Below are 144,179 nucleotides of genomic sequence, written 5' to 3'. Positions count from 1 at the left end.
CAGGGGAAAAAAATAGGTAAAAATAGGTCACAAATTTTTACATAGTTTGGAATTCTACATCTGTTATATTGTCAAGGCTGTCCAGCCTCACTTACAAAATGATTTGTGAGTGCATCTTGGTAGCGATTAATAGATCTATTTACGTTTATATTATTGTTGAAATCAAAATCTTCCAATCCCACGACGGTTAGGGTATCGTCAGAATTATAACCCTCACGTTTGTGCACAAAGTTGTGCAATACACAACACTTCACAATGTCAACAGCAAAATCTACATTTACATCAATTGGCCAGAGAAATATACGCCACTTTTTGCTAAGAATTCCAAAGGTACGTTCCACATAACGCCTAGCTATTGACAACCTGTAGTTAAAGACTCTTTTCGGTAATGCTAATTGTTTGCCCGAGTAAGGGCTAGCTGATAGCCCAAATGCTTCATCTCTCATAATCGCAAGAGGTAAAGGTATCATAACAACCGGTACTTAATTGGGTCTTTCATTTCTTTTTCTGTTTAGCCTTCGGGAATTACCGTTCAGGTATTACTTCAGAGGATGAATAAGGATGAAAGGTATGAGTGTCTAGTCTTGTACAGTCTCAGTTCGACCGTTGCTGAGATGTGTGGTTAATTGAAACCCAACCACCAAAGAACACCGGTATCAACGATATAGTATTAAAATCCGTATAAAAGTAGCTGTATTTACTAGGACTTGAACGCTGGAACTCTCGACTTCATTTGTTTGGGTCTAGAAAATGTTAGTGTGTTAGTCTCCATCTTTTTATATAAAAAAGAACTTCTAAAAATTGTAGAATTAATTTTTTACAAAAGATTCAACATCGACTTAGATAAAACTGTTATTTGTATCGGATACTGTTAATAGTACGACAGAAAAATAATCTTTGTAGTTCATACTTGAAGATCCACTTGCAGTTGGATTTATAATTCGAATGTGTTTTCCGTCTATAAGCTTTGCACAGTTGGGAAAATTAGCTCAATTTCTAAAACCCTCCACTATAATATTTCAATCTTCTTAATTAAAAACAGGAATACATTTTGGTTTCATTACATCACACACTGTTCTGCACACAGTTCTCACAATTTAACATCCAATCCTTAAGTTATAGTGAAAATCCTTTAAACTGCATCTACTGTCAAGATACCAGAAAATAAAAGCAGCCCTTACAATTGAACAACTAAGAAATGTTATTATTTTTTTTACAGTACAAGATGCACAGAAAAAGTGCAGAAGTATCAGAGATAACTTTGTCCGAAACCGCAAAAATAAAGTACAAGCCAGTAGGTCGGGCTCTGAAACAAAAAAAAAAAACATAGGAAGTTGCATATGAAGAATAGCTACGTTTTTTAGAAAAGCCCATGGAATTACGAGGTACCAACAGCAGTATTCCAGAAAATCCAGAACAGGAAAATAATATTTATAATGATAAGGAGAGTGACAGTGGTGAAAATAACGTTGAGGGTACTATAGATCCAGTTATTCCAAAAAATTCAAAACAACCTGAGGTAGTAAATATTGCTAAGCGTGGTCAAAAAATTAATTATGTTGAAGATAAGTTGACAGTTTTATGGATGCTCATCAACCAAAGCAAGATTTATATGAAGAAGATGAGGATCTATCGTTTTTTAAATCTGTTCTGCCATCAGTTCGGAAATTAAATTCTGGTCAAAAGTTTACATTTAGAATGCACTGAAACTAGTGAAAAACTTGCTAAAATCTGCAGGTATGGCAAATAGTGCAGAAATAAATAATTTAAATGTTTCTTCTGCGCAAAAATCTACCATGCTAATACAAATAACAACACTACTTTTTTTTCTGACCAAATTTTCTCTCAAAATTTATCTAGACTGTCATCAACAGCTAGTTTTTTCAAATTTTTTTCGCAACTACTACTCTACTAATGAATCCAGATACTAATGAATACCAGATGTCTGGTATTCCGTCTATTCCAGGAGCCTTTCTGCCATTTAAATCTTTTAATGCTCTCTTAAACTCAGATCTCAGTATTGTTTCTCCCATTTCATCCTCCTCAACTTCCTCTTCTTCCTCTATAACACCATTTTCTAATTCATTTCCTCCGTATAACTCTTCAATATATTCCACCCATCTATCGACTTTACCTTTCGTATTATATATTGGTGTACCATCTTTGTTTAACACATTATTAGATTTTAATTTATGTACCCCAAAATTTTCCTTAACTTTCCTGTATGCGCCGTCTATTTTACCAATGTTCATTTCTCTTTCCACTTCTGAACACTTTTCTTTAATCCACTCTTCTTTCGCCAGTTTGCACTTCCTGTTTATAGCATTTCTTAATTGCCGATAGTTCCTTTTACTTTCTTCATCACTAGCATTCTTATATTTTCTACGTTCATCCATCACCTGCAATATATCGTCTGAAACCCAAGGTTTTCTACCAGTTCTCTTTATTCCGCCTAAGTTTGCTTCTGCTGATTTAAGAATTTCCTTTTTAACAATCTTCCATTCTTCTTCTACATTTTCTACCTTATCTTTTTTACTCAGCCTACATTATTCAAATTTATAATTTATAAATATTGTACTTATTATACTTATTTTGCGAGTTATTTTGTAGACAGTTCACAAATAATAAAATAAAATAAAAGGTATTGAATAAGTTTTGACATTTACCTTAAAGTAATAGCAAGCAATTCTTCTGCTGAAACTGCGCTCCTGATATTGGTATTTTGCCTTGCTATGTGATTTCTTATGGAAAATTATAGCCTCCATCAAAGGAATTTATAGACATCCGAAAATAGTTTAAAAATTTGTCTTCATCAGCTCTAAGACATGCATACAGAGTATAGAAATGACCTTACAGATATCTTTCACAATTTATAGGATGCACCACCACCTTCTTTTTTGACGCTTCTTTTTATTTTTTAGGTACAGTACCACTAAATACGAAAATTTACACACTTCAACAGCGTCCATCGTGTCTGTGAATATAATTTCACGAAAGATATAGCAAGCGCACGTTTATAAATATGCAACGATCGTGTGACAACTACTAAACGTTCGCTAAAAACTACGTGCTTTACAACGGACGTAAAATAAACGCTCATCTGTCATGGGCCTAAGATAGATAATGTAAAGCAAAAAATTGTAATAATTTAATAAGATAATAATCAAATAATTTATTGTTTCACAGCAGTGTCACAGCAAAAAAAGATAACTTATTTTTATGCAGTTTTATCTTTTAATTTTGATTTTTAAATCCTTTTATGAAAGTTTTAAAATGTGAACTCGAACTGTTATAATCTCCATTACACATTTTTTATTAGTGAGAGCATTTCTTTGATTGGTTTAAGTTTCACGGTGTCTTTTGTCTTTCTTTAGATAAATTTTATTTGCCGTTCTCCGGAGCCCGAGTGGTAGCATCTCGGCGTTTCATCCGGAGATCCCGGGTTCGAATCCCGGTCAGGTATGGCACTTTCACACGCTTCAAAAATTGTCATTCATCTCATGGAAGCAACACCTGAAGATAGTCTCGGAGGTTAAAAAAAAAATTAGATAAGTTTTATCTACCCAACCTATAAAAGGCATGCACTGAATCATAAAAAGCGATTGAGGTTTAGATTTGTTAAATTTTCTCTGTTGTGATTGACAAGAATGAAAATAATTGTTTATAATTTTACTTACAGCATAATTATCCTTCTCCTATAATTGTCCTCCTCAATCCTATTTCCTTCTCCCATCCTTGCTTTGCTAGAAAACGATGCCTCCGAATGATTCTTTCCGAGATTTGATTGGATCCTCTCGAAACTTCAAGGCTTAAAACCCACCCTCTGTCGAGCATGAAGATGCTCGCTGCTGGATTAGGGAATACCTTAGGCCTTTGGAGTCCTCCGGGTGTTATTTCCCTGTCTCGGTCTGCAGTCGATCGCAGGTGTCGTTTCTTCCTGAGATGACTCGGGCGTGCTTTCTTCCTCTTTCTCTGGCAAAAGTCCTTGTGCACCGTTTCTACTACTTCTGGGAGTCGCTCGTGTAGGCCACATTCATCGCATCATAGGACGCAACATAATGGATTAAATATAGATAGTTTATTTCTTGGTAAATATTTCTGGCTAATTAACTTTTAAATTGTATTTTGTTAAATAAGTAATACATTTGTTAAGTAAATTAATAATAGAATATTATTTTTTTTTATTTTAAGTCAATTCAACAACACTGTGATTCTTTTAAAAATGTATATTGTTTGTTATTGTATTTTATATTTCATTGTATTTCCTTTTCAGTTAAATTAATAAACTTTTTTTTTTTTTTTGTCTTCAGTCATTTGACTGGTTTGATGCAGCTCTCCAAGATTCCCTATCTAGTGCTAGTCGTTTCATTTCAGTATACCCTCTACATCCTACATCCCCAACAATTTGTTTTACATACTCCAAACGTGGCCTGCCTACACAATTTTTCCCTTCTACTTGTCCTTCCAATATTAAAGCGACTATTCCAGGATGCCTTAGTATGTGGCCTATAAGTCTGTCTCTTCTTTTAACTATATTTTTCCAAATGCTACTTTCTTCATCTATTTGCCGCAATACCTCTTCATTTGTCACTTTATCCACCCGTCTGATTTTTAACATTCTCCTATAGCACCACATTTCAAAAGCTTCTAATCTTTTCTTCTCAGATACTCCGATCGTCCAAGTTTCACTTCCATATAAAGCGACACTCCAAACATATACTTTCAAAAATCTTTTCCTGACATTTAAATTCATTTTTGATGTAAACAAATTATATTTCTTACTGAAGACTCGTTTAGCTTGTGCTATTCGGCATTTTATATCGCTCCTGCTTCGTCCATCTTTAGTAATTTTACTTCCCAAATAACAAAATTCTTCTACCTCCATAATCTTTTCTCCTCCTATTTTCACATTCAGTGGTCCATCTTTGTTATTTCTACTACATTTCATTACTTTTGTTTTGTTCTTGTTTATTTTCATGCGATAGTTTTTGCGTAGGACTTCATCTATGCCGTTCATTGTTTCTTCTAAATCCTGTTTACTCTCGGCTAGAATTACTATATCATCAGCAAATCGTAGCATCTTTATCTTTTCACCTTGTACTGTTACTCCGAATCTAAATTGTTCTTTAACATCATTAACTGCTAGTTCCATGTAAAGATTAAAAAGATTAATAAACTAGTTGAATAAAAAAAATAAATGTTTTTGTAATACAAGAAGATTAGAAATCGAACAATTTTTTTATGCTTTGACACCTTTGTATGGACTTAACACAGAGAGTATTGCCAAACCCAGACCCGAATAAGTTTGTAAGGTTAGACATCGATGATGTTCCACCGTGTTCGATGAACAAGATGTGCAGGTCATCTTTAGATAAAAACATTATCCCAGAAGTTCGAAATTCACTTTGAAATTATGAAGCATATAAACAACGATGTTTTGTTTATAAAAATCCGGTAGTTACAACAGCCCGGCGAGTATAATTATGCGCTGTATATACTCGCACTACACAGTCGCAGTTTGTTTATTTCACATCTTCAATGAATCAACAGAGATAAACATTAATACACTTTACCCGGCTGAATTAATACCTTACGGTGGTTCCCGAGGCTAAACAGGTAAACAAAGAGCATTAATTTTTGGACAAAATTAAAACGGGGATACATAATTTCACTATTTTGATATTCGGTTGTATAAAATTTAACTATATTACGATAAAATTACTTGTTAATTTATTTAAAATTTCAATGTTCAAATCAATCGGATTTAGTGATGAATTAGAAATTCGACATTATTTCTAATAAATCTAGCTCATATTTCGAGAACCCGTGGACCAAAGAAGTAGTATGGATTTATCCCTGTTTCGGTCTAATTTTCAGTGGTGGCCATAGCGGACAAGGGATCCTCACTAGTATATTTACCCCTTTCCTCACGTTGTATAACTATAAAGGATACCAAAAAAAGTGTTGGCCAAACTTAATAATCTAGTTCAATACACCAAAATAAATAATAAAATCTCCCAAATAAAAATTTTTACTTTTATTTGTTATTTATTCCTATTCTGAAATCCCGAATGCAAATATTTGTTTTATACTTTCATAAGTATTATTTAATTGTTAATCAATATTTACTGTTATTATTAATTTTTTCATTCATTTTTTATATAACTTTTCCGTAATGTTGTCTGAGAACGATGATTAACAATTGAAATGATCATCTAGGTTTGAATTAAAATTTTTTTTTTTCTAAAAGTAATTTACAGCATATTTTTGTTTTACAGTTTACATAAATGAAAATTAATATAAATAATAATAAACATATTATTTTGAATTTATTTATTTATTTTTGGCTTTATATAATTTTATTATTGGTAACCAATTATACACCGTTTCGTAATTATTTTATTGGTTTTATTTTACGATAAAAGTACTAATTGTACGCTTTGTGTCTCTTACTCATTTATAATTTTATATTAGACAATGAAGAAATAAGCAATTCCTGATATTAATCTTTGAGATGGATTTTATTTTTTTACAGTTATTTTTAAGTAAAAACAGACGACGAGCTGCAGAGGTCATTGTTCGTATAATTCGATTATAAGAAAAGTAAAAATTTAAAAATTGTAAGTATCAGTGTTCGAGACAAAAGTTATATATTTTTTAAGGGAAAAGCAATCTGTAAGAAATAAAATTGGATTATATTGTAAGATATTAAATTACCGAAGGTGCTCTACTTTTTTGCCTTGGTTGTAATCTAAACTGTAAAGTAAACCAGGAAGTAGTTAGAAAAATAAATAAATTTCAATCCGTCTGTGATTTTACAAGTGAAATTTAGTTCAAATCCAGAAAGAACACACGAATTGACTGTAATCGCATATGTTGGGCGGGAATAAGTCATAGATTCGACGTAAAGAAATCTTAACATGAATTGAAATAGTGTAGAATCTATAAAATATTGCAGTTGTAGAAATTCTAGTGTGAAAAATGCTGAAAAAGATGCAAATAACATGCCAAAAGGATACTTTAAAACTGTATAAAGTTGCAATTTTTTTCTAACAACTAATGGGAGAAGAAAAAGAGTGAAGAACTAGAAAAAAAATATTGCCTATTATATAAAGGAAGAAGATTTATTGATTTCAAAAAATCGTACGATTGCATACATAGGCCTTCGATGTTAAAAATTCTGAGAAATCTCGGATTGAATCCTAAATTGGTAAATATGATCGGTTTAACATTGACAAATACAAAATCTAAAGTGAAATTTCGTGGCGAATTTTCCGAACCTTTTTACATAAAATCCGGACTGAGACAAGGCGACGGACTTTCGCCTTTATTATTTAATTGTACACTAGAATTTCTGATTCGCGAACGGTTTAAAATTAATCCAAAAAATATTCACATAGGATACAAAAGAGATAACTTAAATTTAAATTGGTTAGGATTTGTTGACGACCTAGCTTTATTAGCTAATAGTATTGCAGAAGCCAAAATACAAATAACAAGTATAGAAGAACCTGCGAATAAAATTGGACTCAAAATTTCTTATGAAAAAACTAAAATGATGGCTATAGATCCTTTAGTTATTAATTCTGTGAATATTAATGGAAACAAAGTAGAACTTGTAGAAAAATTTAAATATCTTGGAGAGATCATTACTTGTAATTGATGACCGAAAGACTTAATTAATAAATTATTTAAAGTGCTACAAGTAACCAAAAATACTTACAACAAAAAATCGCTCTCGATTAACATTAAAGTTAGACATTACAAAACTGCGGTTAAACCAGTAATTACTTACGCGAGCGAGACTTTATTTAGATTAAATCAGAAAAATAGGACTGAAACTTTGCTTAAAGTTGAACGCAGGATTCTTAGAACCTGCACAAACAAAAAATATAAACACGAAAATCAGTACAGATTATCGCCTAATAAATTTCTGTATGAAAACTTGGAATCCTTAATCGATACTATGAATAAGAAGCGAATTTCTTTATGTGCACACTTGTTAAGATTACCTCAGGATAGGATTACTAAGATAATTATCGATCAATTTTGGTCTTTAAAAATCCGCCATTATGGATCAAAGAAATTAAAGAAGACATTCAAGAATTAAATTTGACTTACGAAGATTTACTTAATAAATCCGAAAAATTAAAATTTGTTATTAAAGTTTCGAATACCAACTTTAAAGTAAGAACTTTTAATTATACAAAAAGGGTTTATTCCGAAGAGAATCGTAAAGCAAGATCATTAAGGATGACTAAATATTGGGAGGAAGTGAAAGCTAAGAACTTAAAGGTCAAAAGATCGGCAAAAAAGACTTGAATTATTCTGACTAAAGTGGTCCTTTGCGGCCTTAAAAGTAAAAAAAAAAAATGAAGAAGAATTATGTATCGCGTTTTCTTGCATATCAAGCGTTTAATGGTTAATTCGTCGTCGCAAATCAGTTGTTTAACAGCTGATTTTTAAATTCGAAGATCCTGAGGTTCAAAACCTAGTAAAATTTAGTAGCTTTTACGTATCATATTCATCTTATTGGGTCATGGTGGAGAGAGTTGCTTACTGTTCACTAGTTGAACAGACTGCAATATAAAAATAGGAAGAAAAAGTTTACAGAGCTAGAAGAATTTTGATATTTGGAAAATAGAATTACTAAGATAAGATGGACGAAGCAGGAGCGATATAAAATGCCGAATACCACAGGCAAAACGAGCCTTCACTCAGAATTATAATTTGTTTACATCAAAAATTAATTTAAACGTCAGGGAAACATCTTTGAAAGTATATGTTTGAGCATATACTTTATATACATAAAGTACATAAAGTGCATAAAGTACGTAAAGCTGCGATGGAGCGCAGCTTTATATGAAAGTGAAACTTGAACGATTGGAGTCCCTGAGAATAAAAGATTAGAAACTTTAAATGTAGTACTAAAGGAGAATGTTAAAAATGAGATAGGTGGATAAAATGACAATTGAAGAAGTGAAATGAAGGATGAATGCGGCAAATTGATGAAGAAAGAAGCATTTGGAAAACTATACTTAAAAAAAGAGACAGACTTATACGCCACATATTAAAGCATCCTGGAATAGTCACTTTAATTTTGGAGGGACAGGTAGAAGGAAAAAATTGTGCAGGTGGCAACGTTTGGAATATGTAAAACAAATTTTTATGTAGGATGTTAGGTATACCGACCGAAATGAAACGACTAGCACTAGATAGGGAATCTTAGAGAGCTGCATCAAACCAGTCAAATAACTGAAGACAAAAAAAAATATATAATTACTTGATTTTATCAACAATTTAAATTAAATTAAAAATATTTTCGTAAGATTTTTAAGATATATTTCACGTAAAATAGCTTACAAAAAACTCTCTAACATATGTATGTTTGAAATCGTATTTTATAGCATTTTTGTTTAATACAACTACACTTTATGAGTTGTAGTCTTGGTACAAAACGGGTTTTATTTTATCGGAAAAATGTCATCTGCAGATCTATATTTTATATCAACTATTTACATAACTATTGTCAACTGTATGACTGAGATATGCTGTTTATAAATATTTCACAAAAAGTGTTTCATTTTTTTTTAAACCATAAATTATATAGAGGGAAAAATATGTTTACGAGATTAATTAAATATTTTACAATTAATATAAATATAAAAATATTAGAAAAAAATAAATAAAAAGTACAATATTAACGAAATATTTCTAAAAACGTTTTACATTTTTTCCATGCAAAATTTGTTGTTTTATTCATAAAAGCTGAATATTATAATTTCAAATATTATTTTTGAAAAATATTTTGTTGTATAATATCAGCATGATTTTATATTAGTTTTTTCTTTGAATCCTTCAATGTTTCTTTGAAGTCTGCAGGATTAGCTTTTTAAAAAAAAACCCTTTAAAAACTAAAGATGCATATAACATGTGATATTACCTGAAATGATTGGCTTCGCTTCCACTTTTTTTTTCAATCAATCTTTTGAAAGCCTTGGATATAAAAAATAACTTTTAATAGAACATAAAAAATCACGTGAAAAATTCTCAATATGAATACAGGTAGTTAAACACTAGATATAACATAAAGGAAAAGGATAAATACTGCTTTAAGAAATTCTTAATTAGTAACGTCTAAATAAAGAACGCAAAAAAAAAGATTGAATACATATTTTCTAAATATTTTCTCAGTTTACATAATAATTTAAGATCACAGATAAAATATCTTACAATTATATCGGTTTTAATAATTAATAAAAGCATCTTATGACCTTTTTAAAATTTAATTAAATTGATAAAATGACTTGAAAAATTGAATCATGGAAAAATTTATTTTAATATTTAAATGAAGTTTATATATTTTTAGAAATAATCTTACCAATACAAACTGTTTTTTATTTTTTTACCGATTAGTTTTTACCGGCGGTTTATCGGCCAATAGTTTTCCAATTTCCGTTCATATTTCGTGTAATACTATTTCAATCAGAAATATATATTAAAAAAAAAAAATTGGTATTTTCGTTTTAAAATGCTAAATATGTTACCGACATACATAAAAGATAATTTTCGTTTTGTGTTTATCCTATTTTTTTTTTTTTTGTCTTCAGTCATTTGACTGGTTTGATGCAGCTCTCCAAGATTCCCTATCTAGTGCTAGTCGTTTCATTACAGTATACCCTCTACATCCTACATCCCTAACAATTTGTTTTAGATATTCCAAACGTGGCCTGCCTAATAACTAGTTTATAGTTTAATAATTAGTTTATCCTAATAACTCAGAAACTACTTAACTAATTTCACTGAAAATTTCACAATTTATTACTACTTGTTCCGGGAGTTTTTACATGTTATTAGTTCTATAATATTTAATTACATAAGAACTGTCTGAGGAAATTGATATTGATATAGACAACGATCAATATAGACAATATTTATCATATATACAACGGCATTAAATTTAGTAAAACAAGTTTTACGTTATTTATTATACGTTTTTTTTAATAATTTATATAATAGTGAGATTCATGAGGTTTAAACTACGGTAAACATTCTAGCAATAGCGAAGCATTGCCTGGTTCACTAGTAATAAATAACACTAAACATTTTTAATGATAAAGATAAAATCGTATTTGAAAAATAGTTTTTTTTAAATTTGTTTTCTACAAAGGTAAATGAGTATTGTAACATTCATCTAACAAAATAAACTACATGGTTGCTATTGTAGAATTTTGCTCGTAAGACAATTTTCCGATACATCATTTTTTTTTTTTAAACTATCACTCCATTGTCGCGAAATATTTAATCATATTTTTTATTTATAAATATAAATTTATTCAAAATAAAGTAACAATTTGCATATAATCTTATTCAGCTAAAAAAAAAAAAAAAAAAAAAAAAAAAAAAAAAAAAAAAAAAACATTTTTACAAAAATATGGAGTTGGTTATGAACAACGTACACAAATTTTACGGAATTTTTTTTTATTATTATAACGATACTGCAACTTTACAATCTGTTCAGCAAGATAATTGAACAATAAGTAAATAAGATGTATTTGAACAAATATTAAGTTGCCATAGACCCAGCGGCTTGCGACTTAGAAGAGCAATCTGTACGGCCAGACCGTAGCCACCTAATTGAAACGATAAGGCAAACGAAGAATATTGTTCCTCAGCAATCTTGAAAAATCACTGGTCCTATTATCTAATAAACTGACCGCCAAATAATTCGGGTTCCGATCCAAACGATTTTGATACCGTAGGCTGACCAGAGAGATTTCCTGCCGAACGGTTCGCAACTTAAGATCATTATATATGAGGCTATTAATTATGTATCAAATTAAGCTGAGCATTTTCCGAAGTGTTTTTATTTGATAGCGTTCAAGTACGTCAGTACTGCAGTTGCACACTGTACCCCACAATTCAAGCTTGTAAATTCAAACAGGCTTCAAAACGGATTTATAAATCAATAATTTACTTTCTGCTGAAAGTCGAGATCTATGTCCTATCAGTCAGTACATGCGTTTAAACTTGAGATCCAATTGTTTCCGCTTAGAAGTGATATGTTTCGCCCAAGTAAGTTGTCGATCAAGATGAAAACCCAAATATTTACAATCTTGAGATCTCGGAATCGGAACATTGAAGATAGAAACAGGACAGTGTTCCTTACGAAGGGTGAACGTGACGTCCTTTTATTTTGTTTCGTTTTATTTTTATTTTCCAACACGTAAGCCACGATTCGAGGAGAGTGATATATTCTCGAATAAAATGAGAAAAAATTATTATACAGTAATAGAATTGATAAATCATATTTACTTTTTTATACATTTCACAATAACGTAAATTTGATTAAGTTTAAAAGTAGTTAAAAGAAGCCTTTTGTTTATTTTTCGCATTAGTTTTAAAAGAGAAATTCAAAAAATAAATTAAACTATACATGTTAATATAAAATTGAGTGTGTTTAAAAACTAAAACAACCCCCATCCACTTCAATTTTTATTTTAAAGCGAGTAAATATAGGCTTGAGATTGTTCTGCGAAATATAAAGTGAATAACATAATCAAATATTAACTGTCACTCAATATTGAACTAAATAAAAATTAAAATTATTAAAAAAAATTCTCAACTCATAAGTATAATCTATAAATAACAGCATGAAATAAAAATAATTAACATCATTGACAGGTTGTTTAAACAGCTGTTTACATATAAAAAAAAATAATAAACTGCAATTTAGTTATACGAAAAGCTATAGTAGACGTCAATTAAATTTTAAAATTCTACAAAAGCCTACGTGTTTATTTTCTCTTCCTTAAAGAGATCCTTTGAAAAAAACTGTTATTGAAATAATAACATTTTAATAGAATATGAATTAAATAAACCTGAATTTTAGATTCCACTTATAACATAATTAATTATATGTTAAATGCTATGCTTTTTTTCTAACAGCTTCAAAATTGGTAATTTATTTCTTCTTCATTAATACAAACATTTTATTAATAAACATGCCATTATACATTGTGACTTCGTATTCCACAATCTAAATAAAATATTACTTAAAAAGAGTAGAATGGTTTTTAAGGATGGAAAAATGGGCTCAGGTTTTTGGTGCCAATAAATACAGAGTATTTCACAAAAAAAAAAGCAGAAAAAATTTCAGAAATTGTTCTAAAGTAAAAATAAAGAGAAAATTTCAAATAAATGTGGGCTCACCGGACTGGTCTAGTGGTTACTTCGTCATCCCAAATCAGTTGTAAACAACTGATTTTCAATATTGAAGGTTATAAGGTTCAAATCATGGTGAAAATTAGTGCTTTTATATGGATTTAGATATTAGACACTAGATGCCGGTATACATTGGTTTTTCCTGTTTAGCCTCCGGGAATTACCGTTCAAGTATTACATCAGAGGATGAATGAGAATGATATGTATGTGTGTAAATAAAGTGCAGTCTTGTACAGTTTCAGTTCCACAATTCCTGAGATGTGTGGTTAATTGAAAACCAACCACCAAAGTACAACGGGATCCACGATCTGGTATTCAAATCCGTATAAAAGTAACTGCCTTTATTAGAACTTGAACGCTGGACTTGTCGACTTCCAAAATACTTTGGTAGCTGGGGTACAATTAACCACACATCTCAGGAATAATCGGCCTGAGTCGATACAAAACAACTACACCTCAATTATATGTTATACACATCACCCTCAACTGATTGAACCGTGGGAGTGGTTGCTTATTGTTCACTTACAGATTGCAACACATTAGGAAAATAAATATATAAATATGGCTCCGAATAAGTTCGGTTTTGAGTTACAGCTTGCAATATATTTCCTCCTGATTTATACTTCAAGAATAAAATGAAACGATACTGAAATTTTTGGAACTTAAATTAAGGTGCAATTTTAATAGTTTCCTAACTGTATTGACTTGTAGTTTTTTACTTAAAAAATTGAATTAAACAGGTACAAAACTGTACTTCTAGTGTGTTTTTTTTTTTTTTTTTTTTTTTTTTAGAAAATTGCTGTAAAACATCTAGTATTGGTTTCAGAAAATACATTTTTTTTAAATTGACACAATTCCAGTAAACAGGTAAAATATTATCAAACAAAATTTGTAACATTTCAAATTTTTTTTCACAAAAACTCTTCTTTTATCTATGAAGAGATTGTTTGTTTTATTACTTCTGGGTCTACCGTTAGGAATTGCTTCTGAAAATGAGATTAATAATTTGAGGCGTGTGTGTAAAATGACACGCCTGACCGGGATTCGAACCCGGAACCTCCGGATTAAGGGCCGAGACGCTACCATACGCGCCACAGAGGCCGGCTGCTGATTAACATTTGGAATTCGTATATTACACTTGAATAGTTTTGTATACTTTCAACAATTAAGAAAATTACAGTGTTCGTGTATGATGTTCTAAAAATGTCAATTCGAATGAAGAATATGCAGGAATAATAATTTTATTTACGATTGTTTTAATGGAATACGCTAGTTGTATATCGTGAATATAAATTTGGTAAAGGTTCCGTAATAGAAGGATTCCAAATCTGAAAATCTGGATTCAGTAGTTAATCGTTTACGTATAACTGGTTCTTTACCAGTTGTGCGTAAAGGATGAACTTTGAAATTCGGAACTTTGCACTTTGTTGAAATTTGTACTTTCGTATGCGAAATTCGTACTTTGTTAAACGCCAAGAACATCAATTTTGATGAAGATCAAAACGTAATACGACAATTTCAATATATTTCGGGACTCAGAACAAGAGTAATTTTAAATTGCACCATTTTATTGTGCCATATGGTATAGGGAATATTTGGTAAAGAACATTTCTACACGTATCACTTTCAGGAGTTTCTGTTTACTACCTGAACACTTTCCGTTGGGTCTAAATTTCTATTTCAGGCTTCAAAAAAAAATCCTGTTTTATTAAAATTTTCAAATCAAAAACCATATGAAACCAAATTTAGCCCTTAATGTAAGTTCCAAAAATGTCAGTATCGCTTTATTTTATCACTGAATTAAGAATCAGGGAAACGTTTACAAACTATAACTCGAAAGCGAAGTTGATTCATGCATATATGATTTTACTTTTCAGGCGAATATAGCTACAATAGCTGCATTAAAGGGGAAAGTATAGTAATAATGTTATCAAAAATGGAGTAAATTTTTTGCACATCTTTACGGTATAGGGTCCAACTAGTTCATCTACACAAATGTATGTATGTATATATGTGTAACATATATACATACATTCAGTACGTATGTCGCAATGAATTTGGCATGGTATTTTATTTTTTTAGCCTCCGGAACCATCGTAAAGATGAATGAACCATCACTTAAGAGGATGAAATGTATGAATATAAATGAAGCGTTTTTTCGTACAGTCTCAGGTCGATTATTCCCGAGGTACGTGATTAATTAAAACCCGACCACCAAATAATACCGGTGTAAACGATCTAGTATTCAAATCCGTATAAAAGAACTCCCTTCACTTGGATTTGAATCTTAGAACTTTTGACTACGAAATCAGCTGATCTGCGATGATGAGTTCACCACTAGACCACCGGGCTTCGTCTTGTATTTTAGGACTTTTCAAATTTGGCTCGAAGAATTTCTGTATATTGAGTATTAATCATATTAATTTTTTTCGATATTTTTTAAGGGGTGAGAATATCGCGAAAAAACAAATTCGTTTTTCTTCAGAGGTATTTAGAGACAACTTCATTAAAGCCAAATTGTTACCTACAATCCATATATAAATAATAAAAAATAAATATTTTCAAAAACCAGCCCCCACCTCTTAGATTAGAATTTATATTTCCGATTTTTTGTTCTATCTCACTTCGATTAAAATATCTCTACCAAATTTTTTTATAGGGCTCTGGAACGGCATAGCTAGTCCCGGTGTGCTGGCCTTAGCGGTTAGAGGCAGAAGCAAGATGAGAATAAGGAAAAGATGCGGAACCGGTGAGCCGACCTGCCATGCCAGACGTATTAGCGGTAGGTGGGAGGCTCATTATAGTCGCAAGGACAGTGCGCTGAGCTGAGTAATACTTGATTGTTGAGCCGGCCTAGGGGAGCTGGAGAACAAACACAAAAAAAAAGTTAAAAAAATTATGGAACCTGTCCTAGACTACCTAACTATTTCTGATATGATTTATATATAATTATTTTATGATCTGAATAAGCATTATTTAACTGTCATTAACTAAGCTATACTGCAGTTAACATTTCTTATATTTCATTACCATTTATATTCAATCTATTATAGTATATATTAATATTGTTTCAGTAACTACCATAAGGATGCTTTATAATCTCAGAATTATTAAAATTGAATTTTGTTGAAAATGGGTCACCTAAAAAGAAAAGCAGTTTATTTATGAACTGCGAGTATTTCTCTTTCGTACTTTAATAACAATATATGTTTGTTTTTTATATATTATGGAATGATTGTTTGAGATTAATTTTCATTTTAAATTTATTAGTTTCGTTAGAACTCCACATTGAAACAATAAATTCTTTCTGATCATTTATAAAAAAAAAAATTATAAACTAAAAATAAATTGATAATGTGAACTTTTTTTTTACTGAAAAAAGAACATTCTTGCGATAAATTACAAATTTTTAAATGTCTATTAAAATCAAACGAATCGTTCTTCAGAGATGAATTATAAAATTTAATATTTCTAAGATAAAAATTTATCATTTTTTGCTATTCAACCAAATGGTGTAGGTTCAAAACCCATTAAAACTGGGCATTTTTCCAAATGCTATAAAAATTTATTTCTCTCAATATTAAAAAAAAGACAAAAAAAACGCAACTATAATTAAACAATCAGCCACTTGTTAAGACAAAATAAATCAATTTTTACATATTTTTAAAAAATTGTTTGAAGATATTTGTAAAAAGAAAATCTGATGTGTACACCACATGACATCCAGGTACGCGTATTAAATTACATAAACACATTTTTTGCTACACTTCACTTTAACTTATTTGATTTGAAAATGAGATACGATCCTCCAGTTAATTAGTAAAGTGGACAGTTACACGATTTCTGAAATATTAGTTTTTATTAATACCAAATATCTATACAATTACTAATTCAACAATCTTACATGAAATATGAGGATAGAGTAAAATTCCTTTTATTACTCGTATTACTAGATCGGTATTATTCGTATCTTCGTGATTTACTGATTAACAAAAGTTTCAGATTTCTGTTGTCGTATAAATAAACGTTAATAATAATTAAACTATTTCGGTTAGAGAACGTCTGTATACTGGTTACAAATGTTAAATTCGACCTTACGGTGTAAAATATACAGGAAAAATAAAGATAACATGAAGAAATATATCTAAAAAAACGACAAGAAGATGAATATGAAAAGGAAGAAAATTTTAAGAACAAAGGAAAAATAAAAAAATAAGAGATGATAAATATAAAGAGGAAGAAAATGTTAAACAGAAAACATAAAAAGATTAAGAGAAGATGATGAATATAGAGAGAGAAAATTTGAAAACTAGAGAACGTGTACGCAAATTAAGATCAGAAAAATTATATCAAACCAAAGTTCGATTAAACGAAAACGTTTAAAGTTTAATCGATTAAACGAAGATGATTGGAAACAAAAACGTAATAAACGATATGATCAACTTTGACTTAGGAAGAACAATGTCCGACAGTATCTGAGAAGTAATGAATTAAAAGATAATAATTTTTTGCAATTTATTAAAGATCGGGCGTGTATGCCACAGTATATATGTTATTCTTGTGAGGAGAGTCTATTTTTCTGTCACTCTGAACATAACTTTAATGTAGATAAAATTAAACAGAAATTCCAGAATAATTAAATAAAATTAAACAGAAATTAAACTAGAAAATCCAAAAATAATACGATTCTAAATTATAATTTTCAATTGAAATTAAATAATCAGATTTTTCACCAAATCTATTACATATATACTTATGTAATAATGCCTATTAAATTACATATACATATTTTTAAAAGTATATAAAATTTTATTTCTCTATAACTTCTGACTTCTTTTCATATTTTTTTATTTTTTATTGTTATTATTGAATAATTATTTAGTGTAAAGCTTTTTTACAATCAGCGGTTTATAATTACTAATAAATCATTATATTTAATTTTAAAAAAAATAAATAAAAAAGGAGATGAAGTATGATTCGGACCGATGTGCCTTCCCGCTATATATCCAAATGTTTCATTAATTAAAATTTCTTTGGCTGTAACTCTGGAACGAATAAAAATAAGTATCACTTATGCATCGTTGAAGAGCTCTCAATGAGGGCTTATTACTGAAGTTAAGAAAAAATTCAAAATCCAATTTATTTTAGATTTTGGTCTTGTTTGGACACTTTTGGTTCAGTCGATTGCAATCAAAAATGAGAGGTGCACAATTACATGTTATTACAGTCCTAAATAAAAAATTTTAACATCCTACGGCTAATCGTTATTGAGTTATGCGAATTAACGTACATGAATACCTACGTATGTACGTACGTACAGACGTCAGACCGAAATTAGTCAAAATGGATTCAGGGATGGTCAAAATGGATATTTCCCTTGAAATATGAAAATCGAAATATTTCCCGATCACAATACTTCCGGTACTTCTTACAAGAAATAAAAAAAAAAAATACAAAAAATTGAACAAATATTAACATTTTATAACAGTTTTTTAAAATATTAAAAATTATTTATAATAAATTCATTTCAAATATTTATGATAATTCCTTTCTTATTATTTATTTCCAATATTTTTATTCTAATGAAATGATTTAAGTTTAAATTCTCTAAAATGCAGTTGATACAAATGAACAGTCTTATAAATAGGCTAATATACTTTCAACATTAGGTAAGCTGTATATTAATGTCATAACTTTCACGGAAAACAATTCTGATGATTTATAATTTGTGATAGCCATAGAAAGACTGGGACAGGCACAGCAAAAACATCAAATTAATACATATTTTTCTACGGGAAACTTAATTTATAATGTCCCTATTTAATAAGAGAAATTCAATTTTTTTTTTTTTTTATGTATATATATGTAACATTTAAAATATTGTTTTTTTATTTTAGTTTACATATTACTAAGTTATGAACTATATACATTCATCATGTAATGAGCTATAACTTTATACTTGTTTTTACTTTTAGTTTTACTTTCCCGGCTGCAGCGAAATATTATGCTACAGCAGTTTGAACATAACGGGAAAGTACGTAGATTGATAAAAAAAAATCTAAAAAAAAGTTTTTCTAGTTTTATAACATAGAGATATGAAATAAAATGTTGGAACAAAAAAATAATCTATAAGGAAATAATCTGGAAAAAGATTATAATTCCAATACTTCCAAGTCCAAAAAATCTATTTTTGTTAGAGGGACGTTTGCGTTTATGTCCGTGTGTCCGTTGTTCGATATTTGGACTTATTACTCTAGATTCTGTTGGCCGATGGTCTTAAAACTTCATAGTAAGGAATTACCTTCGGCGGGAAAGAATATATTAAATCTTTGCAAAAAATGGAAAAAGGGTTGAAGGTTTTGGACGAAACAGAATTTTAAATCTTTACTAGCGCAATTTAGCAAAACTATTCCTACAGAAGTTGGAAATTTTTTATCAAGATCGCTTGATTACCAAACATTTTTATTTAATATTCACCCTCTTTACAAAAAATTATTTTATATATCTTACATTTTTTAGCAACATCTTACCTCACAAAAGGAATTAAATGGGAGTTTTCTACATTGATGGGCCTTCAAACTACTAAAAACATTTTTTATCTGTGCAACTCTAATGGTCTGTGGAAACAATTTTCTTTTTTTTTAATTGAAATAAATCGCTCAAGTTATCCATTTCATTTAAAATATAAAAAAGGTGACAACACACAGTTGTAGGGCTTACCCGTAACGCTGCTTTTTTCTGTTGCACGGCTTACACACATAACTTAATTAAAAATATTTATCATTTTATTTAAATAGAATCATTAAATTATATAAACAAAAAATATCATATTTTTTGTTTATTTAATTTAATGATTCTAACTAAATCGCGCACACATACCGTATTTTATTCGCACAGGTGTGGCGGTACTAACGTCACTTCAAATACGTTTTTACACTTCAACATTCGTTTATTTAATTCTACCGCTCACCTGTGATGTCACAACATAGCCCTCGACTACAGCAGCTGTACGTCTGTGCTACACTAGCGCTCCTAGTGGTGAGAAGAAGTACTTTTGAGGCAATATACCCACTTAGCCACTGTTTTATTTAGAGCATTTTTTGGGGTTGTGCGATTTTGAAAATTTTTTTTCAACAGATGTTCAGCTTCATATTTTATTAATTTATATTTATGATATATTTTGGTAAAGTCTCGTTATCTTGTTTTTGGCAGATGTATATCTTATTAGCCTAAATGCAGCTGAAGTTAATATATGTATTAATTTAATAGCATTGTATTGTTCACTCGAACGTTAATAACAACTACACATGTTCATCTCATCTCATTAAAGTACAAGACACAACAATGTAACATTACTAAAATATAGTACAGTTAAATATGTAAAAAGCTAAACAAGAAACATTACACAATCATTTTAAGAATTGAATCAGTGCATTTTATTTAACATAAAGTTTATGTGGATTATAGTACTGAGAATAGAGGGGAATACCGCGGACGCTATTCGCAAAATAAGACCTTAATTAGGCAAAAATTGGAGATACTGAGAGTGATCTTGCTCTATAGCCTCACCCCCTTGACGATATAAGTTGAAAATTTAATGACATCAATGTCCCACATATAGAAGTAATCTGACCAAGTTTGGTCAAACTCGATCCAGTACTTCTGGAGGTATAAGGTGATTAAGAGGGTGTCACCGAACAAACACATCTACATAAGAACATCCGGAAAATTTTACCACATATGCCCAAATTGGACCGATTGCAATATTTTTCCTTCTAAAGCTACAGCTCTGCTATAGTGGCAGACGTGAAAGTAATCATAACTTCTAATAGTCTTTACTATTTAGAAATTCTTGAAAAAAAAATTAGCCAATACATTTTAACCCCTTGCTACAAAATTACAACTTTTTTTTATTTTGAATTATGGCTGTATCTTTATCTCTTTAAACTTGAAAAAAAATTTAAAGTTTTTTTTTTAGTTTATCACCACTTAGTGATAATTACTCTAATTATTTTTATTATCATTATTATTATTATTAAAGTTATTTATTGGTTACGCGTATACGTAATTTAGTTGTGAAAATAATTAGATGCAGTCGAAGAACAAACAGTTCTAAGGTTTAAATCCTAATAAAGGTAGTTGCATTCATACGCATTTAAATACTAGATCGCGGATATCGGTGTTCTTTGGTGGTTGGTTCCACCCCACCAAAACATAAAAATATTAAAATACACACACATCTTAGGAATTGTCGATCTAAGACTGTACAAGACGATACACATTTACATTCATATATATCATCCTCACTAATCCTGTGAAGTGATACCTTACGGGGCCTCAATCGCCGCGCCGGTTGTGGAGGCTCAACAGAAAAAAATCCCTTTCGGCACGCCGGAGGGCGGAGGTAGATATCACTGGTGCTAAGTAGGGGATAAAAAAGATTTCCACCTTAAAGTTAAGAAAAACTTCAAATTTACTCAATACGACAATGGTAGAATGTGAAAAACGTTTCACATGTTTAGCATACGATAAGCCCCATCTTCTTACAATTCCAGCAACATTTTGGTCATCCCTTGCCTTAAGGGTTGGTCACATCAAAAATTATTTCAGACAAAAGTTTTAGGTAATGTTTAGAGGACTAACGACCACTTTAAACCGATTCGATACTGTGCCTATTAAGGGAAGTATGATTTTTCTGTGTTCGAAACCGCATTTTTTCAACCCCGTGGGCCAATAGTTGGTGATATCAAAATACTTACGTAAGTGCTATTATAAAGTACATATTAAACGTAGATATTAAAAAACGTACATAAGTTTTAGGCCCTTATCCAATGAATAGTAGGAAATTTTAAAGGATTCGATAATTTACTTGATAAGAAAGTTATAGCGATACTTTGTTTTTTTCGAAAAGGTCCCCATCCCATTTCCACCCCCATGGTCCTATTTTGGCAAAACAAGATTTTGAGACGACTTATTTTTAAGGAAATATTTGAAAATGATGGCGCAAAATTACGGCAGTTATCGTGTCCACAAAAAAGTGAAATATATATATATATATATATATATATATATATATAACTGACAGTGGTTTTGGGGTCTGGGGGATAAGAAACGCAAAGATATGTCGACATTTTCCGAAAGTCGAATCATGGTACCCATTACAATAGGTAGCTTTCTCATCAAATCTACCTAAAAGGGAAAAAGAGTGAGAGAGTCGAAGACCAAACGTCAAAGTATAATTTTGACATTTTCCCACCATCCAGTACTAAATATCCAAATTTTATATGAAAATGATCAATTAACCTTATAATTAATTATTAATGAATATTTTTATTCTTATATGAAAGTAAGAATAACGTATTGTTGTACATGTTTGGGTTTTAATTTAAAAAAAAAAAAAATCTAAGAGACATTTCTATTATTTTTTTTACTTTGCATCAGCAGACTAAATACTAACAAAACTGTATTTCTAAACTAAGCAACATAACTGAGCGGTTTTTTTTATTTTAGGTCAAGTTTTTATTAGAATTTCCGACAACATAGCTATTCAGAAATTTATATTTGTAAAAAATAAAAGAGAAGAGTCATGAAATATAAATAATACTGAATTTTTTTTTGAAATCAGTTGAATTTTATGTATAATATTGTATAACTTAATAGAATAAGTTATTCCACGAGTAAAATTAAATTGAATGCGTTATTGATCGAATGCGGTAAAAATAATATTATTTGAAATACTGGTACAGTTATAACTCATTTACTAATGGGATTCTCAGCTGCAGAAACAAATAGATGTGAAAGGATGTATATAGTTGTTACTTCACAGTTGTAAGGGAGGGTCACAATGTTGCATGACGTTACGTGATACTGATGTATTTCTACCTTAATTACTTACTCTAAATGGTGTATAGTAGTAACGATAAATTATTTCACGAATAATTTGGAAGGAGTGAAAGTTTTCCGCTGTTTGTGACAGGGTAATAGAAATTCAGAAGATTGTTATATCACAAACAACAATTATCCTTAAATTCGATTAAGGAAACATTTACGTTTAATTGAAATGTAAACTGAAATTAGTGTAAATGAGTAGATTATAAACACTGATCTTGAACGGTTAATAAAAGTGTTTAAAGTTATCAAAGTTAGAAGTTACGTGACAAATTATTGTTGAAGGTTAACGAAATCACTTAAAAATTGAAATATTTTTTCAGGTTTACGAAAAAAATCATACAAACGATTATTTCTGGGATAAAATAAAACTTTTCAAGAAATCGAACCTTCTCTAAAAACTAAGAGATAATGTTTTTCAGTTCTTCATTAAATATCAATTTCTAAATTCGAATCAAATGAAAAACAAATAACTTTTACTAATTTCTAATATCGATAATGAAAGAAAAATTTTTTCTAGAAAAATGTTTTTTTAAGTAATTTCCTGAATTCATATTTTGAAATTCGACTTCAAATTTAATGGTAGCACATATATACACATGTTTATAATAGAAAATTGATTTGAAAAACACAAAATTGTATACGAACTAAACCAATTTGTTGCAGTGATAGAGTTGTATTGTATGACATATATGGTATATAAATTATTTATACCAAAACTCCCACTCACTCTATTTACTGTATCGACTTCCCACGCCATGAGGGTCTAACAACTAATCTGAGACAGGAAATTCCATAATGAGAACAGTACAATTTTCCTTGGATTCATTTATTTATGCTTAAAAATAACTGATTATCGTCTAAATAGTCATCTAGTTTGTATATATTTATTACCTTTTTATTCACGAAAAAAAAAATAAAAAACAAATCAAACGGTTAAAATTATAACCGAAAAAACATCCAACCAATTGGATATTTCTTTGAAGTATAATTATGTAAAATTATTAAAAATGTCAAGTTCCCTATTGCAAAATTTATTTCCGTGAGCTGACTCATAGTTGCTTTTCGGGTCTTTTACTTTATTTCACCGTATCAAGACAGGTATTGCACAATAAAATTTTGTGATAATTAAGAGATCTGTAGAGTATTTATAAATCAAATAATAATAATAAAGGGCTAAAAGAAAAGGATTTTGAAAACCAACAATGGAAATTCCGAAAGCGCGGAGGTCCTCAAAAGAGAGGACGAACACTTCAGCCACCTTTCATGCTTTAGCGGGGAGTGCATAGAATCTTTAATTCCGATACTTGGCTGACAACACCATCGGAGCCGGTATCTTCTGATGCCGGCATCAAGACATCATCCGTAATTTACTGCGGAAGATCAGAAAAATTCAACTCCGATGCCTCACATACCTTGGAATTCGACACCGAGGACTTCAGGATGAAAAAAAGAAGAAATAAAGGATGGCCTAAGGGCAAAGAAAGGCTATAATAAATAAGAATGTAAGGAAGGAGTTTTATGAGATTATGACGAATTTAAATTAAAAAAAGGATGAGTTTTTAATAACTGTTTAGTTGTATTGATAAATTCAACATCATTTCATTAGAAATGCTTTATATTTTTTAAGCGACACGGGGCTTTATATGATGGTCACCTTCTTTTTTTCCAGGGTTTTAATATCCTTTGAAAATTATTTTACAGGATGATCTGTTTGACAAGACTTATCTTTTGACCAAGTCGTTTATGTTTTTTTTATAAGAAATGAAAAGGTATACTTTTTTTTTGGAAAGGGGCTAATGACCATAGTAGTCGATGCCCCTAAAACTATAAAAAAAAGGATCTCGTAATATATATGCGAATAATACAATTACTTGCTAGAACTATGGTTATGAAAAAAAATGAAGAAAATATACAACCTACACATAATCAAAAAATAACTAAAATCCTGGCCACTGAAATAAATATAAAAAAAAAATCTTTTGTAAAAGTAAATAAATTTTTTATCATTTTTAGAGTTCCTTTTTTTAATTTTTAAAATAAAAAGAGGAATGAGAAAACCAGATTATCTCTGATTCAGCACAGCAAAATGGTTGGAAATTAAACAAAAATATTTTTATTATTTTTTATTATTAGTATTTTGTAGCATATAAAAAATGCCGTGCCTGACCGGACAGGATTCTAACCCCGGATTTTCTGGATAAAAGGGCGAGTCGCTATTACTCCGCCACATAGTGTAATCAATTTTTTTTGTTTTATTACATTATTCATAAAAGTAAAAATTAAATACAAGTGAATATGAAAACAAACAATTAAACAATTTCAAAAGGGTTTGAGGAGACAACTAACCAGCAGCAGTATTACGATTACAAGTTAATTACTCAACGAACCGTCAATATTTTAATTAGACAAGCCTTTTGATATCTCTACTCAAACATTGTTTTACTCCTTGTGTAGGTCAGATTGTAGGTTTAATAATAATAGGTTAATAATAGTGAGTCAGTTGGGATTGCGATTTATTTTATAAAAAAAACGAATGTATATATATAAAATATAGACGGTGAATTTAATCGTTGGCGCATGGGATACATAAATCAGAGTACAGAATTTTTGCATAAAAGAGTATAACTTTTATACTTTAGTTGTTAACTAGTATACTAGTTAATAACCTTAATACCAAATAATTGATAACATATTAATTATTTTAATATTATTAAAAATAATAATATATTGTGTCGACCTCCATGACCGAGCATATTGCGTCTCAGCATTTCATGCGGAGGTCCCGGGTTCGAATCCCAGACAGGCATGACATATTTTCATACCCTACCAATTTCCACCGGCTAAGTTGATGCCAGCTGTTTTATACATACATATACACATATATATATATATATATATATATATATATATATATATATATATACTAGCTCTACCCGCCACGCTTCGCTGTGGCACATTGTGGTTGCATGGATGAGAAATGAGAAACAAAACAAAGCATACGTTTCATAGAAGTTTAATTTTCCAATACTTGTGGATATACAATATTTTTTTGTTTTTCCACTGTCTGCGTAGATATAAAGGCTATCTGGTTTGCCGACTCGGGAACATGCAACATACAGTTGCCCATGTGAGAAGCAATCCGCATCTAAATCTAAACCACACAATTCTAAAGATTGACCTTGAGCTTTATTGATTATTATTGCAAATACCAATCGAATTGGGAATTGCAATCTTTTAAATTAAAATGGTGTATCGGTCGGGATCATGGGTATTCGAGGAAAGAGGACATCTTCACCTTTGAAAGGCCCCGTTAAAATCGTTGCTTCCACTACGTTATTCATCAATTTCTTAACTGCAAATCGCGTGCCGTTGCACAGTTTTGGCTGATTAATATTCCGCAACAGGATAATTTTCATTTTTTGATCGAACCGTTGCTAGAATCAATCTACTGAAAAATGTTTTCCCAGTTCCTCCTGGCGCATCCAAGAAGAAGGTCCCCCCCCCCAACTCCGTCATCTATCATTTGCATTACGCGATCATAAATGCCTTTCTGTTCACGCGTAAATTTGGGAATGTTTGATCGGACATATGACTGAAGATCACCGATGTTGTAACTCTGTTCTCGGCGTAAATCCACATCAAATGAAGCAATCGCAGCTCGAGTGGGTGCTGGCATTCCCAATTGACTAAGAACTTTATTTGCAATAGCTAAGCACTTGTCTTCAATATTTATCAATGCTTCGTTGTAAATGCCTTCTGTAAATTCCACGGTCATATTGGTATTTTCTAGGCGTACTCTACGCAAAATATCCTCATCCATATGCGATCTATATCTTTCCCATAACTCTGTGCGAGATGAAGGGAAGCAAGCGGTCAATATAATTGCGAATAATGCGCGAATTTGGTTTGGATGTGCAGTGTTGCACGCGTCATTAATACATATATCCCACTGTTGGTCGTTTTCTAATAAATTCATAGCTTGGTGAAAGGCGCAGCTCAATCACGACACGATCACACAAAAGTACCTCGATTAAAGTGAATATTTAATTCAGGTTGTATAATAATCTGAATCAGATGCAAGTGGATACGTTTTTTTTTGTTTTTTGTTTGTTAATAAACAATGTAATTGGGAACAGGTATTGTTTCACATGTGACTGCGGTTGTCGTTAGCTAGTATGGCGAGTGTTCTCCTCGCTTCCGGCAGATGGCGCGGTCACTGGTACACAGCTGACCGTTAAAAAAACTGTTTTCTCGCGGTTGCGGGTATGTGACTGATGCGAAAAATAGATAAAAACAATCTTTGATCCGGGTTATATATCGTGCTAAAATTTGAGCTCAATCGGTGCAGAACATTTTGAGTTTTTGAAGCGTACACAAAGTAACTTAACATTTTTATATATAAAGATTTGTGGGCTGCGAAAAGAAGCCCTTAAGTCGTGCGAAAAACACATCATTTTAAATGCTTACAAAAGCAGAGTAATGCTTACAACTTACAGAATAATCAAACGGCAATGATTTCAGATGTTAATAAACTGCTAACGTAAGTAGAAGTTGTGCTGCTTCAGTTACAACGTGATTCTCGAGTATGAATCTACTAATGAATTACAGTCTCCAAAGAAAACCATACCCTGCAGGTCAATTGAGAAAAAGGTGAGATTTTGATAAAAACGCGATTCGTAAAAAAATTACACGAATTTGAATTATTTAGAAATAGTTTAGCGGTGTATTATGTCCTTTGGAAGAGAATTCGGTTATTGTCTTCGACAACGCTTCTTATCATTAAACGAAAAGAATTCCAGCCGTGTTTAAGGAAAACAATGATATCAAAATGCGGCTTAGTTCAAAAGGAATAATTTTTGAAGAGGTTTAAGTTAATGTTCAATCATCGCAAAGGGTTTCACGTATTAAAAGTAATTATAGTCCGTATAAAATTGGTTTAACACACAACGCCATATTGGTAAGTCGCGTTTTTATTCGGCTCCGGAGTGGTAACGTCTCGGACTTTAATCCGGTAGTTCCGAGTTGGAATCCCGGTCAGCCATGGCATTTTCATACGCTATAAATCATTCATATCATCATCTGAAGCAATGCATAACGGTGGTTTCGGAGGTTAGAAAAAACAAAAAAAAAACGAATACTTAGTTGTGTGGTTTCAGTGTTACTATTTGTGAATTTTGTTCTTTGCTTTTACATAGGAAAGAACGCTAAATGACCAAAAAACTATTGTTTGGTCATATATATGTAAAAAATTAACCTAACAAAGGATTTTTTGATCATTATGTAGGATATTATTTTCTGTGTATTTGGTTATTTCGACTTTTTTTGTTTGCATAGTCTTAAGTCTATCTGGGCTATAAGAAAGTTGGGTGTTTTAATTTATTTACTGTAAGTCATCCTTCTTGGTGGCTTTTCTTTTTGTTTTGGTGATTTTTTTTTTTTTTTTAATAAAATACAGATGTTTTAGCTGTTAAATATAATTCAAAGAAATTTGTTACTTAATCAGTTGCGATTTTGTTTACATTGGCAACGGCCATACGGGCTCTTTGTGATTGGTCGTTGTGTTTGACAGCGGCCATCTTGCATTAATCTGATTGGTTTTCCTTTTTTTACATTTCCATCTGATTTATTAGCCTCTTATTTATTAAAAAACTGTACAAATTAAAAATAGATAGATAGATTTATTAAAACTAGATGAAAACAATCTTTGATGCGGGTTATATATCGTGCTAAAATTTGAGCTCAATCGGTGTAGAACATTGAGTTTTTGAAGCCGTACACAAACGAACTTAACGTTTTAATATATATATATACTAGCAGACCCGGCAATGCATCGCTATTGCTAGATTTCAGTATATATTAAATCAACACAATTGAAAGTTTGATAAAACAATAACAAAATAAACATTACGGAACTTCACAAAATTTCACCTTTCCCTTCTACCCTTTCTTTTTTCCCCCCTTTCCTTTTTCCGCATTTCCCTTCACATTTTAATTTTTACCATATCCCTTTCCATCTCCCCAGTTTTCCGTCTTTCCTTCACTTTCCATTTTCTTGCTCCATTCATTGTCCCCTTATTTCCCTTTACCCTTTCTATTTACTTTTCCCCATTTTCTCCTTTATTCTTTTTCTATTTTCATCTTCTTTCCTTTTACCTTTCTCGATTTTCCCTATTTTCCTTTTCCAATTATTCCTTTTTTCTCCCCACGCGTAAATCTGTCCAGTAGTTTTGTAATCTACAACAGACACACATATCGGAAACACTGAAATAGAATTGTAAAATATTTAGTATAAAGTGTGTTACTTTTACGTCCAACAGATAGCCCTGTTTTTAAAAAAAGCATGTTTTTACCTGTCGCAGGTGTGACATCTTAGATATATATATATATATATAGTAGGTATATAAAAACACACACGGATTCGAATGCGACGTTGTGTCAAAATTTCGGTGAAGAACTTTCGGAGATTTGAGATTTTGAACAAACGAACATTTACATTTTTATTAAAATAGATTTTTTTTTAATAATATAATTTAATAAATAAAAATAATTATTTTTTTATATTTTTCGTTAGGAGTAGGGAGAGTTTGATTGACTGATTAGTAAAAAAATAATAACATAAGTAATATTTTTAAAACCTATTCAATTATTTGTTTATTTAAAAAATTAAAAAAATCATTTGTACATTACTTATATCAAAATATATAAATAAGTAATTTAATCATGATAATTATTTTATTCAACGAGCCTTTTTTTGATCTCAATTTCGTGAAAGACTTTCTTTAAGGAATTTCCAAAGATAAACTACCTAATTATAACAACTTCGGTACAAAAGGCCTGAGTTGCTTTTTCTGAAAATAACATTGTTAATTAAATAAAAGTTTCCTGTAGTAACAGAGTTATAGTATCATGTGTGGGGTTGAATATTACTTGCACTTTGACGGTCTTGGCGTAAAGATGTTCTCTTACCGTTCGTATTTCGACTAAGTGAAGAAAATAATGAGAAACTTTCTTTTTTTAATTTCTTAATGACATTAAGATGCTTGTTTCTATTTTAGAACATTTTTTTCTCAGTAACTTATAATTTATATCAGGTTGTCTAAATACATTACGGTTATGACACTGTACGTTTAGCAATTATGTATTTTTTTATTTATTTCAAGACGATCAAATTCATTTTGTTATTTTTTATATCTCATAATTATTTATAATAAATTAATTTTTTTTACCGTTTCTTCTGGATAAAATAATTACAAAAACCAAGTTTCATTATTTTCTAAAAAAAGATTATTCATTTTTTATTCATCTATCATTTTTTTTTCTTCATACTGAAATCTACCTATTAAGAATTGTATGATTTAAACAACTATTTCATTAAAATCGGTCCTGCCGTCCTGTTACAAGATATAAAAAAATATATCACTAATAAATATTTTATCTGATCTATTATTATCTGATGTAGTCCGTAAAAATTAATTAGGGTTTTCATTAACTAAAGAGAGTCTTTGATGACAGGGATTTTAGTATAATTAATTGATATCTTAATAAGGAAGATCGATTACGAAAATCAAAGGTCGTATTATTCGTAGAGGCCAGACAAATAAGCCTTAGTTTGTGTGCCGTAATCGATAATCAGGCAGTTCCGGTTTTATCATGCGTTTGTTGGTTCTATTTTTTAATAATCTATTTTAATTTTTTTATAAAATTTAATAAAAATAATTTTTAATAGTAGTACAAAATAATTTCCGATTAAACATCATAAATTTATTTATGCTGTTTAATCCTAAAAACAAATTTATTTCATAGAATTTACCAGAAAATCTTAAGTTACTGTATCTTTTATACCGGGTAAGAATGAAATTTCAACAACATTTATTCGTTGTTTTACGATTGTAATCTAACATTTATATAAAAAAAAAAAAGAAAAGAGAAAAAACATAGAAATAAAAAGTAAAGGAAGGACAATAAACAAGAGATTATACGAGAATAGGGGTTCAATATTTTAAAACATAATATACTTGCACACAGATACACATATTTGTGTATATATATAAACCATCGTTATTCTTATCAATTAAAAATACGCAGTGTAGTTCATAGAATTTCCAACGTATCAAGGAATAAAATTTTACTTTCTACATTTAACTTTTCCAGCTTATCTTAATTTGTTGTCCAACCTACTTTAATACTCAGGATATATAAAAGTGTGGTATTATAAAAAAAAATCTTATTAAATGAACCTCGTTTTTATAAGTATTAAAAACACAGTAGATTTATTTTATTACCATTTCTAGGAAATTCAGAAAACAGTAACATTTTTATACGTAAATTATTAATTAAATTACATAATTAAAACATAAAAGGTAAGTTTTCAACTCAATTTTTACCCGATAATTATAAATTTTTTAAATATATTTTAGTTAAGAAAAAGACCAAAAAACTTGATTAAGTAAAAAAAAATTCGTAATGAGAAAATTTATATATGTAGTGACCGAAAATGTGGGAAAATTTAATAAATACATAGGTACTTTTTCGTTTCTCCCCCACCACAATGTTTGAAAGTTTTCCACCTGGAAATAACTCAACTGAAAATATTGATATTAACTATAACCAGACAGGAGAAATTACCTGATAACGCAATAACATGCAGTTTTATACCGGTCATTTTGAATATTCTCTATATTATCTTTTCCGTTTTAACATCTTATATTTTACATATTAAAAATATAAGCATTATTATTGCTTATACTCATAGATATAAATTATAAACGTAATCTAACGAAACTTAACCTACATTCGCTAACCTCGACTAATTAGAAGTAATGTTTTCATTTAAATAATAAATAATTAACACCGGGTTGGTCAAGTGGTGAACGCGTCTTTCCAAATCAGCTGATTGGGAAGTCGAGAGTTCCAACGTTCAAATCCTAGTAAAGGATTTCAAATCCTAGTTACTTTTATACGGATTTGAATACTAGATCGTGGATACCAGTGTTCTTTGGTGGTTGAGTTTCAATTAACCACACATCTCAGGAATGGTCGAACGGAGACTGTACAAGAATACACTCATACATATCATCCTTATTCATCCTCTGAACGATAATTACTAAGGCTAAACAGGAAAAAGAAAAGAAAAAATGCAATAATTACTGAATTTATTATTTAAATACTCAAATCATTATTGTTAAATATTCAAGGTTAGCGAGCGAAGGTTAAGTTTGATTAGATTATATTTATACCCACCGGGTTGGTGAACGCGTCTTCCCAAATCAGTTGATTTGGAAGTCGAGAGTTCCAGCGTTCAAGTCCTAGCTATTTTTACATGGACTTGAAATACTAGATCGTGGATACCGGTGTTCTTTGGTGGTTGGGTTTCAATTAACCACACATCTCAGGTACGATCGAACTGAGAATGTACAAGACTACACTTCATTCACACTCACACATATCATCCTCATTCATCCTTTGAAGTATTATCTAAACGGTAGTTACCGGAGGCTAAACAGGAAAAAGAAAAAAAAGAATATATTTATAAATATAAACGGCTATAAAAATGTTGATGTAAATGCTTATATTGGAGTATTTCTCCAACCTGGTTATTGTTAAAATCAATATGTCCTGCTATTTTGAGTTATTTCCAGGTGAAAAATTTGCAAATCTTTGGAGAGGGGGGGAATCGAAAAAATGACTATGTATAGTCGTAAACGTACGAGAAAATAATTTGTACATTTAACGAAAATTAGACGAGGTTAGCGATCGAAGAGAGATTAGATTATGTTTAGTACATGGAATACTTAGTCAGTACACGGAATCAACATAATCTAACCAAACATAACCTATCCTCACTTCGCTCCCTAACCTCGAATAATTAACAGTAATTGATTGTTTTGATTGTTTAAATAATAAATTCAGTAATTACTGCTTATAGTCGAGCTGTTATTATATGTAAAATATGTTAATATGTAAAACGATCGGTATACTTAATAAATTGATATATTTATTGAATTCTCCAACATTGGAAGCGATTATACATATTAGTCGGTAGTTATGCATTATCAACAGATTAATAAAATTTACTATAACATACACGAGGAACGATCTGAAAGTTACACCACGTCTATGCAAAACACACATATTTATAATTTTTTTTGAACAAAATATTATCTTTTTTTTCTATTTTTCGACATAATCACCAAGTTTTTCTAAACACTTTTCATACCTTGTGATAAGGTTTTCAATTTCACTCTAATAAAAATTTCGTCCGAATTCCTTCAACCATTTAAGGACCGCTTCTTTCAGTTCATCATCATTAGCGAATCGCTCCCCTCCCAGGTGTTACTTGAGAGGACCAAACAGGTGGTAGGAGCAGAGTGCTAGGCCAGGGCTATAAGGCGGATGAGACCTCACTTCCCACTTGAATTTTTACAGTAACTCCTTTGTCACATGAGATGAATGAGGAGTAGCGTTGTGGTGAGGAAAACCGACCCTATCGCTCAATCTTATGGGTCTTCGATCTTTAATGGCTTTACGCAATCTTATTCTCACAGTAACATTCGGCATAGATTGTTGTTCCTCGGGGCATAAGTTCACTGTAAAGAACTCCCACAAAATCGAAAAAGACTGACAGCATAACCTTTCGAACATTTGGGGATGTTATCCCTTTTTTGGCTGCGGAAAATTTTTATGTCTCCATTCATGTGATGCTCGTTTAGTCTCAGGACTGTAATAAAGCACCCAGCTGTCATCCGCTGTGGTGATTTGTTTCAAAAACTGTGGACCAGTCCTGGAATAACGTTGAAGAAAAGAAAAAGCAGACGCAAAACGTTGATGCTTGTGGTTGCCGGTCAACAAATGTCGCCCCATCGCGCAAACATCTTGCGGTAACCAAGCTGATCTTTTGAAATTATTTGAATACCGTAATGTTATCTATCGTGTGAAGCACAGTTCCTACAAATAATAGGTACAAAGTTTAAGAAATTCTATAAAAATTGATGAATACAATAATTTTGCTGGAAAAATTATTTTATTTACAAACTTTTCAAAGCGACTATTTCATCTATAATCACTCTGTATATCGGTCAGTCTTTGTAAATGTGAGTAAATTCACGTTATTCGTAATTATAATAATCAACGACTACAAAACAGTTTATCTTTTAATTTATCATAAATGATTTTTAAATGTGTTTATCTGAGATTATTTTAAAGGAAGCGGTGCTCACTTTCATATAAAATAATAGTTTTTCAAAGATTTATCTTTTCCTAAGCAATTAGAATTATAATTTTAATGGTGTCAAGAAAAGAAAACCTAATATTTAAAGAACTGTATCTATAAATAGGATAGATTTCCATGTATCTAATCAATGAAAAAAAAATATATATATTTATATAAAAGAATATACAGAATGTATCACGAAGTTCTTCCGGGTTTTTTTTCGTAACCTATTCTACTAGTGAAACTAATGGAAGAAATTCATATAACCATATATCCAAAAATGCTTTGTTTGCAACTTACGGCTAGGGAAACATCTCGCTCGGATTTCAGTTAACCCTGTGAAATGAGGTCGTATTGAAATTTTTAGGAAATTAATTAGTAATTTCTTACGGTTTTTTGACATGGAAAATGTAATAAAAAGGTCCTAGAAGTGTATTTGAAGTAGTTTTAAAGAATTCTGGGGTGAAAACCAATAAATAGGATAAAAAACCCTGTTTTTTTATATTTGATGTACACATATTATATTATTATTGTATTATTGTATTATTATATTATAACACATATATTATTGTGTTTGTATAACAATATAAATAAATTTGATTCAAATTATGTTACATCATTTTGTTCAGAATTAAATTCTCTACAAGTTTGTTTAATTTTTTTTTGTACTTATTACCCATTTAACAAAGTTATTGTACGTCAAACATAAAAAACAAGGTTTTTTACCCAATTTACTGGTTTTCACCCCAAATTTCTTTAAAACTACTGCAAATAAGCTTCTGAGATCTATTTTATTTGATATCTAAAGGTCAAAAACCTTTAAATATCATTACTTTTGAACATATCATTAATTCTGCCCCTTAATTAACGTCCTAAAAATTTCAGAATGACCTCCTTTAAAATAGCTGAAATCCGACCGAAATCTTTCACTAGACGTAACTCACAAAAAAAAATTTTTGGTCATACGTTTATGTAAACTTTTTCCATTATTTTCACCAGTAGAACAGGTTATGAAAGTCCCGGGAGAATTTTGTGATACACTCTGTATATATATACGAATATATTTAAGTAATAAATAGGCTAAATAATACATGTGTATATATGTATAGTATTTTAAACACGTTATTTTCTACTTTATTTTCATGAATTTATATCTTATTTGAAGAAAGCCTGTAAGAGTTAAAGTAAATTACAGATAAAAATTCCTGTTTGTTGCCTGTTTTCCGGGAGTGAAATTTCAACATTCCATTTTTTTTTCAGAGGTTATACAAAAACATTTAATTTAATTAAACCAGAGCTTTGTATATGCTTAAAGTTATTAGACAATTTTTATGTTCAAAATCAATATAGAAAAGTAATTATAAAAATAATTTTTTTTGCCAATTAACGTAGAAAATAACTTTTTGTACAAAATTATTTATTTTACAACATTGAAAGATTATATTGTACTATTACATTACATATTTAATTTCATACTTCTAACAACAGCATGAAATAAGAATTGTGAGTAAAGGAAAATTTTCAAAAATTTCTGCTCTCTGTTAGAAAATATTGCAGTCATTTTATAATGTAAAAAAACTATGCAGATGTGAAATTTCTGCTGTGTTCTATAATAAGTAAAGCAAATTTACTCTTTTTAAACAGACGATAAAGATCATCTCATCTCAGGTTTATCAGGGAAAATGAAGAGTAACAAGATTTCCCATCGGCTTCTCCACTTCATAATCAGCAAACGCAGATGATACCCAGTTTTATAAGCGAATCTTTCGTTCGGGGAATGAAATATTAAGAAAAGTTAATATAATATATTATTAAGTAATATTTAATATTATTTCATTTTAATATAAAAAAATTTCATTAAATCAATAAAAAATGCAAAGATAAATTGTTACTTACCCAGTTAGTTTTATGATCTCGTATTATTTTGTTTTGACAACACTATACAATACTAAGACATCCAGACATCCGTATAATGAAGCTGTGCTTAATTCACTTTTTCGTTAACCTAGAATAATGAATAAATATATTAATACAGTTATTAGTAATTTATACACGAGGGACGATCAGAAAGTAACTTACTTTCGAAAGTATACTAAGTATAACCTACGCTCGCTTCACTCGCTAACCTCGGTACTTATGTATTAACGCCACCGCAGCTACAGCTTTATTTAAAAAGTAGTCAATCGGATTTCGGTGGAATAACATTAATTGGATTTCGGTGCTATAACAGTAATGTTATATTATTAATGTTGTGTATATTATGTATATTTAATGTTAATTATAAGAGGTTAGCGAGCGAAGCGAGCGTAGGTAATATTTAGTTAGGTTATTTTTACATGGATTTGAATACTAGATCGTGGATACCGGTGTTCTTTGGTGGTTGGGTTTCAATTAACCACACATCTCAGGAATGGTCGAACTGAGAATGTACAAGACTACACTTCATCTACACTCATACATATCATCCTCATTCATCCTCTGAAGAATTATCTAAACGGTAGTTACCGGAGGTTAAACAGGAAAAAAGAAAGAGGTTATTTTGATATACGTACGATTTGTCAGTACACGAAGTCAACATAACCTAAAGCTGTAGCTGCGGTGGCGTTAATACGTAAGTACCTTTTTTTTAACCAAAAAAAATTAAAAATTTACGAAACATTTTAGCACATACAGTATATTATAATATATTTTTTGTAAAAAATAAACTAATATTAAAACTTCTATAATAAACAAAATTACATTAGAGGATTTAACTAATACTATGCTAGTTCTGTGAACTAGTGCCCTAATTTGTTTTTTTTATTAAGTTTAATGAATTGAGGTTTACAACGAAATTGAATTAAAAAATTACAATAAATTACATAAATGAATACCTTTTCGTAATTTATTTTAAATTATGATATTAATTAATGCTGATATTAATTAACATGGGAAGTTTTGGTACATTTAAAAAAAATCTTACTTTGTTCCCTTATCATGAAGGAGCGTTTTCAGATTTATTTACTTAAAATTCACTTAGTTAGATTTAATATTACATAATAATATAAAACAAATATATTAAAAAACTAAAAATATAGATACAATAAATCATTTATAATGAGATATAAAAAATATCATTTTAAAAATATCAATAGTAATCATATCAATAATAAAAATATCATTTTTTACTTGAAAAATCCTTTATAGTTTATAACTGAATATACAAAAAAAATGTACTAAGTTCACCGAGGAATGATCGATTTCCTGTTAACTCGATCATTTAATATTCTAATTTTCATAAGATTTATAGTAAGGTTCCTTGTTCTTACGCAAAACTTTCTATTTTAAAATAGAAAAAGTTATTTTTCTGTGACAAAATTGATGGTAAAATCAAGCAGAGGGATTGTTTACGTTGTTAATCAAGGAGCGGTTAAGGGGAAACTATGACATGGTCTACACTTAAGTCCTGATGCGATTAAGTTTTGACACCACTCTTTACCCAAATTTTGGTCTTCACTCCTGTTATCACTGACAATTTTAATTCTATTTCTCAGAAATCATTGGTGTCCTGCGTCCTTGAAAACAGTATTTAAGCAGTATTAAAGCAATGCTAAAAATGGTGCTGATGCAATAAGATTATTTTTGAAAGTAGCTAACTAAATCTTCTACATTTAATAATAATGATCGAAAATTCTGGTTAGTACTTCACTTTAATTTTTTATTTTATTAATTCGGTTTGAGTTTACAGCTTACCTTTTTAAATAAAGTACACTTGAACGAAGTATACTTTTTTATAAATAAATACCGTCTGTTAATAATAGTACTTGTAAATTGTATTTACAATTTACAATTAACACAAACAGAGAGCACACTCAGTAAATAGTGGAGTCCACGCTCTTCCAAACTGACATTTTTATAAAACTTTTGGATCACTTCTTGAATTCATTTTTAAGAAACATTTTATAAAAATCAGAAAATATCTTTAGCTATAACTTGTTCAGAATCGCATAAATAAATAAAATGCCAGAAGGTCGAGTTAAAGCAGCACTTTACTTCACCCGTTCGAATATATATATATATGTGTGGGTGTGTGTGTGTGTGTCACAGCAACAATATAGAATGAATCATTTCTCTTTTAACATTTTAGAGTAGAGATATAAAAATATTATTCTTTAGAGTCTTTTAACTTATATAAAATTACACATAGTGCAACCATAAGAAACACACATAAATACCATAGACATAATATCAGAAGAATAAAATTCCAGTGCCCATTTTACAAAACAAACTACTTTGAATAAAAAGTAATGCTCTACTAAAAATTGGATGTGGCTTCATAAAAATATCGTGCTCTATTTTCGATTTACTGAAAAACGTATGACTACATTATTTATGTATGACTCTTACATAACTAGAAACCAAGACTTTAAAAACTATTTATTAACCCCTAAATAATTCAGTTAAATAAACTATGATAAAACTTATAAGTTAATGAGTTGAAAATAGACATCGTAATTTTGAATAAGTTTGGCAAAAAAATGGTATTTTTTTTTAAATGTACGGTTGAGGCAAACTTTTGTGTGTTTATAACAGTGGTTTAAAAAAAAAAAAAATAATTTTGCAACCCTTAACGACGAATACGTTTTTACATCGCAAATCTAGATTTGAAGGTGAAGTCATTTTTCCCCCGCTTCCTAAAATATCACACAGTAACTCGTATGTACTATACATGATTTTGGAAAGAACTGTTCTAACGTTAACGAAAGATAACATCTGAATTTGAATTATTATAGATCTTTAAGTAAAAGTTAGAAAAAAATACAACATGCTACAAACTACCACTTCTGTTTTACATTAATTGTTAAGAATTCGTTTAAATAGCAAGAATTTTGAGAATTTTCAGAAGTCGATAAGTTTTATTAATCAAATCAGGAAGATACAGAAAACTTATGTCAAAATGTACTTTTATCTTATATTTTATCAAATTTCAGGTTGTTTTGGTGATTATTTCAGAGATTGTGTTCCTTCAAAGTACTTAATTCCATCTCTAGTAATCGTAACGGAATGATTTTTTTTATCTAATAGTTTAAATACGATGATCAGTCAAATATAAACCGAATATCTTTTTTCACGGCACAGGTATGAACACGAGTTGGCATCGCCGAAGGGGTGAGGGCGATGGAAAAGACACTCCAACCGCATCGTTATTTGCGTTTCTATGATCGGTAGTGTCATGACAGTGCAAGAGGTTTTATTGTTGTTGCAAAGATATTAACATAAATTTTCTCATGAGGATGTCAAATCCTTCAAAATTTCACTAGACTCTAGTGCGAAGTTTGGTAATATAACGTAACGTACCCAAATCTATGATTGGGAAAGCAAATTTAAACGTGGACGTAAACCTCTAGTAAATCATAGTACAGTAATTACAGACTGTCTTTAAGCAGAATATGTTTGAAGACAAATGTGACTGATAACCACATTCGATCGATCTGTAACCTTACTGAAAAAGATTGGCATCTTACGGTTGATGAAATTGCTTCGGAAGTGGGTATCAGTCATATAAGTGCCAATTCTATCATCATAAAGTATCTCGGATTCAAAGTTTGTGCGAAGTAGGTACCAAGAGACTTTTGACCCGAAATCAGAAACAGGCCCGATTGAATCGATTTGGAAGAGAGGGGTTATAATTTTCTGCATCGAATAAAATTACATGTGATGAGACATTGGTCCATTATTACATTCTCGAGTCGAAATCGACGAGTATAGAATAGCATAGGAGTAAAGAGCCTTGCCCTACAAAGATGAAAACGTTATTCGATTAAGTAGTCAAAAGTGTCTTTTGGGACTGAAAGGGCGTATTTTTCGTCGATTTTCTCCACAACATAACATTGTGAATACTGCATACTGTTTCCAACTTTTAAACTTTTTTTTTTTTAGCCTCCGGAACCACCGTCAGGATTACTTCAGAGGATGAACGACGATGATATGTATGAGTGGAAATGAAGTGTAGTCTTTTACAAACTCAGGTCGATTATTCCTGAGGAAAAACTGTCTTCAGTAAGATTTAAACCTTAGTACTCTCGACTCTGAAATTAGGTGATTTGCGAAGATGCGTTCACCACTAGACCAAACCGGTAGGTTCCAGCTTTTGTACTAAGTGAAAACCGCCTGCAGGACAAAAGGTATTCATCCTCCGATCAGGAATGAATCTCCTTCACTACAACCCCAGGCCTCAGTCAACGACAGTCCTTACTACTCAGAATAATATGGATGAAATTTAATAGGAAATCTTAGTAGAACAAGCCCCTTTGCAGTCCATATCTATTCGGTTGCAATTTCTTTTTGTTTGAGCCATTGGAGGAGGTGCTGGGAGGACACTAATGCTAGAATGACAGTGAAGTAGATGAGTTCGTGTGTAAATGGCTCTTGCCACGTCCTCAAATGTAAAACGTTTGGGAAAAATGTTCAGAACTTAATGACCAGGTAGAAAATGCCCGGGTAATCCCCGGGTCCTGCTGGGACAGAGCCCAGGGATACGGAAAACGTCATAGCCAGACCCGGAGTCCTTGGACTTAGCGGTTAGAGGCAGAGGCAATTTGAAAATATTCGGAACCAATGAGCAGACCTGTCATGCCAGTAGGCGGGGAGGCTCATTAGAATCGCAAGGACACTCCTCTGAGCTGAGCGATACATGATTGTTGAACCAGCTTAAGGGAGCAGGAGAACAAATACAAAAAAAGGTAGAAAAGTAATAAACACGTTTTCGTTTTATTTTCTGCTGATAAAGGTTAAAACCAAAAATTCCTGATAAAGAAAATAATTAATAAATAAAAAGTTATTTTTAATTGTTATTTAATTAGTTGTAAATTACATAAATTTACATTAAAAACTTCTCAAATTCCTAGTGATTATAACTTTTGTTGCCTGTATGACATGTGGAAATTCCCATACATATAATGCTCATTATATAAAGGTGTAAGAAACCGTATGCCCTAGTTTAAGCATTACCATAATTATCATACAAAAAAAAAATATATATATAAAGTTTCATTACTATAATCAGTAATATGATATAATATTACAACAATACCTAATTAATTCCAAATTACATTTGGGAAACCCCGGTAAAATATTTGTTTCTAGTAACGAACTGTTAAAATTAAAAAAAAAATGAAAATGGATTTTAAAGAAATTAGATTTTTAATATCTTATCACTAAAAAAAATATCTGAGTAACCTGAATTACTTTCTCCTGTATGTATTTCTTTACAAAAAACTGTTAAAATTACAATTAGTATTCAATTTATGAATTTTTATTACACAATTTAACTTTTAATTAAACTTCAACCTTGCGTGTAATCATTACGAAAAAGGGTTTTCTAGAAGTTAATGTTCAGTGTGAAGAATAGCATGTAGTTAAGTTGAATACGTTTTCCACATACTTCAGGGAATTGGGGTCAATTTTTTTTTAAAACCTACTGTCAGCTGAGTTTAATTTCTGGAAGAAATTTACAAAAAAGTTCCAAAAAGTTGATACATATTAGATTGATGATCATTAATGAGCTAATTTCATAAAGAGAAAAATTCCCAGTTTCTCAGTTGAATTTAGGGGCAGATTGCTTCTCCTCTATCTGATTGTGATGTTGAAGCTATCGTCTTAAGGTATTTTCACCTTCTATAGATCGTCCATGTTTTTCATGATTTCTTCTTTTTCTTAACCCATTTTATTGAAAATTCTAAAGTTTTTTATTTGTTTTTATTTATTATTTTATGTTTTGTTATTTATTCAATTTTTTTATTTTTTTTGTTTAGGTCAACCATCATTGCTGCAAATGTGGGAAATTATAAATCAGTTACATTTTTTTTGTGATTGGTAGAGGAAATCCTGCTTTTTCCATTAAACCCTATTTATTCATCAGACACGTTTTCTTAAGATTTCTGATTGTTCTCAAAGCTAAAAAATCGCTGAAATAATCCCGATTTGATATCATGGTAAACATAAAGACAAATATGGCGGGATAATTTTAAACATTTTAAAAGGCCTCGAAACAAGTTTTTAGAAAGAACCGCTGGATTTAATGTATAGGATTACAAGGAGATTACTTCGAAGAAGATTAGAATTGGAAGCTGTTAGATAAACTATTTCTTTTTCACAGTTTTGGTTAGATAAGTTTTGAACAGACGTGTAACACATCTCTCTTGCAGCTAACCAAGATTCTCTATCTAGTGCTAGTCGTTTCATTTCAGTATACCCTCTACATCCTACATCCCTAACAATTTGTTTTACATCTTCCAAACGTGGCCTGCCTACACAATTTTTCCCTTTTACCTGTCCTTCCAATATTAAAGCGATTATTCCAGGATGCCTTAGTATGTGGCCTATAAGTTTGTCATTTACCTATATTTTTCCAAATGCTTCTTTCTTCATCTATTTGACGCAATACCTCTTCACTTGACTCTTTATCCACCCATCTGATTTTTAACATTCTCCTATAGCACCACATTTCAAAAGCTTCTAATCTTTTTTTATCAGATACTCCGATCGTCCAAGTTTCACTTCCATATAAAGCACTCCAAACATACACTTTCAAAAATCTTTTCCTGACATTTAAATTAATTTTTGATGTAAACAAATTATATTTCTTACTGAAGGCTCGTTTAGCTTGTGCTATTCGGCATTTTATATCGTTCCTGCTTCGTCCATCTTTAGTAATTCTACTTCCCAAATAACAAAATTCTTCTACCTCCATAATCATTTCTCCTCCTATTTTCACATTCAGTGGTCCATCTTTGTTATTTCTACTACATTTCATTACTTTTGTTTTGTTCTTGTTTATTTTCATGCGATAGTTCTTGCGTAGGACGTCATCTATGCCGTTCATTGTTTCTTCTAAATCATTTTTACTCTCGGCTAGAATTACTATATCATCAGCAAATCGTAGCATCTTTATCTTTTCACCTTGTACTGTTACTCCGAATCTAAATTGTTCTTTAACATCATTAACTGCTAGTTCCATGTAAAGATTAAAAAGTAACGGAGATAGGGAACATCCTTGTCGGACTCCCTTTCTTATTACGGCTTCTTTCTTATGTTCTTTAATTGCTACTGTTGCTGTTTGGTTCCTGTACATGTCAGCAATTGTTCTTCTATCTCTGTATTTGAACCCTAATTTTTTTAAAATGCTGAACATTTTATTCCAGTCTACGTTATCGAATGTCTTTTCTAGGTCTATAACCGCCAAGTATGTCGGTGTGTTTTTATTTAATCTTCCATCTACTATTAATCTGAGGCCTACAATTGCTTCCCTTGTCCCTATACTTTTCCTGAAACCAAATTGGTCTTCTCCTAACACTTCCTCCACTCTCCTCTCAATTCCTCTGTATAGAATTCTAGTTAAGATTTTTGATGCATGACTAGTTAAACTAATTGTTCTGTATTCTTCACATTTATCTGCCCCTGCTTTCTTTGGTATCATTACTATAACACTTTTTATGAAGTCTGACGGAACTTCCCCTTTTTCATAAATATTACACACCAGCTTGTATAATCTATCAATCGCATCCTCACCTGCACTGCGCAGTAATTCTACAGGTATTCCAGGAGCCTTTCTGCCATTTAAATCTTTTAATGCTCTCTTAAATTCAGATCTCAGTACTGTTTCTCCAATTTCATCCTCCTCAACTTCCTCTTCTTCCTCTATAACACCATTTTCTAATTAATTTCCTCCATATAACTCTTCAGTATATTCCACCCATCTATCCACTTTACCTTTCGTATTACATATTGGTGTACCATCTTTGTTTAACACATTATTAGATTTTAATTTATGTACCCCAAAATTTTCCTTAACTTTCCTGTATGTTCCGTCTATTTTACCAATGTTCATTTCTCTTTCCACTTCTGAACACTTTTCTGTAATCCACTCTTCTTTCGCTAGTTTGCACTTCCTGTTTATAGCATTTCTTAATTGCCGGTAGTTCCTTTTACTTTCTTCATCACTAGCATTCTTATATTTTCTACATTCATCCATCAGCTGCAATATATCGTCTGAAACCCAAGGTTTTCTACCAGTTCTCTTTGTTCCGCCTAAGTTCGCTTCTGCTGATTTAATAATTTCCTTTTTAACATTTTCCCATTCTTCTTCTACATTTTCTACCTTATCTTTTTTACTCAGACCTCTTGCGATGTCCTCCTCAAAAATCTTCTTTACCTACTATTTCTCAAGCTTCTCTAAATTCCACCGATTCATCTGACACCTTTTCTTCAGGTTTTTAAATCCCAATTTACATTTCATTATCACCAAATTATGGTCGCTATCAATGTCTGCTCCAGGGTAAGTTTTGCAGTCAACGAGTTGATTTCTAAATCTTTGCTTAACCATGATATAATCTATCTGATACCTTGCAGTATCGCCTGGCTTTTTCCAAGTGTATATTCTTCTATTATGATTTTTAATTTGGGTGTTGGCAATTACTAAATTATACTTCGTGCAAATCTCTATAAGTCTGTCCCCTCTTTCATTCCTTTTGCCCAGCCCGTATTCACCTACTATATTTCCTTCCTTGCCCTTTCCAATGCTTGCATTCCAATCTCCAACTATAATTAAATTTTCATCTCCTTTTACGTGTTTAATTGCTTCATCAATCTCTTCGTATACACACTCTACCTCATCATCATCATGGGCGCTTGTAGGCATATAGACGTTAAAAATCGTTGTCGGTTTAGGTTTTGATTTTATCCTTATTACAATGATTCTATCCCTATGCGTCTTATTTACTTTATTTACTTACTTTATTTACTTATTTACTTAGTAGGGAATTATAATGACCAATCGATCTTGTTCTTAAGAAAAGAGTTTTAACAGTAGAACGTTAACGAAGTGAGGTACATAAAGGTTTAATTTTATTAAAAATCAGATAAATCAATAGTATCGTTTAAGAGTTGATGAAATAATTTAGGAAAACACTATGAGAACATAGGTCTCCCAAAAAAAGATCAAATCGAAAATTAAAAAAAATTATAAAATAAAAATCGTAAATTTTTATTTTGAATTAATTTAATTTTCATTATTTTCTAAACTAAAAATGGCTTCACATAAGGGGGGCATTATGCTGCAATTTATTCTAAATTAAAAAAGAAATAAATAAAATAATAAAGAAATACATCTGTCATAATGTCAGAGATGTTAGAAGATAATATTGTAATAAATCCTATTAACACCCATAATAAATGTATGAACATTAAATTATAAGCTCGTTTTTAAAACAAACACCCGATCACCTTTCTCATTCACGAGTTTGAGATCACGTATCTAAACTATTAAAATACATACTATTAATTAAAAGTAGTTAGTAATTGATATATCCACTTTGCCAGCAAGTAAGTGTTAAGTCCTCGAGATCTTTCGGTTTTTCAATACCATCATAAAAAATATTATTATAAGTTAAATTATTATAATTCTGTCAAAAGTTAAAATACATATACAGTCAAGACGGTCTGAATGTTAACAGTATACTCAATAAAAATTCAAAACTCAATCTAAATTTATAAAATTCTATTTATGTTAACCTGTAATCACGAATACCCTTCTGTATGCGCATAGTTTTATATCTTTTAACATCATAAACGAATATTAGACACTTATAGTAACGTTAACAGGAATGTACGCAAAGATAATATTTTAATAATAAAGTTAAATTTGAGTATAATTTACGAAATATTTAAGTTCTATTTTATACTGACCGTTACTTACAGGAAACAGATATATAGTAAATATTTTTATCATAATAATTAGATACACCGATTTTAATTGTATTATGAAAAATGACGGTATTTAATATCTCGGTGACAACATTTAGAATTTCAGTTTACTGCTAAATTCATCCTTACTTTTAAAGTAAAATTTTAAGGTAATTAAAAAAAAAAAAAAATAATAAACGTAAGTTTCTTTCTTCATTTTGTGAATAAAGTGTAATATTCTAACAACATATATATTTTAGAAAAAGAATTTAGGGAATTAGAATTAAGGCAAATGAAAGTTGTAAAAATTTTCGTAATAATCAAAGGTTTCAGAACAGTGACGGACAACGTATCGCCTGGTGAGTCTGGTGTCCTCTCGACTCGTCAGGGTCAGAGGGAAGACCCTTTCTCCTTCGAGTACAGGTCGAGGAGGACGATGCTGAGAAGGGAGACTGCGGAGAAGATAGATGGTGTTACGACGGTGTTGTGTGGTAGGGGTGGTAGGCGGGTCCAAGAAGAGTTCATGAAAGATCTTCGTCATGTTACCCATGATTCTATTACGATTGATGTGCTTTCGATGAGTCCTTCCTACCGGGCCACTCAGGTGGTGACGCTAGCTTTACCACCCATCCTGGCGGATAGATTGCTACACGATGGCCGGCTGTGGACCGGGTGGGTGGCCTACAGAGTAATGCGCCGGTCGCTGGAAGAGCGGTACTTCCGTTGTACCGGGCGAAGCTGTGTACTGGCCCTGACAGTACCGGCAAATGTTTTAACTGCGGGGAGGTTGGCCATGTCAAGATGAATTGCCAGAAGGAAGCCCGATGCACTTCCTACAAAACCTCTGGCCACGTTTTGGGGGCCCGAGGTTGCAGAGATGTACACTGGAAGTTAGGTTTAATGGCTATGGAGCGTAGAATTATGATGGCTCCAGCGCGGGATAGCCTCTAGGAGGGGTGGGACGCTCCGGTATCTCATCACCGACGAGTGGACAGCGATTCCAGGCGGATCCAAGTGCAATGGCGTAGGGGAGGGGGTTAAATAAGACCGTAGTCGCGGCGGGGATTCCTTCAGGAGTTCCCCATTAGATGCAGAGCGAGCAAAATGTAAGACCATAGTCCCGATGGAAGATCCCTCCGGTGGTTCCTCATTAGAGGCGAGGCGTAAAGACTGGAGTCCCGGTAGGGGATTCCTTCGAGGTTCTCTCATTAAAGCATGGAGACTAATCGAAAGACCGGGTCCCGGCTACCGGGGTAGGACCTTGAGTTCTGTCGAGGTAGTTTGAGGCGATGAACCCCCCCCCCCCTCGGATCTGAATTTATGCTTAATCGCGGTTCGGCTCTTGGGGCGGGGTAAAAAAAAAAACAAAGGCAAATAATGTGTAAGAATAGTAGTAAATAAACAAATTGTTAAACGGGTATTCAGTTTTTGCATGAATCATAAAATAATATTTATAAAAAAATATATAATAAAAGTACGTAAAATACGAAAAATTACTTAAGGTGTTAACCAGTTTTAAGACTCTTATCAAAAATTCATTAAAAATAATAAGAAACAATGATATTAACATTAAAATTCGTTCACAACTAACACTCACGCGCGCGTGCACGTTTTTATTTACAGATATTTACTAAGTATGGAAACTTTTTTAAAGTTAAATATACGAAAATGCTGCAAAGTATTACATGGCTTTCCTGATTACGCCGGTCAAGTCATGATTATCAAAATGAGATTTAAGCATGAAAATTCCCGCATTTGAAAGAAAAGGTTTTTTGGTTTAGGAGCTTCTTTACTCATAAGAAAAAATTATTTATAAAGAAATGATCCCTACCAATAAAAATTTAATTTGAAAGAGAACAGTTTAAAAATATTGAAAAAATAAAAGTAAAACTTTTATAAAAGTAATAAAAAAAAAAATTGCTCATTTTGCCTCCGTAAAATAATTAGGAACCAAAGATGCTTTGATTTTAATGCTCTTTTAAATGATGAAAAAATTAACAAAAGAAAAAAACGTTTAATAATAAAAATTAAATGTTGCAGATTAAGTTGCATTCCCGTGATTCGCAGAAACACGAAAAGATTTAGAATACGCCGGAATTACGCTGGAGGGGATCATAGACAGAAACACATACAGAAATAAAATAGATAAATGGGAAGTTAAACCAGAAGCGTCGAAGCCTAAACCACATCGTCCGAAATGGTCTGAAGAACGGAAGAAGGCCGTTTTGGAGAGAATGAAAGAATTTTGGAGGGAAAAGAAGAATGCCAAGCGAAAGAAATATGAATCATGAATGCTTAACGTCATCCATTGGGAAGTTCTCGACTTATAATAATAATAAAAATTAAATGAGTTAAAAAGCAGAATGTATATTTTTTAGATATAGGAAATAAATTTAATAAACACTTTTTAAACATATTCGTATATAGCATGTTTATCTTATCAAATTTGCTTAAGTAAAGTTTTTTTTCTAAATCTAACATCCCTTTCAATAAAGGCTAAAATAAGAAAAAGAAAATTTCCAAACTTTTCTGCATTTTAGGTCCGAGGTCGATATTTTTTTTTTTAATATAGACATTTCTTTGTAACTGTAAATATGAAGTAAACACTTTCAAAAAATTCTTTAAAGATATTGAACGGAAGGAAGATAAAATAAGAAACCCATGTTTCAATTTTATGAGGTTAAGGCTTATTTTTCGAAAAAAAATTTTTTTTAGGATTTTTATACATGCATTTTAGGTAACAAATTTGCTTTAATAAAGTTTTCTTTAAAATACCTCTGAAAGAATTGATTTTTCCGCGATATTTCCCCACATCCTTAATGAATTTAAAAAAAAAATAATATGACCAGTATTACAAATATACAAATATTTGAGCCAAATTTGAAAAAAACTGATAAAATCAATCTTGAGATACAAGGCTAGAAGTGGTGCAACACACCTAGACACATACATATGCTTTTTTTTGGTCTAGATGAACTCAAGAACGTAAAGATTTGCAAAACACCTGATACCTCATTTTTGACAAGTCAAAAACATACTTTCCCCATTTTTTAACTATTTTATCTATATTCACCGGGAAATTAAAATGAAATTTAGCTCCTACCTCAAGAAAATCTATTTTTCGATTAGATATCACCATATCGATAGCCCTCATGAAGGTTTACTCACTAAAACAATTGAATTGAAAAGGTAACGCGACAACTTTAAAGGAAATAAAGAACAAAAATTTGAGATAAAAAGTTAGGCTACGACATCATTAATCAAAAAGACGGCCATTTAATTTTCCTTACAGCTAGTTTCATAAATTTCTTACAAGTAAATGGTGGTCTAATAACTTTTTATACTTGAAAAATATTAACGTCCCTGGTTTGGTTAGGGTTGTCATAGCCTAAAAACTTTACAGCAAAATATTTTTTTTGCAATGATCTTTAAATTGATATCTCACAACCCCATCCTTTTAATTAAATTTTTTCAAGTTGTCAACATGGCGGTCTCATACAGAAAGTAGACCACTTTGACTTTAAATAATTTGCTAAATTTAATTTTTCTCTGTTTAATGGTTGAAGAATTATTTAAGGGTTCACGTATCTACACCCTCTTTATTATTTCATAACATACTAATAATTTTTTGGAATAAAAGTAGCTGTTATATTGATGGTGTAAAAGCATATGATATGTTTTATCCCTTTAAATAACAGCTACCATTTTTAATAAAATATCTTAAATTATATATATTAAAAAAAAAAAAAAACATAACTACAGACTATACAAATGAAAAAAACATTCTCTGTCAAATGATAAATTTAAATTCTTTTTTAATATGCAAAAACACTTTAGACATAAAAATATGTGTAATGTATACTGAACATTTTGATAAATTCTCAAAGGTATATCGTGTTCAGAGGTGACAAATAAAACCAGTCTGTCCATAAATCACATATAAAAGTAGTATTTATAGTTCATGCGCGCGTGTGAGTGAGATATATTTTGTTCAACTACAATATGGAAGTAAAAGTCACGAAAAATGTACTCAAAGATATTGCTTGTAAGCTATTTCATCATATAATCCACTCGAGTACAAGTGACGAACGATGTCTTATGCAATATTTTAAAAATATGAATAGTACGAGACAAAGTTAGTGAAATGAGTGTAAAGAGAGAAACATAAAATGATCGAGAGAGATGAATAAAGTGACTGATAACATGAGTTGTACTTTATCTAATTGGAGAGATATATGTTGAGTTAAAATTTGCAGCTTAAAGTTGACAATTTAATTTTCTACATTACGTAATAACGTAAATAATAATAATAATAATAATAATATTTCACTTCGAAAATGGAACTAATTATAAAATACAACACAATAGCCAAATAAAAGCATAATAATATTATTTCTCATAATATTAGTTAAAATATTAAATAAAATTTTGATTGACTCAATAATTTTATTTACAGACTTTATTAAGTTAAAGTACATAATTATTTATTTCAGTTAATAATTATGCAAAATGTAATGTAATTTAATACTCTACATCAACATCGCATTGCTGATAAAGAAATCATAAATTCTAAAATATTAATTCAATTAATAAAATAAAAAATGACTAGACCAAAAATTAACTAGTAAAAAGATATTCCTTTTTTAAACTTAAAAATGTTACTTCAACGTTTTGATTGGGATTAAAAGCTTTAAACCATTATTTATGGGAAGATTTATCAGATAAGTCAACCTGTATGATTCGCGGGAAGCTATAAAAATAAAATGATTTAAATCCAAAAAAGAATTTATAGTTGGAAAACATAATTAAACTTCAGAGAAAAAACATTTTATACCCAGAATTCAGTGTGTGTGTGTGTGTGTGTGTGTGTGTGTATGTGTGTGTGTGTGTGTGTGTGTGTGTGTGTGGGTGTGTGTGAGAGAGACAAAGAGAGATAAATACTGAAAATGATGCTATAAGGCAATCCATTCCCAACCAATATTCAAAATTCTATTAATAGGTTCCAAATAGTACACCTTATTCATGGGCTTCCATTTTGTCAAGGTAGGTTACATCATATTCTGTAACACTTTAATTCAATAACTTCTTCTCAAAGACACTTTAAAATGAATTCAAATTAATTAAGGACATTCACGAGCGTGAATTTTTCTTATTAGCATCTGAAATGTACGTGTTAGTTTCTAATGAAATTAGCCACGTGAATTTCAGGCAATGAATATGGTAATGAAGACGCTAAATTAGCTTGTTCATACCAACCCACCGGGTTGGTCTAGTGGTTAACGCGTCTTCCCAAATCAGCTGATTTGGGAGTCGAGAGTTACAGCGTTCAAGTCCTAGTAAAGCCAGTTATTTTTACACGGATTTGAATACTAGATCGTGGATACCGGTGTTCTTTGGTGGTCGGGTTTTTCAATTAACCACACATCTCAGGAATGGTCGAACTGAGAATGTACAAGACTACACTTCACTTACACTCATCCTCATTCATCCTCTGAAGAATTATCTAAACGGTTACCGGAGGCTAAACAGGAAAAAGAAAGCTTGTTCATACCAAATATTTAAGAAAAACGTTATTTACAATGTTATGAATGTACGCACTTCAACAAACGTCACCTGAAGAAAGAGCGATAGAAAGGAGTTGATGATGGTTGACTAAAGTTGTGTTATATTAAATCTAGCTCATTGCCTTGGAATTAGTCTGCGTTTGGAACAGAATAAGTCAGTAGCTGCCTCATTTCCTCTGGTAATGCTCGTATCCCTTGGATAACTATCACGTAATAGCGCGTCAGCTTTTACTTGATTTTATTCATTACGTCTTGATGTAATAGATTAATCCCTTGGGTTTAAGAGATTGTGTGTGTGTGCGTGTGTGTGACAGACATACAAAATAAGTAAAAATAATAAAAACAAAAATAATAGACACATATATAAAAAATATGAATGATCGATGAATAATAAACGGTGCTGGGTTCATAACACTAAATAAATATACACATTGTTCACCTTGTATATATTATGTTTTAAAGTTTTAAATTAAAGAAGCATAAATGATGGTTAGTGTGCCGACTTTAATGCTTAATTGTTCATTACACTATTGAATATTTTAAAATGTTTTTATGTTCATGTCTACTGTACAAAGGAATAGATTTTAATAACAAAGAATATAGTAAACAGTAGTAATGTATTAACTGCTGGTCTTCGTAGCACGATTGGTAGCGTCTCAGCCTTTCATCCGGAGGTCCCGGGTTCGAATCCCGGTAAGGCACGGCATTTTCAAACACGCTAAAAAATCATTCGTCTCATTTTCTCAAGCATTATCTTATGTTAATTGGTCCCGATGGACCAATATCATTATTAGCATTATCATTATCTCAAGCATTATTATATGTTAATTAAATATCAGCTGGTCATTTAGGCCAACTGAATTGTAACAACTTACATACTTTAATGAATAAGAAGGCAGTTAATTGCATTAATCGTAAAATAAACAGGAGGAAATTATAAATGATAATATTTTTTTATGTTAAAATGAAATGTTGTAATAATAATATGAAAATAATATAATGGTTGATTTGTTATCTCAATATGGCATATAACAATGTAGTAACATAACTGTAAATGAATATATTGTACAATTTAGTCAGCGAATGAATAACATAATATAACGTACAATGCTGCATAGATTATGATCGACTTGCTCATTTCACATAGAACAATGATGATGTAATTAAATAATGCATAATGGTTATAAAAACATGTGTATATTCATAATGTGTAAAAAAATCCTTATCAATATATTGAATAATAATCTCTAGGGTCATATACACCTTGAATAAATGTGTAAATAATTATAATGTTTACGTATATAATGTTGTATGTATGCATAAATAAATATAGTAGTAACTAGTCTGTAGACCGTCCAAGAGTGTAACACAAATGTGAAAACAAATTAATATGATATAAATATACAAATTAGTTATAAAGAATGATACAAAATTCATGAACACAATAACAATCATAGTATGTATAAAAAAACACAAATTAAATGATTAATGATGATAATTAATTTGTAAATATTGTGATTACCTATTTACGCAGTACATTTCAGTTTTTTATTTACGTACTTTAGGAATTCGATGGAATAATTTTACAGACACACTACTCTTTCAAGTTACTCATTATAATGATTCTAAATTGCACAAAAAAAAAATATTTTGTCTATCACAGCAGGTGTGTTTGATCCATTAAAACTTATTGGTCCTACAAGGTGCAGCTATTAAATAACGAGACTAATGCTGCTACAGAAGAACTTCGTATGCGCCAAATTCGTACGACCGACAGCTGTATAGCATTAAGCTTTTTCTTTCCATTGTTGCCACTTCAGTTTCTGTAGACATATTAGTCTGGCCGTGGCCTTCGTTTGTGTAACATCTTTTTTTTTATTTTTCCGAAAAAAGATAAAGTGTTTTATTAGAGGAAAGAATTGTCGTGAAATTTCATATGAAGCTTTGAAAAACCGCTACTGAAACTTATTTTTTATTAAAAAAGTATATAGCAATGAATATTTATCACGTGTGAGGGTTTTTGTGTGTTTAAGGGTTTCCAAGATGGCTGAGAAGATGATAATTGCCCGGGTCGCCCTTCCACGTAAAAAAGTGGATAAAAATATTGAACAATTGGTAATCTGATCCGATCTGACCGTCGGTTAACTATTCTTGATCCTTGCTGAACTCGGTGAAAAAAATAAGAAAAAAACGACCCGAATTCTGGATGAACAAGCACGGGTGGGTGCTTCATCTGGACAACGCACCGACTCACACTGCATTGTCTGTCAAGACGTTTTTGACCAAGTATAACATCGCAGTGTTAGACTATCCGTCTTATTCGCCTGACCTGGCACCATATGACTTTTTTCTATTCCCCAAGGTCAAATCTGCATTAAAAGGAACAAAATTTCAGACCGTTGAAGGTGTGAAAGAAAAAGCGGCACGCGTCATGAAAGAGCTCACAGAAAAAGACTTCCAGCACTGTTTTGAACAACGGAAAATTCGCATTGATCATTGTTGGGATAGAGGAGGGGTTTTTAATGAAAGGAATAATAATTAAATATGTATAAATTTAAATTAAAATATTTTACAGTATTAGTTTTGTAATTTAATAGCCGCCCCTCGTAGTCTATTTTCTTATAAACATTTTGTACAAGTACTGTAGCAACTTAAAATTAGTTCGCACGAATTATTACCGAGGACAATATTGACGGAATGGCTCAACTTATACAATCAATTACATTTGATCGAGTCAATTAAAATAAAACGGTCCATAAAACCTAGTAATGATAGTAAAATTAAATCAATTCAAATACATGGTTTTTCTGATGTCTCCATAAAGGGTTATGGTGGTTTCATCTACATTGAAACTGTATTCGCCAATCATAATATTTCAACTAATCTTGATTTAGTAAAATTGAAAACCTGTATAAATACTTTTAGTCTTTTATCTGAATTTTAGTTTATTTTTTATTAATTAATAATTTTTTTCTGGAAGTCCTAAAAAAAAAATCAGTAGTTCTAACTTCACAGCAATTCATATTGTCCATATAATTTATTTATTTCTATTAATTTATATTCCTAACACGAGGTATAAGAAGGTTTATTGGTTACTTGAGAGGAATTCAAGCCCAACAAACTTTTAATATACAAGTTGATTCTAAAACCGATTTGGACGCATGTCACAGAACTATGGAGTACGACAATTAAGAATAACATTCAGATTATACAACGTTTCTAGAATAAGTTGGCGAGATCCAATGCGAGGCACTGTGGTTCATACGAAAAATTTTGATTTTGGACTTTTTCTTTACCTGCAGCAATAAGCCCTCATTGAGAGCTTATGAAGAATATATCATAAGTAGTATTTATTTTAATTGGTTCCACAGTTATAGCCAAATAAATTTTTAATTAATGAAATATTTTATCATACAAGACAAGGCACGTCGGTTCGAGTTCCCCTTCATTTCCATCTTTTTTTTTTTAATTTAAATATATTGATTTATTAATAATTATATATCTCTGATTGTAAAAAAAAATACAATAAATAATAATTCATAATAGCAATAAAAAAATCAGTTATTAGTAAACGAAAGTTTTATGTACTTTTAAAAATGTCTATATGTAATTTAATAGGTGTAGAATCAAGTCATGTGGTTTCCACATCTGATCTGATGAAACATCTGATTATTTAATATGAACTGAAAATTATAATTTAGAATCGTATTATTTTTATTTATGCATTTGTTTTAGTCTACTTGATAACAAATATCGCTTTAGAATTTAGTAACCTTCTCCTGTTCTGTTTTTATTTTCATTTTGTTGATGGTTACATCAAAATAACAATTTTAGGCCTCAGATTAATAGTAGAAGGAAGATTAAAGAAAAGAACAAACCAACATACTTGGCATTTATAGACCTAGAAAAGGCATTCGATAACGTAGACTGGAATAAAATGTTCAGCATTTTAAAAAATTAGGGTTCAAATACACAGATAGAATAACAATTGCTAACATTTACAGGAACCAAACAGCAACAGTAATAATTGAAGAACATAAGAAAGAAGCCGTAATAAGAAAGGGAGTCCGACAAGGATGTTCCCTATCCCCGTTACTTTTTAATATTTACATAGAACTAGCAGTTAATGATGTTAAAGATCAATTTAGATTCGGAGTAACAGTACAAGGTGAAAAGATAAGGATGATACGGTTTGCTGATGATATAGTAATTCTAGCTGAGAGTAAAAAGGATTTAGAAGAAACAATGAACAGCATGGATAAAGTCCTACGCAAGAACTACCGCATGAAAAAAAAACAAGTACAAAACGAAAGTAAATTTAGTAGAAATAACAAAGATGGATCACTGAATGTGAAAATAAGAGGAAAAGAGATTATGAAGGTAGAAGAATTTTGTTATTTGGGAAGTAGAATTACTAAAGATGGACGTAGCAGGAGCGATATAAAATGCCGAATAGCACAGGCTAAACAAGCCTTCAGTCAGAAATATAATTAGTTTACATAAAAAATTAATTTAAATGTCAGGAAAAGATTTTTGAAAGTATACGTTTGGAGTGTCGCTTTATATGGAAGTGAAACTTGGACGATCGGAGTATCTGAGAAGAAAAGATTAGAAGCGGTGCTATAGGAGAATGTTAAAAATCAGATGGGTGGATAAAGTGACAAATGAAGAGGTATTGCGGTAAATAGATGAAGAAAGATGCATTTGGAAAAATATAGCTAAAAGAAGAGACAGACTTAAACGCCACATATTAAGGCATCCTGGAATAGTCGTTTTAATATTGGAGGGACAGGTAGAAGGAAAAAATTGTGTAGGCAGGCCACGTTTGGAATATGTAAAATAAATTGTTAGGGATGTAGGATGTATGGGGTATACCGAAATGAAACGACTAGCACTAGATAGAGAATCTTGGAGAGCTGCATAAAACCAGTCAAATGACTGAAGATAAAAGAGAGAGACATCAAAATAATTTTAAAAATATAACATTAGATACATATAAGACTTACGTTTATTTAAACATTAATAAAGGAATTTTTCTCTAACCTAATATTTCAGGTAAAATTGTTGAATTAATAATTGTATAAATATTTGATGTTAATAACTAATATTTTAGCTATGGTGTGTAACTGCCCACTTTTATTAAAAACTGGAGGATCTTATCGCACTTTCAAATGAAATGAGTTTAAATGAAGTACAGCAAAAATGTGTATATGTAATTTAATAGGCGTACAAGGAAGTCGTGTGATGTTCAGATTAGATTTTTATAATAAAAAAACCGAAGGCGACAAAAATTTGATATTTTAACACGTTCATCTAACCCTAATTTATCGCTCTGCAGAGAACCAATTCCATTAATCGATTTTTAAATTCCTTGTAACGTTTTATTATAAACTTCGTATAGTTGGATCGGTAGTACGACTATAACAATTTGATATAGAAATAAATTTATGAAAACCGTTGAAAGATGTAGCCCTTTTTTGGTCCACAATCACCTCCTTAAGTACAACCATAAGTAAATCGTGTGATAATAAGCACATGGTAGGAGGTTCTTAAGGATTTCCCATAATAAGTCAATCCATAATAATAGTTATCAGTATAACTATTATTACAAGATTACTTACTGTTAATCTTAAAGTTAATTACTAAAAAAAATATTTATCTGCTAACACTTCATCGTCCATAAAAAACAAACAATTAACAAACCAATAAACAAATAAATAGTCAGTAAAAGAAACGAATAAATAATCAAGCGATAGCTAATCGAACAAAAAAAACAAAACAATTGTAGATATAAACACAAAATAAATAAAGAAGTAAACAAAAATAATATCACTAGATTTGCCGATAGTAACTGCAAACTGTCATTCGGTAGACCGTAACTCAAGTAAATGGAGACGTTTCAACCATTACATTTCAATGTAGTTAAAAGTAGATCTGAAGTAGTTGTTTTATATAAAAACTTGGGTCAAATTCTTATACGGTTGAAAAGAAATAATACGACGTTGAATTCTATAATTTTCTTACAATATATAAAAACGAAAATAAAATTACATTAAATCAAATATTAAAATAAAAAAAGTAATAAATTACATGACGTAAACAATAACAAAAAAATAAAATGTCTAAAAGTGAGGAAAAGACTTAACGTTATATAATATTTGAACTTGCATTTATTCTATAAAATAAAGCAACACATACTTAAGAATTATGGCTATTGGAGGTTATAAAACAGAAGAAAATGTAATACAATATGACAGAGTGTAATGATATCTAACCTTTTCTACTTTCTACACGAACTTGTAACGTATTATACTGTAGTTTAGATTTACTGCAACTAGTAACGTGCGTTTAAAATGTTACCAAAAAAGATGAATTACATTTACAAAATTCCAAAAATAAAGTTACCTTAACACGAAACCCTTTGTAGTTCTGCGCAGTGAACTATTAACAATGGCTTTAATACTAATTCGCCTTTTTTTATTTTGAAAACTTTTTATTTATTTTAAACTACACAATCAATTATTCCAAAAATACACACGGAGGATAACATTGTACATAATTGGTAAATAATGATAAGAAATCCATAATTGTAAAAATGATTAATTTAAAATTCATTATATAATAAAGATAGATATTTAAAACAAAGTACTGTATTTAACATGAGAATATCACCCTCTGAAGTTAAATGCGAAGGATGAAGAATATGAAAGGATGAACAGTGGCAATTGTTGCACTAAGCACGTTACAATTTGTCGAGTGTATTTTCCGAGTTACTTTGACGTAATAAAATAAATGCAACAAAAAAATCACTTGGGTATCCTTTTCTATTTTCTTTTTATTGTCATGATTAGAGACCGGATTATATGCAACATAAAAAATTTGAAATATGTATGAAAAATGCTTAAAATATGCATGAAAAGTGTCAAAATATGAAACCTTTTTTAATAATAAAGAAACAGTAAATTTAATTTTTTTATTATTTCAAAATCAGCATTCAATTAACAAGTAGTTGAATAACATATCGATAAATTCGATAATTAACAATTATTTAACATTTTGTTACCTTTGTAAACATAAACAATCAGAGGTACTGTTACGCGACTGCTAAGTGCGCTCCAAGAGCCGTGCAGCTAATAGGTTTGGCCGACTACAACGTAAGATTTCATCTACTAACAAGGTACCCTACGAAAAAATATTGTATATATAGCGAAAATATGTATCATCACTAGATTTTAAGGAAAATATGCATTAACCGGTGAGAATGGGCTTAATATGCAAATGCATATAATCCGGTCTCTAGTCATGATATATAAAAAAAAAAATTTCCGGTATTTCAGGGGATTTTCGAAAAAATAAAATTTATAGTTATAAAAGAAAATAGCAATAAAAATTTGATTTTCTAATATTTTTTTCATCTAGCACTTATTCATCACTCTACCGAGTATTATTAAAACGGCAATAACTACTTTTTGCTAAAAATGGGCATTTCTGGACCTGATGGGCATTTTGTGATAAATTTTATACTGCTGAAATTTTCAGTGCAACAGTTCTAATATAAAAATTAAAAATTTAGATAAAATAATGGAGACGCTTAATAAATGTATATTTGAAACTATTTTATAAATTAAAGAAAAAGCTGTAAAATAAAGTAGATATAGTGTGTCCCATATAAAACGCAACTTATCCATGAAATTTCAAAAGTCAAGCTTGCTCCCCGACTCGTTACTGAAATGGACTCGTCCAACATCTGAACATCGCGGCGACGCAGTAGAACACTATCGATAGTAACAGAGAGTAACAAGAAGATTTTAGAAATATTTTAAATAATTTAAAGTAGAAGGTTTTTGTAAGCAAATATTTTTACTTTTTAAATATTTGTAACACACTGGAGAGTAAAAATGCAGGGTAAGCACATATTTTGGGAGGCAAAGATTTTTTCACACTCATCAAAATAGGCATGACAGAAAATTTCAAGTACTAAACTACAAAACGAATTTTTTGGGCATTGAATTCAATTAATTCATGACCGCTGTTCAGTTTTTGGTCAAGGTGGCAGACACAACGTTGTTTGAGAGCCATTTTTAACTTAATAATGTCCTAAAATACAAATATTGTTTCATGTAAACCACACAGTAACTCATGTCGTAACTTCATGTAAATTAAATCTCACCTGATCTCAGTCATGTAAAATAGTAGTTTTTGCTTAAAGTATAAAAAATGAATTTAGCAACTAACTTATCCATTTTTGCTCATAAAAGTATGTTTTACAAGTATAAATGTTACAAAATATGAAATGTTTACTTATATTAAACAAATTTCAACAACAACGATATTTAGTCATCGTTTGAAGACATAGTTTTTCGTCTGTTTTCAAGTAAAATAAAGAAGATTAGTGAAGTCTCAGTTTATTTCGTTAATTAAAAAGAACATACTTAATTCAAGACTTATTTTTTTGTGTGTTTCAAAATGACTTAGCTTTTTTCATATATATATATATATATATATTTTCTTTGTAATCTAACGTATATATCAAATTATTTTTCTTTGTGTTTACATTTGTACTTGTGTTACGTAAACTAATAACTGAGTTCAAGTGTTTTTTAATTTCTTTTCAAATCATTACCCCAGGCCAGACACTCGATTTCTCTCAAACAACCGCTTATACACATATCTTTATTTATTAACCGAATAAACATTACCCAAACTTTATAATATTGTACGTATATCGTGCGTAACCAAGTTAAAACTGAATTTTCTGATTAACTTCCGTTTATTAGTTATAAACGACCTGTTTAGATTAATTAATCATAAATATTATGCGATAGATCTATAATAAAGAGTTCAAATTTTAATGATCTTTTATCGATTTTTTAAATTAATTTATTATATTATTTTTATGAAAACTGTCCGGGGCATATTCTTAAAGATAGAACCGACTCTATTCTCAATATAGTAAAATGAAACAAAAAAACTTGAAATAATCATAAATTTATTATATACTTGTAATAAAGGAAGTCATATTCTTTACAATCTTCTGTCTATTCTGAAGATATGTTACATAGCCAAGAGCCAAGGTAAGAATTTATCAACGATTGCTATTTAATCAACATGGATAAATTTCAATAAGCGAGAAGAGCAAACATTCATAGGTAAAAGTGTTTTTTGGAAAATCTTTAGCGCTGTGTATTGTACAGCATGTGGCGTAAGGATAAATTGACGTAAAGAAGTGAGGGATCGCTCTATCCTGATGGACCGAGAAACAATCCACTTTAATATTATAGTGTCAATCCATAATTGAAATAAATCGATAGTTTCAGTGTTTTAATCACGGCGAGTTTTATTAGAATTTTTTTTAGAATCTGCATAACGCTACAATTAATTTTTAATTATTATTTTAATTTGTTCATTTAAATATTTAATTTATCGACTGGTTTAACAAATAGCTGAAGTATTTTTTTTTAAAAAAAGGATCTCATTGTTGTTTTAATTACTAAAGCATACCCTTGAATTTTATTTATTTTAATTTTTTTTAATTAAAAATTTTAATCTAACGTTAATTATATTTTTCTCAACATAAATGATTTGTGAATAAATTTACAGACTTATAGCTTGTAGTACCAAAGAACGCCTAATTCAATTTTTTTAATATCGAGTTGAATTCTGATTGATTGAAAACTCAGCAGTCTTTATCCGTGACAACCGGTGGAGTTGTACAGCAGTATATTTTATTATTATTATTCATTTTCTCACTTGCTGTCAGAGACATAAAAAAATTACCCCAATTATTTAAATTTATGTTCAATGAACCGATTTTATTTGATAAACTGAATACCACTTCAGTTATTGCCTTTTTAAGCTTTATACTACTTTTAGTTATTTATTTTATTCTATTTATTTATTTTAACCTTATTTATAATTATGCATATTTATAAGCGGTGTGGAAAACAATAATTTACCTGATATACGTTAAATTATATTTTGTGTTTTATAACGGTGTTCTGTTTTATTAATCAATATGAAAGTTTATTCGATATTGAAAAAAATTGTAAATAAATTTTCTATTTAAAATTAAACGATTTATCTTTTTATTTGTAGATTTTAAAGTTTATAATATAATTAGACCCGTAATACTGAAAATTGATATTTTTAAGGTAAAAGGAACCAGCCATAGTGGAGCTGTTTAAGTTCATACCACAGCTAAAGTCTCATTAATGTTAAAATAAGATAGGAATCGTCTTCTCTCACGCACTCGTTTACGCTTTTCTGGGAAAATTACACTGCTTGTATTTAAATGTTATATAATAGTGCATGTACTTTAGCTTATGAAAATAATTACAGAGTACGTTATCTAAATATCATAGTAAACCCGTATTTGTTTCTCAGAGAAAGTATTAAATTACAATATAAATAACGTAATATGACTTTATTATATGGTAATTAAGCCTTTTTATAAGTAATTATAATTTTAATTAAATTACATAAATATTTTAGTTTAATTATTATAGAAATATTTTACAATCTTCTTATCTATAACGCCTGGTAATGATATGTGTGAATAAACAATATTAAACATATTCTTATTAATAAATGTACGTATAGAAAAATCGAACCAAATTTTTTTTTAAATTTATTTAAAAATGCCTTCACTTATCTTTACGATCTTCATCATCTTCAGTGAATGGTACTTCTTTTTTTACACAGGCGTCATCTGTTGTTAGTGTTAGTATTTTATTTTTAATTTGGCAAGTAAATATGTATTAAAAAATAGATCGTAGGTGTACGTGATTAGAATTGTGTATATTCATTTAATCGTTGTTGTACGTTTACGTATTTAATAATGTTAAAATGTAATAAGGTGCAGATTGTTGCATATATGTGTAGAATATTAAGCATGTCGTCAAATTTTAGCGGATTTGTGATTGGTATTAATGATATGGTTGGCAAATTGTTGTAGAACGCTTCTAGATTGTTCATTGTATCTTTGTTTGTAACCGCGTCCCATTTTAGAACGTTGTACAATCGGACAGTTTAATTTATATATTCCATTTTGTAACAGCGTTGTATTTGTTTTCAAACATATGATCGTTAAACGCAAAATCATTAGATGTATGTTCATAAAAAATGGTCACATTTTAAAGCAAATGTACATATAAAGCTGTAACGTTACGCTCAATAGACAGAATTTAAATCACACAAATTTTTTCAACACATTCATAACAAGTATCCGCCAATAGTAACACAATTGAAACCAATGAAAATACAACAGCACCAATCACAGGGTTGGTTTTATTATAAAATTTGATCTGGGTTATAATAAAGAACAATTAAATTAAAAACATTATACTCAATATTGCAGTAATAATAATATTTTAAATAAATTTGACTGTTTAAAGTACTCAGTTAATTTTAAATTAAAATTACAGACCGTGCACAGTTACTCAAACTGGCTACAATTTAGAGGATTTCAACCGCTTTTTAGAACAGTTTCGCACGGACTAATTCATCTTAACTTTTTTTTCTAACTCGTTAAATCGTTTTTCGTTTGCTCTCCAATATTTCAGTACTAATTAGGCCTGTTATTAGTAATAGGTAATTGCTTAAACTAAGCCTTTTTCGCAGTTTCTTATGAGCAAAATAAATTAATTTTCACAACCTCTATCGTTTACCCACGATTTTATAAATTAGCCAAACATTATATAGATTAAGTATATAATGTTAACTAAAAAATCTAACTCACTGTAATAGCTAATACTGAACGGGTTTCTTATTCAACCTAACGAAAATAGAATAAAAAAGTGAGAACACAAAAATATATCCAACTAAATTCAGAAAAATCTTTAAACAATATTAATGATTTTTTTTAATACAGTAATAATAATAATATTATTTTTTTTGTTTTCCCAACTCCCTGGTGATATTAGTCATCGATTAATTATAATCGACGACTTTTTGTCTTAAAGTTATTAATGAGATACCATCAAAAACAATACCCACAGAATGCAGAAGAAAAACGTTAATTTTTTCTAAGCACCCTGCCAAAACCAAAACTCTGGTTGGCGCATAAAAAGTAAAAAACAATTCTTTCTGGATCTAACTATGGCAATAGAAAACCACAATATTGGTTATATTGTTGAGAAGAATTCCTTTGGATACCTTAGTAGGAAATATAATATCCTGAAACAATCGATGTTCATTCAGAGAACTAAGGCTCCAGAAACAGTACTGGGCCTTATAATCAGAAAATCCTTCACCATAACATGTGTGTATCAAAAATGAAAAAAAGAAGAAAATATAATATCCTGAAACAATCGATGTTCATTCGGAGAAGTAAGGCTCCAGAAACAGTACTGGGCCTTATAATCAGAAAATGCTTCACCATAATATCTGTGTATCAAAAATGAAAAAAGACGTCACTGAATAGCTTCAATTAAAACAGAAGTTTAATTACTACGATAATTTCATAATGGGACTCAATATTCAGTGGCCTAACCATTATCTTATATAAGTGTAAGGATCGATCGAACATCTTGAAACAAACAGCAAACCCATAAAAGCAGTATAAGGGTTCTTCTTGTTTTGGATGCTGTTCCAGAAATATGTTCATTAAACAACAATTTGCAGTAGAATATAACACCAAAGTCCATATAAATACATATTTTCTACGTATTCTACGCTGACCAACCTCATACAAAATATTTAACTTTCTAAAATATGTATCGACAACGGTTATGTGTTAGATTGACGGGTATTTTATTAACAATAGACGATTGATTTATTCTATTAACGTCACTATGCAAATCAACTGACCATCTTTACAATTCCGCTTAGCGCAAATTTTTGACATCAACCGCAAACAAAAGGATCTTTGAAGAAATAAAGGTGGCGAAGAATGGATAATAACAATACGAAGTCTGTAAATAAAGTAATGACACTTGTTCAGAAAAAAGTTTTATTTACAATCCAATTTATACATGGATTCTACCACCTTTACAGCAGTGTTGGAACTCACATACCGGAATATCCTTCAGATTATCGGTTATATTTGTTTAATGTTTTCTACTGTTCCAAAATGGTATCCTTTGAGATGTTTTTTTAAAGTCAGGAACAGGAAAATGTCTGACTCAAGTCAGGCAAATAAAGTGGTTGAGGAACTACAGGAATGTTTTTCTTTGCCAAAAACTCATTAATTGATAATACAGTGTGATGACAAGGTGTATTGTCATGATGCAGCATCAAGTTGTCTTTGATGGCTGATCTCACGCGGGCAACTCTTTTCCGTAGTCTTTCAAGAATTTCTCGGTAAAAATAATGATTTAAAGTCTATTCTGTAGGAGAAAACTCCTTATGGATAAGGCCACTACTATAAAAGAAACAATACAGCATGGTTTTGATTTCTGATTTTCTCATTTTTGCTTTTTTTGGGATGTGGTGAGTTTGAAGTGTACCACTGCTTGGTCTGGTGTTTTGTTTCTGGGCCATACTCAAATATCCAAGATTCATCACCAATAACATTTTTTTAGAAAATCAGGATCGGTTTCAATTCGCCCTAGAAGATCGTGGCACACTTCCACCCAGCCGTTTTTCTGTTCAACAGTGAGGTTTTTTGGGATCAATTTTGCACAAACGTTTTTCATGTCTAATTCGTTTGTCAAAATATGACGGAATGTGGAATGATTCAAATTCAATTGATCTGCAATCATTCTGATAGTTAACCACCGGTCGTACCGTATCAGTCTCTGATTCGCTTAACATTTTCGTCATTTTTTGACGTTAACGGTCTTCCAGAGATCGTCCGCAACTGAATCTCGGCCTCTTAAAAATGCTTTAAACTACTTAAAAACTTAAGTTCATGACAGAGCGTCATCTTCATACGCCCTTTCAATTTAAAAAAATTGATTGCACAACGTTGCTCATAATTAGTATGACTCATTTTTGTAACGCACAACAAAAACTCGTTTCATGAAAAGTTTGTTTACGTACGATGTGGCAACAACAGACTAAAAATATTAATACCTAACGTAAATCAGCTGTTCATATAACCGTATGTTTACTAGTAACTAAAAAAAACTAGTCTCATTACTTTATTTACAGACTTCGTATATACTAAAAATTTAACTATAAATAATCAGTGTTTATTTATAAAATATCTATTGCTTATTTCTTAATATAAAAATTAGTCAACACATACAAAATTGTTTGTAATGACACCACTACTTATTTAAACACGATTACTACGTATATAAACTTATGTTATGTTTTTGATTTCTGAAAGCAAATAAGAAGGTTAGTAATTTAAGACATAGTACTATCTTAAAAAATATAATTTTTAAATGAAAATGAAGAATAGTTGGGTAAAAAAGATTTTCACGTTTAATTAATTAATCAAAAATTGATTAATTTTTTTTTATTTTAAAATCTAATGAAATCAATAATACGTAAATTATTATTTTTTTAATGAGCAGCCATCAACAGCTATGGTCATTAGCCTGGTGGAAATTGATAGCGTATGAAAAAATGCCATGCAGACCGGGATTCGAACCCGGAACCTCCGCATGAAATGATGAGACCATGCCTACTTAGCCATGTAAATGTGTAAAGAAATATTTATATGCAAATTTGAAAAAAAAAACCTTTAGTATAAATTTATACCTTATTTAATACTATTCAACTACATCTTAAAATAATCTATGTTCCGAAGATTAAACCCTGAAGGTGAACCCTAATATGTAAATTTTGATTTACATATTTTTTTTGATTTCCATTAATGTTTTCCACATAAAAAAACCACAGGAATTGTGGTAAATTCTTGAAACATTCTTCTTTGAGTTCTTTAATGTTTTGTGAAGAGTGGCGGTCACTGAATCGCTTATTCTTGAAATATGGGGAAGGGTGGAACACTGAATCTCTTACTATTGAAGTTGCCTCACAATTAAAAAAAAAAAAAAATCATAATATGAGACCCGGCTCTCTTACGGGCAAATTAAGTGTAAGTAATATGGTAGAACCCACCGGGTTGGTCTAGTGGTGAACTTTTCATCGCAAATAACCTGATTCGAAGTCAAGATTTCTAGGATTAAAAACTTAATAAAGGCAGTTACTTTTTACTTTTATAAGAATATAATTACTTGATCGTGAAAACCAGTGTTCTTTGGTAGTTGGGTTTCAATTAACCACATATCTCAGGAATAGTCTACCTGAGATTTTATAAGACTACACTTGATTTACGTTCATACATATTATCCTCTGAAGTAATACCTTACGGTGGTTCCGGAGGCTAAACAGAAAAAAAAACATGGTAGAATTAATAATTAGATTTTACCCATGATTCTGTACCTGAATTATAATGCTCATATTATCCTGATGTAATTACGAGTTTGAATTGATTTAAGATTTCTTTGATATTTTGAGGAGATAAAAAGTTTTCAATCATTCACACATATTGCTCTGATTTATTACTGATCTCAAAGAAACATAGACCGATTGTTCCAGAGGATACGATTTAACTTCATGCAATAATTTTGTTCTGCTTTGTGGTTCTTGATGTATTTCATAAGAATTATTTTGTTGTCAGATACCGGAAGTTTAATCTGTAAACAAATGCATATGATTGGAAATTTTAGCCATCATTCATTCAATGTATAGTTAAAAAAGTTTCGTTTACGGTATAAAATTCAAAACTCAACGATAAGTCAAACAGTATGTCGATCACGTTATGTGTACATTGTTTAAATTTTATATGGATGTATGGATGAAATATGTTATCAACAGATACGTTACGATTGATCAGCTAAATGAAAATGGATGATAACAGGTAGACCATTTGAAGCTTCGTAGCTTTTACAGCGAAAATATTTTTAGGTGGGCGTACAATCCTTAGTTTACCAGAAAAATTTCTTATTTAACTCTGAACTATTTATTTCAAAATTCTTAACTCGGACTTCAATGGCATTGGATTACTGGAACTGTATCATTACAATTGATAATGAAATGACGTCATAGTAAACGTTGTGCTGACGTAAATCTGTCGCCATTGTTTTAGAATATTTTAATTTACGAATACACGCTGTTCATCCACCCAACTTTTCAACATAACTAGCTGTAAAAAAAACGTTTTTTTACCAAACAAAACCGAGTTTTATACAGTTGCCCGTTTAAAAAAAGGCTTATCCTTTACTAACAAGATTGTTTATTTTGTATGAAATGCATTGCGTATTAAAAACATTTAGTAACAGAATATTAAACAGTTATATTATTTAATATTCTTTCCATGACCGTAGGAATAATTTTTTTATATTGGATAACTAAATCGAAAGCTCTTTTGCGCATGCTTAAATGTAGTACACGTATTTCGTCTCGTATGGATTTTATGCTGAGATACTGCTTGGTATAATTTTATATTTATATTACTATTTTTCAATTGTGAGACAACTTTCCTAAAGGCCTGAGAGTGAAGACCACAAACTACCTTTACATGATGATTTGGTAATGATGTCTTTTATCATCCACCTAATACCAAAATCTTATATTCAACTTTGAATAAAATATTAGTAGTTCTACATACTGAAAAAGGATACTTCTTACTTGACAGAAAAACAAGTAATTTATTAAGTAGTTTACATAATCTTATTCAATATTTATTTATTACGCAAGGTCAGCAGAATAGAATAACATAAAACTAAAACGAAAAACATTTTCATGGCTACCCCAATAGCTACTAAAAATGTATCAATACAAAATAATTTATAAATTCATATCAGGAAAACATGTAGGTAATAAAATTCCTGTGAAATGGCGATGTTCATGTGTCACGTTTAGAAACATATATATATTTTTACGATTGATATTAAAATAGATCTTTCATCCATATCCCCAACAAAAAAGGACCTATCTGAAATTCCGATCATCAAGCAAATCAAAACTGAATATATATACTATAACAATGCTTCTTTTCTTATAGGAAAAACTTGCAAGGGAAATTTAAATCATAATCTGTAAAATATCAATAAGAAGTTATGCAGTTGAATTAATATAAAGGTTAATTATTTTACAGTTACATACATTTAAATATTTTCTCGTGCGGAGTTAATTAAAATTTAATTTTATGTTATAAAAACAAAAATATCTAAATAAATTAATTAATCAAGCGTATTTGTATATATATTACGGTAAATTAGATTAATCCTGTGATTATGTATAATGATATGCGAAGGGTATCCTTTTAACAGAGCATCAGAGTATTTGAAGGGAAATAGGTCCTGGGATAGAATGGATATCTGCAGAATTACTGCGTATTGCAAGTGAGGAAGCGATATATAGATTATACAAGCTGATGTGTAATATTTACGAAAAAGGGGAAGTTCCGTAAACTTCAAAAAGAGTGTTATTATCATGATACCAAAGAAACCAGGAGCAGATAAATGTGATGAATACAGAACAATTAGCTTAATTACTCTTCCATTAAATTTTTTTTCCATAATTCTGTACAGAAAAATTGAGAAGAGAGTGTAAGAAGCGTAGAAAGAAGACCAATTAGATTTCAGAAAAAATTTCGGAACAAGGGAAGCAATTTTATTATTATTTTTTTATTACAATTATTATTATTTTACAATTATTTTTTTATTAATAGTAGAAGGAAGATTAAAGAAAAACAAACCAAATACATGGCATTTATAGACTCAGAAAAGTCACATGATAACGTAGACTGGAAAAAACGTTCAGCATTTTAAAAAAATTACGGTTAAAGGATAGAGATAGAAGAACAATTGCTAACATTTACACGAACCAAAATGCTACAGTAATAATTGAAGAGCATAAGACAGAAACAAGGAAGAAGAAATAAAAAAAGGGAGTCAGACAAGGATTTTCCCTATTATCGTTACATTTTAATCTTTACATATAACTAGTAGTTAATGTTGTTAAAGAACGGGTTAGATCCGGAATAACAGTGCAAGGTGAAAGATAGAGATCCTACGATTTGCTTATGATATAGTAATTCTAGCAATTCTAGTAATTCTAGCCCAGCGTAAAAAAGATTTAGGAGAAACAATGAATGACATGGATAAACTCCTACGCAAGAACTACCGCATGAGAAAATAAACAAGAACATAATGAAGAAACTAAATGTAGTAGATGGACCACTGAATATAAAAATAGGACGAGAAAGACTCTGGAAGAATTTTGTTATTTGGGAAGAAGAATTACTAAAGATGGACGAAACAGGAGCGGTATAAAATGCCGAATACCACAGACGAAACGAGCTTTCAGTCAGAGATATAATTTTCATAAATCAAAATTTAATTTAAACGCCAGTAAAACATTTTGAAAGTATATGTTTGCAGCATAGCTTTATATGGAAGTGAAACTTGGACGATCGGACTACCTGAGTACAAAAGATTAGTAACTTTTTAAATGTGATGCTATAGGAGAATGGTAAAAATCATATGGATGGATGAAGTGACAAATGAAGAGTTGTTGTGACAAATTTTTGAAAAAAGAAGCATTTAGAAAACTATAGCTAAAAGGAGAGAAGAATTTATAGGTCACATCTTAAGGCACCCTGAAATAGTCGCTTTGATATTGAGACGAGAGGAAGATGGGAAAAATTGTGCAGGCAGGCAACGTTTGGAGTATGAAAACAAATTTTTAGGGATGTAGGATATAGGAGTTATACCTAAATGAAACGACTAACACTAGATAGGGAATCTTGGAGAGTTGCATCGAACCAGTCAAAAGAGTGAAGACAAAATAAATTGCGAACCGAGGGTAGGTTATGTTTGGTTTTTTTGTTTAACCTCCGGGATCCACCGTTAGTCATTTTTCAGAGGATGAGATGAATGATTTGCAGCGTATGTAAAAATGCCGTGCCTGACCGGGATTCGAACCCGGGACCTCCGGATGAAAGACAGAGACGCTACCACTCGCGCTACAGAGGCCGGCTAGATTATCATAACCTAACCCACCGTGTTGATCTAGCGGTGAACGGGTCTTAGCAAATCAGCTGATTTCGATGTCGAGAGTTCCAACGTTCAAATCCTAGTAAAAGCTGTTACTTTTATACGGATTTGTATACTAGATCGTGGATACCGATGTTCTTTGATGGTTGGGTTTTAATTAACCAGACATCCTAGAAATGGAGTACCTGAGACTCTACAAGACTACACTTCAATTACATTCATACATGTCATCCTCTGAAGTATTATCAGAATGGTAATTACCGGAGGCTAAACAGGAAAAAAAATTATCATAACTTACGCTCATTTTGATTATTTAAATAATAAATCACTGCTCGAAGTCGAGTTGTTTTTTAATATGCAGAATATGTAAAATAACCGGTATATTTAATAGGAGTAAATTTCTATATATTTATTAAATTATCCAACATTGGAGGCGATTAATTAAATTCACCGGTAATTATGCATAATCACCGGATTAATCAAATTTAACGTAATATGTATATCAAAAACGTTTTATTAAATAAGAAGCTAAGCATGTGGAATAAAAAATTTAATTAAAACAATTAATCGACATCTTTTCTTTTAAAAACAATCACCTACCTATTACATGTTTAATTTTATTGTTAAATTAAATATTAGATAGACAAAATATTACCTATTAAAAAAAATTTACTTTTTTTTTTGTTGATATTTCCACATACATTTTTTATATAAAAATTTACATAATATGCTAGGATTCGTGTCTGCTCAATAAATTCATGAAAATAAAAAATTTAGTTACTTATACAGGATACTAGGTGTAACATATTTAACACCAGTTAATTAACTATGTTAAAATAAATCTAAAAAGCTGATAATAAAATATTAAAAATTAATTTCACTCGATAAAAAGGAATACTAAAGATTTTTATGCTAAACTGAAGCTAAAATTTTTTTTATTACTAAAAGAAATAATTATTTTACACAAAATTTAGTTTTAAGGATTCATTTTATGATAAAACCTAATTATCCGCCATTTACTACAGCGGAAACGGAAAAATAAGCAAGAGAAAATCTGTGTGCAGACAAATTTTTTAATGAAAGTTATGGAAAGTAATTTTTTTTTTTAAAGTTACAAAAAAATTTTGTTGTTTCAATTTTATTATATTGTTACTGTGTAAAGGATTCCTGGTTAACGGATATTTTATATCCGGATTTCCTCAAAACAGATAATTTATTTGAAGACGTTTAGTTTGTAAGAGGAAAATTTTTTTTTAAGAAATTAAATTCAAGCAAGGAATTTTTTTCATAGTTTTTTATAGCCGCAATAAAGATAAAAGTCATTAGCGAGTTAAATAAAACTTAAGTATTCATAAGTAATTAGGTTATTAGATAAGAAATATCGAAAAAGAAACATGACCAATTTTCTGCGCACACAGTACTCCGTAAGGGATCTCACGTAGGCAAAACCGCTAAATTAAGTTCTTAATCCCACTATTACAGAAAAACCGCAAAAAACTTTTAATGCATTTCTTACGGTTGAGCAAGACGCTTGAAATCTGACGGTGTTTAATTGACGATGAATCATTTCAAGCACTGTCCGATTCGTTTCAAACATTCCCGGATTCGTCTCAGAACTTTGCAAAGAAAAAGTCAATATGAGGGAATGGCCAAAGAAGATGCGGCGGCACTATTAACTCAAGAGTGGTAGGAGGCATGAAACACGGCGAGGAGTGACGCCTGGACGCGTAGACTCATACCCAGGTTGGAGCCGTGGCTCTGGAGAGGCATGGAGAGGTTGTATATCATGTCACACAGTTCCTCTCCGTTCACGTCGAATTTGGGAAATATCTCTACCTGTTTGATAGAAGGATATTCCAGAATTGCATATATTGCGGGCTGCAGGACAATCCCTACCATACCTTCTTTGAATGTATTCGGTGGGATGGGGCCAAGTTAAATTATAATCTCGGATGGATGATACCTGAAACCGCTGTTCCATACATGTCAAAGGGTTTAAAGAAACGGTTAAACTTGGAGAAGCAGATTGCAGACATCCTAAACAGGAAGGAAAAAGATTACAGACAAAAGCTGGATGGTAGACGTGGGGACATTCCCCTGCTGAGCTCCCATTCGTCCGTGCTTGCACGAATGGGAGGCAGTGAGGAGACAGAGGACTTACAACGCCCCGTATCCAACAAAAAAATTGGAGAAAAGACCGAGTCCCGGCGAATGGAGCGGGGTCCTGAGAACAGCATAGCCGGACCCGGTTACCGCCTCTGAAGTTAGGCAAATGAAATTAAGAAGATCCAGAACCGGTGGGCCGATCTGTTATGCCGGGCCTACTGCCGGCAGGCGGGAGCCTCGTTAGAGTTGCAAGGACACGCCCCTGGTCTGAGTCATGCTTGACTGCAGATCCGGTCGAGGGGTGTAGGAAAAAAGTTTCAAACATTGGGCAATCTAGAAGCAAGGGGTTTAAGGATTATTTTACATTACACGTTCCACACAGTTCTGCTGCGGAGAGTAAAGTAGGTGGGCATGAGTTAGATTTGCGTGTCCAATCTTCAGCCACGTTAGGATGACTTGGTCCCTTCTGTATTTTGGGTAAAAGATTTCTCGAAAATGTTCTCCCAGATGCCATATAAGGCCGTGGAAGGACTCAACAGCCAGAATTCATTCCATTAACTATCTATTTTCAAATAGACTGCCTTCGTGAAAAGGAATTTTATTACAGATAATTCTGCTTAAATTGGCAATATTGGAAAATCATATTATTTTCGTTAAAAAGAAATTTGATCAGTTTCTTTTTAATATATTTAATATTCGTATTTTATAAAAGTTATTTTTTTTTTATTATTATAGATAGAAATTTCTTATACGTTTGCTTAACAAATTATTCAATGTATAAAATTACACTATAATTATATATAAAAAAATAAAACAACTTTATTATACTATTGCGTAATGTACATGTACGTTGTAACTTTATATGAACAGGTAGAATAGTTTTATTGGTGAATAAAAGGTATCATATATTCTTCGCTGAAAACATATTTGAAGAAAATGAGATACTTGAAGATTATTGTTCATAAAAATGTAGTTCAGTATATCTCGTTTTATATTCTCAAGCGTAAGAATAATGATTCAAATTGAATACCTAAAATCTTAAATAACCTTCTTATCCGTTTACAAAATATATTTATGAAATATATTTTTTTTCATTTAAATTTTATAGACAAGGTAAATTTAATAGTAGTAATAAAAATAAAATATTATGATAAAAATAAATTCTAACGCATACTTTATCAGTTTTTAATATACTTTTTATTTTTATGTAATACATTTTAATAAATAAATATTACAGTTTCCTACTGAAAAAAAAATTGAAATAAAAAACGAAAAAAATAATAATTATTTAAATATAATAAATAGATCACAAAAAGATTTTAAAAAGATTAAACTAATTAATTTAGAAGATAAAATGAAATTAAATGGCAGAGTCATGAATTTTCTTCGCTTAAAAAAAAAAAAATTTACCCCTAAACATTACACCAATAAACTTAATGCATCTTATACTAATTACAAAAGTTATATGTCTCTACTAAAGGAATATTTAAATGAATATTCTTGAGACAAAGGTTGTAATATTCTGATGGGGTGGCAGCTTTACAAAATACAACGCAATATAGAGAACTTTTAGAATCTAAGAGAAACAAATAAATAAAAAAAATTGTCTGACAGTTATTACATGTATATATTTATTCTATAGCTTTTCATGCTTTGTACAAGATATGTTTTACCATGGTTCTTATGTTCTTTTTATGTACGTAACACTTAATTTCTTATTTATTTTGTAATGAATTACAAAACTCTTCGTCTTGTTATGACATTTATTTAAAAATGTTATTTATTATATACCTGTTATTTTTTTAACTGAAAGAAAAATGATCAATTTTTTAATATTTAAAAATAATTTCCTACAGAAATACGAGCTTGGAAGAGTCGATAAACAGAAAATTATAAATTATTGGTAAAAAAAAACTGCTGTTATTAGGCAGTTATTTGGGCAATTTTTTTTTTTAACAACTTTCTTTATACTTTTCAAATAAATATAAAATATAATAAAGTTGTATTTTAATTTATTTCTATAATTGTAAAGTTGCCAATATTGGTTTCCTTCAGTCTTTATTTATTTATTTTTCTATGACGAATGTTAGTGGATGGTTGTAAGACTTCAGAGAGATTTGAAAAAATGTAATGTTATCAGATTTATATTTTAATTTGGCTTTATTAAATTACTTATACTTCATTTATATTTCTTATTTATTTCTATTTTATTGACCACCCCCCCGGATTGGTCCTAATGGTAGAATTTGTCTTCCAAAATAAAATGATTTCGAAGTGGAAAGTTCTACAGTTCGAATCCTTGCAAATGCAGTTGCGTTTATTCAGATTTGAACGTTTATGTCGGTCTTTTATTTATTTTTTTCCTGTTTAACCTCCGAGAATCACCGTCAGATATTACTTCAGAGGATGATATGTATGAGTATTAGTGAAGCGTAGTCTTGTCTCAGGTCAAGAAAAAAAATCTCAGGTCGACCATTTCTGAGATGTGTGGTTAATTGAAATCCAACCACCAAAGAACACCGGTATTCACGGTCTAGTATTCAAGTCCGAATAAAAGTAGGATACCAGGTTTTGAACGATGGAATTCTCGACTTCGAAATCAGCTGATCTGCGAACACTAGTTCACCACTAGACCTAGTGTGTTCACATACGGTCGGCCTGAATCTGTACAAGTACACACCTCACTCACACAACTCGAACAAGTTATGCGGCTACCTGCAAGCCCCGAATTCAGAAAGTTGCATGGAATATCTGGAGACTTCTGGAATATTCGTAAGAAAATAAAGACATTCATAAATGATTGTCTTTCACGGTGAAAATTTAATGAACGATTTTTACAAAATATGTCAGTTTCTACTACTGAAAATAACGATGTGGGTTAGCGTACACATGTTTATATGTAGTACTGGACAAAAAGCGTCCAATATACGGAATTGAAGGATAGCGGGAGAATTTGTATTTCCGTACTAATCGCAGAACCTGGACAAAAGTCCCTTGATGCTTTATCTTTCATTTATCGGTAAGATAATTATTTATTTAGTGGCGGTTATATTTATTCTGTTTTATTTATGGACGAAATTATTTGCTACGATCCGATTCTATAAACCGGAAAGAAATTATCTGACCGGGGCTGACCTTGGGGACGCCGTGTATGAGCTTTGTTCTCCTGGCACGATTCCACTTCAGTCGTCCCCTGAAGTCCTTTGGGTGCTAGAGCCTTCGGGACCTAGTAGCAATGCATCTTTCGGAGGCCCTTGTGTTTGGAGGATGTAATACGCTCCTCTTTCCGGAGGGAATTGCGTGTACTGGCGGTGACATAATTATAAGAATTAGAGAAGGATGATGGATGGTTGGGAGATAAATGGTTTCTTCACTCGTGATCCAATACACTTACATTCGTAAGTAATTTATGATCCCCACTATAATATCATCATTCTCACGCATGCTTATTCGGACATTACGATATTAAATCTTGCATCATGATTATGTATAGGACCATTATTTATTTCTACGCTTTGCAAACATTATCTAAATAATAAAAGAAAGAATTTCAAGTAATATGAGACGAAGTAATTGTATTTACCAATTCTTAATTTTATTGCTGCCAGAGTAGTAAAATGTTAAAAATAATTCAGTTTTTAAGCTGGTGTATAAAGTTTTTTTGCCGATTTTCACGCCACCATTAACAAACTGTTCAAAGTACTTTACAAATTTAATAAAATTTATGCTGTTCTAAACCTGTTAATAATATCCATCTCGAAAAGATGGAGAGACAAAAATAAAAAGTATGTAAATTTTTAATTTACACGATCACTTTCGTTATAGAATTAATGATGTTGTCAAATTAAGGTTAAAATATAAATAGTAACGAGGTAGTATGTACCGGTTATTTCCCAGAGTAACAGAAATAGTCGAGTTATATAACGAGAATCCGTAAAAGAACTTCGGAGTTTCAAAACGAATGTAGTTTTTATTTTACAACACTAAAATAGTGTTCTTTTTTAATCTTGAAGTGTCAACAATTATGTTTAGTTTACACACTCTCCGTCAGGTTCAGCTGTTCAGGCCAAGCTGTTACGAACCCGAGCTTCAGTACCATGACAGTAAAGAAACACAGTGTGTAGACTGCTTAGCAGAAACAAAATTAGTAATTGTACAACTAAATTATACGCCAGTATATCGTAAAAGTATTCTTGGTGACAAAAGAATATGTGTAAAGAAATACGGTTGGAAACCGGAAGCGTCTTGAAAGGACTTTCACCGGATAAGCTTAAAATAAGTGCCAAAAACACAAAAAGAATCACACTGTCTTTCGAAGTCCAAAACGTTCAGTTCTTAGTGTTAGTAGTCAACGAAATATCCCTAAAATAATCGTCTACATTTTGTACGTGCTTATAAATTACAGTTCCTCTATGCAATTAACTTACCGATAAGTCGTAAAAAGTTCAATTTGTGATAATAATTTTAGACTTAACTACTTCAGATGAAAGCTATCTGCAGTGCATTTTATATTCTGATGAAGCTATATTTCATATTTATTATTTCTGTTCTGCAGTTCTTTCGCCGTAATTATCGAATATAGGGCTCAAGGTAAAAACCACACAAATCGGCAGAATCCGTACGCAACTGTCTGAGGGGATTAATTCTAGGTGGTATCATGTAAATTGATTTGCATGGCGTTTCTCTTGCCACCCCATTCGGTCGCCCTAAAGCATAAGACCGAATGTCTGTGCCACAAACGGCTACTGAGCCTCAAATCAGTTTAGCTACCAGTGTCCTAACTAGCTCCTAGAGCTAACCTAATTGCGTGAATGTACTAAGCATGGTGCCACACACCACTTGCTTCGTGTCCCACCGCTCACTTGTCATATATTCTAAAATAACATAAAATCGAATTTTTGGGCCATTTATTTTTTTTGCGAGCTGTATAATACGGACATAGTTTAATCATTTTAGAAAACTTTGGGTTTCCGCAGCAGAAAAATATGGAAGGCCTAATTTTCCAACAGAGTAGAGCTTGTCTAAATCGTGCAGAAGTTGTGCGGATTGCGCTCAAGTTTAGGTTGCCAGAAAGCTAAAAGGGCAGAGAAGCTCCCTCATCGCTTGGCTTCCGTGCAGTCCGTATTTGACGCCAATGAATTTCGTCTTTAGCAGCTATGTAAAAGACACGGTATACCAAGAAAAATCCAGTTACTCGTCCTTCTGTTAAAAGAATAACAGCAACTGTGGAAGCCACTCCTGTACACACGGTTAGAAGATCGTGGAATGAAGTGACTTATCCGTTTGACCTCTGCAGGGCTATAGATGGTGATCATATTGAATAAGAGGTAAAAAAAAAAGTTAATTTTGTAATTTTATGAAATAAAACATAAATTTGTAATTTTAAATGTGATAAATTTAATTTAAAATCGCTGTCCTTTTTTGGATATCCAGTATATCCCATTTAGAGTTTTTTTTTTCTAAATTAAGTATATATATGACAGTTTTAATTTTACTTGGTACTAAAAGTAATTCGATAATTTATTCGAAAAGTAGGGAATTAAAAAAAATTTAAGATAAATAAAATATATTATAAATTTATACATTCCATGAAAATTTTAATAAATAAACGAACGGATTTTAATAAAATATTGTATTTTCATAAATGATTACAAATATTTTTTGTAAGGGTGGAACTTAACAAAATACTTTCAACTGTTTGATTTATTGTTTAACGTTACCAATTACTTTTTTTTGTAATTATAAAAATTCTATTTCACAATATTTTTATTAGATTTTTATTTTCATCGTTTCAAATTTTGACAGAATAATATTTATATTTATATGTTTCATACATTGTTATAATCCAATAAAAACACAATCTATCACAAAAAAGTACATTTAAAAACACACATGAACTCTTTATCTAACAAAATGAAAAAATGCTTTGATTTTGATAGGTAAAAACATAAATAAATCTTCATTTATCAGGAAAGTGATATTTTATAACATTTGACCTAGTAGTAGTAAAGTATCATTAGTGATAAAGAATATTTATGCTTTTTACTCTCAGTTTTATGTACGAGATATGGATTATTTAGTCGGAAAAAATGTAGGCCATAGTAAGAGAAAAAAGAGTTTACAAACTGATTTTTCTCGATAAAAAAATCTGAGCGTTGTCATTCATTATACATATGGAAGTGAGTGTGTTAGGAAGGTTATGAAAAGAAATAAATGATCTGACGGGAACACATTCGAGGAGAAAAATTTAACTCCATTTTTTTTTTAATGACTAGTTATAATTTTATCAAAAATTCTTCTTAAAATTGTAATACTTATTTCTTTCGATAGAGTCGAACACGATTTTGAAATGTAAGATATTGTCATTAAGGAATATTGTTTAAATTCCTTTTCCAGTTTATATGAACGAGTTGTAATACAAAATATATATTTATAATATGTAATGAAAATTGAAATTTTTATTAAAAAAATTTACATTATTATTTCATTTTTATATTCTTCCCTTCAAAATAAGTCCCCAAAGATGTTTAACATTTATATTTTTTCAAATCTGAAAACATTTTTGGTATTTTCTTAAGTTCAATAAGCGATTTTTTTCTTTATTTCATTTATCGTCTCATATCGCTGTTCTTTTACTAATATTATCTTAATCAGTGAAAAGTCATTATTAGTGCGTGAAAAATCACGCACTAATAATGAAATCCGAGGCTATCGTGGTGAAAAATTCAAGAATTTCTGCCCACACTGAATATCGTTTTTGTTTCGGATTGCTACACGTAAACGGAGATTTACTGCTATTTGTTGACTGTTGTAAAAAGAATTTATAATAAAAACTCCATTGAAATCTAAAAAAAAAAAAACCATAAATGGGAACCTTAACATTCAATCGAACTTGGCGTGCTTTTTTTGCTTTGTTTACTCAGGAAACAACCACTAGGATTGTGAAAAAATTTCCCAAAAAAGTATTCTCAAATTTCGTTTCTGTACAATAACCGTACACCCATCAAATTTTTATTAATTCTGAGTTATCACAGATGTGATGTAATAGTTAACCTGCGATATTGTGGTTGAAAATTTAACAGTTTTGGATCAAATTTTTCTGTTTGTTTCATACAAAAATTCTCAGAATTCTTTCTCAAAAGCTAAAAGAGATTCCCACTTCTACAACTTCTCTAATAGAGATTCAACTATTATTGATAAAATGGCTTTATTTTGTCGATATTTATATCGGTTGTCAGACGTCAACTCGTGTCGTCTTCACGGTTTTCATGAAACCGTTTATACGTATCATAGACCCTTGATATTAACATAATATCCTTGTCTTCTTTAACATCTTCATTACGTCTTTGCACTTAATCTCATTTTTAATATTTAATGCAAATCCTTTGTTCAGCAATTTTCAAAAAATTAAAATCCCACTCGAAATAATATACGTCTTAATTACTCACTATCAAATTTGAACTACATATGTAATGGCTAAAGATACTGATACACATTATAGAAAATACTGCCATCGCGTGGGAAAAATATAAGAATTTAGTCAAAGCGTCACAGAAAGCAGAATAAAAATATTCTCTTTTCGTATATAAATACGAAATTAATTTTTAGAATCGTAGTAAAAACAAATTAATAGTTAATTAGGACTTAATGTCCAGAATAATATTTAGTGGATAAACTATTTGTAATATCGACAAAATAGCTTTTACCTTAATACATCAATGTTTAGTATTGTAACTAGAATAACATCCCTTTGGAATGAAAAACAATCACACAAATACATGTAAGTATATCGTTGATTCCTACTGGTGAACAGAATAAATCGTTTTCACAAAATGCAAAACCCGAAAACATTTCTTTTTGTTTGTTAAATTCTATTCCGTAAAACATGTTTTCCCATAATTTATTTCCAGGAAATCAGAATTCTAAATTTCCATCTCCAGTGTAAACTCTTCTGTCTGACAAAATTTAAATCTCAAAATTTGAGATAGTGGAATACACTGAATGGTCCAAAACCCGGCCTCACCGGATGTGGAAGCTAATTAAATTAGAAATGCTTTGTTTAATTAAAAATTTGAAAAAACTAATTTTTGAACAGTTTATACAACTCTACGTTAACAGATTCTATAATTTTTATGAAATAGATCCACTGATCGGAAGTAAAAATACATTTTTACATTTTTATATCGCAAGATAATTTTTGTGCCATCTTTAAAAATTGAACATGAAAGATATTATAATATTTAAGTTATTTAAATGAATCTATTTGTTTATAAAATAGAAGAAATGATTGACTTTTTCTAAGGTTATCTGTAATCATATAACGCACAAAAACATCTTTCTATAATTAACTAATGTTGCAAACACAATTTGAGGTATGTCCGATTTCTAGCGGGAAAAACTCATGAGAAATCGAGCACTGATGTAGTACTATTCCATAAACCTTCAGTTCAAGTTTCAAAAATTAATTGAAATAGGATATAATCATGATCTTCATGAACCATAAAGTTCCCTAACACCGGATAGAATTGTGTGTGCATCTGAGAGCGTGCGCGCGCACACCCGCAGAGAGTTTGAGAGTGATTAAGATGAAAAAAAGTGAAGAGGAAGGGGTAGCTAATCGCCAGGAACTTATAGAGAAGGTATAATTACGTATATTTTTAAAACTGTATAAATATCATAACATTTTTCTACAACAGCAGTAGGGGTTTGTTCCAAAATTATCCACGAGTAGTTTTAAGGCTACATTACATTACAAAATAATCATACGAAAAACATAAAGCGTGTTAATTAAGTTTAAATATGAATTTTTATAGTTAAAAATTGAATAATATTTCAGCGTCAAAACAAAGTAGATGCACATATTAATCTGATAATATAAATAATGATTTGTAAAATAATAATCAATATACTTTTTGTTTGAATAAAAAATAAAAAAAAATAATATTATTAATTCTCTGTAAAGCCAAATGTAGAAAACTAAAATTTGTTACAAGCAGCAAAAATTAACTCAACCAATCCCACAGTGGTTCATAACTGGACTGCTGTACTTAAAAAATTTTGATACGTTTTATAAAGTAATGATGTAAATATGAAAAAAATCTATATAGTAATATTATGATTACAGATTACATTAGGTTGTACATATTTTCCAAAATATTTATTTTGTCAAGTTTGGTTTTCATTAAAGAAAATATTTTAAAACAAACCTGCTTTAATATTTAACTGCAGTTATAATAGAATAATAAAATTTATGAAGTTTTCTAATTATTTTATTATTTTAATAAAAAGAATAATCGAAAAAATGATGTAAATTAATTGTCAACAACTTGAAAAGTAGTTTTACCTTAATTTGAACAATTTAAAATGAAATACGTATAGAATTCTAAAATAGTATTTATTTAGCCTGAATGAACATTCTATTAATCAATCGCACTAAAATAATGCATTAGATAAATGTCGTAGGTTGATTTATAGTAGTTACTTCCTTTTAAAATATGCCTGTTTTTTTATTAGTTCTTTCAAACTAGTAAGTTTAGGATACGGGGAGCAATTAACTGAACTAAAAATAAAAAAAAATATATAATAAATAAAATACAATAATTTTAGATTCAAAAATTACTTAAAGTTATTAAAATTGTCATAATTCTAAATAAAAGAAAAAATGTAGTTTGAAATTCATTATATATTAGTCTTTCTCAAATCCCATATCTTGTCGCTTTCCTTTTTTTACTTCCTTCGAAGTGAAGGAAGTATTGTGATCGCGAAAAATTTGCGTTTTCAGATTTCGACAGAAATATTCTGACTATTCCTGAATACATTTTGACTAGTTTCGGCATGACGTATGTACGTACTTTTGTATCTGTAAGTATTATGTATCTTGTACGTATGTATCTCGCCTAACTCAAAAACGATTACCCGAAGAATGTTGAAATTTTGGATTTAGGACTGCTGTAACACCTAGTTGTACATCTCCCCTTTTGATTGCAATCGACTGGACCAAAAGTGTCCAAAAAAAGCCCAAAATCCAAAAAAAGTAGGATCATGGACATTTTCTTAACTGCAGTAATAAACCCTGATTGAGGGCGTTTCAACGATATATCATAAGTGGTATTGATTTTCATTGGTTCCAGAGTTATAGCCAAATAAAATTTTAGTTAATGAAATATCTGGATCTGACTAGGGGAAGGTACATCGGTTCTAATCAGACTTAATTTCCTTTTTTTTTATTTAAATATATTGATTTATTAATGATCTCTGATTGTAAAAAAATATTACGATAAGTAATAATTCAATTACAACAACAAAAAAAATAGAAAAAATATTGGAAGTTATTAATGAAATAAAATTTTATGTAAATAAAATTTAAAAAAAATATATGTATGTAATTTAATAGGCGTTCAAGGAAGTTATGTGATTTACAATCAGATATTTTTTCTATCATTAAAAATTTCTACATCTTTCGAAAATAATCGCACAAAACTGCTGAGGCGTAATGCAATAAAACTGTTACATATTTCTATTAAAAAAAAATGAAAATAAAACAAAAATTAACAACGAAATAATAATAATAAAAATTAAAATTGAACAAAGTGAAATAATCAATTGATAATGATTGAAATATGAATTGATAAATAATTTTCTGTTGATGTAGCTCCAATTTAAATCACATAAGTCATAAAGGTCCTAGACGTGCAGTCGTTTTAGTTTTCTAACGTATTTACTATTGTCTAGAAGTAAAATAGTTAAATAATTCACATAGTAGACGCAGTTTATACTTTTACAAAATCGCTGTATTTCTTCTCGAATATAAGCTAAACTCAGATATTCGTGAATATCATTGTTTCTTATGAACCAGGGCGCCTCTGTTATGTTTCTCAGTAATTTGTTCTATCTCACTGTTTTCGAGTAATTTTGTTGTTGTTGTCAGTAACCATTGTATTATTTCGACGTTGCTCCTGTTTGTAGTACCCCAAAACTGGATCCCATACGTCCAAATCGGTTTCAGAATAATCGTGTACAGCAACTGCTTGTTAGATAGTGAAAGTTGTGATCTTCCACCAGCCAGCAAATTACCTTAAACTTAATATTCAGTTATTTTTTATTTTCCCTTTCATGGACCTTCCGCGTTTGACGATGACTAAGATAAAGACCAAAGTACCTTACACTTTGAGCATTCGGTATGAAAACACCATCGAAGTGGACCTGTGAGCAGTTGCGAATGTCACATGGACTCGACTTGATTAACCGTAATCTTTCATCTAGATAACCATCTGTTGATTTGATCTAATTCAAATTATAATTTACTTAAAGCTACAGATTTGGTCAACATCAACAGCCAAGATATGTAACGTCACTTGCCGATAACATGTCATCGGCAAGTGACGTTGTAATTTTTGAGGAGCTTCGATGGAAGTCTTTCGGCATATGATTTTTTATGTGATCAAGTTTTAGTTATGGTTTCTTTAATATTGTAACAGATTGAAAATATTATTTTGAAACAAAAAAAAAAATTCTCATAGATACTTTAGAGATCACCATTACCTCCCTTATCGTTTTGTTTAAAACAACAATATTAGGGCGTTCTCAAAATAATTAATAAAAACTTGCATCCCGTTCTTTGGTAATGAGGTTTAAACTTTAAAATTTTTTTAATATCTAATTTTATTAAAATAAAGAAACAAGAGTGATTTTATATAATTTTAAAGTCACTTTTCTGTAAATTGTGATATTTACTTATATTGTTCAACTTTTTCTTTAAAAACTAAAGAAAATTATAAGTTTTTGTGTACGAATACTTTTTAACTTAGCATGATTTACAACCGCTTCAAAAAGTGATTTTACTATCATATATATAAATACAAATGTAAATGTTCGTTTGTTAAAAATATTAAATCTCCGAAAGTTCTTCAGCTATTCCTTTGAAATTTTGACACAACGTTGCAATCGAATACGCGCGTATTTTTATATACGTAAGATGTCACACCTTAGCGCTATCTGTTGGACGTAAAAGCAACACGCTATACCAAATATTTTACGATTCCATTTTACTGTTTCCGAAATATGTGTCCGCTATAAACTAAAAAAACTACTGGACCGATTTGTGCGCGGGGGAAAAGGGATCAAGGGAACAATCGGAAAAGGAAAATAGGGAAAAATCGAAAAAGGTAAAAGGGAAGAAGATAAAAAGGAAAGAAATGGAAAATAGAAAAAAATAAAAAAGGGAAAGGGAGAAAGAGGAAGGAGAAATGAAAATAAGGGAAAATATAAATGGGGAAAGAAGGGGGAATAAAGGGGGAAACGGAAGGGGTGATAGGTGGAAAGGAAAGGGACAAATATGGGAAGGGAAAAAGAATATGGTAGAATTAAAAACTGGAAAAAGGAAAATGGGGAAAAGGACGAAAAAGGAAAAAGGGGAAAAGGAGAAAGGGAAAAAGGGAAAGGTTAAATTTTGTGAGATCCGTAATGATTTTGTTAATGTTTTATGAAACTTTCAATTTTTCATTTAATCTATATATATAATCAAATGCAGCAATAGCGAAGCATTGCCGGGTCTGCTCATTATGAATAAATTTTAAATCAAAAAATCTTAATATATTTTTAATTTTAGTTTCATTGATAAATTTAATGTTTTATTTATTTGGAATAATTTTTTTTCTGGAGACTTATGGCACAGAAACAAATTTTATATAAGGTAGATGGAAGACAAAGGCATTAGCAGCAAGGGAAGTGATAATGAAACTTTAAAAAATCTATTTTTAAACCCTAGCTAGGTATGAATCATTATTTGAGGGCTTTTAAAAACACTTACTAAGGATATCCCTTTCTTTTTCCTGTTTAGCCTCCGGTAACTACCGTTTAGATAATTCTTCAGAGGATGAATGAGGATGATATGTATGAGTGTAAATGAAGTGTAGTCTTGTACATTCTCAGTTCGACCATTTCTGAGATGTGTGGTTAATTGAAACCCGACCACCAAAGAACACCGGTATCCACGATCTAGAATTCAAATCCGTGTAAAAATATCTGGCTTTACTAGGACTTGAACGCTGTAACTCTCGACTTCCAAATCAGCTGATTTTGGAAGACGCGTTAACCACTAGACCAACCCGGTGGGTTTACTAAGGATATCCCTAGTCTAAAATAACATTACATTAAACGTAGACAAGAACTAATTTAAATCAAACCAAATAACATCAGTCCTTTCTATCTGTAGTCAAGGCTCTATAACATTTGTTACATAAAAAAAAAAATTGGCTACTTTCCACACGATATCGCAAGATTGGAATCCCTATAACACAAGAAATTAATAAAGTTCTATTAGTTTCTCATTCATTCAAAGAAAAAAAAAAATCAATTTGAAAAGATCCGTATAAAGTTGTTTGATAAAATTTGCTTGTAATATAAATAAAAAAAACTCCAGAAAATAAATTTACAAGTGTATTGACGAAATACTTATTTAGGAGATCTTTTATTTTTTAAATAAATTTTATTCCTCTAAAGCAACATTCCTTATTTTAAAAGTGGAATTGCAACATAGTTTTAATGTATAACTTACTAAAAATATATATGTTTTTAATTAATTATTTTCATTATTTTGTAATTTCATATTTTTATAATTAAATTTTTGTTAATTAACAGTAAAATACGGAAATTTTACATCATCTCAAACAGAACTCTTAGACTAATTATTTCATTGTAACGACTTATCTGGATAATTGTATGAATTCTACTTTTTTTAAATCAGTTACGAGTTGATATGATTTTTATAAAAAATTATATTTATTAAAAATTAGTTATACAATAAATTATTATTAATAATAATGAAACACAAATAAAGATGTATGATTAAACTAAGGACCCGTATAAAAACACCTTTAAATTCTATAATTATATGTCTATTGTGATGTGATTGTTAAAAAAATTACTGATACTGAGGCAAATATAAATATAAAAAAATAAGTAAACAGATTTATTAAAAAAAAATAAATAATAAATATTTATTGATGCACAAACAGTTCAAAAGAATAAGAGTGAAAAATATAACCAATTCTTGTCGTATTTGGTAATCTAATGGAAAATATAATCTTATCTATCTAAAAACATAATCACTGAAACCTCAACTCAGATCTTCCTCCACAAAACCTCTATATTCTCCTCTAGTACACACCTCTTATTCAGGTTGAATAAATAAAATTTTATCTTAAAAAATATAAAGACAATATAAGTTTTAAATTAACAAAACAAATATTTTCGTCAATGAGCAAAATTTAAGGAAGTTGTATATATACAAAAAAAAAAAAAAAATGCATAAATGTATGTATAATATTTCGTTAACAATTTTTAATGAAAGTATTTGATCATAAAAACATTGTAGTTGTTATTATCATAAAATTTCACACAAAAATAAAACACTTTTTAAATAAATTTAAATTTCATGAAGTTTGTTAAATATTGTTCGCCCATTGTCATTCAACATTGAAGATTTTGTATCAGTAATTGTAAAGTAAATTTCCAGCTCTCTACTTCAATGCTAGAGATTTCAGCCGATTTCTCTGGTTGTCTAGTTTTCTATATTTACAATAATTTTAATTTTTCTTTTAGTTTGCGCTACGTATTCTAAATATCAATTACTGACTTTAACAATAACTAAATTACATGGATACCCGCTTTTTTGACGGGTTTATTTTTATAACTTTCGTTCCCAAGAAAAATGATAATTTCTAAGTCATAACACAGGAACGTTAAATTTATGATTTCGTAAAATATTTTTTACTTCTTATTAAAAAGAATACAAAGCATCAATAAAGAATTTACCATTCACTGAATTTTATAGATTATTTTCGGTATAATCTCAATGGTTTTTTTTAGTAAAACTATTGCATTTACCTTTACCTTTCGTAAAATTGATTTTTCTTCGATAAGCCTCCACAAAAAAGATGACATTTAAAGAAAACAGAGTTATTTCTTCCGGTAAGAATACTTGAGATTCCCTTAAGTGTTTTGAAGAAAAGGTTGAAACAAAGTGAATGGTTTACAAAAACGTGTTTATGGAAAAAATAATTTTTATTACGAATAAAGTTTAAACTTCATTAACAAAGAATGTGACCGGTATAAATAGGGACTCGTTTATTATTTATTTTCAGGATCCAGCTTATAACCATGTTATTAAACAGAACAAAGAAAATCTGAAAAATACTAATCTATACAGTAATACTTGTAATATTTCTATTGTAATGTTTTTAGGGTGGGAAATACGTCAGAGAACTTCACCGCCATTTATTTACACTAATTGTATAAACCGATTTCTAATAAAGAAAATTCTTTTTAAATTATAAAAGTGAGCTTAAAGAATCAAGCGGTTTGCATATACAATGTTTGAAATGGTACTATTTCAACAACATTGAAGGAAAAAATTTGAGAAATTTCATTAAAAGAAAACCTACATTTGTTGCTTTAAAAATAAAATAGCTTAATACACGAAAAACGTTACCTAAGATTTTCTTTTTAGGGTTTGGGTAATTTAAAATATTATATATATATTAGTAATTCTAGCCGAGAGTAAAAAGGATTTAGAAGAAACAATGAACGGCATAGATGAAGTCCTACGAAAGAACTATCGCATGAAAATAAACAAGTACAAAACAAAAGTAATAAAATGTAGTAGAGATAACAAAGATGGACCACTGAATGTGAAAATAGGAGGAGAAAAGATTATGGTGGTAGAAGAATTTTGTTATTTGGGAAGTAGAATTACTAAAGGTGGACGAAGCTGGAGCGATATAAAATGCCGAATAGCACAAGCGAAACGAGCCTTCAGTAAGAAATATAATTTGTTTACATCAAAAATTAATTTAAATGTCAGGAAAAGATTTTTGAAAGTGTATGTTTGGAGCGTCGCTTTATATGGAAGTGGAACTTGGACGATCGGAGTATCTGAGAAGAAAAGATTAGAAGCTTTTGAAATGCGGTGCTATAGGAGAATGTTAAAAATCAGATGGGTGGATAAAGTGACTAATGAAGAGGTATTGCGACAAATAGATGAAGAAAGAAGCATTTGGAAAAATATAGTTAAAAGAAGAGACAGACTTATCGGCCACATACTAAGGCATCCTGGAATAGTCGTTTTAATATTGGAAGGACAGGTAGAAGGGAAAATTGTGTAGGCAGGCCACGTTTGGAATATATAAAACAATTGTTAGGGATATAAGATGTAGAGGGTGTACTGAAATGAAACGACTAGCTCTAGATAGGGAATCTTGGAGAGCTGCATCAAACCAGTCAAATGACTGAAGACAAAAAAAAAATATATATATATGCACGAGATAAATCTTTTTCATTTTTTTCCGATAATCGCATAATCTACTGAACCAATAATTACGAAATTTGCGGACAACAGAAAAAACTGACAATACAGTTAGTTGTAGGACTTACAACTGTTTAAGTCATACAACTGTGGGTTTTTTCGATGCACGGCTTACACACACAACTTAATTTAAGATATTTATAATTTTATTTAAATATAATATTTTTTCGCTTATTTTATTCAATGATTTTAATTAAAGTGGGCGTACATACCGTATTTAATTTGCGTGGGTGTGGCGGTACTAGCGGCGACGGTCGGCACTAACTAAACTAATGTAATTTCACAACTTACATAACACAAATTTCGATTGTACGGTCGGCAAACTTGTGTAGCCGCGAGGCGTAACGCACCAGGTACCGAGTCGACCGGGCGATCGAGTTTGAGACCCAGGAAAACCGAGTTACTTTTTTACACTTTAAATATTATTCATTTATTTAATTCTACCAATCACCTGCGACGTCACAACATAGCAAATGACGACTACAACAGCTGTACGTCAGTGCTACCAACCTTTGAAATATTACCTAAATAAAATAAATAATTAATATTTAAATTGAAAAAACAGTTTGGTTGGTAACCCTGTGTTATTTCGGTTAAGATAATATATCAAATTTATCTAATCCAGATTATTAATATATTTTTTTAAACAGAAATTCATTATTTTAAATTTTTAAATACGTAGTATAATTCTTTAACAGGATGAATAACATTAAGCAGCTACATTTTTTATTTTGCTGTAGAACAAAAATTTACAATCTGTTTTTCCTAACGAAACTATAGGTAAATAATGCCTTATAATATCACTTGAGAGAAGGTTATCCAATGATGACCTCCCTCACCAAAACAAATAGTAAAAGATTATAATAACAGAAACGTCCACGTTAATAAACATAACTATAGTAACAACTAAAATTAAATTAAACACCCACTTTATACAAGAACTATCATTACTGGCATCTATAACTTGTCCAATCTGTGGACGATATTTGTCCAACACATTTAGTTCACACACGATATTTATTATCAAATAAAAGATTCTCATGCGCATATAAATACAGTTAGACAAACGAATACATGAAAATTAAACGTAGACATAAATAAAAGGCTGACAACATAAACGAATAAAGGTAAATACAAAGCAAGAATACGACATGCAGGAATAGCATTAAAACAACAGTAAATAGCTAGCACATTTTATTCCAGTTTACGTTATCGAATGCCTTTTCTAGGTCTATAAACGCCAAGTATGTTGGTTTGTTTTTCTTTAATCTTCCTTCTACTATTAATCTGAGGCCTAAAATTGCTACCCATGATATAAAAGTTTATATATAATACCGTTCTGTAAAACGCATGAGAAAAGTAATTTAAAATTGCTTCAGGAATTAAAAAATTTTTGATATATTATAGCATTCACAATAACAAAATAAACACATAGAAAATATCGGTATTTAGGATTTTAAGGTTTGATGAGCGGTTAATAAAATTGATGAACTTTATAATGACTTTTTGCTATTCTCGATACAGAATATAAAGATTACTAAATGTAATTTTTTTTTCGATAATCTGATTCCAGAGGCTTGAAAATAAATAATTTTGTTAAACAAGTGTACAAAATATACATTAATATCTAATATTTGAAACCGTAAATGAAATTGAAGCACGTAATTTTATTGTAATTACTAGTTAAAGATATGGTTATTCATAAATTTATTATAGATGCCTGATTAAATACGCAGGTCTTTATTGTAATAATTAAAATCAAATTTAATTGTAATAACTAAAACGGTCTTTAGAAATGAATTAAATCTTATTTATTCATTCAGTTTCAGAATTTTTTAAACATAATACATACAAATATATTAATACTAATATACTGAACTAACAGGCCTGATGAAGTAAAATTCGACAAATAAAGCAACCTTTGATCGAACATCTCCGATCCTAGAGACTACATTATCATTAAGTCACTGATTTTCCACCCTGTTTTATACATAAAAATTTGGCCAAATTTCAACAAAAACGCAATAATCCAATCGCTGAATCTTATTTAGAATTTTTGATCAAAGATACGAGTATATTATTCCATTTTTATTAAACTTCAGCTATTTAAAAATAACTTTTAAAAAAATATCCAAAAAATATATTACAGTAGTATTCTTTTAAATATCATATAATAGACAGTGGCGGAACCAGTAACTGAATTTGGGGGAAAAGGATCACGTTTTCCTACTCCCTTCTAATTGTATTGGGTAAAAACTATTTTATACACTTTTATTAGATCCATACTATATTCTGAAATATTTTTAAACATGAAAAATCGTTTAACCAGTCCAACCAGTATTGAACGTCTATATGCCTACAAGCGCCCATGATGATGATGAAGTAGAATGTGTATACGAAGAGATTGATGAAGCAATTAAACAGGTAAAAGGAGATGAAAATTTAATAATAGTGGAGATTGGAATGCAAGCATTGGAAAAGGCAAGGAAGGAAATATAGTGGGTGAATACGGGCTGGGCAAAAGGAATGAAAGAGTGGACTAACTTATAGAGTTTTGAACGAAGTATAATTTAGTAATTGCCAACACTCAATTTAAAAATCATAATACAAGAATATACACTTGGAAAAAGCCAGGCGATACTGCAAGGTATCAGATGGATTAAATCATGGTTAAGCAAAGATTTAGAAATCAACTCGTGGACTGCAAAACTTACCCTGGAGCAGACATTGATAGCGACCATAATTTGGTGATAATGAAATGTAGATTGGGGTTTAAAAACCTGAAGAAAAGGTGTCAGATGAATCGGTGGAATTTAGAGAAGCTTGAGGAAGAGGAGGTAAAGAAGATTTTTGAGGAGGACATCGCAAGAGGTCTGAGTAAAAAAGATGGTAGAAAATGTAGAGAAGAATGGGAGAATGTTAAAAAGGAAATTATTAAATCAGCAGAAGCAAACTTAGGCGGAATAAAGATAACTGGTAGAAAACCTTCGGTTTCAGACGATATATTGCAGCTGATGGATGAACGTAGAAAATATAAAGATGCTAGTGATGAAGAAAGTAAAAGGAACTATCGGCAATTAAGAAATTCTATAAACAGGAAGTGCAAACTAGCGAAAGAAGAGTGGATTAAAGAAAAGTTTTCAGAAGTGGAAAGAGAAATGAACATTGGTAAAATAGACGGAGCATACAGGAAAGTTTAGGAAAATTTTTGGGTACATAAATTAAAATCTAATAATGTGTTAAACAAAGATGGTACACCTATATATAATACTAAAGGTAAAGTCGATAGATGGGTGGAATATATTGAAGAGTTATACGGAGGAAATGAATTAGAAAATGGTTTTATAGAGGAAGAAGAGGAAGTTGAGGAGGGTGAAATGGGAGAAACAATACTGAGATCTGAATTTAAGAGAGCATTAAAAGATTTAAATGGCAGAAAGGCTCCTGGAATAGACGGAATACCTGTAGAATTACTGCGCAGTGCAGGTGAGGAAGCGATTGATAGATTATACAAACTGGTGTGTAATATTTATGAAAAAGGGGAATTTCCGTCAGACTTCATTAAAAGTGTTATAGTAATGATACCAAAGAAAGCAGGGGCAGATAAATGTGAAGAATACAGAACAATTAGTTTAACTAGTCATGCATTAAAAATCTTAACTAGAATTCTATACAGAAGAATTGAGAGGAGAGTGGAGGAAGTGTTAGGAGAAGACCAATTTGATTTCAGGAAAAGTATAGGGACAAGGGAAGCAATTTTAGGCCTCAGATTAATAGTTGAAGGAAGATTAAAGAAAAACAAACCAACATACTTGGCGTTTATAGACCTAGAAAAGGCATTCGATAACGTAGACTGGAATAAAATGTTCAGCATTTTAAAAAAATTAGGGTTTAAATACACTGATAGAAGAACAATTGCTAACATGTACAGGAACCAAACAGCAACAGTAGCAATTAAAGAACATAAGAAGGAAGCCGTAATAAGAAAGGGAGTCCGACAAGGGTGTTCCCTGTCTCCGTTACTTTTTAATCTTTACATGGAACTAGCAGTTAATGATGTTAAAGAACAATTTAGATTCGGAGTAACAGTACAAGGTGAAAAGATAAAGATGCTACGATTTGCTGATGAAATAGTAATTCTAGCCGAGAATAAAAAGGATTTAGAAGAAACAATGAACGGCATAGATGAAGTCCTACGCAAGAACTATCGCGTGAAAATAAACAAGAACAAAACAAAAGTAATGAAATGTAGTAGAAATAACAAAGATGGACCACTGAATGTGAAAATAGGAGGAGAAAAGATATGGAGGTAGAAGAATTTTGTTATTTGGGAAGTAGAATTACTAAAGATGGACGAAGCGGGAGCGATATAAAATGCCGAATATCACAAGCTAAACGAGCCTTCAGTAAGAAATATAAGTTGTTTACATCAAAAATTAATTTAAATGTCAGGAAAAGATTTTTGAAAGTGTATGTTTGGAGTGTCGCTTTATATGGAAGTGAAACTTGGACAATCGGAGTATCTGAGAAGAAAAGGTTAGAAGCTTTTGAAATGCGATGCTATAGGAGAATGTTAAAAATCAGATGGGTGGATAAAGTGACAAATGAGGAGGTATTGCCGCAAATAGATGAAGAAAGAATCATTTGGAAAAATATAGTTAAAAGAAGAGACAGACTTATAGGCCACATACTACGGCATCCTGGAATAGTCGCTTTAATTTTGGAAGGACAGGTAGAAGGAAAAAATTGTGTAGGCAGGCCACGTTTGGAATATGTAAAACAAATTGTTAGGGATGTAGGATGTAGAGGGTATACTGAAATGAAACGACTAGCAGTAGATAGGGAATCTTGGAGAGCTGCATCAAACCAGTCAAATGACTGAAGACAAAAAAAAAAACCAGTATTGCTGTAAATGAGGCAAAAAGGAACGATTTCGGCAAAACCAAAAATGTTTCTTCAATTGTATTCCAATCTATAAAAATTAAGCTGTAAGTTATTTGAAGTGACCTCACAGGAATTCCAGAAGCTAAATTAACTTTAAGATCGGAATATATAATCCTAACAAATATAAAACAATTCAAAATTGTCAACCAAACAGTTAAAATGATATAATAATACAAGATGAGATAAAAAATAATAAGATGAAGATTTAAATTAAGTAATTTTTATTTGTTCATTAATTTCAATATCTTTAATCTTTAATTAATCCATTTCAATCAAAATTATTTCACACAATTATAATAATACTATAATTCACTTACAACATAAATTCATTTCAAAGATTACGTATCTTAGCATACCGATCGATAGGTAACTCAATCTATATCAATTTGCATGTCGTTATGAATGGATTAGAGCAAGTGACGTCAGGCTCTCTGAATTACCTTTTAAGGAAAAAAATCTGATTGGACACCACATGACTTCCTTGTACGCCTAGTAAATTACATGTACACATTTTTTAAAAGTACATAAAATTTTATTTTACTAATAACTTTTGATTTTTTCCCATTTTTTTATTATTATTGAATTATTATTTGTTGTACATTTTTTTTTACAATCACTGGTTAATAATTAATAATAAATCAATATATTTAAATAAATGAAATCTAATTTGAATCGATGCCTTCCCCTTGTAAAATCAAAATATTTCATTAATTAAAATTTTATTTGGCAATAACTCTGGAGCCAATGAAGTATCACTTATGATATATCGTTGAATAGGTGTCAATGAGGGCTTATTATTGCAGTTAAGAAAAAGTCCAAAATTTTTTTGATTTTGGATTTTTTTGGACATTTTTGGTCAAGTCGATTGCAATCAAAAGGGTAGGTGCACAACTAGATGTTACAACAGTCCTAAATTCAAACTTTTAACATCCTACGGCTAATAATTTTTGAGTTACGCTAGATAGATACGAACAGACGTCATACCGCAACTAGTCAAAATGAATTTAGGGATGGTCAAAATGGATATTTCCATTAAAACCTGAAAACCAACATTTTTCGCAATCACAATATTTCCTTTATTTTCTAGAAGGAAGTAAAAATATATATTCACGTTAATTACAGAGTTGCAACTTGCAACTGGTTATTTTGACAATAAACTATTGGTAAAATTTTTCAATTCTTTTCAACTGGTTTGAAAAATGCAGGGCCTTTGGTGAGGCGCCGAATTTGGATCCGCTCCTGATTCTACAAGAGTTATGGGTAACTGAAATTACTTTTTGGACGAAAGCTAGCAGAAAATGATTTGTATTGCTCGTCAAATGTTAAAAAGCTTAGCCGATGTGTAGCAGTATGGGGTATATTACTGGACTATCAGTTTGGTTTGATGTTTTTAACTATGATGTTTTGTTTCGATAAACTATCCCCACCACGAATATTAGTTCAATTACTTCAATTAGTTCAATTACTTCAGATACTCCAGGTAGAACAATTGTTCATCTATATGTTCAGGAACTTTAAATTAAATAATGCATTTCACTCATAAATCTGCCAAAATTTCAACAGTCTTTTTTCAAATAAGATTAAACCCTCAAGGATAACCCAGAGTAGATATCGAAATTGGCATTATTTTAAATTGGTTAGTAAAATTTTTTTTCGGAATCCGACAGCCACTTTTTTAATATCTTTACGTTTACGTAATTTTCATTTTTAAGATTTTTAAAAATTTTACCATTTGCAGAGAGATTATAAATATAATCTTTTTCCTATTTAGCCGCTCGGGAATGACCGTCAGGTATTACTTCAGAGAATGAATGACGATGACACTTCATAAATGTAAGTGAAATGTAGTCTTGTACAGTCTCAGGTCGACCATTTCTGAGATGTGTGATTAATTGAAACCGAACCACCAAAGAACACCGGTATCCATAATCTGGTATTCAAATCCGAATAAAAGTAACTGCATTTACTAGGATTTAAACGTTGGAACTCTCGACTTCCAAATCAGCTGATTTGCGAAGACGCTTTCACCACTAGACCAACCTGGTGGGTTTATAAATATAATCTTACCAAACATAATTTACGCTCGCTAGTCAAGGTTAGCGAGCGAAGCGAGCGTAGGTTAAACTATATTTATAATTATAAGCAATAATGCTTATACTGAACCTCTTTCAGGTACATTTTGGAGACCCATGTTGGAATGGATCAGGGTGCTCGTATTTATTTCTTCTGACTACTTGTGATTTGTATTTCGTATTGTCAATTCTAAGAATTGAAACAAGTTTTTAATTAAGCATTCCAAAAAAGGTTTTTATTTTTTTTATTTTACAAGTATTAATTTAACATTTTTTTTTTTTTTAAATTGCCTGTCGGAATCCGAAAACGTACCGATATAATTCTTCTAAAGCAATGTTTTTCTTTTATGATGCGTATTGGAGATAACATGCTACTGACGCGTTGCCTCAAATCAATCGATTTGAGGCTATGAAGGTGAAAATTTATAAATATTTTTATATATAAAAAAGGCCAAAGAACTCACAAATGTAACGTCTTATAGACCTATCAGCATGATTCCCATGCTCTGTAGGTCTTTGTAAGTCTTTGCAAAGACTGAAGCGGTTCGTGGACGATTACTTTCCGGCTTACCAATTTGGGTTTAGGGAGCAACATACTCCTGTGGTGCAGACAAACAGGATTGTTAACGTTATAAATCATGCTCTAGACTAGAAACAGTACTGTTCAGCGGTTTGCCTCGATGTCAGTCAGGCTTTTGACAAGGTTTGGCATGTAGGGTTGCTCTATAAATTGAAAAAGGTTTTCTATGTGGTACTAAAATCTTACCTAGAATACAGATGCTTTCAAGTTAAACATAAAGATGTTTTGACGGATTTGTTCCTTATACAATCAAGAGTACCTCAAGGAAGCGTTCTCGAACCCATCTTTATGTGCTCTTTACGGCTGATTTGCCAGTTACGGCAGACGACACAGTTGCAACATTTGCTGACGATAATGCAATTCTTGCTGTCAACGAAAATTCCAGTACTGCGTCTCGTTTTATTTAAGATTATATCACTCTCCTCGTGTCTTTACATATTGGAAAATAAAAATAAAACGAACCTTTCGTTAAAACACCCTTCGTAAGAAACAATGTTTTCCTGTTTCTATCTTCTATGTACCGATTCCGAGATCTCAAGACTGTAAATATTTGGGTTTTCATCTTGATCGACGATTTACTTCGGCGAAACATATTACTTTTAAGCGGAAATAGTTGGATCTCAAGTTTAAACACATGTACTGGCTGATAGATCTCGGCTTTAAGTAGAAAGTAAATTATTCATTGATAAATCCGTTTTGAAGCCCGTTTGGACTTACGGGCTTGAATTGTGGTGTGTAGCGTGCAACTCTACTGATGTACTTGAACGTTACCAAACAAAAACACTCCGGAATATGCTCAACATAAATTGGCACATAAGTCTTATATATAATCTTAAGTTGCGAACCGTTCGGCAGGAAATCTGACTGGTCAGCCTACTTTATCAAAATCGTTTGGATCGGCACCCGAATTATGTGGCGATCAATTTATTAGATAACAACACGATCAGTGATTTTTCAATTTTTCAAGATTGCTGAGAAACAATATTCTTGGTTTGCCTTATCGTTTCAATTTGGTGACTTTATGGTCCGGCCGTACGGAGTGCTTTTCTATTTTATTATTAAGTCACGAACCTTTGGGTCTGTGGCAACTTAATGTTAGTAATAAAAAATAAAAAAAATTATATGTATAAAGTTCGAAACACAAAGTTGAATGAATTTTGTGAAAGTGTCGGTGTAAAATACGAAAAACTCATGTTCTACGGTAAAACTCGTTTTAACATAGTTTAGATTGTGCAGATATTTTACAAATTATATATGCATAGCATAAGATGTTATTTGTTAATGGGAACCATTTGAAAAACAGTTTTTTCCAAACTTAATGTTTTTGTGTATACGATGTTGCATTCAGATGTGTTGTCTTATGTTTGGATTTGGAATTTCCATAGTGAAAATGTCTTAAAATGCAAAACCTTTTAGAGGAAATTTGTCTTTAGACCGGATGAATTGAAATTAAAAAAATCTTAGTACTCCAATAACCATACGGAAGAAAATATCAAAATATATTAAAACAAAATCTTAATTAATACTTTTCTTTTTTTAATGGGGAATCGTACAACATTGTTAATAATTATAAAAATCAGGTTAGTAACATTATAGCCTACAGTTAACCTTTTTCTTTTAGGATACTGTAACATCAGAAAGGTGAAGGTAAAAATCGATAGTCTACGTGCAAATAATTAGGTTAATAAATTTTAAAATACCTGATTAAATTTAACTTTTATATACTATTTAATATGATATACAAGCTTTTACATGATTATGATATATAAAATCTGAACGAATGCTCTTCGTGCATTACATTTAGTACTCGCTAAATGTAATTTATAATACAACAAAGAGTGATAAAATGAATTTTCTTGTTACGGCACCCAAAAGAGTTGTACTGAGTATAAAAAGTAAGTCCGTACCAAACGGAATAGAAACTTTGAACTGTGGTCAGTAATATATATATTATTTTTTTACGTAACATGGTTTACACTAGACACACATTAAATTTATTAAAATATTCTTTGTGTAATGCAAACCTTATATAGATAAATTTAAAGTATAAAAAAATTTATAAGACAATAAACTAATTTATGATCTAAACTTTAAAATAAAATTCTAAACTTAAGTTATACATGAATTTTTCTAAAGAGTAGTCTGTCAAAAAACTTATTAAAAATAATAACAAAAGGTATTTTTTATTTCATTAAAAACATTCCATTTATGTTTATTAGAAAAACATCTTAAAAATTATCTATTCCTTTTATTTATGAAACTGTACATCTTAATTAATAATTTAACTACTTTTCAAAATTAAGACGTAGCTTTACTACTGCTATTAATCTCAATTTTACAAATACCGTACATTTTTCTATTCATTAGTTGGTCACTAACGCAGATATCAGGAACGCGTTCTTGGAATCCCACATACTTTATCGCGGATTTAAAATGTGACGTTCGAAGTACTTCGTCATCCACAAAAGTAGTTTTATTCTTCTCCGCCGGGCTGGATCCTGCAGTTAACTCAGTGGAGTGTCCTTTACTCTAATGGACCTCCACGTCTCGATCCGCCGGTCGGATCTCACTTTGCCCCCGCCTCAAACCCCCAGAGTAGGATCCACTAGGGCCGGGTATGCCGTCTCTGGGTCTCCACTCTGAAAGCTGGGACTCGTGCAAGCTCGTGCGAACGGCAGCTCTGCAGAGCTCTACTAGGCTGGGTAGTACTTTACTTCAGGATCCGGCTCGGAGGAGAAGAAAAAGAGAAAAAAAACATCCGGGTAATCGAAGTTCCACTGTAGATGCTTAATAATTCTATCTGGGATATCTGATGTAATACTGGATCCGCTAATCATGCAGAGGAAGAGATAGTTTACTGCTCCAGCACTAGCAGTTTTCTAGTCCAGCAATCCATCTCCACTTTATATATCAAATGAATTTTCTAAACTTAAACGAATAACATAATTAAAAATTTTAAATATCGATTAATTATTATCAATAACAATTCCGGAAAATATTTTTTATAATTAAAAGGAAATTTTAAAGTTAAAATATATTTAGCATCAAACACCATGTAACACAAATACTAGCAAACAGCAGGACTAAACTTGTAACCGAGAAGAAATACGAACCATCAATAGTGTAAAACTTTCTTTTTTTTAAAGAGGAGAAAGAGATACAAGTACTAAGTCCATAAATCAAGATTAGAGGTGAATGACGTTAAAGCTTTAAAACATATTAATATCCCTGGAAAAATTGCCCTAGTTTTAGATATTAAAACGTAAGTTTCATATAAAGTTATTCTCGAAAAGAATGTAATTTTTCCTCTGTATCTCTGTACCCGTTCGGTTATTATCGGATCTCTCTACATTGCCTCTTAGTACAAATGATTCAAGTCACGTCGTTGCACAACCTGTGGCACTAGAATTTCTCATCGTTCTCTTTATCCACTGTAGTACAGTACAAATAACTATTGTAATGGAAAAAGAGATACTGGACTTCCTTTTTCCTTTTATAAAAGATCGTATTATATACTTACTATTCAAGGAACCGATGTCAGCTATTCCTTTAAAAACGTAAGCGATACGGGTAATGGGTTTTTTTTAAGCTTCTGTTGGTTTTTTTTAAATATTTTCAAAACTATAGGTTTTATTAAAATAAAACAGCTAATCGATTCCATTTTTTTTTTAAAGTAAGAAAAATTACGTATAACTTACTTTTACTTTTATCAAAGTAAAATACTTTTATAATATATCAGATTATTTTGCCTTTATCGACGTAATTTTATTATCTCCTTAAAAAGATAACAGTTTTTACGTAATTTTTATTTTTCCAATAAAATAATTTCTACGGAAGCAAAGAAATCATCATAAAAATGTTTGTTATTTACAAAATTTTATTACCGAAAACATAATAAAAAAATATGTAACCATTTATTTCTTGATAGGATAGCATTTTATCAATCTATATAAATAAAAATGTAAATGTTCTTTTGATCAAAATCCTAAATCTCCGAAAGTTCTTCTCCGATTGCTTTGACATTTTCACACAACGTTACATTCGAATACCCGCGTGTTTTTATATACCTACATTTATATAACTAAATTGTCAAACCTGTACAGGTACAAACATGTTTTTTTGGAAAACAGCGCTATCTGTTGGACGTAAAAGCAACACTCGCTATACTAAATATTTTACGTTTCCATTTCATTGTTTCCGATATGTGTGTCCGCTATAGTCTACAAAACTATTGGACCGAATTACGCGCGGGGAAAAGGGAGAAAGGGAAAACTCTAAAAAGGTAAAAAAGAATAAGGAGAAGATGGGAAAAAGAAAATAACGGGAAAAGGAAATAAAAAGAGAAAAGAGAAAATAGAAAACGGACAAGAGGAAAAGAGGAAGGGAGGAAAGGAAATAATGGAAGGAGAAATGGGGGAAGGAATGGGGAATGGGAATATGGTAAAAACGCGAATGTGAAAAGGAAATGGGGAATAGAAAATTGGGAAAGGAAAAGGGGGAAACGGGAAAGGTTAAATTTTGTCAAGTTCCATAATGTTCATTTTGCTAATGTTTTATCACACTTTCAATTGTGTTCATGTAATTTAATATATATATATATATATATTATTATCGAGAAATAAAGCTGTTACTGATACTATGCGGAAAAAAGAATCTCTTTCTTTGGTCATCTCATAAAGACACCGGAAACAAGACTGTCAAGAAATATCATTGAAAAGCTCTGGTTCTAAAAGCTAGAAGTAGGATGGTTCAAAGAAATTAGAGAAGATATGAAAGAATTGGGAATTTCCCTGACTGGCCTATACAATAATACTGGAAAAATTACAAGCTAAAAGACAAAAGCATTAGATTTAAATAAAAGACAGACAAACGACACAATACAACGAAGAGGGTGTTTACGGATGAAGAAAAGAAAGCAAGATCTGAACGGATGAAGAAATACTGGGCAGCATGGAAGAGTAAAATAACACGGTTTTCTCAGAAAAGATATAACTAAAATTGACTTAAGTGTTCCCATGTTGGCAGTAAAAGCGTAATAATAATAATAATAATAATAATAATAATAATATATATATATATATATATATATATATATATATATATACTCAAATCTAGCAATAGCGAAGCATTGCCGGGTCTGCTAGTACCGAATAAGAATGATTATTTTTTTTAATTTATATATATTTTTTTGAAATTATGGGTCATATTAACTTGGTCAATTTTAATTTTTCCATTGTATAGAGTTGCAAAAAAAGGCAATTATATTTTATGATATTAAAATAATTTTTAGACTATATTTGAGTTTTTTTTTACAGAGAAATAGTTTTTCTGCGTTTCACCAAAAACGATGAAAAACTATTATTATTATTATTATACTTACTGCAATGAATTAAGCAAAATAACTTTAAACGTAACTTTAAAGTTCTACCTCGATCAACTTTTTATCCTAACAAACAAAAATAAAAGTAAGATAATGGTCAAGTTGCTTTTTTTTTGTTTATGCACAAGGAAGGTTCGTTATTAGTGCCCCAAGGCAATGATTTTACAATAAATAAACTAATTATAAAACAACATACGCTAATTTTTAAATCATGGAACCGTTGGTATATAAGATTGTTTATAAATAAAAATTTAACCTTAATAACAACTATTCGTCTGTGTTTTTCGAGTACTTTCTGTCATTCGAGCATCATCAGGAAAAATTTTCTTTCAATTTAAAAGTATTAAAATTAACATAAGTAGATTAAAAAGTTAAAAAATATTAAAATCATAACAACCGATGGGTGGATAAAGTGACAAATGAAGAGGTATTGCGGCAAATAGATGAAGAAAGAAGCATTTGGAAAAATATAGTTAAAAGAAGAGACAGACTTATAGGCCACATACTAAGGCATCCTGGAATAGTCACTTCAATATTGGAAGGACAGGTAGAAGGAAAAAATTGTGTAGGCAGGCCACGTTTCGAATATGTAAAAGAAATTGTTGGTGATGTAGGCGGTAGGGGGTATACTGAAATGAAACGACTAGCACTAGATAGGGAATCTTGGAGAGCTGCATCAAACCAGTCAAATGACTGAACACAAAAAAAAAAAAACAACCGGTCGTGATGGTGTAAAAGTAATTATATCCGTTACGTAGGAAAGTCGTGGTTCTTAGCTATTTAATCTACTTATCTTAATTTTAATACTTTTAAACTGAACGAAAAAATTTCTTGATGATGTTCGAATGACCAAAAGTACTCGAAAAACACAGACTTGTTGGTAAGGTTGAATTTTAATTTATTTTATTTATATATACATAACATACGCTAAGCATGACGGATATATAAACAATAGAATTAACAAACAAATCGCATAATAAAAGAGGAAAAAAAATAAAACAATATAACATACTAAAGAAAATCTTAGAATTCATATTAAATAATCGAATATGGATGCACGGCTTTAACAACATGATATTCGATAACATAGTAATATTGTTTTCTAAAATATTTTTGATGTTAGATCTTAATTTAAATTTCTGACGCAATGACGCATAACACAAGCAGTCCCCACAAAAATGTGGTGTATCGGAAGTTGGCAGTCGCAGCGAACAAACGGTTGTATCGGTCTGATTGATTAGGTGTCCATGTGTAAGATTAGTATACACTATTCGTAAACGGCAAATAATAACCTCATCTCGACAATTGTCCTTGCACGAAGAGTTCCATGGTGACAGTATCCTTGATAAATCGGAGTTTGTTATTTACTACAGTAATCTCCAGTGGCAGTATCTCAATCTTTCATCCAGAAGATTCCGGTTTTGAACTCTTATCAGGCATGACATTTTTTACACAAAAAAATTTAATTTTCTATTCCCAGCCAGTAGCTTAAAGCTTACGAGGTGAATTAATTATCTAAAAAAAAGTTCTTTTCATAATTTACTAAATTGTAGTGGATCGTGTAGAGGAAACGGTAAAATATTTTTTAATACTGCACTTAAATGGTAAAACTCTTTCGTACTTTTCTTCCAAGTATTGTAAGTAACTAGGAAGAAAATCAACTTCCTGTGTTGAGCATTATGAATTGAATTTATCTGCGAAAATATATTACTAAATCGGACAATCGTTACATAGTTATAAATCAAAAACATCATTATTACATTACTAAATGTTGTAAAAAAATTAGGCGATAGCCAATAAAAGAAAAAAAAGGTGTTCGTTGATTGGAGTGGTCAATATGTTTTGTTTCAATTATACATTTTTTTAAATTTTGCTAGCGTACGGCTACGATATTACAACTGATTAGAATAATTACAGAATACAAAAAGTAAATAAAAATTTATGATGTAACAGTGTTCAGGTGTAATCAGTAGAAAAACGTAATTTTTCTTTAATCTAGTCAATAAAAATTATTTTAATTATAATTATTTTAGTTAAAAAAAGATATAACACAAATATTAATTTTTTTGCCTTAATATAGTATTAGTAATCCTTACCATTAAGGCACTTTCTATATAAAAAAAAAAATATGTTACAGTAGCTGAAAAAAGATGAATTAAGATTTTCCTTGGTTATCCCGATTGTTAGCAAAATCCCTCACTTAAAAAAAAATCTTACAGTTATTTAAGGAACCTTCTTATATCTTACCTCTCAATCATATACTGATTTCAACATTTAATACTACAAGTAAATATATAAGTAATATTTTTATGAAGATTTTTCCTTTCCCATCTTCTTAAAAACAGCGTTCGTAGATTTTTATTTTTTTTTATTTATTTACTTTTTATTATAACGACACAGGAAATTTACAATCTGTTCAGCAAGATAATTGAACAAAAAGTAAATGAGATATATTTCAGCTAAAATTAAGTTGCACAGACCCGGTGACTTGTGACTTAGAAGAGCACTCCGTACGGCCAGACCGTAAAGTCACCTAATTGTAACGATAAGGCAAACCAAGAATATTGTTTTCCTCAGCTATCTTGAAAAAACGCTGATTGTATTATCTAATAAATTGACCGCCAAATAACTCGGGAGCCGATCCAAACGATTTTGATACCGTAGCCTGACTAGAGAGATTTCCTGCCGAACGGTTCGCAACTTAAGATCATTATATATAAGGGTATTGCTTATGTACCAGGGTGTGTTGATCATTTTTCGCAGGGTTTTTGTTTGGTAGCGTTCAAATATGTCAATACTGGAATTTTACGCCGTACCCCACAATTCAAGCTCGTAAGTCCAAACAGGCTGCAAAACGGATTTATAAATCAATAATTTACTTTCTGCTGAAACCCGAGATCTATGTCCCATTTTCTATGTTCGTACAATAATTGTAATAATTACATATACCATTTATATATTTATTCTTCCTTCATTTTAATATTTTTTACGTAAATTAAAATAACTAGTTACTCATTATTTGGTAAAAAAAATTATCATTTATGTAATATTACACCTTAATTATTGAACATATTACAGAATTTCATTGATTCTTCTTTATTTTTAATTTTTTATATGCATGTACAGTCTTGTGTTGGGAGTAAATGTTCAACTGTGATGTGCATTTTTTGTCAGAGATATTTCGCACATTTCCCCTTCATATTCCAAACAACAAAAACTATTTATTCTTTTAAATTTGTGAGATTAATGGGAATTATTTACAGTAAATTCTTAACAGAATTTTAATTAGAAAATTATAAACAAGATTCCCACAAGTTAATTATAAATCTAATATCACCCAGATTGTAGGTTTTAATATTAATATAATCAATTCTACGACAAGATAATTCTTAATTAACGTTATAATTGAAGTCACAATATCGTAATATTTATAGTCCTCAGGGGTTTCCTAATTTATAATTAATATTATAGATATAATTAATCTTATTCTTTAAAGGTAATACGAAGGATAACGTGAGGAACAATCAAACGATAATATAATTTACCTAGAATATTCATCGGAAATGAATAGAACGCTTTAATTAACTAAGTATATTTGAATTTGTAAAAGAAGTGATGGTTTGTAACTGCAGTAAATTTACTCTAATTATGAACCTTTCATATGAATTAAATGCACTGTGGTTTTTTAAATGTATTATATTTAATTATTATTAATTGTTTAGATTTCTGATTATTATTCATAACCCAGGAACCTATTTAAAAAAATTGAAATTTTTATAATATTGAAAATTTTAGATGGTTAATTACTGATAAATTCAATCATAAAAACAGGAAAAGATTATTAGCTACCATTGCTTATAATTTTCTTCAAATAATTGATTTTGTAACAAGACTAGTATAGCGGGCCTGAGTAACGGATTCCTCCCAATTATTGTGAAAGTAATAATATAACAAATGGAAGAATCCAGAAAGGGACAAAAAGCAGAAGCCTTTTTGTAAAGAATAGGTCCGTTTTACAATCGTCCTTTGTTATACTACTCGCTAACACACAATGCACCTGTGGTTCGGTGAGAAGAGATCAGATTTGGAATTCACGGGAACAAAAGCTTCGGCCAAATGTTCTCACACTTCGATTTGGGTCCGATAGGTAAAGAGGCTAGAAATATAAATAGCCTAGTAAGTCCAGCTAAAAGAGAGTTCTCTTAGAATCAGTCTGAGAGGCGTTACGACGTCAGTCCCGCAAGGGCAATTCTATAAGAAGTCCAACGAGAAGAGGCTGCGAGTTGTGTGGGTTCGGCGGATTTCTACGAACCAATCCAGCGAGAATTACGACTTCGGTCCAGCGAGGAGAGTCTTAGGTGTGAGTCTGCGAGACGAGAGTGCGAGACGTCAGTCCAGCGAGAAGAGGCATGAATCCAGTTCGATACGAGTAAGGTGACGCCACGAGTAAATCCAAGTATACAAGAGTTACCGTTTGTGAGTTACAGTAAAACTTAAGCGTATAAGTGAAAGAAATAATGCAATAGACTTAATCCATAAACTGTTAGGGTAGATAGCAAAGGTATTTGTAAGTGAACTTTAAACGAATTGTTTGTTAATACAAGAATAATGGTTAAAAAGGATTAAGACTAGCAGTGTCTTTTGTTAATGGGTCTAGTATTATACAGTGTCCCATATAAAACGCAACCCTAAGGTTGGGTATTAACCCTAAGGTTGGTTTAATTAAAAATAATTAATTTGTAACAATTTACGTACTTAACCTTTTCCATTAATCACAAAAGAAAAACTGAATTAAAATAAACAGCAGTATTAAAACTGTAAAAAGAAATTTAAAATGCAAATTACTCGATTGCATTACTTAAGGGCCTATGTAGAAAATTAATTATACTATCTGGTTTTTTGTTTTATTATTACTTATTCCTTTTTATGCTGTTGTTAAAATAATCCTTTTAAAACAAACAATTCTTAATTTAAGTTAAGGAATAGAACCTTTATTTTTTTTTAACAGCAAATGATTTTTATTCATTTAATAAGCTGTTGAATAATGCCGATCTATTTGATCAATATGGGTTTTTGTCCTGAAGTTTTATATGAATATTAAAATAATTAAGGATTTAAATAATACGGTAAAAATAAATTTTAAGGATATAAATTTTTTTTTAGTATTTTGTATATATTTTTGGATTAAATAATAATATTTTACTGGACCAGGTTTTAAGCGATTAACTAAAATAAGATTTGTTACGATAAATATGGATTTGTAAATAATAATTTAAAAACAATAAAAATAATGTATTTGTTACATTCGATCCTACTTTTATTTATTCTGCTACCAATTTTGAAATATTTGGTCTTTGTTCATCCATCTTATTAATTTATATTAAACTATATAAACACGACGTTACATGAAATATTAAACGAAATCCGATTTTTAACTCGGTATATTTATTACGAAATTACGATGAAAAGTCATTTCGGATTTTAAAGAAATTTTATGCCAACTTCCTTCTTTTCGTTGGAAATAGATAACAACTATAATAATTTTCTGGAAAATTCTCAATTTCAAAATAGCGACTACATCTATTTTCTTATAAAAAAGGGTAGGTGAGGTCCGACTCACAACAGTATTGGAAACTACTAAGAACGCCAATGGTAATTATTATTATTTTAATTTTACATATATACATATATATATATATATATATATATACAGGTTGTCCCATATAAAACTCAACACAACCTTATATTGGTAGGTATTGAAATAATAAAAAGGCATGTGTAAATGTAAATGTAATTTTTATTATTACCATCCATTACCTTATATTTAGAGTAAATGTTGGAAGTGGCCGCCATCTTCTTGAATACAAGCTTCAATTCTTTTTACAGCGTTTCTTGCAACTTTTTTCAAAGTTTGTGGCTGGATATATAATACAGTTTGTTCAATACTGACTTTCAATTGTTTAAGTGTTCGTGGTTTGTTGCTGTAGGCTTTTTCTTTGAGGTATCCCCGTAGAAAAAAAAGCATGATAATCCCGTCTTAGAAGCATGATAAACGGGCCAAACTCCTTACCGCGCTGAACTAAATCATCTATCGTGCGTTTAAGTACAGGTAGTTAAGCCGCTGTGACAACAGTGTCATCCGTGTACCTGATGCTGTTGATAACCTTTCCATTTATCATGTTCCCATTGCTTTCTTCCGTGAACATTTCCCTAAATTTTCTTCAGAATAAATGTTGAACAAAAGAGGTAATAATAATCAAACCTGACGTACACCCTTCCTGATTGCAGTCGCTTCCGATGTTCCTTGGTCAGTTTTGACATCTGCAGTCTGATTCCAGTACAACGCGCCGATAACACGTAAGTCGTTTCGGTCAATACCGGTTAAATTCAGAACCTCCAGCATCCTTTCATGCCTGACACAAGCAAAGGCTTTTTTTATTCGATGAAACAAGCATATACATTCATGTCTCTACACTAGTATAGTGGACGGCGTATTGCTGTACACGTAGGCTGACAGCTGGCTTACCGCGGTATTAACTATCCTGAAATTATCTTATACTAACTTAATTGCTGTTTTTTTTTTTTTAATTTAAGCAACACAACTGCTTTTTTTGCAATTTATTAATGTAATTATTATTACTAATTATAATTACTAACGTAAATAGCTTATTACCGTTACTTTAATCTAATTACGTTGCTTATATGAGATATCCGTCAGATTTTTTCAAAGCCACTTATCGATTCGTCATTACTAGACGTATAGATGTTACCAACACTATCTCTAAGTATAAAGGATTCTAAAGCATTGTCTATTAAAAGCTCTTGCGATCGGTATTCATTTTTGATGTCTATCACGTGATCACATTTCAGTATGCAATCTTCAAGTCCCATTAAATTGGTTTATTCCTGAAACAAACTTTTCACTCTTTCAATATTAAATTCCGTATTTCTACTGCGAATGTGTTGTTTTACTTCTGCCTATATCATTTCTGTTGAGTTTAAATTTAGATTATATGGTGGCAGACTAATGCATTATGGCCTTCATTTTCTAACATGTCTTCCAAAAGGTAGCGCGCGAATCTCCGTTTGTTTGATTTTATTATTTCATATAACTGCGGTTTAAGGAAGCTCTCACAAAATCCAATTCCTTTTTGTTTAAACCAAGAGATCATTTCATTTTTGATGCTGTTAGATGTCGGTGACTTTTCAGTTGAAAATTGTGACTTTTCAGTTGAAAATTGTGGTGAAAGGCATTATCCGAGGCAATTACGAGAACATTTTTTAGGAAGGTAATAATTTTTCACTGATCCGTTTCATATAATTACTCATGTCCATTTGGTTGTGGTAATCTCCTGAACTGTGACTAGCCTACCACATAGTGAGAACATTAGGAATAAATCCTCTTTCTCCTACGGCATCGATAACGATCAAACGCTCTCCCTTAGAGACCGGTTGTCGAAGGACTTTTCCTGAGCAGTATCCTCAGGACTTGTCAGAAACATCATTACTAACGACGTAAGTTTCGTCCGTGTAAACAATGTTACGGACGGATTCTCTGTAATATTTTATGGCCTGATAATACCTTATCCTTTGTCCCATATATCACTCCTTTCTTGCAATACAGAACAATTATCTTGGGTCTTAGGCCACTTAAAGTCCAGATCTTTTAACATTCCAATACTCTTAAAGTATACTACCGTTAAATGCACTACCGTTAAAGTCATTACTGCATTTTAATGCTACGCCCAATAACTCGACTGTCGGAAGACATATTCTGTTACGTGAAAGTTATACAACGATCTCCGAACAACAGATTTATCAAAATCGTTCAGTCCAATTATTGGCCTTGATTTTTCCCGGCGGTTGTTAAAGTTAAGAACGACTGACAAAAAGTATTATGAAATGCTTGATTGTCCGAACTCGTAGAAGTGGAATTGGAAACAGTAATTTATTCATATTCATTTTTAATTGTTGTAATCAATTGAGTCAAAACACCAGTAGCTTCAGCAGCTCGATCTCGAACTTTTCTTAGTAGGATCGTTGGGGCATTTTTTGACGCCTCTTTTTTCATAGTTATATATATTCTCCAAACGATTTCCCTATTCTGACTGTGAAGCACTTTACCTCCAAGTTTTGATATAAAATAATTGATGATAAAAAATACCGTAATTAAATTTTACAGAGTATACAGGTTTAAATTAAATACTCTCAATAGAAATTTAACACATTGACTATGCCTATACATTCACTATATGGTTTAAACAAAACAGGAACATGAAAATATTGCGCAAGTGTTCTGAATACTCTCTCAAAACTGATCTGTATAAAGTGTAATGCTATAACATTTCAAATTTATGATATCATCATGCCATGAATATTCAGCATTTTGCATATAAATTTGTCACGACTAATAGCCCTAAAAAATAAAATTAATAACTGATTCATACAGTTATCAAATAATACGTAAAATTTGCAATGAGTAATATTGTTTTGAAATGTATTAAGTAATTAGGATATGTTTAGAGCACCCACCGGTCTAGTGGTAAACGTGTCTTCGCAAATCAGTTGATTTGCGAAGTCGAGAGTTCTTCAAATCCTAGTAAAGGTAGTTAGTTACTTTTATACAGATTTGAATACTAGATCGTGGATACCGGTGTTCTTTGGTAGTTGGATTTCAATTAACCGTACATTTCAGGAACGGTCGACCTGATATTATACAAGACTACACTCATAAATATCATCCTCATTCATCCTCTGAAGTATGTCACGTATTCTGACCGTGATTCCCGGAGGCTAAACAGGAAAAAATAGGATACGTTTCGACTAAATAAGATACTGTAGGATTTCTACAGTAGTCGTTCGTAAAGATAAAGCATTTATTAATAATATTTATAATTAGTATTTTTTAATGAATAAAAGATATAAGTTGTGACAATTCTGACAATGCACTGCAAACTGTGTAAGTTTACAAAGCTATACGAGATGTTTTCGTAAAGGAATAACTATCTAACTGTTTCATCCTGTCCAACAGTTTATTTCTCTCGCACGCAATATGCACAGAATACATCGCCCGCTATACATTAAAGGAGAAGAGTGCTTCATGCGAGGTAACTCCATTTCCGAAGACAAACTGATTTCGATCCATGTGCGATTCACATTTCCTAGTATGTCCGGGTGTGTATAATTCGCAGAAATATTTACATGTGTGACATCAAACTAATCAGATGATAGTAATCACATTGGAACGAACTGCTATTCTTCGGCAGTTTAGTTTCTCTGAAATTATCACATTTAATTTAAGGGAAACTAATTTGAGAATTGATTCTCAAACTTTTTTATCATTAACAATTTTCCATGCTGTTTATTTCAAAAGTTTTTTTAGGTAATATAAGAATCAAGCCTTTTTTAAAGCTCTGATTCCAAAGGCCTTATATTTTACAAAAAATAGACTCAAAAAATTCAAATTGTTTTAAATTTGTTCAATTATTTATCCCAAAGTTTTTATATCTGCGAAGTCTCATATTATACATATCATACTTTTCCATTTTATTAAACTTTTATTTGGAAAGATGTGTGATATTTCCACCACTATATGATATAGAAATTAAAACCTGCTTTGTTTGTAACCACAATAAATTTATCCTAATTATGGATGTTTCATATGAATTAAATGCATTGTGGTTTTTTATATATATATATATATATATGTATATGTATTATATAAAATTATTGTTTAGATTTCTGATTAAACAATTTTTTAACCAATTATTAATTTTTGTCTTTTTTATTATAGATTGCAAGATATTTGTTTTTATGAAAGTAAGTTATAAAAGTGGATTGAGTGTGTTAAATACATCTAAAACCAATTCCTTTCAATGAAAAATAATAGTTAAATATATATACTTTTATATTATAAAGAAAATCATTAAGCAAGATATCAAACTGGCAAAAGAGATTATTTTTTATTAGAAATATTTTTACATTATGAAAATCGGACTATTTTTTTACATATGTATTTGCAAACTCGACTGTACAAAATATATAATTAAATAGTGTTATTTACGCCCAATGTCCTGCGTGATTATTTTCTCTCTCTTTTATTAAGCCTACTAACTTTTAATATTTTACTGAACAGGGATTTAGGTATTTACTGCGTTTATAAAAAAAAATCATATTTCTGTTCGTGATACACATTTCGTATAATTAAAACGCTGCCAACCGGAGGCTGTGTATTATTAAGATTGTAAAGGAAAGAAAAATTTTGTTCTTTTCGAGATGAACCTGGGACAGAACCTGAATTAATTCCTAAATCATGGGAGCAAAAATAACAATTTATTTTTTAAAACTGCTGAAATCTCTGAACCCTATAAATTAGAAAGGTGGAATTCAAACAAATTTTTTGGGAAGTTAAACATATTATAGAGTCTAAGGAAAAACCTAAAAATGTTGAAATTTTTATCTTTTCCAATAGCGGTAATATATATTTTATATAGCGTATTGAACATAATGCAGTCGGACAAGTACAAATTTTAAAAAGAGCCACAAACAACATAATCAAACAATGAAGTATACTGTAGAAAAGGTAGGTTTCAGTTTTTATTATACTCGGTATTGTCTATACTGATTACGCAATGCAGACAATAATTAAAAATTAAAATATGTACAATACTCAGTATAGAAAATCCAATATGGCAGTCCAAAATAGTTACAATATAACTGCGGTTCTAGGAAGATGTTCATGTATCCAAGTTATTTTAGCTAATTTGACAACTAGATTTCACTTGATTAACATTAACAGTATGCTAAAATTAAACAAAACGCAAAGTTAAACATTATTAGTTATCTAAAGTGTAGTTTTCCTGCTTCAGTAACTTCGCTGATAGATAAATTAGTTAAAAAAATTTAATAATAAAAACTGTTTATGTATAGGTAAGTACAGAATATTTATTTGAAATTTAAGTGGTTTAAAAATTTGGTAAAATTTAGTAATTTTTAAAATTGGGGCCATTTTGAAAATAAATCGGAAAATTAAAAAAAATATATATAATTTATTTGTTAAAATTTTTTGTTGAATTTTCCACATTCAAAGAAATAACTTCTATCCCAAAATAATATCATATTTCTGTAAATGATGTTTTTTTACAAATAATATTAAAATTTAATAACTCTCCATCCATCAAGGATTAAGCTGATGATGTGAACTGGCTCACATCTCATCCTTGGTCTTCCAATACCTCTTCCTAACGACGGGTAATCCATCGTCTTTAAGATATCCGTCTCAGAGTTATAACATATATTCTTCCCCTCTCTCATTATAACTGCTTGATCAAGTGTCAATGTTACTCGAAGATCTGCTACATCCTATCTGCATCCTCTTCCTTTGTAACACCTCTAACTAATCTGCAAAATCTTGTTTCAGTCATCTGTAATCATCATTACTAGGCGTCTGACATTCCGAGTCATATAATAAGGGGTCATGACTCGATAAAATTTAAGCTGCATTTTGGGAGGTAGTAGATATTCAACGACAATTACCGTTTTTATTTAACATATCTCTTTCCTCTCCATTAGATAAATTTCAGCCATGGAAACGTTTATTTTTCTATTTGATAGTCAGTAAAAACACTGTACTGAAATACTCATCTCCACTTAATATATCTAGGTGGATATTTAATAATTAAATACAAAAGGGGAGTCCTGAAGATGTCTACTTCAGATATCAGCAAAAGTATTAACAGTTAAAAACTTTTACCCCACCAATGATTCAGAAATACTTTTAAAAAAACCGATAAAATCCGTTCTTAAATTTGCGTAAGTATTATTATTTTTAAAAAATAAAATAGCTATTAAAATGTGTATTAAACACTGTAATATTATACTAAGCGAGAAAAAAATGCAGAAGATGGGTAAATTTTACTCGTTAACTTCCATATTTTCTTCAAATTTTCTAAGATACCAACAGAAAAGCAGAAAAGAACATTATTTTAATGAATTATAAAAGCAGTTTTTTTTTTGTCAGGGGAGCTCGTAAGATATAACTCCTTACAGACAAGAAGCTTTTTCTTTTGTGTCATATAACGAATTACGTATACTAAAGCTGCCTAACCGTCTACGTTCACAGAAACTTTATCAATTACTAGAAGATGGCTTCGTCCGGGTTGACTCTCACATCTATCTCAAATATTGATATGAATTCATAGAAATTTTGTTGTTAAAATGCGTGGAAATAGTTGATGATGATACAATAATAACCTTTCTTTGGAATGTCAATCGCATTTTAATAACAAATTTGGCAATATTTACATTTAGGAAGTCAAGAGATAAAATATTCGCATCGTAAATACGATAAATTTAATAAGGGGTTTGTTTTATTTGAAAATTTTTTATGTTTGTTAATGAACACAAACGGACCAGTTGTATTTTAATTTTAAAACATTCCTTTCTCAAATTTATGGGCCAGAGATGCGAGTGGTTTGAAATATACAATAAATAGGTCGTTTATTAAGAAGTAAACCAAATAAAAGATCAAGCTGCCCAGTAATTTAAAAATGTTTAATATCCCCCTATTAAGGCCTCCAACCAGAGTTTAAAAATGTTTTAATGGTCAAAAATCCAACTGCCTTAAGGAAGAACTCATCTAGGAAGTTTCATGAAACCCACCGAGTTGGTCTAGTGGTTAAAGCGTCTTCCCAAATCAGCTGATTTGGAAGTCGAGAGTTACAGTGTTCAAGTCCTAGTAAAGCCGGTTATTTTTACACGGATTTGAGTACTAGATCGTAGATACCGGTGTTCTTTGGTGGTTGGGTTTCAATTAACCACACATCTCAGGAATGGTCGAACTGAGAATGTACGAGACTAAAGTTCATTTACGCTCATACATATCATCCTCTGAAGAATTATCTAAACGGTAGTTACCGGAGGCTAAACAGGAAAAAGAAAAAAAGGAAGTTTCATGAAATTCTGTTAGGCGGTTCAGACGTGGCAATCTGACAGACAGACAGTTTTTCATTCTTATAAATGTATAAATAAGGATGAGGCAAGTACACTACGCGCCGACATGAATTCTGTTTATATTATTAACAATAATATAAACAATGAAATAAACTTTAAACTTTAACTTTGATTTAACAATGAAAAAAACTTTAAATGTTTTAATTCAACGAAGTTTAAACAAGACAAAATGTAACACTGTATTTTTATGTTTAAAAGAATACATTAAAACAGCTGGATTGTATAGTATTTGTACTCTTTACTTTTACTAAGTATTAATTTTAAATAAAACAATTTGCTCTAGGCAATAAACATAACAATTGTTTACATCAAATGCAAATCAAAGTAAATAAAACGTATAAATAAATAAAATAATTTATTTTTAGTAACCCCAGGTGAAATTTACAGTAATATTTTTTTACGTAGACACATTTTTTTTTAATCAGACGATAATGTAATAGAAAGCACATGTTTAACAACAAACAACGCAATGATGAAATTAAATATTTACATCTAAGTACTATTTAAAATTCTTGTAAATATAATCTGTATTTGTAGAGCAACTTTTCCTGACTGAATGACAGCCTGACTGATTCATCAACGACCAGCAAAAAATATCGAAAATGTCAATGAAAATTTATACACATGTTCTTACAGTGCAAATGCATATTAAAATAGGATTTTTTGAAATTCCGAGTTTAAAGGATTAGAATGGAGTAATGAAAGATTAGAATGAAGTTTACTATTTTTTTAATCTCTAGGTAACAAAATGAAGATATCAACTTAATTTTAGATGAGTGTAAACTTTCTAAAAACTAATTTCTAAATATTTTTTGAAATTCAAAGTTTAAAGGGTTAAAATGGATTTTTAATTTTTTCAACTTCGTTTTTGTGTGTGTAATTTTCATGTAAATATTTAAAAACAATTGTCAAGATTATTCGAAATCCAACCTTGAAACTGGTGAAGAAAGGAAAAAATACTGAACAATGATTTTTGGATTATACTAAACGAAATATTCACTAGAGTGGAGCTTGCAAATACTCTTCAGATAAATATCTAGAAACCATTTTCGGCTTTTTTTTGAATTTCGATTTTTTAAGGGGTGCGACGGTGTACAGCACGGCGGTTCAATCAACATAGCTATTTTTATTGTGTGCGTGCGACGCGACTGAGTGAACCTGCATCCGGTTACTTGACTAAAAAACATAAAATGAAAAAAGTAATTGATCCAGACGAGAAACGTAAGTAACCATATAACGTGGACTAAGCTCTGCTACAGAGATGCTCGTATGTAATTATATAGTCTATATTAGTATGTATATATATGTGTGTGTGTGTGTGTGTGTGTGTGTGTGTGTGTGTGTGTATTAATACATATATAAATAAGAGTGTAGTACATAATGGTTTAAAACTAAAGCTTGATCGAATATAAAATCTCCAATTGTTAATTTAAGAATTCATTTTCTTAGAACCGTTTAGAATATTTTGATTTAAATATATGGAAAATGTGAAACTTCCGCATATTTGTTAACACGTCGTATTAAACAAAGAATTTTTTTTTTAAATTTTCGTTTTTCAAAAATTTTTATTTTGTTTTACATAGAATGTTATATTACGGTCGAATTCTGTAATATCAGTCATTTTCAATTAAAATATTAATAAAATAGTTTTTTATTTTTATAAGTCTGTTTAAATAGGTAGATTTATTTATATTAAATGTAGTTATCGATACAGCAAATAAATCGTTATTAAAAAAATTTCTTAACATACTGCATTCATACAGCGTCTGTTATTATTTAGTAATAATGAAACAGAAACAATTAAAAGTTAATATATTTTAAATACCTGACTTCGTTAATTTAAAACACAAGAGAACCATCACAGTATACACAATTAATATTAAAATTAAAAAAAAAAGCTGACAACACAGTTGTAGGACTTTTCCGCCCGCGGGATTTTTTCTGATGCACAGCTTAACATACAACTTAATTTAAAAACATTTATCCTTTCATTTAAATATAATTTTTTTAATTTTTTAATTTAATTAAATGATTGTAACTAAAGCACACGTGCATACCGTATTTCATTCGCGCGGGCATAGCGTTACTAGCAGCTCCTTTAAATATTTCTTAACACTTTAAATAATTATTCATTTATTTAATTTTACCACTCACCTCTGACGTTACAACATACCAATCGACTACAGTATATACCTTTATACGGATTTGAATACTAGATCGTGAATACTGGTGTTCCTTGGCGGTTGGGTTTCAATTAATCACACATCTCAGGAATGTTCTATTTGGAACTGTACAAGACTACACTTCATTCACATTCATACATAACACCCTCATTCATCCTCTGCAGTAAACCATTACGGTGGTTATAGAGGCTAAACAGAAAAAGAAAGAAGACGTCTACACCAGTTGTACGTCATTACTTCACTAGCGCTCCTTGTGGTGAGTGGGATTACTGATGGACACAATATACCCGCTTACCCACTAGTTTATTTACAGAATTTTTGGGTAGGGGGTGCGATTTTTCAAAACTTTCATTGGAAATATAATTATTTTTTAATAGTTAACAAATGTTTCTAAGAAAAATAAAACCTTAATTAGACGTAATCTTGGGTTATTGTGGGTGACCTTTCTCTACAGCCTCACTCCCTTGACCTTTTAAGGTGAAAATTTAATGGCATCAATGCCACATACACAGAAATAATCTGAATATGTTGGGTCAAAATCGGTCCAATATTTCTGGATATATAAGGTGATTTGGAGTGGCACACAAAACACCGAACACGCACACATATACTCACGAACATCCGGAAACTTTTCATCCGTTTTTGGATTCGTTAGGCATCAAAACGTAAACATCCGGTATAAAATGCGTATGCCCGAATTGGACCGATTACAATACTACCCTTCTATAGCTATAGCGCTAAGCGGAAAAGTAAAGATGATTGAAGTCCACATTATTTTTAAACTATAGTCATATGAATTAATGTTACGATAGATACATGAAGATACTAAATATATAAATAACTACAATTCAAAAGGAGTTAATGAAAATTATTTCTACACATATCTACTCGTGTGAAATATTGATTTGCATTAAAAACTATTTTTTTTAAATTAAGGAAATTTTTACTAACGTCGTTGATCTTTCTAGGGATAAAGTTTTCTGCTTCTTTACTTTATGAAAGTATAATCAAATTGTGAGTGGTGGCCGGCCCAACCAAGATTTTGGGAGATTTGAATACTGAATTGAACTGAATAAAACCTTTATTTTCCTTGTATAAAATATAAAATATCAGAGAATTACAAAATACAGTTAGGAAGCATAATTACCTGCAAAGGATAACCTGTGCGCAGGTATGAGCTACTTTATATAATATTTCTAAAAAGGGGAATATAAAAACTATTACAACAATTTATTTAAATAAATAGTAGTATATAAAAATTCTTACAAACAAAAACTTAATTGTTGCAGACCGAGTTCAAATAAAAATTAATAATTATTATCTTAGAAAATTACAACAAATGAATACCTGCACCCACGCACTGAAATTCATCATTCTATAGTAGATTTAGTAATATCAAGAAGATCCAAGTATGTGAAGATGATGTAAATAATACTTATATTGTTCTACAAATTTATGCTTATAATTACAAATTTACCCATAACAAGTTTGTCTTTCTTAATTTGGATTTCGCTCCGCTAGGGTTAAATTAAAAAAAAATAATATTAACAGTGAAGTTATGTTATATTTTAGGTTTTAATTTTTAAGGTCATTTTGAAACTGATCTGATAGTATGGTCAGTACGATGAGCAAGAGCAACGTAGAGGTAATATAACATTTCCAGAATAAGTTGGCAAAAATAATTACAGAGACGCCGTACTGTACCAAACGAAGAAATTTATTAATATCTTGAATCGCCTTATGTCCCCAAGGAAATCAAGCGATACGGTTCACATTGCCATTAACAGCTATATAATTATATGATCTATCTACTGCTGAATCTTTTAGACAACTGCAAGAATGTCCGGCGACTCAAACGCCTTCACGTGCTCGACCTCTCTTTTTTTCTGTGTAGCCTCCAGAACCACCGTAAGGTATTACTTCAGAGAAATGAGGATGATATGTATGAATGTGAATGAAGTGTAGTCTTGTACAGTCTCAGTTCGACCATTCCTGAGATGTGTGGTTAGTTGAAACCCAACCACCAAAGAACACCGATAGTTACGATCTAGTATTCAAATCCGTATAAAAGTAACTGCCTTTACTAGGATTTGAATCTTAGAACTATCAACTTCGAAATCAGCTGAGTTGCAATTACGAGTTAACCACTAAACCCCGTTAACCACTTAGTTAACCACTAAGCCCGTTGGGTTCACGTGCTGAACCTAGCGACAGTGTGAGTGACTCTAGGGCTGGAACGATTCCTTAAGGGATGGGGAGCTTTTCTTTGCCTGATGAAGGTCCTAAATCCCTTTCATAAGCAAATTAAATAACTGTTTTGTGATTTTTTTCTTTGTCTTTTATAATATTATTTGAATTATTGTTTTTTGTTACGGTTTTACGGACTTTTGTACTTTTTATGAAGTGAATATGTGAGAGTGCATTTATACAAATGAACTATTGTCTTATGTATTTATATATTGTCTTGTATTTATAACGTATTTGAACTACTGTCTTTTGTATGTATGTTTTATTGATGGAATTTATTAAAATCCCTGATAAAGTGCTTATTGCAATTATATTTACTTACGTTTCATTCTTGGAACCATTGTAAAAAAACAAACTATATTACAAAAAACACAATTTCTGTTGTGTCATCTGTGTTTTATTTTTAGTTTCCCGGACATAGTGTAACATGCTGCTGTAGCTTAACGGGAAAGTATATAAATCGGTAAAAAAAAGCTGGTCTTTTTTAAGTTTTGTATCTTAAGGAGGCATTTAAATAAACTTAACAAAAAAAAAAGAATTTAGAAAAATTAAATAATCTGCGAAAAGATTTTTTATTCTAATGTTAAATCCAAAAAGTCTATTTTTGTCTGACGGACGTTTGGGCGTCTGTACGTATACATACATATGTATGTTAGCCTTTATTTGGTCTTATAACTCTGAACCCCGTTGACCGATTTTTTCAAATTTGGTTCGTAGTTACTATCTTCAGGGAAAAATTAATTAAAATTTTTGAAAAATTGGAAAAAGGGTGGGAGTGTTTTGTCAAAAATAAAATTTCAAAACTTTACTAGGGTATTTCAATAAAAGATTTTTCTTACAAAAATTGAAGTTTTTTTTATCGAGATCACAATTTAACAAAAGACATTACTTAATATTCACTCACTCCCCAAAAATGCTTATATATATATATTTTTTTCGTTATAGTCTCTTTGGACCGCGTTGAACTTTTTGCAAAACAGATGTCTTCCGTCTGTTTTTCCAGTACAATTTCATTTCGTCTCGTTTAACTTGTTTTTGTTCATCAGTCCACTGCCTCCCAGTTCTAGTCTTATCTGTAAGTTTCCGGAAAATGTGTTTATTAATTTTATCTCTAAACTCAGTTCTGTTACACTCATCGCCTTCGTTCAGTTGTAGTTCGCCGAGGTCCTTCTTAACTTCGACTACCCAATCCGTAGTCGCTTTCATATTTGTTAAAAAACTAAAGACGCGCTTCGTTAACCTGTCATCCGATATCCTAAGTATATGACCGTAGAACTTGACCGTTCGGTTTCTCATCGTCGACGTCAGCGGTTCGTTGTTCCCTTTATAAAGTTCTTCGTTACTTCTTAGTCTGTAAGATGCGTCTTCTAGTTTTCTTTGTCCCAATATTTTCCTCAATATTCTTCTTTCACGTATTTCCATCTCCTTCAGTTCATTCTTTTTCCTGAGTATCAAACATTCTGATTCGTAGAGTGCCTCTGGTTTGAGCACGGTAGTGTAGTGTCTTATTTTTGATCCGTATGATATACTCTTTTTGTTGTAGATATTCTTTGTTATCCCGTATGCTCTTTCTAATTTCCTGGTCCTTTCCGTGTTAGCTGCCTCATCGAGTCCATTATCTTGAATAATTTCTCCAAGATATTTGAAACGATCGACTCACCTGATATTCCCTCCTTTTGTTTTTATTTATTTCTCCTTGTGATGTCGGTATTCCATGAATTCCGTCTTCTCGTAAGATATCTGTAGTCCTGTCCTTATGGCTATTTCCTCTAGTAACTCTATCGATTCTCTAGCCTCAGAAATGCTTATATATATATATATTTTTTTTTTCTATATTTTACTTCAGGAAAGGAGTTAATGGGAGATTTTGCATCTACATTTTCTACATAGATAGGCCTTTAAACCATTTTAAAAAGTTTTCGCCCATCCCACTCAATCGATTTTAATATTAAACATTTAAAAAAATCTATTTTAAATTTAATTTGATAGCCCTTACTCTTTAGTATTTCTTTAAAAAAAATTTGCCAGATCTTTCATCCCCTACTATTTGACCTGTGTAACCGGAAAAGTTACTCAATTCATTATAGGATTTTTAAAAATAAAAATTAATGTGTAATTTATTATTAGATTTACTTTAAATGGTTTTCCAGGGGGGGTTTTCATTCGCTACTTTGAAATAAATAAAAAAATATTGCGGGTGTAGAAAAATGAAACTGAAGGATTAAGGATAAATAATAGATTTATCAAAATAATTCAAAACAATAGATTCTTTTAAAGTGAATTGTTTTAAAACAAAAAGATTTTTCTGTAAATAGAATTAAATACTTTTAAAATAATTTAAAAAATCTAAACTGAAAAATATTCTAAATGAAATCTTTATTTTAATCTATATTCTTTTTTTGTACATTATGAAATAAAGCATCTAATTTTTAAGATTTGTAGAAGTGAAATCAATGAAGAGAAGAAGTTCTAAATAAATAAAAAAATGTTTGAAGAAGTTTGAATAAACTTTTCGAAGAGGCGTCAAGGTTACAAGTACAAACGATACACGAATTGCCTTTAAAACTTATATAAAAACGGAATTTTCAGAGTTTTCAATCGATAGCTATGATTGGTGAATAGAGTGTGAATATATCAAATAATAGCCTAGAGAACGTAGTTTCTTAAAATCAACTTTTTTTTCTTTATTGTATTCAGTTTGATTTTTTCGTGTAGATGGTATTGAAATACTTCATTACGTAACTTCATGTAAAACAGAAAGAGAGAGAACATGATATATGTATAAAAAACAGAAAATTATTTCCAAATGACGTATAAAAAGATATTTTGATAAAATTTTCAAAATAAAGACTGTTCAAATTTTATAGGTTTCAATTTTTGGGAAAATAATTTTTTTTTTTAATTTTAATTCATCAATAGAAAAAAATTGTGATTTAAGGAAAGACGCGGATTTTCAACTGAATAACATATTTGAAGGTCCTAAAATTATTTTTCATAAATTTTCAATTGGAATTTACATTAAATAAAAAATGATAAAATTTATTTTGAATTTAACAAGAAAGAAATTCCCACATGTTATTCCTACTGAGAATATAGGCGTACAAATCAAATGGAAAGATTTTTTGTATTTAATAATGTTACTGAATCAAAATTGGGTCAGTAGTTTTGAATCCAATTCAATCAGACATACGAATACATAGATAAAAACAAAGAAAATCATGATTATTTCTTCCGGTTCACAAAAAAATTATCGAATGAAATAGATAAAAATTTACTTTTTTTAAGACGACCAGATAAATTTTTAAATTAGTTTAAATATTTTTAAATTAACATTCCTCCAAAATTATTATTTTTAGATACCCCTCCGCTGCATACTAAAATTTTAGTTTTAGTTTTATTACAACTGCCGTTTTCAGATTTCTGATTTAATTTGGAATTATCTCGATAAGGTAGATAGAAATATTTTCAAATTTACTGATAGAAGACGTGTTTGGATCTTACAAATAGTCTCACGTACATTAAATAAATGTTTAAAGTGAATTAATTTTAAAATTGTAAAAACATCAATACATTGCAAAACTAACAAAAGTAATAAAGATAAAATTTAAGTTAAGGAATTAAGTAAATTACCTTTAAAAAGAATTACCTTTAAGGAATTAAGTTTAATACCTTATAAAATATGTGTAAATCAAATAATAATCAAGGTTGTAGATAATATGTAATTTTACATTATTTACATTTATGTAAATAAGTATTATCAGTTTATAACATTTGACAGTAATAACTATTGTAATGAACCGCTGATTACCTGGTCTGATTTTTAAAATGCTGAATCCGAATAATCAGAATTCTGGATGACTGAAAAATATTAAAAAAAATGGTTTAATACACTTACTTAACATATTGTTATAATATTTTTTTATCAATTTATGTAATAATCTATCACGCTTAATAAAAGACGAAAATATAAAAAACTTAATTTATATATTTCAGTAAAATTAATCAAATATTAAGAACATACGTATAACTATAATGTAATAAAAAAAAAAAAAAATACAGCAGTACGTTATTAAAATCCAGTGGGTAAAAATCTGTTAATAAAAGAATTTGCAAAAATTATCTGAAATTTTAATTTAATATTGTACTCTTTTATAAAAAATGCGTTTAAAAAAGTTATTACATAAACAATTATAAGAAAACTTAGAAAAAATGTACTGAAGAGATTTTTTTGGAGTTCAGTTGTAATCTTCCATCCCCCTAGAACCGGACCCGCAACGAAGGGTAAACACAGCTCCAGGGGGTGCCATTGCCTCAAACTGCCTAGTCGAGACCTGACGTTCTCCCCAGGCAGCTGGGATTCGGTCTTTAATTAGTGGCCATGCCTTTAATGATGGGACCTCGTAGAGATCCCCCACCAGGACTCCGATCTTGACGCCACACCTCAAATGAGGAACCCCAAAGTGATCCCCACCGGAACAACGGTCCTACTTTGCCTCCTCATCGAAACACGATTTTAGGAAAGTAAAATTACTGTTATAAAAAATATGATGTGGAAACCACATGATTTCCTTATAAGCCTTTTTAATTACAAATATACATTTTTAAACGAACATAAAATTTTGTTTTCTAATAACTTCTGATTTTTTTCATATTTTTTATTATTTTTTTATTGTTATTATTGAATAAATTATTTGATGTAGTTATTATTGAAATATTTGATGTAAACATTGTTTTTTATTTTAGTAATAGATCAATATATTTATATTAAAAAAAAGGAGATGAAGTCGGATTCAAACTGATATGACTACCCTTATAAAATCCAAATATCTCATTAATTTAAACTTAATTTTGCTATAACTCTGGAACCAATAAATATAAATTAAATACCACTTATGATATATCCTTAAAAGCACTATTTTTTGGATTTTGGGCCTTTTTGGACACTTTTGGTCCAGTCGATTGTAATCAAAAGGGGAGGTGTATATACGTACAGACACGTACAAACGCCGAAACTAGTCAAAATGGATTCAGGGATGGTCAAAATGGATATTTCTGTTGAAATCTGAAAACCGAAATTTTTCGCGATTACAACAGTATAAGGAAGTAAAAATAATTTCTTCAAAAATTAAAAATAATCGAAAAACTGACTGTACTTTTAACATAGTAAAATTTAGTATACTCAATATACAAAACATCTTTTAAAAATACTATTTCTTCTTTAAAAAAAATGTATAATTTGTATTTGTTTTAATTTTATGCTCATAATCTTCGTTTGGAGCTGCAAGATCGCGTAATAGTTTTAAACAAAAAATCCGTCTAGAATCACATTATTTTGTCGCTCCTATCAATCTACAGCGATAGACAAACAAACATTCATGAACTTTTACGAATGACGGCCCTAGATGAAAGTCATCACACAATTAAATCGTAGTTCATGTTTGATCAATAACTGTGTTTCCATCAATCTTTCCAGAAGTTAATTTTATAATTAGTTTAACACAGCCCTAAATTTACGTATAAAATTCATTTAAAAACCCAGTAAAAATAAAGATCGATAAAAGTATACTAGTCGAAGAAAAGTTTATTTGAACTTAATTTTGGATTATTTTAAATGAAAGGTTAATAAAATTTTTCTTTCTTTTTTTCTTCTCTGAAAATTATTTCGCCATATTTGGGAATATAAAATGGAAATTTTTTAGCATATGAAAAATTCCATACCTAACCGAGATTCGAACTCAGGACATCCGGATGAAAGGTCGAGACGTTACCATTCAGCCATGGAGATCGGCTAAATTGCTTAGTGCGATATAAGTAGTTTGGTTAGTTGGGTAACCAGGGAATCTCACTAACGATAGAGGGCTGACTTCAAACCGTCGAAATTTAATGATTTTTTTTCTTGACTTTAAAAATGGATAATAACAATGAAAAGAAATGCAAAAGGTGATAATAAAAAGAATTAAAAAAGAGTTGTAGAGAAATCAGTACCGAGCGTGATAAATGGCTTTGTACAATATGGAAATGCATACATTAATTTGACCTATGTTTATAGATTTACATCTATACAAATCAAAGAAATTAGTGTTTTCAAAGTCGTATTAAAATGACTTTTTAATAGATATGTGACAAATTCTAATTTATTAAGTTTTTTCTAAATGTACTTTAATTGTTTAAATCATTTGTTTTCAAAGGGATCGACGACGCCCCCTTGTGAACGCTGGAGGTCTTTAGGAAGGCGGTAAAGGCCAACAGAAAACGGGGGAGATCAGGTGGTCTAGGAAAATGATGGATGATTAAAAAAAAAGGAAAAATTACGTTTTCCTGGTATTTCAAACAAACGTAAAGTAAAATGTAAGTTTCAACTCAAAAATAGGATATGCCACATTTGAAAATAATAATTGCAATTACAATTGTTTTTAAGAGTGCATCTTAAAAACAGCAATTGTAATTATTATTTTTAACAGACGGTAAGTTTACAAATTTTGGGAGGAGGTAGAAAAGTTTTGATTCACAATGTGGACGGTGGGCGAAAAAGTTTGGGAATCAATGGTTTAAATGATACCCAGAATATAAACATGTATTATTATTATTATTATTATTATTATTATTATTATTATTATGCTTTTACGGCCAACATGGGACCACTTAAGTCAATTTTAGTTGGATCTTTTCTGAGAAAAGCGCGTTATTTTATTCTTTCGAGCTGCCCAGTATTTCTTCATCCGTTCAGATCTTGCTTTCTTTTCTTCATCCGTAAACACCCTCTTCGTTGTATTTTGTCGTTTGTCTGTCTTTTGTTTAAATCTAATGCTTTTATCTTTTAGCTTTGTAATTTTTCCAGTTTTATTCTGTAGGTCAGTCAGGGAAATTCCCAATTCTTTCATATCTTCTCTAATTTCTTTGATCCATCCTTCTAGCTTTTGGAACCAGAGCTTTTCAATGATATTTCTTGACAGTCTTGTTTGCGGTGTCCTTATGAGATGACCGAAGAAAGAGATTCTTTTATTCCGCATAGTATCAGTAACAGGCTCTATTTCTCGATACACCACCTCATTTGGCACAATCCACCATCGGCCTTCTTTTTGGTGTTTTTTATTGATACACGTTCTGACAATTCTCCTCTCTATTTTCAGAATTTTTTCAATTCGGTTTTTCTGAGTGATTTTGAAAAGGGTCTCGCTTCCGTAGGTGACTTCTGCATAAACATGTATTATAACACCATAAAAAATTAGGATTAAGCAATAATGATTATAAATAGATTTTTTAAAATATTTTAGCTAGTGTTGTTCAATATACACAGTTTATAAGTTGTTATGGATGATTTGAGTTAGAAACGATTTTTGTTGCGTTACCGTAACAAAAATCTATCTATCTTGTAAGTCAATTCTTTTGTAAATAAAAAACCCTTCTACGAGGTACTCTACATACTGTAGTATGTATAAATGTGATCAATAATCATAGTTCCATGAACTAAATCAAGTAAATAGTAGGAAAAATCACTTGAAAATATATTTTAATTTTTATATAATTGTATTTTATACAATAATAAATTGTTTATATTTGTAAATCAACTTTATATATAAGCTGATCTTCATAGCGGAATATAGCCTCTCTGCCTTTCATCCAGAGGTTCCAGGTTTGAGTCCCTGTTATGAATGAGATTTTTCATACGTTATGAAGTTCTATTATGTTTTTCATACATCAGAGTGACTATTATTCAACGTCAGCCTGTCGTTACGATTGTCTGAATAAAATATTATTAAAAAAAAAACTGAATAAAAGTATTAATAGAAGAAAAATGTAAAAATTAATAAAAAGTATCTTATTTTATTTTGTGGTGTTTCATATCGTAAAAAATACACACATTTATTGAAAATTGACGTTTCTTCTGTTATTTAAATATATCGTATAATAGTATTTTCTTTGACATACTAGAAATTCCACCTTATCTTTTTCATAAAACTAACAATAACATCACACCACAGAAAACAGCAATTCAATTTTATGCCTTTCAGTTCGTAAAAAAACGAAAATGTGATTCGATTTAAAAAAAAAAATACTTTGCAGGAAGATTTCTTTTGATATCGTCTTTTCTTATGTCACTAAATTTCTTTTTCAATAACATCACGCAAAATCTTATCTTTGGAATATAATAAATATAAAGTAATTTCATTTTACATAATGTTTAGAATAATAATGCTAAATAATATTGAATATTTTTTAATTTTTATATTTTATATTTCAATCTTCGCCGTTAAAAGAACATGACATTTCAATTTAACAACATTTGATAACAACGTAATATAAGTTGTACAATTTTTTAAAAGAGTTTTCTGGCATAATCATCACTCACTTTTATTAATACACAAAATGTTTCACCTTATCAGTAAATTAACAAAAGTAACTAACTATATCATCGAAATAGTCAAAGTGTGTACGTTTTATCTTGACGATAGTGGCCCTAATCACCGGGTTACTATCTAATTTGATTAAACCTTATTAATTTTCTCGATAAATAAAGGAGCTAATGTCAAAATATTATTTCTTTGCTTTTTGTTATTAGTTATTTCATTTTTATACTGTTTGGATTTAAAAAAAGCCAAGAATTGGAAAAATCACAATATTTTTTGTGCTTAAAAAAACCATTACAAATTAATAAATCATCACCTTTTAAATCGTTGAACCGCATTCTTCTTCAGCCCATTATTTTCATGTAATATTTTTAATTAACCTGCTTAATAAATAAAGTTTATTTAGTTGGAAAGTTTAACGTTTAAAAAATTACTCCTCTATTGATTTTCTTTTTCCTGTTTAGCCTCCGTTAACTACCGTTTAGATAATACTTCAGAGGATGATATATATGAGTGTGAATGAAGTGTAGTCTTGTACATTCTCAGTTCGACCATACCTGAAATGTGTGTTTAATTGAAACCCAACCACCAAAGAACACCGGTATCCACGGACTAGTAGTCAAATCCGTGTAAAAATAACTGACTTTACTAGGACTTGAACGCTGGAACTCTCGACGTCCAAATCAGCTGATTTGAGAAGACGCGTTCACCACTAGACCAACCCGGTGGGTTCCATTTGTTTTCTGGATCGTAGAAACTCTACGTAGCGATTATTAATATGCGAGGGCCGTTCGCATATAAAAAACCAGCATAGATAAAAATATTTTATTATATACAACTTAAAACTATAGCTTTTAACTATTTTTAAACATAGTCACCATTTCAAGCATTTGCCATAGCGTTTCTCTTATTTAAAAATACTTTCTTCATAAATTTTAGCCGCCTGAATTCCTACCCAACCTTTTGTGGGATTTTAAAGTTCGTATTCACCATCGAAGTGCTGTGACGCAAGCCACGTAAGTAAAGAGATGAAAATTACTCAGCGCCAAGGCCCGGGCTGTAAGAAGGCTGATCAAAAATGTCCCGATGGAATTGATTCAGAAGTTTTTGAGTTCGTTGAGCACTGTGAAACGTTGTTATGCAACATCAGATCACAGCATACCATGTCGTTCGTTCTGGACGGCTTGCCTAAGTTTTTTCAAAGTTTCGCAGTTGAATTGTATCAAATGACTTGTACCACATAATTTCGATAACGAAGACGAACTTTAAAATACCGTGGAAGGTTGGCTAGGTACCCAGGTGGCTGAATTGTTTCAAAAAGGTATTTGTAAATTAGTGAAACGCTATGAGAAATGCTTGAATTTAAATGGCGACTACGTTTAAAAATACTTAAAAGCTGTACTAAGTTGTATATAATAAAATATTTTTATCTATGCAGGTTTTATATTTATAGTCTAACGGAGGTTACTTTCCGAACGGTTGTCGTATATTAATAACTCAAAATTTAATGAAGGAATTGATAAATTTCTTCCTAATTAATAAAGATTTAAATTAAAAAAAGAAAAATTAATAATAACAATTAAAAAGTAGGTTTTCAATAAAAAAAATTATAAGTAAATTAAAATGAACAATTATACTGAACAGTTATTAAAATACATTGGATTACAATAATACTTTGGAAAGATATTTTACATAAAAAAAGGAACCGATTTTCTTAAAATCTTAGAGGCCATTTGGATTTTTATACAATCATCTTCAGTAGATATTAAGAAAAGCTTAATAAAAAAAAAATTAAATAAATAAATGAAAACTAAACACACAGTGAAAATAATAAATATTAGTTAACAATTCCACCAGGTTAGTCTAGTGGTGAACGCGTCTTCTCAAATCAGTTGATTTGGAAGTCAAGAGTTCCAGTTATCAAGTCCTAGTAAAGACATTATTATTTTTACACGGATTTGAATACTAGATCGTGAATACCGGTGTTCTTTAGTGGTTGGTTTCAATTAGCCACACACCTCAGAAATGGTCGAATTGAGACTGTACAAGACTACACTTCATTTACACTCATACATATCATCCTCTGAAGTATTATCTGAAAGGTAATTACCGGAGGTTAAACAGGAAAAAAAAAAGAAAAAGTTGACAATCATTACTTACGAACACACACACACACACACACACACACACACACACACACACACACACACACACACACACACACACACACACACACACACACAGGATGTTCCTCACTAATAATGCAAATTATTTTATTAATTTAAATAGTAAGAAGTATTAATAAATAGAATACTGTCAATCTTGTAATGTTGCAATTCACTTTAATAATCTCAGCTATATACAAACTGATTGAACAATTGAGGTGAGACATTTTGTTCACAATACGGTAAAGCTTAATGTTTTATCTAATAAACTACAATTCGATAAAACTAATATTTACGATGTTATTAATGATTAAAATATTTTAAAGGTGCTGGCATTTTGAAGTTTCCGAAGTTAAAATTGTCTAACTTATTTAAAAAAAAATGTATTTGGATAGGCTACTTGTTCATCAAATTTTATTAAAATATGTACATCCGTTCTTAAGACCAACATCTTTACTGAAAAAGCTCCAAATGGTGAACAGAATGGAAAATGGGGCAAAATAAAAGATTTATTCACAAGAAACATTGTTAATTTTCATTTCCTAACTTATTCCTTTCAAAAATAAATAAAGATAATAATAACACACTGTTATTATTTTAGGCAATACCAGTGAAACCAATACAATTAGTTTAAAATCATTCAACCTATTTAATCTATAATAAAGATTAGTGCCCGGCGACTCGAGTTAATACACAGCTCATTCATAGGTTGGGTGGATAAAACCTATCTAAACTTTGATAAAGGCGGCATGAACCTTAAACTAATCAAAGAGATATTCTTGCCCATAAATAAAAATTTATAGGCGGGAATTATTTAACAATGAAGTTTTGATATTTAGATGGTATGGAATTGTAAGCTTAAATTTAAAATTTGCCATAAATCACTTTATTAAAGTTTTCAAAAAAATAACTTTATGCTGTTATCTCCTCATTTTGAAAATTTTATCTTCGAAAATTCCAAAATGGCAGCAGCCTTTAAAATGTTTTAGTCATTAATAGCATCGTAAATATTAGTTTTATCATTTTAATCGCTGTCTGATATACAGTTTATGCTATCCTTCTCTCCTTGACATAAGTTTTACTCTTGAGGCGTGCATTAAGTTGTAGGAGGCAATCATAACTGAAGTTCAAGTTAGATATAATTAAAATAATATTATGCCTTCTAATATTGCTAAAAACGCTAAACAATTATTTCTGTACTTATACATATATACTAGCTGCAGGGCGTGCCGGTGGCATGCCTCCGTAGCGGACAGCGTCTCGGAATGCTATTATATGGTGTCCAAAATTGATTACCTCTTTTGAAAAATGTTTTTTTTTTTAATGATGAAAATTTATCAAGGAAAAGCTAAAAAAGGATTCGTTATCGTTCACAGTTAAGCATCCTTTCTAATTACGAGATAAGTTAATCTAATAGCGTCTCAGCCTTTCATCAGGAGGTCTCGGGTCCGAATCCCGGTCAGGCATGGCATATTCACACGCTAAAAATCATTCATCTCATCCTCTGAAGCAATACCTAACTAACGGTGGTCCTGAAGATAAAAAAAAAAATATAATAAGTTAATCTAGATGGATAATCGATAGTATTTTCAGTATCGAAAATAGTTCTGTTTTAAGATTTGAATGAATTGAATGAATGAAATAACTGTAGTCAATTTTATTTTATAATTATTATTACTGTTGTTATTTATCGTTAATAAACATTTAAGAAAAAATCTTATGATTTTTTGACGGGCGGTATGTTCGATCATGTAAGCATAGTAAGCTACGGGGGACGCCACACACAGACAGACACACAAACAAATGCCCTTTAGTAGGGTGGAATATATGTAATATTATCTTATAAAATCCGACAAAAATATTCATTTTGTAAAATGTTCCGTAAGTATTATTTTCTTGTAAAGTAATGGCTTTTTTCTTAGGTCTTTTTATTTGCAAATTAAAAACCAATATTGCAGCCGTCTACTGAAATCTAGTTCAGTTCTTTTGTAATATTTTATACGATAGCTACACGAACCAAAATTATAATAAAGGTAAAAGTTACATTAGTTTTGAGGTTGATGTATGCCAAAATGGTATAGGAAACCGCTCTTTCTCATTATAAAACGATTTTATTACGGAGTTAAAGCATTTTTTTTGGGCATGACATTTTTTTTTTATTTACTATCATTGAATTAAGAAAACCTAATTTACTACACTGATTATATTGAAATAAAAAAATACTCTCATAAAAATTACTGCTTAATAAAATGTACAAAAAATAATTTTGTTTTATTTATAATTTTTACTTTATAGACATATATTTATTCAAAAGTAAATATTTTACTTTCTGTAGCATCTTCACGTTTGGTTTCTACTTTTTTTTTGTAAAATATGAAATTGCTTTCATTTGTATCCTTTTTTTCTAGTAATAATTTTCTTTTATTTAACGTAGTCATCAATATAAAACCTAAATTACAAAATTGATGCCCACCGGGCTGGTCTATTGGTTAACTCATCATCAAAAATTGGTTGTTTAACAGCTGATTTTCGAAGACAAAGATTCTGAGGTTTAAACCTAGTAAAAGTGAGTTCCTTTTATATGTATTTGTACACTAGACAATGCATTCCGGTGTAATTCGGTGGTTGGGGTTCAATAAACCACACGTCTCAGGAATAGTTGGCCTCATTATGTACAAGACTACACCTCATTCACATGTCATATATATCATCATCATCTCAATGAGTCATGGGGGGAGGGGGTTGCTTATTTTTCAATAGTTGAACAGACTATAACGTACATATTAAGAAAAAAAATTGAAAGAATGATTTTGTGGTTCCAGACGCTATCGTTCTTAAATTACCGTTGAATTTTCTTTATAATAATAGGGATACTTTCTTTCACTAAGAAAAAATTATTAGCGATTCTTTAAACAACTCATTTACCAAAATTACTTTAGGATTTTACAGTTTGTTTTCTTAACATATTGTTTTATGGGTTAAAAAGTAATAAACTTCTTCATTTGTTCAACGTTTTCTGTTTTTTCTTTATTCAAATCAGAGCAGACAAAAACACATTTTTCTGTAACATATGTTTGTAGGATATATTTACGGAACTTTTCTATGTTATAATTTTAAATTAGTTTTCTGTTGTTATATAAATATTTCAACTGCTACCAGACAGATATAAAGCCACATCGCTCATCTGAATCTCCGTTAATCAGTTAATTCATTAGTTAGGAGAAATGGTATCAAATATTATTCTAGTATCGATTGTGCCTTCATTATAATGTATAAAGGATAAGAATTATTAGTATTAGAATGTTAGATCGGTCATTAAATGAGAAAATATTTAATGTCTGTTTAATTATATTTTTAACTGTCAAGAGAACAGGAAATAAAACTTTAATCGTTAAAGAATAAGTAATAAAATTAAGATTTATCTATGGAAGAATACTAGGAATATTTTTTCTGAATCTAAGAAGCACCTAAATAATTTACTTTATTTTTACATGGAATCAATCCTTTACGTCTGTAATTTATAAATAAATAAATAAGGTATTAGCTTTATAGTTAAAATATTTATATTTTGAGTTTAAATCGTTCATTACGTTATATGAAAATTAGCGAAATCATTTGAAAAAGTTTTTTTAATTAAATTTTTTTAGTTTACAAGTTTTGAAGGATAATATTTATAAATAATAAAAATAAGCCGAAATTTATTAAAATTCATTAAATAGAGGAAATACAAACAGAATTCAAAATTGAAAAGAAAACCGTAAAACAATAACCACCTAAAATTATTTGGGCATTTTGATTTTGAAACAATCATTATCAGTCGATAAAGTCAAAAATGAAAATTAAAAGAAATATTTTGAAAAAAGTTATACATATGTAACATAAGTAAAAGGTTTTCATCTATATTTGTAAATAAAAGAAGGATAAAAATAAAACTGTTTTAAATTAAGAATATTCAGAACTAATATATAACTCTTTTCACACAGTTACACCTCAGTACAGATAAATAATACATTATCAAAGACTAAAAACGCCTGTGCTTATCCTTGTACGCACAACGACTTATTTATAATTTTTAACCAATTTACTAAATATAACTTTTACTTAACTTCGCTCTTATCTGAATTTTATGAAAATGCTTCTTAAAATTAAATAATAAATCATATACGGCTAGCAACGTGTGACGAAGTATATGTTTTTTCAACTTTAATGTTTAAAGTTTTTTTATTTCACATAACTTTTTATAAAATATTATTGCCTAACGGTACAATTCTGTTATCATTTCTTTTATACGTATTTCTTTTTTTACAAAAATACAATAGATAAATAAATTTAAATAAAACAGATATTCTTCTTAAACTTATTTAAATTTTTTTAATAAATAATGGATTTTAAAAGTGTACGATTTAGTTTTTACTGAAAATTATGATATAACACAGATTATGATCTTTTTACCATCTTGACTCTTAGTAAACATAAATAAAATTATCAGTTTTATTAAACCGTACTTCGTTTAGATAAAATACATTTAAGAAGATTTATTAAAGATAGCTTTAAAAATAATCTTTTACGTACAGACCATACGAAAATTTATGGTAGATTTATTAATTGCCTGAAAATATTAAATTAAAAATAAATTATCCTATCAGAACCTAACTCTTTCACGTCACAAGAGAGATGTAATAATATAAACTGAAGAGGGAACCTTATGCTACTATTAAAGCTGGTTAACATGTATTACATTCCGTTTTAGATTAAATTTCAAACATACATATATTATATATTTTATATATATATATATATTAAATATTTTATATATATATATATATTAAATATTTTATATATATATATATATTAAATATTTTATATATATATTAAAGTAATAAATAAACAGTAAAATTCTGAATAAAATACCACTTAATAACCGTAAGTAGGCATGTCTATAATCTATTGGGAATATAATTATACTAATATTTCCTCGTGAAAATTTCAATTGCATTGGATGTATAGTCTTATACGATAACAAGTTAAACATTTTAAATTCGTTCTATTTCTGGTCTAAGCTATAATTAAAAACAATAAAATACACTTCTTATATAGAAATTATTATAAAATAGTTAATTTATGTAACTAAATAAAAAAGTCCCTTTCGGTATTCCAGAAGGCGGAGGTAGATTTCACCGGTGCTAAGTAGAGGATAAAAAAGATTTCCCCATTAAAGTTAAGAAAAACTTCAAACTTACTCAATACGAAAATGGTTGCATGTGAAAAAAGTTTCACAAGTTTAGTATACGATAAGCCCCATCTTCCAATTCCAGCAACATTCTGGTCATCCCTTGTCGTAAAGGTTGGTCATATCAAAAATTGTTTCAGACAAAAGTTTTAGGTAATGTTTAGAGGATTAACGACCAGTTTAAACCGATTCGATACTGTGCCTATTTGGAAGGTATGATTCTTTTTTTTCGAAACCCCATTTTTCAACCCCGTTAGACAATGGTTGGTGATATCAAAAAACTTTACTTATAAGTTTAAGGCTCTTATCCGAAGAATAGTAGGAACTTTAAACGAATTCGATATTTTATTTAATAAGAAAGTTATAGTAATTTTTTTTTTTCTAAAAAGCCTCCCATATCCACCTCCATGGTCCAATTTTGGCCGTTAACAAACGCGACCAAGATTTTGGGACGAGATATTGTTAAGGAACAATTTGAAAGGTATTGGCGCAAAATTACGACAGTTATCGTATCCACAAGAAAGTGAAATATATACATTTAATAATATATACATAACATACATATTATTATTATTATGCTTTTACGGCCAACATGGGACCACTTAAGTCAATTTTAGTTGGATCTTTTCTGAGAAAAGCGTGTTATTTTACTCTTCCGAGCTGCCCAGTATTTCTTCATCCGTTCAGATCTTGCTTTCTTTTCTTCATCCGTAAACACCCTCTTCGTTGTATTTTGTCGTTTGTCTGTCTTTTGTTTAAATCTAATGCTTTTATCTTTTAGTTTTTTAATTTTTCCAGTTTTATTCTATAGGTCAGTCAGGGAAATTCCCAATTCTTTCATATCTTCTCTAATTTCTTTGATCCATCCTACTTCTAGCTTTTGGAACCAGAGCTTTTCAATGATATTTCTTGACAGTCTTGATTGCGGTGTCCTTATGAGATGATCGAAGAAAGAGATTCTTTTTTTCCGCACAGTATCAGTAACAGGCTCTATTTCTCGATACACCACCTCATTTGGCACAATCCACCATCGGCCTTCTTTTTGGTGTTTTTTATTGATACACGTTCTGACAATTCTCCTCTCTATTTTCAGAATTTTTTCAATTCGGTTTTTCTGAGTGATTTTGAAAAGGGTCTCGCTTCCGTTGGTGACTTCTGGTTGTACTACAGTTTTATAATGTTTAAGTTTTGTTTTAGCAGAAACGCATTTTTTGTTGTATGTTGACCAAGTTAATTTTTGGGATTTAATCATTTTATTGGTCCTGTTTTGCCATGTCACTTTTTCATTTAAATTATAAGTTATAATTTCCCCTAGATATTTAAATTGTTTTACTATTTTAATTTTCTGATTGTTTACCGTAATGTGCTCTATTACCAGAGGATCTATGGCCATTAGTTCGGTTTTTTCGAAAGAGATATGAAGCCCTATCTTTTGTGCTAGGTTTTGAAGGCTCATGATTTGTTTTGGCTTCTTGAATATTATTTGCTAAAAGAGCGAGGTCATCTGCAAATCCTAGGCGATTTAGTGTGATGGAGTTTTTCTTAGTACCCATTTTTATATTTTTGGGATTTATTTCATACCATTTTCTCATGACAAATTCGAGGGCGCAGTTAAAAAGGAGTGGTGAGAGGCCGTCTCCTTGCCTCAATCCAGTTTTTATGTAGAAGGGTTGAGAGAGTTTACCTCTGAATTTCACTCTGGACTGGGTATCGGTTAAAGTTAATTTTATCATTTTTACGAGATTAGGGTGAAGGCCCAGGTTTTTCAGAATATTCAGCATGGATGGTCGGTGTATACAATCATAGGCCCTTTTAAAGTCGACGAAGGTGATTATTAGTTGTTTTTTCCGTCTTTTATATAAGTTCATCATAAGTTTTAGGGATATTATTTGCTCCGGGCAACCTCTCCATGGCCTAAATCCCCCTTGGTATTCCCCAAGTTCCAGTTCAAGTTGGTCTTTGCATCGGTTGTATATGATTCTCGACAGGATTTTGTATGTGCAATCCAGGAGAGATATGCCTCTGTAGTTTTCAGGATTAGTTTTATCCCCTTTTTTATGTAATGGATGGATGACGGCTGTGGTCCAGTGTTCTGGAAGTTTTTCTTCGTTCCATATTTTCACGAGGTATGTATTACGTTCCGTATTTCATGAGTATGTATTACATACATATATATATATAAATCTTTGGCTTTGGTGTCTGGGGGATGTGAAACGCGAAGATATGTCGAAATTTTCCGGAAGTCGTATCATGGTACCCATTACAATAGGTAGTTTTGTTATAAAATCTACCTAATTGAATTGTATTTAACTTGTATGTAGGTTAACTGCAGGCTAAAATTATTTTAATTCATAATAAAATAATAAAATTTCAGTACCATTATATCCAGAATAATACGATTAAATACAATACAAGATTAATAAAAAATAGTTAACATAGATGCAAATTAATTAAAATGTCAAATATGTAAATATCGCTTAATCAATTATTCTTATTTACTCAATTATTTTATACTCCAATAAAGCAAACAAAAAAAAAATATAGCAGCGAAACAGAAGTCCCCTTCCACATAAAGTTAATACTCCAAGTTTTGAGGGTCAATAAGACTAAAAATAAATTACCTGTTTTCAAACTTTTATATAAATGCATTTGCCAGTGAATGTTAGCCTGCATTTGATGTAATAAATCAGAAATATTCTAACATATTGTAAAAATCATGAAATTTTTGTTGTATAACTTGTATCTTTTTATATTAATTATTTTTTAACATAAAAATAAAGAAATGAAATAAGGAAATATCAACCAGAATACATCTATTATTACGCAAAAAAAGTAATAAAACTTATCTAGTTAGTCTCAACCAACTCGTCCTAGCATCATAGAATAGATGTACAGCACACAAAAAATTTAGAAAATATTTTAATATAACAATAATAATAATAATAATAATAAACACCAAGGAAGTCATTAATTGGTTTGCTTGGCATTTCTGCCGCCACCACCCCATTCGATCGCCCTAAAGCATAATACCGAATGTCTGTGCCACAAACGGCTACTGAGCCTCGAACAGTTTAGCGACCAGTGTCCTAAATAGCTCCTAGAGCTTACCTAACACCGTGAGCAGACTAAGCGCGGTGCCATACACCACCGGCTTAGTGTCCCAAACGCTCACTTGTTATATAATTACAAGTGTTATATATTTACCCATTTAAAATGGGTAGGCGCACCCCGTCAGCTACTAAAAATATATATGACATCCATAAATTAAAATTTATTTCGTCTAGACAGCAATTCGCTGCCACGCCTAGGTCGCTGAATGCCAGCAAGTACTTGTCCGCCATATTAAAGCGCTTGGTTGGAGCTCTAATTGGCTGGTGGTCAGCCATACATCTTAAGGTTAGCTTCCCAAAGAAGTGCGTTAGGAGTCTTTCCCTTAAGTAAACTACTGATGTCGATTTTTTGTTCCATGTGCTCACATTTTTATTTTAGCTGCTATTGGTGTAGATCAGTAGGAGCTCTACATGGTGCTCCGGGCGACTGCGGGCAGCCGTTGTTGAGCGCTACCATCTAGCGGAAAAAATTGAACTAACAATTGTATAATAAATATTCATAATTTATAATTTAATTTAAATTAAAGATTAATAATTCTTTTTAATATTTAAATTAATTATTTTTATAATTATTATTCAAACTTCTTAACAAAAGAAAAGGATTAGTTAATATTACGCAGTAAAAGAAAAGATAAAAAAAAGAAAAGAGGAAAAGACGGAAGTATGCAGACCTTAGAAATACTAAAAAAAAAAAAATTAAATAAATTACAAAAGAAATAATAATAGTAACTTCGTATAATATTTTGAATTTTAAATATTTTACAGATTTCATTATGAAAAAAATGAATTAATAGTTTTACTTTATTGTATTTCTGTTGCCGTGGTGATAGAAATATAATGTAGTAAAGGATTAATTATTTTTTTAATGAATGTGTTTAATTCACAGCTTCATTTCTCAACCTGTGGGTTAAAACCTTTCCTGGAATAACACGAATGTATCCTGAAATTTCATAGCAATCGGTCCGTTGGTCCTCGCATGATGCTGATCCAAACAAAAAAATCGAAAAACTTTCGCATTTATGTATAAGATAGTTGTAATATATATATATATATATATATATATATATATATGTGTATATTTCTTTTTAGTATTACAACAGCACGTTTACATATCTGTATCAATTGCTCATTTTTAGCACAACACTATTATTTTCCATATTTTTACAGTATATATCATTCATAAAAGGAATAATATGAAGTTGTATAGATACTCGTAAAATAGTATAAACAAAAATATGAATAAAAATACAATATGAATTGATCGTGTTTGTATGAATGGAAAATGATCATGAAATAAATGTTTATTTTAATTTCAAGTAACAGAAAAAAATACTCTTGATGTCTTTTGTCATTCTAAAAATACAAATACAAATAATCTATTATATCCCAAAAATATATAACAATCCAAACGACATTAAAATTCCGGAAAGGAAAAAAGAAATTTAAATCAACATTTCACATATATAGAATCAGTATTATGATGGAATAAATATCAGTGTTGGATGTTTTTGTGTATTGGATAAATTTTGTTATTTGTATGAGTATGCAAATATATATATTATATATGCGCGCGCGCACACACACACACACACACACACACACACACACACACTAACAAATATATCAGTATACGATAAATATAGGAGCGTTATAACGCGTCCGAAACAGAAGTTTAATTCAGCAGAGAATAATTATTATTGTTGGGTGTGAATGAAAAGCAAACGCTTTATAACGTTCATTCACTCAATATATACTTTAATTTACAATACGCCGCTATAACAATTGTCCCTGACCTTAAAAATTTTAATTAACCTATTATTACAATCGAGTAATGTTAATCGTTTCATGTAATTATTATCTTTTTATATATTAAAATTACCTAAATGTCAAAGTTATTATTTTATCATTACAAATAACTTAATTATTATTAATAACCTTTTACTGTAATGTATTAGTAAATTATGCTATTATCTGTTTATTATCTTTCCGATTTTATAGACGTTATTTCAAGTGGAATTTCTGTTATATGTAAAGCTGATAATAGATAAGACGTACTTTTTATATGAATAAATTGATGAAAATTAAAATAAGGTATTAATTCTTATGTTTATTTTATTCCGTCCTATTCTTGTTGTTCCATGATAGATAACACTCTTTGGCCACCACAACCCAAGTGATTTCCTGAGAATATACATGAGTCTTTAATACAGTAGTATTCTGCCCCTGTCGATTTCTGCATTCTAACACCGATGACAAACCATGTGGTTCTTCCGCCTTTATGAGTGATATTTTATTCTAAGAGAAATAGAGTCCTGATCCCTACTTTCTTATTTGCCTTCCCTTGAGGACGTTGACGTTCAGCGATAATCTAGAATTTTTCACTTATTTTCTATATCTATGATACTATGCTTATAATTAATTTTCTATTTATTAATTCTTTTACTTTTAGTTTTATACTCACTTATATGTACTAAAAATCCCATTTAAAATGATCTCATTCTATTAATCTTTTCTATTTACACACAAATATATATATAATCATTACAATTAAATTTTAAACGGAACTAACGTAAATGAAGTATTTTAAAAAGACAAATATAATTTAAATTTGTCTAATTCAGAATAGTAAATTTGCACAACCGGCCATATTTAATTAGGAGAATATAAACATTTTATGATATATATACATTTCACGTATACATGGAACTGCTAAATATAAATGAATTTCTAACGTACAAAGATATTTTTTGTCTATTTTCTATAAATTAAGGAAAATCTTAATACTAAAACCTTATTACAATTTATAATAAATTCTTGAGGGAATAATTTTTGAGGAGGGTATGAATGGTAATGTAATTATAACATACTAATAGCCTTACAAAATAGAATACTTAAAGTCTTTTGAAAGACAGACTGTTCACCACCTAAAAAGTGAATGATTCATATGTTGTAAAGTATTTCTGTAATTTTTATAATGACTATTAATTTTTATATACAAAATTTAACATCAGAACTAGGAGTAAGGATACAATCTTGCTTAAATTCACTAAATTTATTTTTTTTACAAATATAGTAGATACGTGGTCATGAGGTTTCCTAATAATTTAAAACTTCTATCATGTTGTAGATTCCTATTTCAAAACTTTTGCTTTAAAAAATATACTTCTTGGATACCTTCTGTAAGATGAAGATTATATAATATACTTATCTTATTTTATTTTTTTGTGTACATATTGCTTTATTTACAGTTAGTTTATTCGTTGTTTTATTTTTTTAAAAAACGCATCGTAATATTATATAGGAACATTACTAATTGTAATTTCTAGTTAAATATTACATATATTTTCTAGTTTCCATTAGCCAGATTTATGCACAGATAAGATGTCTTGCTTCTTTAAAAATAGGCTGTTTAGGATTTAAATGAATGTTAATTTTGTATCTAGTTTACACATATACATATATATTTATTTATTATCTTGCATAATTCTGTAATTTATATGTATATTCTGGATTAAAATAATATAGCAATGAATTTTAAAAATTAACTTTCATAAAATTAATTACCTTCTTTTTCTAAATAATTACCATTAATTGCGATCCTTTTTTCTACTATTTGTTCTATTAATCATAACTAGAGAGAAGATACTGGCATTCGGAAAAATAAGCAAATTTATTATAAAAAAACATCTGATGTAGACAAAAAATGCCTTCCATGTACGCCTATTAAATTATATTTACAATTTTTTTTAAAATGAAAAGTATATAAAATTTATTTTATTAAAAACTTGTGATATTTTTCCGTTTTTTTTTTTTAAATTATTATTATTATTCATTGTAAAAATCGTTTTACAATGAAAGGGTTATAATGAATATATATATATATATCTATATATTAATTGATTTATTAATATAAATTTAAAAAAAAGTTAAAAAAAGGAAATGAAGTCTGATTTCGACAGATGTGCCTTTCCCTAAGATCCAAATATTTCATTAATTAAAATTTTATTTAGGTACAACTCTGGAACCGATGAAAATAAGTACCACTTATGATAAATCGTTGAAAAGCTCTCAATGAGGGCTTATTACTGCAGTTAAAAAAAAACTCCAAAATCAAGATTTTTTGAATTTTGGATACTTTTGGTTTAATCGATTGGAATCAAAAGGGGAGATGCACAACTACATGTTACAACAGTCCTAAATCCAAATTTTCAATATTGGACAGGTAATCGTTTTTTATTTATGCGAGATACATACGTACGTACAGACATCACGCCGAAACTACTCAAAATGGACTCAGGGATGATCAAAATGGATATTTCCGTAGAAATCTGAAAAACGAAATTTTTCGCGATCATAATGCTTCCTATACATCCTACAAGGAAGTAGAAATGGAATTATTAAAAAAAATATTTTGTATACTTTATCGGGTAGCTACTATACAATTCTGAAACATTTAAAAATAAAACGAAAAACATTTTAGGAGAGTTTCGCAATGGAACAGAGGAAGCTGGATGGAAGGAATAAAAAATCTGATAAAATTACTAAATAGAGAAGAGTATTTAAATAAAAATTAAAAAAGGAAAATATAAGTGTAAAAAGAAAAAACAATTAAAAAGAATACATTCTTACAGAAGCAGGCTTTTATATAGAGGAAGTTAATAAAAATAACAATAATAATTTTTTTGTTTACTTCCTTGTACGAAGTAAAGGAAGTATTACAATTGCGAAAACTTAAAAACGATTAGGATGGATGGTGAAATTTTGGATATAGGACTGTTGTAATATCTAGTTGTGCCCCTCTGATTGCAATCGACCGGGCCAAAAGTGTCTAAGAATGCCCAAAATCCGAAACATTTAGATTTTGGACTTTTTCTTAACTGCAATAATAAGCTCTTATTGAGAGCTCATATATCATAAGTGGTGGTACTTATTTTCATTGGTTCCAGAATTACAGCCAAATAAAATTTTAATTAATGAAATATTTGCATCTTACAAGGGGAAGGCACATCGGTTCAAATCCAAATACATCTACTACTTTTTTAACTTTTTTTTTTTAATTGAAATATATTGATTTATTTACAATTATTAACCTCCGATTGTAAAACAATTTTTACGATAAATAATAATTCAATAATAACAATAAAAAAGGGAAAAAAATCCGAAGTTATTAATGAAATAATTTTATGTAATTTTCATTTTTAAAAAATGGGTAATTTAGTAGGCGTAAAGGGAAGTCTTGTGTGGTCCAAATCAGATATTTTATTGGGGAAAAGAGCTAATGACCACAGTAGTCGATGCCCGTACCCTCTCATCAAAAAAAAAATTATAATTATAGAAAAATAACCAGGAGAAAAAGATTTGACTATTGTTAACCGATTTGAGTAAAAATTTAAATTATTGAGGATACCAAAAGAGAAACTAATTTTACAGAACTGTAGGTAAAAACGATCCACTGAAACCTGATTTTGGACTGATTAAAAATTAAAGAAAAGAAATGACAAAACAGAAATGAAAAAAAATCATAGATATTTTTACCAAAGTAAAAAATGAGGTACATAAGTTTTTTTTCATAAATTACTTATATAACTAATTAATTTAAATAAATAATATTATTATATAATTTAGCTCCAGAGACTTACTTTATTTTACAAGAAGGGTCTTTGAACGAGCTCATAAAATCTCATAAACGTTATTTGCATAATAAGCAATTCTAAGAAAGATTGTGCAACAATGAATAAAAGTTAAAAAAATTATAATAAGAAAACATACTTACAACTTAATTTTTTTTTTCTTTTTAATTAATAAAACATTTAATTAAAAATAATTAATTTGTAACAATTTACGTACTTAACCTTTTCCATTAATCACAAAAGAAAAA

The sequence above is a fragment of the Lycorma delicatula genome, chromosome 7, assembly GCF_047948215.1.
Source record: "Lycorma delicatula isolate Av1 chromosome 7, ASM4794821v1, whole genome shotgun sequence".
NCBI classification, from domain to species: domain Eukaryota; kingdom Metazoa; phylum Arthropoda; class Insecta; order Hemiptera; family Fulgoridae; genus Lycorma; species Lycorma delicatula.
Note: the sequence above shows the minus strand (reverse complement) of the source record.